The 127,609-nt window shown below is 47.6% G+C and overlaps 5 protein-coding genes across 7 annotated transcripts; 2 read left to right on the top strand and 3 right to left on the bottom strand.

The window, feature by feature from the left end:
- The first annotated feature begins 2,875 nt into the window (after nucleotides 1-2,875).
- Nucleotides 2,876-26,930, top strand: Crybg2 (crystallin beta-gamma domain containing 2). Its single transcript, XM_051173771.1, has 20 exons — nucleotides 2,876-3,021; nucleotides 9,841-12,331; nucleotides 12,714-12,761; nucleotides 12,841-12,953; nucleotides 13,137-13,266; nucleotides 16,269-16,408; nucleotides 17,545-17,671; nucleotides 17,967-18,002; nucleotides 18,293-18,429; nucleotides 18,568-18,694; nucleotides 18,941-19,080; nucleotides 19,168-19,294; nucleotides 19,663-19,695; nucleotides 19,845-19,957; nucleotides 22,203-22,332; nucleotides 23,633-23,772; nucleotides 24,013-24,136; nucleotides 25,719-25,877; nucleotides 26,521-26,680; nucleotides 26,774-26,930. Exons 2-20 carry the CDS (start codon nucleotides 9,893-9,895, stop codon nucleotides 26,860-26,862), a joined length of 4,512 nt encoding a protein of 1,503 aa, XP_051029728.1. The 5' UTR covers nucleotides 2,876-3,021; nucleotides 9,841-9,892; the 3' UTR covers nucleotides 26,863-26,930.
- A 1,269-nt stretch (nucleotides 26,931-28,199) lies between these two features.
- LOC127213219 (uncharacterized) lies at nucleotides 28,200-30,060 on the bottom strand. The gene is made up of 2 exons (XM_051173528.1): nucleotides 29,920-30,060; nucleotides 28,200-28,843 (listed from the first exon to the last, which is right to left on the bottom strand). Exons 1-2 carry the CDS (start codon nucleotides 29,968-29,970, stop codon nucleotides 28,409-28,411), a joined length of 486 nt encoding a protein of 161 aa, XP_051029485.1. The 5' UTR covers nucleotides 29,971-30,060; the 3' UTR covers nucleotides 28,200-28,408.
- Nucleotides 30,061-48,246: 18,186 nt separating this feature from the next.
- Ubxn11 (UBX domain protein 11) lies at nucleotides 48,247-71,139 on the top strand. Its single transcript, XM_051173688.1, is given in 15 exon segments — nucleotides 48,247-48,330; nucleotides 53,404-53,507; nucleotides 54,350-54,378; nucleotides 54,815-54,907; nucleotides 58,036-58,136; nucleotides 58,551-58,619; nucleotides 59,105-59,164; nucleotides 61,980-62,106; nucleotides 67,776-67,990; nucleotides 68,213-68,290; nucleotides 69,225-69,345; nucleotides 69,457-69,560; nucleotides 70,560-70,633; nucleotides 70,717-70,857; nucleotides 70,938-71,139. Coding segments are annotated over 15 exon segments (1,596 nt in total). The 3' UTR covers nucleotides 71,134-71,139.
- An 850-nt stretch (nucleotides 71,140-71,989) lies between these two features.
- Sh3bgrl3 (SH3 domain binding glutamate rich protein like 3) lies at nucleotides 71,990-73,191 on the bottom strand. The gene is made up of 3 exons (XM_051173677.1): nucleotides 73,023-73,191; nucleotides 72,319-72,486; nucleotides 71,990-72,208 (listed from the first exon to the last, which is right to left on the bottom strand). The coding sequence occupies exons 1-3, from the start codon at nucleotides 73,068-73,070 to the stop codon at nucleotides 72,143-72,145; spliced, it is 282 nt and encodes a 93-aa protein (XP_051029634.1). The 5' UTR covers nucleotides 73,071-73,191; the 3' UTR covers nucleotides 71,990-72,142.
- Nucleotides 73,192-74,178: 987 nt separating this feature from the next.
- On the bottom strand, nucleotides 74,179-111,048 carry Cep85 (centrosomal protein 85). Of its 3 annotated transcripts, none has more exons than XM_051173437.1 (14): nucleotides 110,934-111,048; nucleotides 101,341-101,410; nucleotides 98,234-98,386; nucleotides 92,761-93,455; nucleotides 91,619-91,752; nucleotides 91,034-91,151; nucleotides 88,874-89,059; nucleotides 84,516-84,668; nucleotides 83,901-84,055; nucleotides 81,816-81,909; nucleotides 80,902-80,952; nucleotides 78,773-78,880; nucleotides 76,787-77,015; nucleotides 74,179-75,768 (listed from the first exon to the last, which is right to left on the bottom strand). In XM_051173437.1, exons 2-14 carry the CDS (start codon nucleotides 101,393-101,395, stop codon nucleotides 75,608-75,610), a joined length of 2,292 nt encoding a protein of 763 aa, XP_051029394.1. In that variant the 5' UTR covers nucleotides 101,396-101,410; nucleotides 110,934-111,048; the 3' UTR covers nucleotides 74,179-75,607. The 3 variants fall into 3 exon arrangements, with proteins under 3 accessions (XP_051029394.1, XP_051029395.1, XP_051029396.1); XM_051173438.1 differs by lacking the exon at nucleotides 110,934-111,048 and adding an exon at nucleotides 110,743-110,759; XM_051173439.1 differs by lacking the exons at nucleotides 98,234-98,386; nucleotides 101,341-101,410; nucleotides 110,934-111,048 and adding an exon at nucleotides 94,085-94,104.
- Between the last annotated feature and the right edge of the window lie 16,561 nt (nucleotides 111,049-127,609).

The following is a 127,609-nucleotide window of genomic DNA, read 5'->3' on the forward strand; positions in this document are numbered from 1 at the left end:
TGCTCTTGTCGTGTGTGTGTGTGAGAGAGAGTGTGTGTGTGTGTGTGAGAGAGAGAGAGAGAGAGTGTGTGTGTGTGTGTGTGAGAGAGAGAGAGAGAGAGAGTGTGTGTGTGTGTATCCGTGTGTGCTGGGGCAATGGGGAAGGAAGCAGAGGAGGCTGTTGGCCGGCCTCCCCCAAAGCTTTGAGTCCTCATCCTGCAGAGCTGTGGGGTCTGGATTAGATGGGGGAGGGGCCTCTAGACTCAGTGTGTGGCAGGTGTGGGACAGCAGGATTCTGCTTATTCTTTTCCCCTGTGCTTCCTTCCCAGGCCCTGGGGTGGCCAGAGCTGCCCTAACCTTGCTCAGGATCAGGGCAGCAACAACGATGTCAGCCTCAAGGTAGGAGAAACCCTGAAGTGCGAGGGGCTGGGGACAGGAGCTCTGGAGGGCAGGATGAGGAACCCAGACTCCCTCTGCTTCCATTGCCTTGTGTGGGCCTGAAGATCTCTCCCCTCCTCTGCCAAAGGGGACAAGACAATAATACCCCTGTCAGGGCTGTGGGGAAGAATTCAGGAATAGATGCAGAAGGCCAATATAAGGTCTGGGTGTCAAAAAATGTGTGCATTCGGTGCTGGCAAGACACTTGGTGGTTGCATTTGCTGCTCTTCCAAAGGGCCTGACATCATTTCCCAGAACCCGAACCTGGTGATTCACAATTGCTTGTAACTTTATCTTCAAAGCCTCCAATACCATCTTCTGGACTTCATGGGTACCTGCACACATCTGCACACAGACACATGGGTGCATATATAATTTAAAAATAAAAGTAAATATCCAATGAGTAAGAAGGAGAAATGTTTAAAAAATAAAGAAAAGTGTGCATCTAGCTCTGGCATGTTGGGGGAGGCTGCGGGGCCCTTTTTAGGGTCTCCTGACCCCCATGTCCTTGACCTTCATGCCTCTTAGCCTTTCTTCATTTCCTGACCTGGTCCTACAGATGTGATACAGGGCCTATGATACAAGTTTCCCTCTGCAATGGGGACTCCAGCCATGAGTAGGACAGTTGGAGGACAAACACCTCCCTGTCTAGGGTCGCTAAAGCAGCCAAGTTACCCACCCCGTCACACTTTACCCCCTTCCCACCGCTGCTTTGCTCCTCTTCATGTAACTGAGTGCTCCTGTGTTTGGGTACTGTGTGTGGATTATCTCGAACCATCTGTATAACAGCTCAGGAGTTGGGTGCTGCTATGTTCACACTTAGTTTGCATACCTACATATCGGGAAGTGAAGACGTGAGCTGTCTACCTCTGCTAGCAAGCGGTGGAGCTGGGATCCAAGCCCAGCTTGCCTCCGTGATCATCCTGGGTGTCTAGTACCTGGGGAATGAGAGGCCATATGTATTTCATAAAGGTGATGGAATCAAGCCAGGCAGTGGAGGCCCACATCTTTAATTCCAGCACTTGGGAGACAAGTGGATCTCTGGGAGTTCAAGTCCAGCCAGAGCTACATAATGAGACCCTGTCTTGAAACAAACAAACAAGATGATGGAATCAAAGGTCCCTGCTAGGTGGGATTTTTGTCCCTAGATTTGATTCTCCCAATGCCAAGGACACAAGTTCATTCTTGAAAAGTGGTAACGTGAGGCCAGTGTTCATTTTGGTCTGTGACCCTCACCCTCTTCCCCTTGTTCCCACAGCCAGGCTGGATCCCAGGGAGGACAACAGACAAGTCAGGAATTGGCACTGGGGTAGGGGGCTGACCCTTGCTTCCCTCATGCCCTGTGTTTATCTCTATGCCTACATGCACCCTCCCAGGTCTACTGTGGGAAACTCGGGACTGAGAGGGTTTAAGGGAAGTGGCTGCAGGCCTTTTGGAGGCTGGGAGCAGGCAGAGGCTGGGTGCTGTTTTGCCAGGTATGCCCACACATTCCCTAATCCCTAGATTAGGGCCAGAGGCTGGGGACTCTGACAAAGCAGCTACAGGGTTGTGAGGGAGCTGCAGGAAGGGCAGGCAGGGCTGGGCCCGGATGCTGTCCCTATTCATAGGGCCTGAGAGAGAGAGAGAGAGAGAGAGAGAGAGAGAGAGAGAGAGAGAGAGAGAGAGGAGTCCTCACCCCCTGCTGCGTGACCATCTTCTCCAGGCCTCACTTTCTCCCAGTGACGGACAGGAGAACAAGGGCTTGGCCAAGGCTTCATTTTATAGCTCTGAGTGTTTCCTGTGGGTCAAGGAGTTTGGCCAAGAATATTCAGAGGTACCTAGATTCCAGAGGAGAGATGCCAGACCATGTCCCTGTCACTATGTCCTTGTCTCTGCTTCCTACCAGATCCAAACCCAAAGCCATTCAGAATGGGACCTTCAGGTTAGGAGCCCTGTTGGTTTCTGGAGTCAGAAGCGACTACACATCTCAGGAAGACGAAGTGAATCCCTGTGGAGGCTACAGAGGCCAGCTGTGGGCAGTGCTTGTGACTTAGCAAGCTATGGCTCTCTGGAGCATGAGTGTCCGGCACCAGCAGGCTCTGCTGAAGCCACTGGTGGTCCCAGCCATCCCGACTGCCTGGAACCTCCTCCTTGTTTGAAACAGGGATCCCCAGGCTGCACCTGCCAACAACCCCAACACAGCACCTCAGAGGTCCTGTTAAGTGGCAACCTAGAAGACGCGCCCCCACTGCCCCACCCGGTGTCCTTCCTCACAGAAGCAAGGGCAAAGGGCAAGCCAGACACCCCAAGGCCAACCCAGCGAGAGCCAGAAACCCTAAGTACTCGTCCGCGTGTCAAGAGGACCCGCTACCACATCACTGTCACCCTGCAGGGGTGCGGGCAGGCACCTGGGGAGGAAGGAAAGGAACCGGCCAGACCAGCTCCCCGCCCCTGTGGCCCTGAGGAATCCAGGGGCTGGCAGGAGCCTCCCCAGGAACTCCGCCCCATCACCGGGTGTCCAATCAACCCGCCTGAGGAGCCACAGCTGAATGCTCCACAGCATCAGGGAAGCAAGGCCCAGCAGGAGCTCCGAGTGGGCTGGGGACCTGGTTCTCCACACAGCAGGTAAGTGAAGGTTGGTGCCTGGGGAACATGATGGTGAGAGGGTAAGTCTGGTGTGACCACTCCTGCTTGGGTCCTCTTGTTCCCGGGCTTCTCAGGCTTTCCGCTCCCATTCATTTGGTACCTGGAGTGTGAGCCAGCTGTGCCCACTCCCCGGTTCTATTATTCCCTCTCCCGGGCTGCCTCCTAAAACCCAGCACTGCTTTTCTCCCCTGCCCATCATCAGGAGGGGAAAGCTCATCACAGAGAGGGTGGGCAAGTCAGGGTAGCCTTCCTTTTGGCAACCGCTCTTGTTCCTGGGTTCTTTGCAAGAGATCTCAGACCCAGCCTGGGAATGGGCTCCCAGCCAAGGTGCTGGGTGCCCAGGCACAGGTTACTTAACCTCTCTGGGTCTTGCTTTGTTGAATGGGTATAGTAGTCAGAGATGAGGAAGAAGGAGGTGGCTAAAGGGAACATGCTTTGAACCCCATTCAGCTGGGCTGCTAAAATAGCAGGGATGCTTATTAATTACACGCCATTGGCAGTGGTAATTATCCCACCTGGCTCTGCTGGCAGCCATGAGAAGAGGCACCAGATTCCCAAGCTTAGGTTTTTATTTGTGGTGAAGTGAGTCTCCTAAATTGGCCTGGTAGGCTGGCGGGGGGGGGGGGTAGGGGGGGATTCACATTCCTCAGAACTCATGGAGAAGGAACGAACAAGGAGAGTCCTGGGCCACTAAAGGGGCCTCTGAGAAGCACCTACTGATGTGGTGGCAGCTGTCATTAACGGCTGCTCTTTTTAAGCATAATTTCATTTAATCCATGAAATAGGGGCTAAGCTTTCTGTCACCCCCAGCTAATAGAGTGGAGAACTGAGGCTGAGCAAGGAAAGGATAAGCCACTGGCCTAAAGCCAACTGGGCAATCAGAATTCAAACCCAGGTTTGTCTATGCCCTAGCCAAACCACCCCAACCCACTTGCCTTGCAAAGAGGCCTCTGTGGCTGTGCAGAGCTCAGCGTGGCCTGTGGTTGCCGTGTGGAACATACTGTGGATATGGCAATACTTTTAACAGAGGCCAAGGCATGGAGACTCAGGTCCCCCTGAGTAGGAGTTGCTATGCCTGCTTCTGAGCCTACGGAGGAGGACATGGCCAGCTCTCGGCTGGCCCTGAGGGCTGCCAGTATACTCCAGCATGGGAAGACAGCCTGTAAAAGGATGAAGGGGTGAGAAGTGAGCCAGAGATGATGGAGGGTGACCCCTGGGGACATTGTCCTTCCATACCCACTTTCTGCTGGAGGGTCAACCAATCTGGGGAAAGGGGCAAAGAACAGCCAGGGCAACAAGTGGGAATGTATAAGCTATGCATGCACCAAGTATGTAGCCCTGGGCAAGGGCAAGGGCAAGAGCTTGTTCGTGGCCGTGAGCTTAATGGATGTGTGCTGGAAATATGTGCACATGTGTGTTATGGTGCCTCTGTGTTTCGTGGTAGAGCATGTGGCTTGCATGTCTATTGTGTCTCTTGGTGTGTGTCCATGTGTGCGGTGGTGTGTGTTCCTGGCTGTTTGTCTAGGTGGGTATCTGTGTATTTTTGTGCTGTGTGACTCGGTGGGTCTTTGGCTCTGTGAATACCTGTCTGATGCAGCATGTGTTTGGCAGTATGTGGGCCTGTGGACTGGTTTGGCCTAGTTTGGGGGTGACTCACAGGTAAGCGGAGAGAATCCCAGGACTTGTTGGGTTAGATGAGATTTTTTTCCCACACTCCCCCTCCCCCCCAGCCTCTCCCTTCCCATCCCCACACACACCTTGTTTAGAGGTCATAGGTCATCTTGCTAGCAAATCCACTTGTGGACTCGGGCCCTTGAGAAAAGAGGGCTCTGGGAAACAGGCCCTTCTGTTTGCAAGGGAGGTTTCTAGGTTACTGGGGTGTGTCAGCAGACAAAGACACAAATGGGGAGATATAGGCAGGCACATTCCAACACATATGAAAAATATTCTAGCAGTCATGGCTGTCGAGGGACGGGACAGGTGAACTGTCAGGAGGTGACCTCCCTGTCCCTAGAAGTATGCAGGCAGAAGCTGTGACCACATGCTTAAGGAATGAATGGCCATCAGGGGGTGTTGGCCCAGGGTTGGGCTGGGCTGAAAAAGGCATGGAGCTGATTGCTGGGAGGTCATCAATAGACTCTGGGCTGACTGCAGTTAACTTCCCTTGAGCTGTTTTCCCGGGACTTTGCCGAAGCCCATGGGACTTTCCAAACATCTGATCCTTTAGCTGTGGACTCCTGGGATAGCGCCTTCATAAGAAAGCTAGCTTTGGGTGAGTCTGACCTGCACCTCAAATAATTAGCACTGAATGAATGAAAAAGTGAACAGGCACATTATAACTCAAGCTTTGCCATTTGCCATCATCGACAAGGGACGGAAGGGGGAAATGAAGATAGCAGCTCTTACTCGAAACGGAGAGGGGACTTTTAGAAGGGACTTGGGCAGCTGAGTGAGGGACAGAGTTCTGTGGGGGGAATCCCAGCAGAGAGGACAATGCTTCAAGGAGGGTGGGAGGGTTGGGGTTGAGCTGTTGTGAAGAGCCGAGTTCCCACCTCCGGTGTCTAGGTGTGTCAGTTCTCAACACACTCTGGCTGGAGAGGTCCTGGGAGTCATCTAGGCCTCCCTATCCCCATTCACAGGCTGACAAAGGCCCCATAGGTTCTATCCTAGACGCTGTGGTAGCCACCAGTGGTCCTGGAATTGAGTCAGGCATCTCTGGGCCTTTCATCTCTGCCCCTCATAAAACCTGAGTCACTCACTGCTGGGCCAACAGAGCAGGTCAAAGTTCTGGTTTCTTTCAGTTTCTCAGGAAGGAGGGAGGTAGAGATGGGGGAAGAGAATTGGGCCAGGGGGCCTGTTTCTCACTCAGAGCGTAGCTCTCTTGGGGCTGGCTCATGGAGATGAGGTACAGACTGGAAGATGGGCTGGCCCAGGTAGGTGAGCAGATAGACCATTTTGGACTCTTGAAGCCTAGAAACAGCCTTGCCATGTCTGTCATGCATGGAGATATGTGGTTATAGGTAGATTTCTCCTTAAGGTCTGTTGTGGGGATATACCTCAGTTGGTAGAGTATTTGCCTAGCATAAATGAAATCCTAGGTGGCATTCCAGCACTGTGAAAACCAGAGTTGCAGTACATGCCTATAATCCTAGCACTCGGGGGTAGAAGCAAGAGAACTAGAAGTTCAGGGTCATGGCTTGGGAGATGGTTAAGTGGACAAAGGTGGTCTGAAGTCAAGCCTGACAACCTGAGTTCAGTCTCCCCAACCCATGTGGTCCAAGGAGAGAACTGACTCTCACAGGTTTTCTTCTGACCTCCTCTTGTGCATTGTGGAATACACACACAGACACACACACACACACACACACACACACACACACACACAGACATACACACACAGAGAGACACACAGACACATACACACATACACAGACATATATACACACACACAGACACACACACACAGAGACACACACACAGACACACACACACACATACACAGACATACACACACAGAGACACACACACAGACACATACACACATACACAGACATATACACACACAGAGACACACACACAGACATACACACACACACACACACACACACACACACAGAGGCATGCATGCTCACTCACTGAATGTAACTTAGGAAAAAATTAAGTTCAAGATGCTCTTCGGTGACACAGGGAGTTCAAAGCCAGACTGGGCTACATGAGGCCCTATCTCAAACAAACAAACTTCAGAGTGACCCCCAGGCAGCCATGAATTACAAGCATAGAAGTCTGCATGTGGCTTGGGAAGCTGAGAAGAAAGGTCTATGTGAGTTGGAGGCCACCATGGGCTACACAGTCACTACCAGGTCAATCAAGTTACATAGCAAGATACTAACTCAAAACATTAAAGAGGCTGGAGGTGGTGGCATACGCCTTTAAGCCCAGCACTCAGGAAGCAGAGATAGGTAGATCTCTGTGAGTTCCATTGAGGCCCAGAATGCGCTACATAGTAAGTTCCAGGACAACCAGGGCTACATAGTGAGATCCTCCCTAAAAGAATAAGAGCAAACAAATATTTTAAAAAATTAGAGTAATCACCAAACCAAAGACTTGTTTTAGCAATAAATATGTAAACCTATATATACATATGGTGAGTTTGGAGTGTGGTTAAGCTCCTAGGATTGAGGTGCAAGTCTCCACTACTAAGGTGTGACTTGTTCAGCGTTATCTGTCTGAACCTTTTAAGTCTCACTGTCAAAATAGAAATGCTTGCTTATAATTTAGTAATGATTTATTTTTTTTCAAGGCAGGGTTTCTCTGGGCATCTTTGTAGACCAGGCTGGCCTCAAACTCACAGAGATCTGCCTGCCTCTGCCTCCTGAATACACTACCGTTCAGCTATGATTTAGTCTTTTTAAAAAATAATTTATCTATTTTTATTTTATGTGCATTGGTCTTTGCCTGCACATATATCTGTGTGAGGGTGCCAGATACCCTGGAACTGGATACAGACAGCTGCCATGTGGGAGCTGGGAATTGAATCAGGGTCCTCTGGAAGAGCAGTCAATGCTCTTAACCTCTGAGTCATCTCTCCAGCCCCTATGATTTATTCTATTTAAAGATTTATTATTTTAATTATGTGTATATCGGTGTGGGGTATTTGCATGTGAGTGCAGGTACCCTGGAAACCAGAAGCATTGGATCTCCCACCTGGAGTTAGGGGTGGTTGTAAGCAGCCCAATGTGGGTACTGGGACCTGAATTGGAGACTTCTGCAAGTGTGGCATTCCCTCTTTTTCCAGCGCACACTTTATTCTTCAATGATGTTCAGTCTCCTCAGATTCAGGCTCAGTAGGACAACAAATGGAAAACATTTAGCCAGGTGCCTAGAGGGTGCCCTCAACATGTAGCTGCTGCTGCTGTGGCTACCAAAACTAATTCCCAAACCTTGATCTCGGCTTTGGCAGGTGTTATTCACTGCCCCTATTTTAGTAAAGGAGGTAACAGAGACTCAGGGAGATGAGGGAGGGACATAGCAAGAGGGCTGAGAGCATGACTCGGTTGTAGAGTGTTTGCCTAGCATGAATGACGCCTGGGTTTAATCCCTAGCACCGAAAAGTAAAAAAACAAAACATAAAGAAATAAGATCCAGGAGTCTGGAGTGTTGGCTCAGCTGTTATGTACACCTTTAATCCCAGCACTTGGGAGGCAGAGGCAGGTGGATCTCTGTGAATTCAAGGCCAGCCTGGTCTACAGATCGAGTGCCAGGACAGACTCCAAAGCAATACAGAGAAACTCTGTCTCAAAAGACAAACAAACAAAACAAAAAGAACACTTGCTGATCTTGAAGAGGCCTGGGGTTCATTTCCCAGCACAAGGGTGGTGCCTCACAACCATCTGTAACTCTAGTTCCAGGAGATCCAAAGCCCTCGTCTGACTTCCAAGGGTTCCTGCATGCATGTGGTATACAGCCAACACACACACACACCCACCCCACACACACACACCATAAATAGCAGGGTGTAGTGGTGCATGCCTTTAACCCCAGCTTCTCTCTGCTCCTCAATTTCTCCATCTAGCCAGGGAAAAGAATGGCTTCAGAGGAGAGATACCTGAGGCAAAGTGCATGGTCAGCCCAGGATATGTGTAGGGTCCACTGAGACTCAGAAGCAGTGGTGTCTCATCCTCTGACCACTTCTCATGTGACTCGCAGGCATGACTGCCAGTGTACAGTCACAGACATCCAATGGGCACTGGGAAGCTGATAAGCCAGCATTAGGTTTTTTGTTTTTTTTTTTTTTTTTTTTTTTTTTTTCTTTTTTTTTTTTTGAGACAGGACTTCTCTAGCTTTGGAGCCTGTCCTAGAACTAGCTCTTGTAGACCAGGTTTTAGCCTTGAACTCACACAGCGAAGAGATCTGCCTGCTCCTGACTCCTGAGTGCTGCCCAGCCAGCATTAGTTTATAAAGCCAGTTTGTGTTCTCTCTCCTCTGCTAGATCTGGACAAGCCCTGTGAAGTGTGAACTCAGCCCTCCGGGACTGAAGTCGAAGACGTGTTCTACCTATGGTCATCTAGCTGTGTTCTACGGTCATCTGCTAGTGGCCAATAGATGCAGGAGACTAGCACTTCTTGAAGCTAAACATTTTCCCCTCAGTGTCTCTTTTAAGAAACCCTGAAGGAGCAGGGCAGTGGAGGTGCCTGCTTTTAATCCCAGCACTCAGGAGGCAGAGGCAGGTGGATCTTTGAGTTCAAGGCCAATGTGTTCAATAGAGCCAGTTCCAGACGCCAGTTTTAAGACAGAGAAATCCTGTCTTGAAAAAGAAAAAGAACAAGAAGAGGAAGGAAGGAAAGAAGGAGGGGAGAAAGGATGGGTGGATGGATGAATGGACACATGGATGGATGGAATCTTGAAGGAATAGAGAGAACAATGTTTGGGAAGGGTTCTGTTTCCTGTTTCTTAGCCTTTGGCTCACTGGGTAGAGACCCAGCCTTCCTCCATAAGCCAGCGGGCCAAGGGTCTTATCCCCTCTTCTCTCATCTGCTGGCCTCAGGCCTAGGTCCCTTTGGGGACCTGGACAGAGGGCATCACTTGGAAGTGGTGAGATGAACAGCTAAGAGGCTCTGATGATCCAGTCTGAGCACAAAGTATCACATCCGTTTTACAGATGAGGAAACAAAGACCAAAGGTCATGTGACTTGCCTGAGGTTACTCAGCCCAGTATGGACCTGGTAGTTGCTTTGTGCTTTTGGGGATCCCTCCTTCTACCCCCTGGTGCTCACCTTTTCCCCTTTTTATCATCTTCAGGGAGCCAGGCCACAGCAAAACAAGGACATCTCAGGTTTTGCTGGGGCCCAATATGGAAGGGACAGCTGGGACCCCGGTTGGAGCTGAGGCCCGAGTGGTAAGTGCCACACTGACATGGCGCCAGCAGCCTCCTGTCCAGGAAGAGACCAGACACCGTTTTCACAAGGTATCCCTGGTGTCGGATGCCCGGAGGGAAACCTCTCAGGAGGACGTGTTTGAGCACAGCTTCCGTCGAGAAATCAATGGCTTCGTTAAGAAGGAAGACCAGAGTACAAATTGCCAGGGTCCTGGGGAGGAGCCTGGACCCATGAACTTTCAGAGCCATGGACCCATCTTTTCCAAGAAATATATTCCACCTCCCAAGGAGAAAAGGCCGGTGGTGAGGCTGCAGGAAGCTGTGGATTGGGCTGATGGTGGCCCCCAGGCTCCCAGAACTGACCCACCAGGCATGGGATTCATGGCTAGGACTGAGTTATTGGTGCCCTTGCCTGGGCCACGTGAACCAAGTCCCCATCCCAGTATGAGTGTCACGAGCGGAGGCTCCAGGAACCGTGAGGAATGGCGAGTGACACGCACAGTGAGGACTACAACAACTACGGTGGCCGGAGGGCAAGTGGACCGCCGAGTGAGCAGCTCTGTGAGTGTGGGGCCACCGATGTCAGGTGAGGTCCTGCCAAGGGGCCGCAATGTGACCCGAACAGTCCGGGCAGTGGTGGTGAGCCCGAGAGCTGAGGGCTCACCCAGCCGCAGCCAGGCTCTGGAACTGCTGAGCAACCTCGTACCAGCTGAGCGCAGTCCTCCTGCCAGCCGAATCCCAAGACTCACGGGGCTTCCTTCGAGGGGCTCAGCCCTGGGTGGTACAGTGGGAACAACCCTGGGACAGCTACTTGAGACCAGCACGACTGAGCTGAAGAACAGCTCAACTCTGGCCCCAGGAGACATCCCTGTGGATGATCACCCCATTCAGAATCTAGATGTCCCATTATCCCACCCAGTCCGAGACCAAGACAGTGTCTCAGATACCAGGACTGGGGAACCCTCAAGGCTACAGGGAGCCTCCGGTCCTGTCCTGCACCCCAACCAGACTTCTCAGAACCTTGTACCAGTATCCCCTTCTCCCCAGCCCCAAGCCAGTGCCTCCTCCCTGGTCCATCCTCCGGAGCAGCCAGTAGTACCCACACACCTCAGAGTCCAGCCCTTGCCTCATGTCCTGCCCCCCGTGGAAACGAAGTTTGCAGGTCTCCCCATGGCCTCTGTTCTGCCCGAGGTGAAGGGTGGGGTTACAATACTGGAACAGCCTCCTAGCCCATCCTCTGTAAGGAAAAAAACTGTCCCTAGCCCACAAAGCCTTTCTGCTCTGGCTTCACCAAAGAGTAAGTTTGTTCAGGACCCTGAAAATGTGCCTGTTTCTGTTCTTACTCAGAAAGAGGTATTTCTGGGTCCTAGTGTTCCTGCCCACTCCCATACCCCAAAAGAGATTGGTGTTTCTGCAGCCTCATCCTCCAGGCCAACCAAGGTTGTCCAGGGTATAGAAGGAGGTCCTTCTATCAAGGAGGAGAATGGCCAGAATGCTCAAGATAGCCCTTCCCATTCTCTTTCTTGGAAAGAGACTGTTGAAGGCCCCACTGTCTCTGCTCTCCGGACTCCCAAACAGGATAAGGTGGTTCAGGGTTCTCAAGGGAACTCTTTCTCATCACCTACCCCAAACGAAGGTTCCCAGAGCCCTGCCATGCCCCTTGCTCCACCCTCTTCAGAGGTCAAAGTGTCCCTCAGTCTAGAAGGCTCTCCTGCCCCAAAGCCAGTGGGAACAGAGGCCAGCACAGAGTCCCAGCTCATCTCAGACTTCACTGAGGGGGATGCAACCTCAGAGACATCTAGGGAGGAGGACGAAGCAGCCCTGACTGCTGACCTAGAGATTTTCCTGGATACTTTGCGGAGCATGGAGCCCCCTGAGATCCTCCGAACTCACCGATTGCCCCGAGCCCCACGTTCCTCCTACCTGGCCATGTATGCCACACTGCCTGCCATTGAGGAGGATCAGCTGGGGCCATCCATTCCAAGACCCAGTTCCCAGGAGGGACCTGCTTTGGAAGAGGAGGAGGAGGAGCCGGAGAACCCCTACCTGAGTGATGATGAGAAGCTCCAGCGCAGGCAGGAGAAAGCAGGGCCCAGCCCCTCTCTGGATCTCCACCCACCCAAGCCTGCTAAGGTCTCCTGCTCTCCTCTAGAGATGATGAAGAAGCTTGTAGCAGGCCCCGAACCTCAGCCCGGCAACCGGCCTACTTCTCGCCTGGGAGGCAGCCTTCTTTTTGGCAATCTGGTGCCAGCCAACAAGGATACCCCTTCCCTGGAACCGTTAGGGTCCAAATTATCTGCTCTGCCACCCCATGGAGCACCAGGGGTCAGGAAGGTGCCTGGACAGTTGCCCCTGCTCTGCAGTGGAAGGCCACCACCAGAGAAGTCAGCACCTACCCAGCCCCCGGAAGGGTGGGTGAGTGTGACCTTCCTTGTAGGGGCCTGGGAGATAGCTGGCTTCCCTTTGAGTGGTTGAAGAGAGTGGTGTTGGGAGGCTGGGTTGCAGGAGGCAGGAGGCTTGGGTCTGAGCTTAGTTGAACTCTGCCATGCATGTCATTTGGGGCCTTAGTGTCCATGACAGTGTATACATTCCAAAAGGCTTGCTGGTTCTGACTGCCTGGAAGCTGGGGAAGGGATATTTCCCAGCTCCTAGGATGGTGTTATGAGGCCCTGGGAGCTGGAAGCAATGGTGATAATCTCTGTAGGCTGTACCTGGTAGAGGCCAGCAGCATGATACAGGATTCTCAGAAGGTCAGCGTGGTGGCCCCATAAGATTTCTGACACTCTCTCTGTTCCAGAGCCCAGCACTGAAGGCCCAGGGCAAACTGAACACCAGGCCTGGGAAGGTAGGAACACGGGGGCAAATGGAGGCTGGCAGGGGCAGTGCCTGGCGACTGGCTGAGGACACTTGCTGTGTTTTCCTAGGTGACCCTTTTCTCAGAGCCTGGTTGCCAGGGCAGAAGCAGGGAGGTCTGGGGAGACATTGCAGATACCTCAGCGTGGGCCCCTGTTGCCTCCGCGAGGGTAGTACGAGGCTGGTAAGTGGGGGTGGGGGTGGGGGGGTGGGGGTGGGGGGGTGGGGGGAATGGAGGAGTGGGGGGGTCCCTGGCTGTGAACCTGGGGCTGAGGAAGGTGGTGAGCCCTATAGGAGCCCCAATAGCTACTCAGAGACGCTGGGTGCAGTCTCCTGCCCTGTGACCCTGGGGTGTCTGGGTCCACAGCTGGATTCTATATGAACAACCAGAGTTCCAAGGCGAGAAGCTGGCTCTGCCTGAAGGGGATGTGGAGCTGAGAGCCCTGGCATCCACTTGGAGTACCCGAGGCATCGGCTCCCTGAGGAGGGCCGTGCGGGTGAGTGGTAAGGTGCCTAGAGTGGGTGATGGGGCAGAGCTCAGAAGGGGGTCAGTATGGAGTAGCTCTCTAAGTTCCTGCTCTTGGAGGCACTGAGAGAGAAAGACATTTGGGGGTAAGTAGGCTGATGGGTAGGCGGGGCTGGGAAAGTGTGAGCTGGTGCTAGACCAGTATTAGGTCAGAGTGGTGGAAATGGGCCAGAGTCCCCCACCACTCTGCGCAATGTGCCATGGATCTTACTCATTTACCTGTTCACAGACGTTTTCCTCTCTCATTTTTTAAATGAAAAGTTCTATTAATTTATTTGTGTGTGTATGAGTGTATTGTGTGTGTGCGCCCACACATCTCAGCATGAGTGAATGAGGAATCAAAGGACAGCTTGAGATCAGTTCCCTCCCTCCTCCATGTGGGTCCTGGAGCTTGAACTCCAGTTATCAGGCTTGGAAAGGGGCACATTTACCTGCTGAGACATCCAGCTACCCCACAGACATCCCTCTTACCCTCACTTTGTACCAGGCTCTGTGCTAGGCAACTGGGCAGGGGTTTCCCTCCAAGAGTCATAGTTAGATTGGGAGAGCCCAGGAGAACAATAGGCTAGCCTGGCTACTTATGACTCTCTACCACAGTGGTTCTCAACCTTCCTAATGCTGCAACCCATTAATGCAATTCCTCATGATGTGAAGCCATAAACTTATTTTTGTTGCTACTTCATAACAGTGCTTTTGCTACTGTTATGGCTCATGATGTAAACATGATATGCAGGATATCTGATTTGTGACCCATTCAATTTATCAAGGCTTCACGACCCACAGGTTGAGAACCATTTCTCTTCCAGCTTCCAAGAGGAAAAATGATAATGAGACTAGAAGGAATGTCATTTCTCGCCTAAGAGATGGCTCTTTTTGTTGTGGTTTTGAGACCAAGTCTTAGATAAAACAGATTGGTCTCAAATTCACAATCCTCCTGCCTCAACCTCCCAAGTGCTGAGATGGCAGATGTATGTCACCACACTTGTCATTTCTGAGATATGGGTATATAGCTTGAAAAACCAACATAACTTGATGTCTGTAAAACAAAAAGGACAGTATCACTTTCATAGCACAACTTTATAAACCACTGATACTGACTTTGACAAGATGATGCCGACCCCTAGAGAGATGTGGAGCAATGCTAGGAACGAGGCCCATCAGACCCTTGGTGGTTTGTTTGAGACAGGATCTCACACTGAGCTCAGACTTAGCTAGTGTTTACTATGTAGCCTAGGCTGGCCATGGCCTTGCAATCAACCTCCTGCCTCCTTGATGCTATGCTTACAGGAGTCACAATGAGTCACAATGCCTGGCAACATTTTCTTTTTCTTTTAAGGACAAGGTCTGATATTAATGTAAGCTAGCCTCAAACTCACCATGTAGCAGAGCATGGCCTTGAAACCCGGTCTTCCTGTTTCACCTCCCCAAGTGCTGGGATTCCAGGCATCCATCACTGCGCCCAGCTAGTTGTATTTTTAGGGAGATGAGCCCCTGACCCAGGGCTGTTCTCTCTCTGGTAAGGGTGATGAGGTCCTAAAGCTGAGGACCTAGGACAAGGTAGAGAGCTGGGTGGAAGGGATGGGAGTTGCCAGAGGCTCAGTGCAAACACACGCTTGTGGGCAATTCATTATGAGACACAGTGAATTCATCTCCATGTAGGAGGGCATGAGACATAGGAGACAAACAAGAGCTCTGAGGTTACACAGTCCTGGAACCATGATTGATTCAGCACTGAGTTGGCACCTACTGTGTGCCAGGCATGTGGGAGGTGCTGGGTTGCAACACTAAACAAAAACTGCCCTTCTCTGTTCCCAGCTGTATTGCTTACAGGCTGTGTCATCTTGGGCAAGTTTGTTTAACTTTGCTGAGCTGAGCTTCACTTTCCTGTCTGTTTCTATATGGGGACCATCTTTTGAAGGACTAAATGATCCCAGTTAGGTAGACTATGGCCTTAGCACAATGGAGATGATTTATCACCTGACGAATTCATGAGCAAATAAAAATGGTCCTAGTGAGGAAGAAAGACCCAGAGCGCAAAGAAACCTGCCTCTGCTTGCTTGCTTGGCATGAGGCAGCCAAGGCTGGGCTGGTTATGCAGTAGGAGGAGCTAGCTGGGAAGGTAGCTTGTTTGATAGAGCGCTTGTCAAGCAACTAGGGATCCTGATTTGGATTCCCCACCACCACATAAAACCAGGCATAGTGTCACATGCATGTAAGCCCAGCATCCAGGGGCTTGAGGCAGGGGAACAAGAAGACGAAAATTGGGGCTGATGAGATGACTTAGATGCTTGTCACCAGGCCTGACAATCTGAGCTTGATCTCCTGGACCCACCTGGTAAAGGAGAGAACCAATACCTGCAAGTTGTCCTCTGATCTACAAACACATGCTGTGGTATGCTTGTGCCCCTTCCCCCGCAAAACAAACAAATACATTTAATTTAAAAATAAATGAGTTTAAGGTCAACATTGACTACGTTGTGAGTTCAAGGCTAGTGTGGACTACATGAAACCTTGCATTTAAAAAAAAAAAAAAAGTCACCCTGGAGCTCGAGGTGTGGTAGAGACCTTGCCTGGCACCTGCAAGGGTGTGGATTCTAGACACAGCACCCACATGAACAGTAACAAAAAGCCAGTCTGGACAGAGGTCAGAACTACATCAAGGTGAAATCAGGAAGTGGCTATCCATCTTGCCCCCTTCAGCAAGTGGGAAGCCAGCAACCCAGAGAGGGGATAGACAGCCTTGACACTTTGCAGGTTCTGGGAACTCTGGTCATGGGTTCCAGAAGTCTGCAAAGTACCCTGAGAACCTTGGTCTGGGGTTAGGTTGGCTGGCCTTGTGGCCCTTGTTTCTGAGAACACAACTAGCTGGGCTTTTCCAGAAACCTCCAGGTGCCTTGCTAGGCTGACCTGGGAAGTAGTGGGTCAGAGAAGGCTGCAGCTTGACCTTGAATGCTCTCCCTTCTCCCTCTGCAGGACTACTGCACCCCAGGGATCAGCCTGTTTTCTGAGGAGGGCCTCCAGGGCAAGCAAGTGACTCTGACTGGGGACTTGAAGGACTCCCAAGGTCTAGAGAGACCCCTACAGGTGGCATCTGCCACTGTCTCTGCAGGACTGTGAGTCTGGCTCTCCTGGAATCCCACATGGGGACCGAGATCAGACAAGGGAGACAGTTCCCCTCCTCAAAAGCAATTTGTCTTAGGCTGGGTTCAGTGGCACACTTGAGAGGCAGAGACAGGCGGATCTCTATGAGTTTTAGGCCAGCCAAGGCTACATAGTGAGACTGTCTCAAACAGGAAGAAAAAAAAAATCACTCTTCTGGCGGGGACAAGTATGTAAACAGCCAACAATAGCACTTAGAATGTTCTGGAAGGGGGGGGGCACAGGATTGCAGGGACATGCTAAAGTAAGCCAGCTGAAGAAGTGGAGGGAGACAGCTGGGTCTAGTCACCGAAGCCTTCCTGGAGGAGGCATCATTTGGGATGAGCTAGCCGATAAGCCACACTACAAGAGGACAGCAATTTGTACGTTGTGTTGATGTGACCTGGTACATTAGAGTGGCATGGTCTTTGTATGTTTTAATCTGTAATCCCCTTGTTAGAAACACAGGTGGCCCCTTAAGAATCTATTCACTGATTACCGGAGGCAGAGTCTGTCTGGAAGAGGGAGCAGTCTGTGAAAAGCGAACAGTGAAAAACCTACATCTTCAGTTTAGGCCCAGCCAGGGAACGCGTTGCATGCATATAATCCCAGCACTTTGGGGAGTGGAGGCAGGAGGATCCCTAGAATTTCAAGGGCTTGGTCTAGGACTAGGAGTTATTCAGTGGCAGAGTGTATACTATCAGCAAGTATGAGGTCCTGGGTCCCATCCCCAAGATCAGACTCCAAAAACTGCCTGGCCAGTATAAAAAGTTAACAGTGAGGGGAGACAGGAGGCACCAGGGGAGGAAGATCGTGGGCCTGGGTGTAGCTTGGCTTTCCTATGAGGCTAATAAGAGTTACTAGGGGTTTGAGGCAGGTATGTGTTTAACAAAGGACTCTAACTGCCTTGTGTAAATTGGATAGGGCCAGCCATAGGAAGGGATACCAAAGACAAGCTGTTCTAGAATGGAAAGAGGATTGGGATGTCTTCTCTAGTATACTTGTATGAGTCCCCCTCAAAAGCCCTTCCTCCCCTTTAAACCTGCCTTACAATTGATTCCAAGTCTGTATCCCAAGGAGTTCAGTAACTTCTCTGTTCCCAACCCTCCAGGTGGCTGCTATACCCCAAACCATTCTTTGAAGAAACGCCCTATATCCTAGAGCCTGGAGAGTATCCTACTTTGGAGGCCTGGGGTACATCATGCCCCAGTGTGGGTTCATTAAAGCCCATGAGATTGGTAAGGAGTGGTGGATACCCATAAGCCACTCTGTCTATAGTCCCATGTTGGGGTGGCCCAGCATCTGTGGGCAGGAGATGGGGGAATAACCACAGATCAGTTCCCTGGAGACTGGGTGGCCCAGAGCTCCTATTGGGAACTGGACTAGAGGAGGAGGATTAGCCCAAGGTGTGGGACAGGGGAGGATATGGGCCTGCACTTTTTAGGAGTCTTAGACCAAGAAAAACCTAGGTTTCTAGCCTCATCTGTCTTTAAGTGCCTCTGGGCCAGCATTTCAACCATGTCTCCTTTGCAGGGCTGCCCAAGCGTGGAGAAGCCAGGGGAGCCCAAGGTAAGAGGACAGACGCAGGATCAGAGGGTATTTGGTGTGTCTGAAGGGTAGTCACTGTAGCCTGGACAGGAGATAAGGACCCTGTGGGGCACAAGCTGGCCCTAGGAGGGCAGGCCTGATGGGCTCACTAGGCACTGGCTTTGGTGTGTGAATCAAGCCAGAGGTCAGAGTAGACAAGCCCAGTGCTCAAAGGGAGAGTGGGGGACTTCAGGCTGGCCATTTCTAGAAAGCCAGTCTCTCTGTGCCTGGGTCCTGATGACATCTGTCACCCTGACACTCCTTTCATCCAGGCTGTGGTATATGAGGCCCCAGGTTTTCAGGGCCAGAGCTGGGAAGTGAGCGGAGACATCTACAACCTTCGACAGCCAGAGGACAGCCAGAGTCCCCAGCTGACCTCTGTGGGGTCCCTGCGAATCCTTGGGGGCTGGTGAGGACTTAGATTTCTTCTATCTGCCCTGGCACTATAGGCTTTTACCCTTGAGGGTGGACAGTGACTTAGGCTGTCTGATGTGGAGTGAACTATCTTATTCATGGGTGTCTTGGCTCATCTTTCCCCTTCCCCCAGCTGGGTAGGCTATGAGAAGGAGGGCTTCCGGGGCCACCAGTACCTGCTGGAAGAGGGCGAATATGCTGACTGGTCACACTGGGGAGGCTACGATGCGTCCTTGACTTCCCTGCGGGTCATCCGGACGGTGAGCAAGGGAAAATTAGGCTATCTTTCTATCTGGCAACCCTCCGACTTCCCCAGCACAACCTAAGGGAAGAATTTCACCCCTCTGCCTGTTTTTCCTGGCAGGATGCACCCCCGCAGCTAGTCTCTCTCCCTCTGGAAGCTCTTTCTCAGAACACACCGGGCCCTTTACACCTAATCCCCGGGGTCAGGGCACTCTCACGGGTTTGCATCAGTGTACGGGAGAAACCTGTCTCTGGGTACCCAGGACTTTGGAGACCCGGCCGTGGTGCTGTATGAGGACATGGACTTTCAGGGGCACTGCGTGGAGGTGAGTTCCGCTTTGCCAGACGTGGAGCTAGCGCAGCATGGACCCAGCACGCAAGCCATCCACGTGCTCAGCGGCGTGTGAGTAATCCCCGCCCCAGGCTCAGGGCGGGCCCAGGAGTAGTGCCAACCCTGCCCTCGCCAACCCAAGCCACGCCCTTCTTACAGGTGGGTGGCCTATGAGCAGGTGGGCTTCTCCGGCGAACAGTACATCCTGGAGAAGGGTGTGTACCGCAACTGCGACGACTGGGGCTCTGGTAACTGCGCCCTTGGCTCCATTCAGCCCGTAATGCAGGTGTGTGCCAAAATGATGGGTGTAGCCTAGGAGGCGGGGTCAAGCAGCGGGCGGGGTCAGGCTGGCAAGCCCAGACCTTGGCAAGGCTGGACAGAGGATGGGCGTGGCCAGGAGGGAAGGGGCATGAAGGGTGGGCGGAGCATTGAGGGTGGGCATAGACTGATAAAATCACCTACTGGTGGAGGGAGGGGCTATCTGTGTCGCGTGGGGGCGGGGCACGGAGGGTCTAAGCCCTTGGAGGCGGGGCATCTAGGACAGGTGGAGCTTGTAGCTTCTGGACAGCTGGATACCCGCAAGGGTTTGGAAGCTCAGGGGTATTCTTGAGGCTGACGACCTCCTTCAGTCACAGCGTTGATCTCTCCCCTCAGGTTGGGGAGAGCGATCTTCATTTTGTCTCGAAGGTAAGGAGGCGGCTTCTCAGGGATCTGGTGGGATCTTCACAGCTCTTCACAAGCTCCCTTGGCCCTTCCCCCGCCCCTCTCCTCACCCCTCCCCTCCCCTGCCCCTCTCCTCACCCCTCACTCTAACCTCTTCTCCTCTCCATCTCCAGATTCAGCTTTTCTCAGGCCCCAACTTCCTGGGCGACCATATTTCCTTTGAGGATGACCAGGCCTCTCTGCCCGCTTCCTTCCATCCCCAGTCATGCCGGGTTCATGGTGGCAGGTGAGCAGGAGGAGGGGGTGGAGTGCTGAGTGCTGGACCAGGTGAGGGGATGGGGTGGGGGTGGGTTGCCGGGGTGGGGATGGGTAAGAGATACATCTTTTAGGTGATTTTGTTCCTTGAGATTAACTGTTATGTCCTGAGTCATTCAACTTTAAAACAAATAGAATAACATTTTAATACGAAATATAACTCTGGAGATATTAGATAGTTAGTATAAAGAACCCCAAGCTGAGTGAAGGTCACATGCCTGTGATCTCAGCATTTGGGCTGTAGAGGCAGGAAGATCAGTTTAAAGCTAACCTTAGCTCAGTTACATAGGGGGTTCAAGGACAGCCTGAGCTTCATGAGACCCTGTCTTAAACAACAACAAAAAATTTTCGTTCTGTTTTATACCTGTACTTTAAAGAAATCTGAGGCTGGTTTGGTAGCTGTGCAAGTGTGACTGCTTGAGTTCAATCCCAGGGTCCCACAGTGGATGGAGATAACCAAATTCTGAAAGTTCTCTGACCTTCACATGAGGACAGTGGCATGCACATATCCAAACACACATGTCTCTTCACACACACACACACACACACACACACACACACACACACTTGCTTTTTAAAAAAAATCTGTCTCCTTCCAAATTTTCAGAAACTTTCAGGGCTGGAGAGAGAGGGTACCAAGTTTAATTCCCAGGGAATCCGTCATAAAGTCACTTTGTAGATCAGGACAGCCAGCTCTACATAGTAAGACCCTGTCTAGATTAATTAATGCAAATAACCTGAATGGTTTTACCTGATGAGGTACAATTCAGTATGCACAGGAATTCAGGAGGAAAAAGGGCTGGGAAAGGAGGGTTCCAACTGGTTTGGGACTGATGGCCAAGGCCCTGAGCTCAGAAGACAAGCCTCAGCCTTCATGACTCAAGGCTTTTAGGCTAAATGAATTTACCTAGCTGAAGACATTGTGGGGTGGTGGGCATCTCACAGGCTGGCCTCACTTTGGAGAACACACACAAACACCACAGCTGGCCAGGAACTTAGTAGTTTTAATGACATCAACTGTTTCCCTGGTCCCTTTTGTAGATCAGGCTCATCTAACAGGATGATATAAACTCTGTGGCTTAAATAGAAGAAAGTAATTATTTTTGTGGTACTTTTTCTTGCTGCCTTAGACCCTCAGCCACCCTAACAGCCCTCTTACTCTTCTTAAAAGGGCATTCATCCCATCCTGGGGTCCCAACCTTCTAAATCTAGGTACCTCCTGAAGGCCACATATGGAGAACAGAGGTTGACCCTCTCCCTCCACCATGCAGGTCCCAGAAATTGAATCCAGGTGTCCAGCTAACCCACTGAGCTATCTAACCGAGCCTTACTTTTTGTTTTGAGACACAGTCTTATTAAGTTATCTAGGCTAGTCTTGAACCCACTTAGTAGCCTAGGTTCTTTAACTTGCATGATCCTCCTGCCTTAGCCTCCTGAGTAGCCACTAGGCCCAATGTTAGCCAGTCCCCTACTGAGGGACATGGGTTATGTGCCCCCCCCCCAGATTTCCTATAGCAGCACTGAATGGATAGACTTTTGCACAGTAACTTAGCCTTGGAACGGACTCCTATATAGTACATTTGCAGACTGATTACTTGTAAAGTCTTGTGTGATACTGCCTGGTTTCCCTTCAAAGGGGAGCATCAGCTCTTTCGGGTCCTTATTTGTTTGTCTTTATTGAGACAGGGCTTCTCTATGTAGCACTGGCTGGCTCAGAACTTGCTATGTAGACCAGACTAGTTTCAAACTCAGAGATCAGCCTGCCTCCTCTTTCCTGAGTGCTGAGTGCACCACTGTGCCTGGCTCCCTTTTTTTTTTTTTTGAGACAGGGTTACTCTGTGGCTTTAGAGCCTATCCTGGCACTCACTCTGTAGCCCCAGGTTGGCCTTGAACTCACAAAGATCCACCTGCCTCTGCCTCCCAAGTGTGGGACTATAGGTGTGCACCACCACCACCCGGTGTGCCTGGCTCCTTTATCTGTATTCTTTCCTTCCCTTCCTTCTTCTGTTCCTTCCTTTGTTTCTTCCTTCTCTCCCCTTTAAGTCCTTCTTAAGTCTTGACCTCAGTCCCTGCTGCTGTAGTACCTGTCTACCCTGGACCTGTCCTGGATTAGAGGAACACCATCAGGTCTGCATGCAGTGTGGACTCTTAGGGTAGCTGGCAGGTGTAAGCCATCTAAGCTCTGGCATCACCTTCCCCTGTGTGTTCCCTTCCAGCTGGGTCCTGTTTGAGGAGAAGAACTTTGAGGCAGACCAGCACATTGTATCAGAGGGAGAATTCCCTACTCTCACAGCTATGGGCTGCCTGGCCTCCACAGTCCTGGGCTCTCTTCGGAAGGTTCCCTTGGTGAGTTCCCATTCTGTCCGGAGCAGCTGCTGAGGCGGAGGGGGGAGGGGTGGCTGGGCAGAGTGCTGTCTTACGTACCACCTAGTGGCTGAGCAATGGTTTCCAGACTCTCAGGGTGACCTTGACTCTGAGGCTCCTAAGCCAGCTCAGCTGATCAGGTATTTATTGAGCATTCTCACTGAAATAGTTCCAGGAGACACCAAACTCAATCAGACACAGGGCCTAAAGGTGGCAGTGTGGAATGGTGTATCCAGGTCAAGGGAAGGGCTGGGATGGGAGAGACTGACACTCAGTGGCTGAGAGGCAGGGCCAGCCTTTGTCCATTCAGAAAGAGCTGGCAGGGTCAACTGGGAACATGGCTCTGCAGAGGAGAGGCAGGAGGGGCAAAGCAGGGGAGGCCGTCTCAGTGAGCTGTAGTGGAGGTGACGTACTATTCCTGGAAAGAGAGAGAAGCCACACATACACTATGATGGCAGCATGGTGGGGGTGGGGAGACTGGGTGGTATGGGATCCGAGCAGCCGACACTGGCTGGGTGAGTGAGGCTCCTCATTATTGGATGTGGAAATCAAGTCCCAGAGCCACTCTGATTTGTTCCAGGTTACACAGCTGGGAACAGACAGCAGGCATTCCCTCAGGCTGCTTGAGCCCCTTACCACCGCGTGCACTGGGCTCTGGGGACAGTTAAGTTAGATCTGGGTCTAGAACCAGTCATGGAGCTCACCTTCTTCAACCTCAGTGTTGTCTCTGCTAACCAGAGATTATTATAGCATCTGCCTCTTAAGGTTGTTGAGGAAGTAGAATGTAATTCAACCACGTGTTATACAAAGGACCCGGCCTGCAGTGAGGACGGTAATCAATTGATGTGATTATTACTTATCATCATTGAGACGATGTCAGCGAGAGACGATATCGAATGAGCCCCCAGGTTTCCAGCCTGGCCACTAGCTCTTAGGGGTGCCAACTATCTGAGAGCTAGGCACAGTGATGCACATCCCAGGACTCAGGAAACTAAGGCCTGGGCTACAGTGAGTTCCAGACTAGTCTGAAAAATTTAGTGAGATCCTGGTTCAAAGCTACAATAAAATGATATATGCAAGAAATGTTTCAAAGTGGAGACTTTGAGTTGAGCTGGTGCCAGTCTGTCCCATGCTGAAACTGAAAGTCTGGGGGCCCTGCTGATAGGTAGTAAATACCCCCAGAAGCTAGGAGGCCTGCGGGTCTGGGGTGCAGGTGTTGGGATTGTAGGGCAGAGCCTGAGTTGGGAGTTCCATGGCCTCACCTCTTCTTTTCCCACCCCAGCACTTTTCAGAGCCTTCCCTGTCCCTCTTCGGCCTGGAGTGCTTCGAGGGCAAGGAGATTGAGCTGACCCGGGAGGTGCGAAGTCTGCAAGCCGAGGGCTTCAATAACCATGTGCTGTCTGTGCGAGTCAAGGGTGGCATGTGAGTGTGGGGGGCAGGGCTCCTAGCTGGGTTGGGTGTGAGTGTGGGCTGGGGACCCCACTCCAAGCTAGGAAGAAGGGATCGCGTGCACTGGAGGCTTCTGGGCTCCTCCTCTCCACTGCAAACCCTTATCCTAGTGTGTGGGAAGAGGAGGCAGAGGTTTTTCTAACACCTGTGCTTTGTCCTCTGTCTGTCTGTCTGTCTGTCTCCCCCTGTGTCTCTGGCATCTGCTGGGTGCAGGTGGGTGGTTTGTGAACACAGTGACTTCCGGGGACGGCAGTGGCTAGTGGGTAGCTGCGAGATCACCAACTGGCTGACCTACAGCGGTACCCAGAGGGTGGGCTCCCTCTACCCCATCAAGCAGGTAGGTAGCGGTCAGTGTGAGCACCTGTGGGTGTACCTGTCCCTGGATGTGCCTGTCCATGCATGTACACCTGTGTGTTTCAAAGCTTAACATTTGTGTCCTGTTGTCACAGTTTGTCCTTAGCCTCTTCTTGCATTGTCATCTCTGTAGTTTCCTCTACATTAACTTGAAAACAGAGCAACTTTGTCCTTGTCCTAAGGGACCATACAATATATACAGTAGGCTTATTCACCCCAAACTGCGCATCATCTCATGTACCACTTAGCAGTAGGCGGCATACTTGGCTTTGGGGAGCACGAAGCTTGCATGTGAGGGTGCGTGTCTGCACCTGCTTGTTTAGAAGCTGGCTTCATTTCTGCACACATATATTTCTAGGATATGGCTGTGGCCTGGGGGTGTGTATGGACACACACATACATGTGTCCATCTAAGAGTATGTTTGTGCCTACACCATTTGAGGTCATGCATCTGAGTATTATGGAGGTGATTTGTAAGTTTCTGTGTATATGGACATGGGTTGTGTATACGTGCCTGCTCATGCCTCTGCCCTGAGCATATACATTCATGTACCCTTAAGGGCATGTGTTTAGTCTCTCTGTTCACAGACTGTCATGGCAGTGATGCTAGAAGAAATCCTGGCAGATACCTCTAACCCTCACACGGGGAAATAAAGACCCAGGGAGTGGACGTGGAATTCAGTTGGGCAAGCCTTGTTCCTCCAAGGATCTTGGCTTCCGTATGTGTGTTCACCCATATATTAAGGCAGGGACTCACTGTGTCTATATAGTTCTGGCTGGCGTGGGACTCTATGTAGACCAGGCTGGCCCCAAACCCACAGGGATCCCCCTGCCTCTGCCTCCTGGGCTGGGACTAAAAGTGTGCACCACTCTGCCCAGCTGCTCCCTCATCTATAAAGCGGGAGATGGAGATGGGGTAGCATTTGTGTCCTGACTTTGTTGAGGACTGAAGATGGATCATGACTGCAGAATCCTTGGGCAGTGCTCTAGTGGGAAACACGCCGCAAATGATACACAGGGCTTTTGTCATTATTTCCATTACTGTCGCCTCTAATGAGGACGCTGCTGATGCTGACTGAGCCAGTCTGATTTCTGGCCATTAGTGTTACTGCATTTCTCTTTAGCTTTAGTATGTATGTGTGCATGCATATCTCTCTCCCCCCCCCTCGTGTGTGTGTGTGTGTGTGTGTGTGTGTGTGTGTGATGTGCACATCTATATTTTTACCATCAGCTGTACCTGTAACAAACAGGTACTTGACACTAAACGGGGATCTGTGTGTCAATTATGATGTGTGAATGTGATGACTGCATGGACCTGTGGAATTGTTTGTGCCTTCTGTAAACTGTGTCATCTTGTGGACAATGGGTATATCTGCCAGGATCCCTAGATACAAGTGTAGGTTTCTGTGGTCACAGAACTGTGCACATGTGCTATGCCTGTGCCCTCAGTATGGGTGTGTAAAAAAGGTGTGACTTAGAGCATAGTCAGGAAAAGTTTGGAAGCAAGGAGGGGTTGGGGTGTGGGTCTCCTAGAGGACAGACCCTCAGCCCATCCTCATCATCAGCGTCGAGCCTATTTCCGCCTCTGGAATGCGGCGTTAGGGGGATTCCTGGCAGTACCTGATCGAGTGGAAGACATGAAAGCAGGCCGAGTGGTGGTCTCTGAGCCCCAAGCCGGCGGCAGCTGCATCTGGTACTATGAAGATGGACTGCTAAAGAACCAGGTATGGCTCTGGGGCTAACGGGTTCTGCTGAGCTTCTGGTTTGCCACCCTACTTTGGGAAGTTCCAGCCCAAATAGATCCAAGATGCATGGAAGAAGTAGAGAATGCTACCTCTTTTATTTCTCTCATGTTAAACCTTCCAAAAACTAGTATTTGGGCCTGGAGAAATGACAAAGCAGTTAAAAGCTCTTGTTTTTGCAGAGGACCTGGTTTCATTTCCCATCACAAAAATGATGCCTCATAGCCATCCCTAACTCCCATTTCCAGCAGATTTGATGCCCTCTTCTGACCTCTGTGGGCTCCAGGTGTATATGTGACAGACATTCAGAAAAAGCACTCAAAAAATAAATCTAAAAAAGGATAAAGAGACTTGCCTAGGCCACAGTTGTAATAGCCAGCATTCAAAACCAGCTTATGAACTGGGCATGGCAGTGCACATTTTTAGTTCCAGCATTCAGGAGGCAGAAGCAGTTGGAGGTCTATGATTTCAAGGCCAGCCTGGTCTATATAGTAAGCTCTACGCCAGCCAAGGCCACATAATGAGACTCTGTCTCACATAAAACTCTCAGTGTCCAAGGTATAAGCTTGAGCATGGGATATTTCCTGTGGGGAATGCAATGTCTAATGATCTTCTGGGGCCTCAGGTGGCCCCCTCCATGAGCCTACAGGTGATTGGACCTCCTAGCCCAGGCTCCAAAGTGGTGCTGTGGGCTGAGAGCCGCATACCACGCCAAACTTGGAGCATCGGTGAATTGGGTCACATTTGCAGCCAGATGTTTGAAGGCCAGATCCTCGATGTGAAGGGTAACATAGGCTGTGTGTGCGGGAGGGGGCACCCAAGGGGACCAGGGACTTGGCTGTTTCCTCACCCTGACCACATCTGAATTTTGCCCTCAGGTGGCAGAGGTTATGACCGGGACCACGTGGTGCTATGGGAACCAACCAAAGACAGGCCTTCCCAGATCTGGACTGTCCACATACTCTGAACCAACTTCACCCCCAGTTTCCTGCTGGAGGCTTTTGCTGGAATGAAATGTTTTTTTTTTTTTAATAGATTTTTGCTGTAACATAAACTATTTTCTATCACACTGCTAGGTGTCATCAGTTATCTCTTTGCAACTTACCTTTGGGAGGGAGATGGTCGCAGTTGCCAGACTTCTGGACCCTCTTCAGGTTGGCTTCTCTCCTTGTACAGCCTACCCTTGTCACCAGAGGGAGCTCCAGAACCAGACTAGCTGGTCTGCCTCCCTGACTGTCGGGGCGGGCCACAAAGCCCCTGTTTTCCATCACAAAACAGAGTTCTGATGGGTATCCCTGGAACAGAAGTGGAGGGCTGTTTGATTTGAAGAATCACCCCTAGTAGGCACCCGTGGGATGGCAAGGAGTTGGCTAGGCCACATAGAGGAAGCAGAGGAAAATGTTCTAGGAATACAGATGTGTCCAAAGGTGAAAATTTCCAAGATTCAGGGTGTTGAACCCACAGTGGGTATGGCAAGAGAGATGAGGGAGGTCTACAGACCAAGAAGCCTTGTCCTAGGGCGCCTCACTGCTTCTCCCAACTCCAGTATCAAATGCTGAAGGTTTGGCCTTAGTCAAAAAGCCAGAAGGGGCTAGGTCCCTAACTAGGTGACAGGTCAGGCTATCAGAGACCTAGAGCTGTACTTGCTTTCCAGTCCTCTGTTGGCATAGGTTCCACACAGAGGCAGGGGCCCTTGGGGACCAGTCTGGGCTTTTTTCCTCACTTTGTAGCTCCAAACACCAGCCCCAAGCCATGGAGGGGGAGTGGTTAGAGGGGCTGTTTGTCCTTCTTGCCTTCCCTGGCTGTGGGTGTGGGTGGTAACGCCTGCCTCCTCATCCTCTAGCCTCATGATAGAAGATATGTAGACAGGTGACTTGTGAGATGTCCTTTGGTGAACCCTTACAGATAGCTTCTGGGTCTGCAGTACTCCAGCTGGGAGTTTTGAGGGAGACAGAGCCAAATTATCTATGATTTCCCCGCATCTGTCATTATGAAGACATCTAGGTAGTGGGGGGGGGACTATCTAAACCTGAGGTGTTGAGGGCCTGAGGGATGCTGTGTGGGGTCGGGGATAGAACTGGGTTCATCACTACCAAAATACTCAGGCACAGGGGAAGCAAATATAACTAATGGCAATGAGGATGACAGTTTGCTGTCCTTGTCTCTGCAAGAAGACTCTAAGGTAGGGAACCTGGGGGAAGTTGCCTTGATGTCACCTTCCCTGCACATAGCCACAGAAAGCTCCAAATGCTCCTGCACACATGACTCTTGGGATCAGTAATAACCAGTGACCACATTTGGGGGCCCATCTAAGCATAAGTATAACTTTATTGAGCCCCAGCTGGGTGTCACTTGCCCCCTTCCATCAGCACCTCCCCATTTTGGCCACTGGCTGTCAATTTTAACTTCCTGGGATCTCTGGTGTCAACCGTTTCCAAGGACTGAGTTGGGGTGTCTTGCTACTGATGGTGGCAGCTGTCTGAGGAGCATAGGGCTATAAAAGTGACATCACCTCAGCCAAGGTAGAAGAGGCCCATTAAGGTGTTTGCAAAGAAGAAGAAACTGCAGGCACCCATATCAATGAGTGATGAGACTCCACTCTTCACGGGTTTCCCAATGCTTGTTTTGGTGGTGGTGCCGCTGGAGCCAGAGCCGGAGCTGGAGCCGGAGCTGGAGCTGGAGCCAGAGCCAGAGCCGGAGCCGGAGCCGGAGCCGGAGCCGGAGCCGGAGCCGGAGCCGGAGCTGGAGCCAGAGCCGGAGCCCGAGCCGGAGCCTGAGCCGGAGCTGGAGCCCGAGCCCGAGCCCGAGCCTGAGCCGGAGCCGGAGCCTGAGCCGGAGCCCGAGCCGGAGCCCGAGCCGGAGGTGGTGGTGGTGGCGGCGGCGACAGGACGAGCAGGAGTAGTGGGGTCCAAATCGGTACCATTGTTTCCCAAGACTCCTGTTTGTATCTGCAAGAGAATTGCAATGCTCAGGATTTGAACTCATGTTACGAACTCAGTCCCTGTTGTGCCTTCCCCCGACTCAAGGCCTTCAGGAAGCCTCTGCCATAGGCCCTGTTGGGATATTTGGCTTCTTGCTTCATCACAAGCAGTGACAAAGCCATCTCTGTTCCTGTCATTTTCCCAGCCCCATAGAAATTTCCTGTTATTTTCAGGCCACAGATCTTCCAGCACAGAGGGTAGCAGAAACCCATCATTGACCTTCTGAGCCTGAGAAAAGGACTCTCCTCCAAGAAGCGGGGTATTTCTGGGTTGTAGTACTCCAGTTGGGAATTTTGTCTCCTCTATCAGGAAGAAGCCATCATAGCTGGGAGTATGACATTAGACAGGGCTGAATGAAACAGTCCCTGGCAGAGTGGGGTGGAAATGGCCAGATGCGACAAGTTGTCCTTGATGCTTGATTGAGTGGCAACTGAAGCTGCTTTTGATGGGAATCAAACTAGTTTTGGTGGCAATCAAACTGCCCATGACACTTGAACGAGATGTTCTTGATCAAGAACTTAATGGCTTCATTCCTGTATTAATCAGTCCCTCTGGGCACATGGTGCCACAGAGGCTGCTTCCTAGAGTGGTGGTTGATTTAGAGTCTGATTGGGAGCTTCTGTCTCTGCATTCCCAGGCTTCTGTATAGCAGGGGCAGGGACAGGACATCTACAGCAGACTATTAGATGTGTGTTCACTCTTACCAAAGCTATTTCAGCAGCTTTCAACAGAACCTTTTCTCCAGGTTTCATGATCCAGAATTGCACAAAACCCTTTGCGTGCCTCCGTGTACCTGACACCCTATAAGATTTCCCAACATGGGACCATGGGCTTCCCTGGGGGCAGTCTGATAGCTGCTAAGAGGAATGGGAACCCAAGCATACAGGCCCTCCTGTACCCCAGGTTTCCTGTTGGTGACCATCTACCTCTGTCACTGTGGTAGAAAGATGGCTGGCCCAGGAACTTACATTAGCCCCCTAACCCCAACCCAGTGCATCAGTGGAGGCCTGGTGACTGAGGCAGGGACTAAGGACTGTCCTTACCTGAACTGCAATCAGGAGACTGACGGTGATGACGAGGAGGAAGCTGTTCATCCTGGACCTTCCTGGGCTTTGGTAGCAGCTGTGAGAGGTCAACTCTGAGCTATCTGCAGGCCTCTTTGAGCTCTGTTGCTTTTGAACTTGGAGGCAGAGGAGATAGGGAGGGGTGAGGGGGAGGGAAGAAGAAGGGCCTGGGGGCAGGGAAGGGAAATACCTTCTTTCAAACCTGGGGGTGGATGAACTAGTCTTGAGATTTTAAAAACTGGTAAATGAATTCTGAGTTCTCAAAAACACAGGCAGGAGATGAGGGGCAGAAGGGGGCAACTGTAGGGTGTGCCTACCTAGGCTTGGAACCATGTGCCCAGGGCAGGGAATTTTGCTTTCATCATTTGACAATTAGGACTTCAGGCCTGAGGCTGAATCACAGAGTCTTTAACAAAACAAACCAAACCAAACAAAAAGCTGGTGGAGGATCAGGTTCAGTGCTGATTCTTATTTCTCCTTCCATCCTTGTTTCTTTGTGTAGCATTGACTATCTTGCAACTAGCTCTATAGACCAGGCTGGCCTCAAATTCACAGAGATGGCGTACTTGTTCCTTCAGAGTGCTGGGGTTAAGGGCATGGACCACTACTGCCCGGCAATAATTCTTATTTTTATTTTATGTTTTTGAGACGTGGTCTATAGCACGATGGATAGGTTCAAATTCAGGATCCTCCTGTCTCAGCCTCCTAAGTGCTGGAATTACAGGTTACATCCCTGCTAACTAATAACTTATTTTAAAAAGAGTCAACGAAGGGCTGGAGAAATCAGCAGTTAAGAGGCCCGACTGCTCTTCCAGAGGACCCAGGTTCAATTCCCAGCACCCAAATGGTGACTCACAGCTATCTGTAATTCCAGTTGTAGAGGATCTGTCTCCCTCACACAGACATACATGCACATAAAATAGAAAAAAAAAGGGGGGGTGGATAACAAGCATATGTCTGCTTCCTGAGTCCTGGGATCAAAGGCATATGTCATTACTACGTATTTTAAAGAATATTAGCCAGGCATGATGAAACACACCTTTAATCCCAGCACAAGGTAGAGGCAGGTGGATCCCTGAGTTTGACGATAGCCTGGTCTACATGGAGTTCCAAGGCAGCCTGAACTACATAGCTTATAAGATCCAGTATCAAAAAAAGAAAAAAACAGCATGCATGTAAATAATACCCAACACTAGCAACTATTATATAAATGGTAGAAGTATTTGAGGATTGAGTTCCTGTAATACCAGAACTCAAGAGGTAGAAGCAGGAGGAGGGGACCAAGAGAAAATACAGATATACAGTGACTTTTGAGGCCAGCCTGTGTTACCTAGGCTACCTGGGACATGCAAAAGATCAGACAAGACAAGGGAACTAAGAGAGTGGAGTGATGGGGATGTACTGTATGCTGTGAATATATAATATATATCTCTTACTGGTTAATGAATAAAACACTGGGTGGCCAGTAGCCTGGAAGAAGGTATAAGCAGGGCTACCAGACAAGGGGGAGAATTCTGGGGAGAAGACACAGAAGAGCTCCCAGGCAGACACGGTGTAGCTGCTGGGAAGATAGGATACTGGGCATTCTCTGGTAAGATAACATAGGTTAATAGTTAAGTGTTAACAATTAAGAGAGAGCTAGTCAATAAGAAGCCTAAGCATTTGCCAAACAGTTTATAATTAATAGAAGCCTCTCTGCATTTATTTGGGACTAACGAGTGGCGAGCCCAGGTGGGACTCAGTCTACAATGGAGTGGATGCCATCATCAGTTTTGTGAAAGATTAGGACCACTTAGATTCAGGAAGGGGTGTTGAGATTGGGTTAGTTTTGAGTCAGGCCTAATTTCCTCTGGGCCTCAGAATCTTCATTTCAAGTGGATTTTTAAAAGGATTTCTTTTAATTATTATATATACAGTATTCTATCTGCATGTTTGCCTGCACTCCAGAAGAGGGTATCAAATCTCATTACAGATGGTTGTGAGCCACCATGTGATTGCTGGGAATTGAACTCAGGACCTCTAGAAGAGCAGCCAGTGCTCTTAACCTCTGAGCCATCTCTCCAGTCCCTCAAGGGGATTATTTTTGAATAAACATTTGAAGAAATAAATTTTTAAAATGTGTGTGCTGGGCAGTGGTGGCACATGCCTTTAATCCCAACACTAAAGAGGCAGAGGCAGGCAGATCTCTGCAAATTTGAAGTCAGTTGACAGAGTGAGTTCCAGAACAGCCAAGGCTACACAGAGAAACTCTGTCTTGAAAAACAGAACAGAACAAAACAAAAAGTATGTGTGTGTATGTGTGTGTGTGTGTGTATGTGTGTATGCGCCTGCACAAATGTTTCACCTGCATGTACATATGTGTACCATACACATAACTGGTACCTGTGAAGGTCAGAAGAGGACCCCAGATGCCTTAGAGCGAGAGTTGCATCTGGTTGTAGGTGATGGGAATTGAACCCAGGTTTTTGCAAGAGCCGCAAGTGCTCTTAACTGTGAACCATCTCTCCAGCCCCTTCCTGAAGTCTCTTAAGACCTCATGCTTTGGGATTTGTGTTAAGAAAGGATCTGAGTTATTCAGCACACTATGGGAGGAATGAGAGGGCACAACTGGGGGAATGAGCTGGTAAATGCAGTCCAGAACCCAGAAACTAGGAGGAGGCAGCTGTTGCTCTCTGCTGTTTGAATAGTACAGTTAAAAAAAAAAAAAAAACTGCCATATTGTTAACTGTGGTTGTTAACTGTGGTTCTTATTTGATAACTGTTTTGTTATATATTTTGCTATGTTAAGGTTAAAACCCTTCTTTTTATTTTAGACAGAAAAAAGGAGATGATGGGAGATGTCATTCTGTAAGTATGTTTCTTTTATTGCTTAACGAATAAAGCACTGTTGGCCAATAGGAAAGCAAGATAGGCGGGACTAGGAGACAAGGAGGAGAGAGGAAGTAGCAAGGAGGAGTCAGCATGTAGAGACTGGGGAGACCAGATGCCAGCCCCATTCCCCAGTAAGATGAGACCACGTGGAAATACTTAGATTAATAGAAATTGGTTAATATTTAAGACAGAACTAGCCAATAAGAAACATTAGAAACAGGCCATCAGCTTTATATCTAATACAGGGTCTCTGTGTGTTATTTGGGGCTGGTGTGGTGGTGGGGCAAAACCAGCAGGGAAAAACCTACTCATAACATAATGGCACCTTCAACATGGCTAATAAGAACATCAACTTAAGACTTAAAAGTGTAAGAAAGGGTTTTATAAACAAAAGAACAGAGACAAGCAAGGCTTCTTGGTAACAGCATTTTTTTGGTTGTACTCTGTTTTGCTAGAGACAAGCAGAAACTTGTGCAGCTCCTTTAAGCCTTAAGACTTAGCATAAGCGGCAAAAAACCACAAGGCTTTTAAAGAGCTCTGCTAACAACTGAATGGTGTGTATGAAAGCTGGCAATGGCAGTGACCATATCTCCAAGCAGCAACATGCTGCTGGATGGCAGTGTAGACCAAGGCAGTGAGCACAGCTCTCAGTTCTAGCCGTAAAAGTACCCTCCACCATCTTAGATAGACCGAGGCTAACACAGCTGTAGCTTTCGTTTTAGAAATGTTGTTGTTTACCAGATAAAAGACTTGTGGCCAGAAATAGATAAACATGTATAATAAAGACAGATTCAGATTAAGAAAAACCTCTAAAGGTTTACAGTGTGTTTTAAAATATACATAGGCTTGGAAGAGAAAAAGAAACAGGATACAATGGTTTAAAAAAGAATAATAAAGAGAGTAGCTGGGTGTGGTGGCACATGCCTTTAATTCCAGCACTCGGGAGACAGAGGCAAGTGGATCTCTGTGATTTCAAAGTAAACCTGGTATACAGAGTTAATTCCAGGACAGACAAAGGTTACACAGAGAAACCCTCTCAAAATATGAAAAAATAGAAGTAGAACAAATAGAGTAATAAAAAGCCACATAAAGATGGAAAGCACAGAGAGAATCTGGATACTGTATGGTATTATATTGTTTTTGTATCGTTTGACTGCTGAGGAGATAGCAACAACTGTTAAAAGAAATGCTGCTGGATTAATTCAATTTATATATTTTAAAAATGCTTTGACTCCAAAATCTAAGTCTAAGGACAGGTTACTGGGGAAAAGGATTTCTATTTTTGTTTCCACAGAAAATGAAAAGCTGTGGATTCCTTCCAGACTAACATGGTTTGGTCAGGTCAAACCCCCTGAAGCAGCGTCCCTGGTTGTCCCAAAACAGTTGGGACAAGACCTCCTTGCAGACTACAGCCAAGATGTCTGTGTCTTCTTAGGATCCCCCTACCAGCAGGAAGCAGTTTGGAAAGAACAATGCCCAAATTCCCAAATATCAGTTATAAATGTTTGTTTTCATTTATATGAAGTTAGTTATAAATGGTTAATGACCACAACCAATCTCTTAAAGGTAAAAAGGGGATTATGGTATAGATATGAATAGTTTGTTTTGGAATGGATTTTCATTTATTGATACAATTTAAGGTCAATTTTGTGATATGTATATTTCTCCTCTTGTTTTGTTATTGTGTTTATATAGCTCATTTAGAAATGTAATGTATAATTTAGTACAGATTTTAGATATTTACCTATAATATTCAAAACTTTAGGTAGGTTTTACCTATAATAGTCAAAACTTATAGATAAGTTACTTAAGATTTATAGATATACAGAGATGTATTTGAGATAAATAGGCATTCTTCAAACCTTTCAAAGACCTACAGAATATGGAATTTAAAATGATTTAGGGTTTTTCTTGACAATGAGGCACAACTGCTCCTGGCAACAACACCTGCATCAGAAAGGAAGATGGACATCGAAGAAACACGTTATGGAGTTTGTTTCCAATATGGCAAGACTAGCCATTTGGACAAGATACTGCTCTTGTCTGGACTGTTTGACTTTATGCTGTATAAACTGGACACGCAGGACCCACAGGAAAGTGACTGCTGATACAAGATGGACATTGCTACAGTGTTCCTGCTTCATGGAAGAGTCTGCCAGACATCTGCAGGACACAGAGAAAAATGACTGACAAACTGCCAATACAGGTGGACAGTTTAAAGTTTCCTGCTTTACTGAGTAGTCTTCCAGTCACACTATGGCCTATAGGTTAAAGATGAAAAATTACAGAAGAACTTCGGGTGATTGACCAGGCAGTGAGTTGTCTCTGTCATTTCTAGAGCTTATATACTATCCTCCTGTGGTCTTTGATGGAGTTGAAGACAGATAGTTATGGTTATAGTTTTCCTTAGTTAGGATTAAAGATAGGTTACATACAGTACTTTAGACTCACAAAGATAGGATAGGTGATAGAATATTTTCTTTAAATCTTGCTAAATGATAATAGACTAAATATTATTAACTGTGGTTCTTATTTGATAACTGTTTTTGTTATATATTTGCTATGTTAAGGTTAAAACCCTTCTTTCTATTTAGACAGAAAAGTGGAGATGATGGGAGATGTCATTCTGTATATGTTTCTCTTATTGGTTAATGAGTAAAGCACTGTTGGCCAATAGGAAAGCAAGATAGGCAGGACTAGGAGACTAGGAGGATTCCAGAAGGAGTAGGGAGGAGATCCAAGATGGAGGACGGAGAAAGAAGAGCGCCGGGGCCCCTCTCCTGTAAGATGGGACCACGCGGGAATACTTAGATTAGTAGAAATGGGTTAATATTTAAGACAGAGCTAGCCGATAAGCACTTAGAAACAGGCCATCATCAGCTTTATATCTAATACAGGGTCTCTATGTGTTATTTGGGGCTGGTGTGGTGGTGGGGCCAGACTGGCAGGAAAAAACCTACTCATAACACTGTCATCTCAATGATACTGGGCAATAATTATCCCCATTTGGCTGATAAAAAAAATGACTTGTCAAGGTCAACAACTTGAGTCCAGGTTTGTCTGATACCTAAGCCATATATGTGAAACTTCCAGGGTGATTCCTGAGTGCACTGGTCCAATCTATTTGTTGTTGTTTCATTTTCCCTTTAATGTGGTGATGAGGACAGAACTCAGCCTCACTACAAGCTAGGCAAGTAGTCACCAGTCCCTGATTCAATCTTGAGTCCCTATCCTGTTTTCTTGGCTCTGCAGGCCAGGTCCTGCCTCACCCATTCTCTGGCTTAGTCTATTTAGTATCTGAATTGCATGCCAGATGATAAAGGGAATTCCTCTGGTCTTCCCTTATATGGGTCAGGGCCTTTGTCACAAGCCTAGGTGAAACCTGAGTGTGCCTTAGGGACCTTGGTCTCCCGAGATAAAGCTTAGAACAAGAAAGAAGTGAGAATCAAGCTTAAGGGGAGAAAGACAGGAAGTGGAGGTGGGGTTGACAATGACCCCCCTCCCATCAATCACTTTGCTCTTTCACCCTCAGTCTCTAAAGTTCTCAGCTGCTGTACCAGGGAGAGGTGACTCTTAGGGCACCTGCGGGTCAGAGAAGCAGAAGGTGGCCAGCAGCAGGAAACCAGAGGCTCATGCTGAAGCTCAAGAGTGCTCTGCTGAAAACTGGCCACCAACTGGACATTTTCTTGTTGTGGAGTTTCTTTCTAGCATGGTCCCACTGCTGCTTCAGCCCCAAATAAACACACAGAGACTTATATTAACATATAAACTGTTGGCCGATGGCTTGGGCTTCTTATTGACTAGCTCTGTCTTATTAACCCATTTCTATTATTCTATGTATTTCCATGTGGTCTTGGCTTACTGGAGAATGCCTGGACCTGTTACTCCTTGGTGTCTCTTCTCAGCCTCTTTCTGTGGCCCTCCTCAAGCCTTCTCCTGGTCTGGTAGCCCCACCTATCCTTCCTGCCTGGCTATAGGCCAAACTGTTTTTATTAATCAATCAATAAAAGAAACATGTATACAGGACATTCCCCATCATTTTTTTTTCCCAGTTTGAAAAGATGCTATCAGGGCTGAGCCCTAGAGCTAGCCACATGGTAGTTACTTTCTGCTGGGGATGCATGAGATGGCTTAAACTTATTTTGACACTTAAAAATGTTTGTGTGTGAGTGTGTGTGTGTGTGTCCACTCCTGTTGTCCAGCAGAAGATGTCAGATCTTCTGGAACTGGAGCTACAGCTTACTCCTACAGCTTACTTCTTTAATCCCAACACTCAGGAGGCAGAGGCAGGTGAATCTATGTGAGTTCAAGGCCAGCCTGATCTACAGAGCTAGTTCCAGGGCAGCCTCCAAAGCCACAGAGAAACCCTGTCTCGAGAAACCAAAATAGAAACATACCCTGAGCAAAGCCAAAGAAGCACACTTTGGCCCTACAACCAGAACCAAAGATATGCACCCTGACCCTGAAACCAGCGCCAGAAAAACACATTTTTGTCCCTGGAGTCAGAGCTAGTGAAAGAAATGCACCCTGGTCCTAAAATTAGAGCCAAAAGGCTAAAAAAGACCAGTAGGGGAAAAAACACACTTTGGCCTTGAAACCAGAGCTAAATCTGACCCTAAACCTGTATAAAAAAAACCAACCAATCCCTGAGCACCAGATCTAGCCAGTCTAAGTTCAAGGACTGAAATATGACCAATCCCTGCCCTGGAAATCTCCCTAGAGAAACTCCACCCCCTAAGAAGCCGTATATAAACCCCCAAGTCTGTTCAGCTTGTGGCTGTTCAGCCTCCCCGGCTGTCCTCTGCCACCCTGGATTGGCAGAGGGCAGCCACTCTCCTGGATTCTTCCCTCTCAATAAATCTCTTGAATGGGGTTTGGGTGAGACCTTCTTTTCCCAGAGCAGACATGACCGTGGGAAGAATGGAGCAGAGCTGGGCTGAAACACTTTTCACTGGGAAAAGTGAAATTGCTGGAGCTGAACTGTAACAACTTCTCTGGGAACCCTCTCCTGCCAGAGCAGAGCTGATACACTGACTGGGGAAGCCTTTCCCTGGAGCAGGGTTGTAAGCTGCTAAGCTTACTGTGACCTGTGGTATTCCTTGGCTCCCAAGAGCCAGAATACCTTTCCATCAGAGCTGTAACACTCGGTATTCTTTGGCTCCTGAGTGCCAGAATCCCTGTCCATCCCATCTGAGCTGTCAAAATGCTTACAGTTTTGTAGTGAGATAGTTCTGTGGCACTGGCCACGCCCATTGGGGGTGGAGCCATGGGCGGAGTGACCTGTGGAAGGAGGTCAGAGGGGGCCAGGAAAGGCGCTCTCTTGCTGGCGTGACTCGGACAGGAGAGGATCGGGTTGAATTTCCTGGTGTTCATCTGTCTAGGTTGTAAGTATTTCTCCCTGAATAAATATCTATTCGGCCTATTTGTTTATCTTGATCCTTATTTAACCGCGATACAGTTTCTCTGTGGTTTTGTAGCCTGTCCTGAAATTCACTTTGTAGACCACTTGACCTTGAACTCACAGAGATCTGCCTGCTTTGCCTTTGCCTCCCAAGTGCTGGGACTAAAGGCGTGAGCCACTACAGACTGGTTTATTTTTATTTAGTTATTTTTCCAGTGCAGGGTATTGAACCCATGACTGCACACTAAGCATGTGCTCTCACCAAGCATGTGATCTACCACTGACCTACACTCCAAGAAATATTACCTTGCAAAGCTCCAAAGTCTCCTTTTCAGATCTTGAGACATGAGGTATGATGTGACACTACCATTGGTGCGGGTGTAGTGTGGTGTGGTGTGGGACAGGGCATGAGGCTTCTGGGAACATCTTTAAAGGTCATGAGGACTTGGACGTGGACAGATGTTTGCTGTCTGCTCACCCACACCCAAGAAAAGAATTCAAACATTTGCCTTTCTTGGCCTCTAAGCAGCTGCATTCTGTCTTGACAGTATTTGAATAGACAGAAGCCTAGTTGTCAGGCTGAGAGGGCTCCTAGAAAGCCCCATTTTTGACAGACAGGAAGACCAAGGTAAGGTAAAAGGCAGGCTGAAACTACAGGTTTGGCCTTCCAATGGGTATGTTCCTTCTCTAGGTGGACTCTGAGCCTTGACAAAGCAGGAGAGTTGTCCATGTGCACCACACCTCTCCTCAGAACTGGAGACCAAATTCCTCAGTATAACAACCAAGCCTCCCACCCCTAGTTTCCTTCCCCAGCTTCATACCTCATTTGGTAACATCCTCCACTACCCTATGCATACCACTTTGTAACACAATTTCTAATTGGTCTTAATAAAAAAACCCCAGACTCAGATATAAGGGTAAATGCTGAAAATCAGAGTGCAGAGCTAAGGTGCTAGTTAGCCATCGAAGCCAGGCAGTCATGGCGCACACTTTTAGTCTCAGCACTCTGGAGGCAGAGGCAGACAGATCTCTGTGAGTTCAAGGCTAGCCACCCGTCAATCAGTCTAAATGAGAAACAGAGCCAAGTGATGGTGGCTCATACCTTTAATCCCAGCACTGGTGGAGACAGGAAGTGACATGACTAGGTGGAGAGAGGAATATAAGGCCGGAGGAGACAGGTGTGAGTCTTTCTAGAGACAAGAGTGCCCTTTTGGTCTGAGGATTTGGTAGAAGGAAGAGCTAGTGACTGGCTGCTTTGCTTCTCTGATCATTCAGCTTTCACCCCTATATCTGACTCTGGATTTTTATTATTAAGACTAATTAGAATTTGCGCTACAACATTTTCTAGCTAACCCTCACCCATACCTGCTTACTGGCTTACTCTTTATGATTTGCTCAGTCTGCTTCCTCAGCCTGCCCTCTCTTATCAACCACTAATTAAGAAAATGCCTTACAGCCGGATCTTTCTGTTTGTTTTTCTGAGACAGGGTTTTTCCGTGTAGCCTTGGCTGTCCTGGAACTCACTCTGTAGATCAAGGTGGCCTAAAACTCAGAGATTTGCTTGTCTCTGCCTCCTGAATGATGGGATTAAAGGCATGCGCCACCACCCCATTTTCAGCCAGATCTTATGGAGGCATTTTCTTAATTGATGTTCTCTCCTTGTAGGTTCTCTTCTTCTGTCAAGTTGACATAAGATTAGCCAGCACAATAGTGAAACAGGAAACAACAGCCTAGCCTTCATAGGGATTGAGGATAGTATGACAATAATCAAACACAAAATGTCAGAAGCAACAAAGGTGAGAATTTCATGGAAGGGTCTGGAAAATAGAATTATCAAGATTACTTTTTTTGCAACTGTACCTGGAATATTAAAAGACATATAAGACAAGATAGCAGAAATGTCGGAACTGACAAATACAGTATTAGAAGAGAAGAGCCCAATGGGCAGGGTTAAAAGATTGGACACAACTAAGTGAAAGGGAGATCATAGGACGTATATGTTTCTCAAGTACCAGCTGTGTGCCTGTTACTGGTATTCATTTAGGCCTTGGGAATACAGCAGTGAACAAAAAGACATGATCTCTACTGATGTTCAAATGGGGGAAGACAAAAAAAGATTGCCAATTTCATGCCAAGCCTGCACAGCCTGGGACCGAGAATCTGCAGAGGGTGTCAGAATTAACAACACAGGACTCTTGCTTGATGTTAAGGCTCTTTTTTTATTTTGCTCTGGGGCTGGCTTTTATACCCTGGCACCACATGGAAGAGGAGGAAGCAGAGGAGGGCAGTTAGTCATCTCAGGTTTCAAGGAATGGTCAGGGTGTTCTCAGGGACCCATCCCAGTGTTCTGGAAACCAAAGGAATATTTTGCCTTAGAAAGCATGTTTTTCTCTGCAGTTACAGCTGCCTGCCCTGAGGGCAGCAAGGGGAAGTGAATTCTTAGCCAAGGTCTTAATTCCCACAATTCCCCCTTTTTTATTTTCTATGAGGGACCCCTGTCTTAGGTCATGTAGGGTGTGCCATCCCTTACCTGTCCGCGGGGGACCTGGCCATCCCTGTCTTAGGCGGGAGGTTTCCCTACAAGTTGCATGTCATAGGTGATCCTCATTTCTGCAGCATCTGTAACCAGACCTCATGACTGCTGGGAGAGCCATGGGCCAGACTGAGTAACACTTGTCTATATAACTGTTCCTTTGTGAAAAGGTCTGAAAGATCTTGTATAGCACAAGAATCCCTGCCCCAGGTGCTACCAGTCCCAAGACCCCTAGAGAAAATGTACCACCCCAACGCTGTATCCATCCTCTGATCTGGGCCATGTCATTCCACCAGCCCTCTGCTGAAACAGGAGCAACTTGAGTCTTATTGACCTCTACTATCTGGTGAGCCAAAACATTGGTAAAGTTTACAAAAGAATTCCAAGGCCCCACCAAGTACTCATTGAGGCAGTTGACCTCTACAGAGACATTTTTCATTTCAAATAAGGTGACACAAGAGGAATGACAAAGTGTGAGCAGGAGGCCTGCTGTACCAACCACAATACACCAACTTGTTCCTGAAGTAAGGCAGTTTGCTGATTTAAGTTAAGGAGTCCAAACTGATTATGAGCATTCAGAGAATTTGTGTAGTCAGAGCTTTACTGACTCTGCCTGCCAGCTGATTGACAGTCTCTGTGTTGGTGGTGGATTGAGCGACAGTAATCTCTGCAACATCAGCAGCAGTCTCCAACACGGCATTGGCAGTAATGATGGCAGCAGTAATGCCAAAGTCCCTTCTTAGGTGGTAGAGGGTAATCTCTTCTCCCCCATGTTGGTCTTCCACCACTATGGGGACGAGGGCAAGAACCCAAATTTCAGGGCCCAATGGTGCCCACCGCAGATAGCAGGGGCATAGTCCGGGTCTCTTAGGACCGGTGATATTATTTTGAAGATATTCCCTACGGAAATGTCCCTCCTTCCCACAGCCAAAACATGTCCTTGTTCCTGCCCCCTGGCTGGATTTTCCCTTTTCCTTTGGGGGTCTAATAGCAGCAGCCAATATTTGCCCCTGGATGAAGTTGCCATCAATGTCCCTGCAAATGAGAATGTAATTATTTAGACTTTTATTATGGTGAGAGCAAAAGGCCTCCTTACAATATTTGTTAGCATTTTTAAAGGCCATCTATTTGATCACAGGCATTGCAGGACTGAATCCTCCAAAAATTCTCTCTGACACCTGGGTAAGATGATCTACAAACTCATGGAAGGGTTCAGAAGCCCCTTGAATAATTTTGGACAATTGGTCCCCCCCCCCACACTTTAGTAGCAGCGCCTTCCAGGCTCCAAGAGCCGCCATGGCTACCTGGGCATAAACAGTAATATCATATTGTATCTGTTGCTGGATGGTGGCATATTGGCTGCTCCTTGTGAGCATGTCAAGATTTCTCTGGGGTTATCCTGCCTGTGCATTTCTCTGGGTTATTTAGGAACATATCTCTTGAAATTCTCCTTGACAAATCAAGTAATCCTCCTCAGAAAGAGGCTCATGACAAAGCTGTTGCCAATTGCTGGATTTCAGATTGAAAACCATAAAGGACTCCTCCAAAGACACAGTGAAAGTAGCCTGGGACCCATAATTCAGGGTGACCTCCTTAAGTTGTTTTATGTCTTTAAAACTAAGAGGATGGTGACGGCGGATAACCTGCCCAGGGTTGTTTGGGTCTGGGATTTCCATAACTGGAGCTACTGTCGGGCAGCATCGGATTCCCCCTTTCTGTCCTTCTTTGGGACCTGCGGGATAAGAGGGACTTCCCTGTTCTGAGTATGGAGGGGGACTCTTTGCCCTTTCTGTCTGATCTCTGATTCTGGCCTTTCTCAATTCCTTTTTAAGAGCCGTGATCTCGGCGAGCAATTGTTCTTCCTCCAACTCTGAGTCAGGATCTGAATTACTTTCATTTTCTATATCTGACAAGGAGGGATATAGGCGACTTTCAGGAGGGCGTCTCTCCACTCCAGGTCCTTATGAAAGGCCCTGTTCTCCCCCGAAGACAGGGTCTTTTTCTGATCTGCACGGGTACCCTGTGGCTTTTTGGATGTTTTTGGGCTCGTCTTCTTCACTTTTCGACTCAGAGCATAATGACTGCCGTCTCCGTCTTTTGTATCTTTTAAAACCTCTTTACTAGTTTGTGCCACCTGTTGCGGGCGGACCTTGTTTGTTAGAAGTGCATCCTTTACCAGTCTCCATAAAGAAAAGGTGGAGAAGAGCAGACTCTCAAGTCCCTCTTTCTCCAACAGTTTTTGCAGGTTGCGCTGGACCTCTTCCTAGTCGGGCACATTTAAGCCTCCACCCGTTATGAACCAAGGACTAGCCTGTTGAATGGATTTTAAAAAGCCTCAGGAGTTTTTGTCTTTACTGCAGTTTCCTGTTCCTCTAGGAGTTCCTTTAATTGAAATTTTAATTTGACCTTTCCGGGTGAATTACCCATCTTTCTTTCACTATCTACCTCAATATGTCCTGGCCAGCACAAGGGACGACCCCATCCACTTACCTCACTTTCAGGTCTCGGTGGGACCTCCAATTGCTATGCCTGCACGGCCTGGGACTGAGAATCTGCAGAGGGTGTCAAGATTAACAACACAGGACTCTTGCTTGATGTTAAGAAGGCTCTGTATTTTGCTCCAGGGGCTGGCTTTTATACCCTGGCATGAAGAGGAGGAAGTAGAGGAGGGCAGCTAGTCATCTCAGGTTTCAAGGAATGGTCAGGGCATTCTCAGGGGCTCGTCCCAGTGTTCCAGAAACCAAAGGAATATTTTGCCTTAGAAAACATGTTTTTTCTCTGCAGTTACAGCTGCCTGCCCTGAGGGCAGCAGGAGGAAGTGAATTCTTAGCTAAGGTATTAATTCCCACAATATCAGGTTTCAAGAAATACTGAAAATGTGAGAATAGAGAAATGGAGAAAGTGCATCCAGATAAGTGGTCAGGACTGGACCCTGGGAGGAACTGTTGATGTTCAGGCTTGGAAGGGACATGGAGACCCACAGCACCTCAGGTTGCTACCCCATCCTAATTGGAACCTGGGAGGAACTGTTGATGTTCAGGCTTGGAAGGGACATGGAGACCCACAGCACCTCAGGTTGCTACCCCATCCTAATTGCACACTATTCTCTCTCACAGTTTGGGGGACAAGAACGGGGACTGGAGGGATGAGATGGGGGAGGAGGGGAATACCTCTCCTGTGTGTCACAGACTGGGGTTTGCGGGGCCATAATCTGAACCAGCCCATCAGCCCCGTCCATTCCTGAGTCAGGGCATATGGATGAGGGAAAGGCTAGCTATAGACGATTAAAAAAAAGTCCGAGACATAAGATAGTGTCAGGAGGGCATCTTCAGTCCATGCTGAATGTACCCCAGTTTATTCATCCTCTCACTTAAGTAATCAACCAAAAGTGGGGACAATGACAGAAGACTTCTATTATTATGTATAAAGGGCAAATGGCAGTTAGTTCCCTTAATCCTAAAGACTCCATTATTCCTTTGACTTCAGGTGTAAACCCCTTAGGCCTGCCAATTGTTATTTGGATAGGAGTCATTCACCACCAAGGCCAGACACCCTGTAGCTGTTAGGCTAATGTCTTAAGGACAATAGGAGTGATTTGAGCTCTCTGAACTGGTGGCAAGATGGAACACCCCTGCCCCTCTCCTCCTTACACAAACCTTCTTTGAGGCAGGGGTCTCACTGTGTAGCCCAGGCTGCCCCTAAACGTGTGATCCTTCCAAGCTCTTCCTCAGCCCTTTGAGTGCTGGGATTACAGGAATGTGACATTATGCTACTGAGGACAGCTGCAGAGTGTTCTTTAACACAAGGCCCACATAGAACAAGTACTCACTATGTACCTAGTTCCAAAGCAGGGGAGCAACGTTGCATCACACATTATAGTGTGATTATGTGATCAGCCCAGAGATTCGAATTTTCATGGAGAAGGGTATGATTTAATAGTACTATGGAGCACTCAAAGGAAATCTTTTTTTGTTGTTGCTGCCCTGTTTTTTGAGGCAGGACACGATCTCACTCTGGTAGTCTACACTAGCCTGGAACTCATAGTGTGGCCCAAGCTGTCCTCAAATATCTATTAAGGTACCATCCATCCATCCATCCATCCATCCATCCCTCCCTCCCCTCACTTACTCTTCCAATCTGTTGGTACTTAATACAGCTTGGGCAAGATGAATGAGAAAAGGACTCTTCCCTTGAGGACTTCATAGGACACTGCCTGGTAAGGGGGAGTGACAGGGGGTGGGGAGTCACTGTAGTTCACAAAACTGAATGGGAAGGTCATCATGGCATCAGGCTTTAAAGTAGAGTATATGTCTGCTTAAGGGGAAGGAGTGTAAGAATGGAAAAATACAGCCTAACTCTCCACTGACCACAGGAAGCTACAAGTTTAAACCTTAAATTCCAGACCCTGCCCTCAGCCAGAAAATAGGCAAAAGGTCACATTCTTTGCAGTTTACGGCAGGACCCGCGCAAAGGCGGACCTCCTGGGCTATAGGAAACTGATTGGTCTATGGGACTCAGGCTTGGATGGTTTAAATTAATTGGTCCGCACTGCTCGGGCTCTGGATGCTATGAGATGATTGGTTTACGATGTGCAGGCTTTGTTGTAATCCTATAAAAACTGCCTTAATTCTGCCCTTGTGGTCCTCAGTCCTCTACCCCTGTGTGGTGCATGACTGTGGACCCCAGTGCACTTGGAATATAAAAGACCTCATGTTTTTACATCAAGACTGCTTCTTGTGAGTGATTTGGGGGGGGCACCTTTCCTGAGTGGGAACGTGAAGGTCCGTGCTCTGTGGGTCTTTCAGGACAAAGACCTGAGCTGGTTTTCTGAAGGAGGAACATCTGAGCTGGCTCTTGAAGGAGAGGGATTCTAGAGGAGCAACGGAAGGGAAGGTGTCCCAGAAGAAGCCCAGCACTTGGGAAGGAGCCTACTGCTTGGAAGTGGAGGAAGGTAGAGGGCATGACAGAGACCATAAAGGCTTCAAGCACTCTGATAAGCTGGGGGTGACAGTTCTTCAAATCAAAGGAGGGATGGAGCTAAGTGAGTCCTCAGGGACTCCACAGGCTTGGGAGTCTCCCTTTCTCTGCCCACTTCTTCCTGAGCTGCTAGTGCCCAGGACATTCCTGACCACAAAGGAGCCAGCCCTGACAAGCGTCTCTCATTAAATGACAGAAAAGTCAAATAGATTCTGTTCATTCACAAATAGAAACTCAGCCAGTGGTGGTGGCAGCACTCAGGAGGCAGAGGTGGGTGGATCTCTGAGTTTGAGGCCAGCCTGATCTACAGAGTGCGTTCCAGGACAGCCAGGGCTACACAGAGATCCTGTGTTGGAAAGAATAGAAACCCTGACTGTGGATGAGACAGGGAGGCAGTTAGTGGAGCAGGGAAGGCCCATCCTGGAAGAGGGAGTCCGCAGGAGTGTGGGAGTTATGCAGATGGGTCTCCAAGGTCTCCCAGCACTTAAGGCTTATCTGAAGCTGGGGACCTTTGTAAGGTGTATGGTTTTTTCCGCCTGCCACCGAGTCTTGTCCCGCCACCACGCCAGCCACAAATAACACGCAGAGACTCTGTATTTGATATTATGCTGTTGGCCAGTTACTAGTTTCTTATCGGCTAGCTCTGTCTTAATTATTAACCCATTTCTATGTATTTCCACGTGGTCTTACTAGCGAGAGGTGGCTGGCGGTTCTATTCTCTCCAGATTCTCCATCTTGACTCCTTCTTACTACTTCCTATTTCCTCCTTGTCTCCTAGTCCCTCCTATCTTCCTTTCCTATTGGCCAACAGTGCTTTATTCATTAAGCAGTATGAGAAACATATACAGAATGACATCTCCCATCATCTCCTCTTTTCTGTCTAAATAAAAAGAAGGGTTTTAACCTTATCATAGCAAAATAGACCTCAGATTCCCAGGGTCTCTTAGATGGTACACTGAATGACAAGGGCTGCGAATTGACTCTGAGCAGAGCTTAGTGGTTCTCACCCTTCCTAACGCTACAGTTCCTCATGCTTTGGTGACCCCCAACCATGAAATTATTTTGTTGCTACTTCATAACTGTAACTTTGCTACTGTTATGCATCATAATGTAAATATCTGACATGCAGGATATCTAGCATTTGACCCCAACAGGGTTGCAACCAATATGGCTGTCCTGGGACTCAGTCTGTAGTTGAGTCAGTCTGTCTCTGCCTCCAGAGTTCTTGGATTAAAGGCATGGGCCACCACTGTCTGGCAGGAAATATTTTTGAAAACATCTGTACAGGTGTTTTCATAAGTACTTTGCATTAACCTTAACCATCCAAGTGACCCTGTCTGGTAGGCATTATCTTCATTTTACAATCAAAGGAAATGAGATGTAAATGTGTCCAAGGTCACACCTTCGCCTGGTGAGGACAAAGTGTGGGGTCCTAACTAAATTGTCTCTAGTTACTTTCACGACGTGAGTCTAATTTTATTTTTTATTTAGCGATTTTGTTTTATTTATTATTTATTTATTTATTTATTTATTTAGAGATAGGGTTTCACTGTATGTATAGCCCTAGCTGTATTAGAACTCACTCTGTAAACCAGGCTGGCCTTGACCTTAGAGATCTGCTTGCTTCTGTGCAAGGTCTGAAGACGTGTGCCACCACTCCCTGGCTTTAGTAACTTATTTTGTGTGTGCATATGGGTAGTGTCTGCATGGGAGTCAGACAACAGCCCCCATAGTCATTTTCTCCAGCTATGTGTGTTGTTCTTTTGCTGCGCAGCTAATGCCTAAGAAACACAAACATGAGACTCAGCGCCCACGTGGAGTTTATTGAGAGAGGCAGAGAGAGAGCAGAGAGAGGCAAAGAGAGAGAAGCACTTGGCATGCTTGCTTTAAAAGAGGCTTGCGCATGCGTAACTGAGTCCTCTGGCCGCCAGGTAAAGCTGACTTAGGGATGACAAGGCCATGAGCGTCCAGCCCATCCTTGGGGCAGGGGTCAGCTGGCTGCTAGTTCCTAACAATGTGTGCCCCAGTGATAGAACTCAGGTCATCAGGCTTGCCGGTAAGCGCCTATCTATGAGGCTCAAGGAGTGAAATTTATTTACAAACTGGGAGTTGGGTATGTTACCCAATTCTTCAGCATAGGAACTAGAATCGGAACTTTCCTTCATGGCATCGTCTTAAGTTAGAGGAGAAACTGAGATTTAAATATTTATTGAATAAACTGCATCAGTCCAATTCATCTTTTCATGATCAGATGGGGAAACAAAGGAAACGTTATTTCCCAAGATTAATTTAGCTCAATCTTGACACTGTGATCGTCACATCTTCAGAACCACAGGTTCATTCCCAGCAGCCAAGTCTTGGCCTTTCAAAAGCTCGCTGACCTCTCACCTCGTAGAGCGGTGCATTCTGGGATTTGAAGTATCCTGAAGCTCCTCTTCCGCGTGGGCCAATAGTATTGGGGCACAGTCGGCTACACCGCTTTCGTTGCCCGCTGGTTCGTCAGCGAGCCTCTGGGAGTTAGCCAATGAGAAGTGCTCGGGTCCTGGTCGCCTAGGAAACCCCGAGACAACAAGATGGCGGCGCTGCGGGACGGCTCGCTGGCCCCGTGGTGAGTCTCAGCTCATCCTTTCTGCCCCGCCAAGTCTTCCGGGCAGGCCAGGGCCCTCGCCCCGACTCCGAGGACCCGTGGCCTGCGTGGTTCAGCTCAGCAAGGCAGTGGGGACCCTGCTCACCGTGTCGCGCGCGGAGGCGGGGCAGATGGCGGACTCCCGGCCGGGGTTTGGGCGCCGTAGCTCACCCTGCGAGCACGCCCAGCTAGGGGTGTGGAGGTTGGCGCGCAGCCGCCTGCCAGTTACTGAGCCCGGTGTGTCGAGGGGTGAACGCCTAGGGCAGCACTGAGTTCGGTCCTCGCGGTGGAAAAGCATAAGACACGTTTGTAACCCTCATTGGAGGCGACAACCATAGCTTTACAACCTTTGTCGGTTGTGGCGGGCTGAGGCTGGAAGACTGCGAGTGTGGAGCTCATCTGAGCTACGTAGCGAGTCCTTGACCAATTAGGGCAATTCCAGGAGACCTTGTCTCACATTTAAAAAAAATAAATCGAAGCCAGGTATGGTTGTACACGCCCTTAGTCTCAGCATTCGGGAAGCAGAGGCAGGAGAGGATCTTTGAGTTTGAGGCCAGCCTGGCCTACATAGTGAGAATCTGTCTCTTAAAACAAAAATAAAATAGAGAAGGCTGGGCTGGTGGTCTGCAGACCTGTAATCTTAACTACTTGCGAGGCTGAAGCAGGATGAGCATCACATGTTTAAAGTCAGCCTGGACTTTAGAGCCAGTTCAAGGCCATTTTGGGCAAAGACCTTTCTTTTTCTTTATATATAAGTTTATACGTATATGTTAGTGTCTGCATATGTGTATGTGCACCGCGTGCATGTCTGGTGTGAGAGGGAGCCACAAGAAGGCATCAGATTTCCTGGAACTAGAGTTACAAGAGTGCCATGAGCTACCTACCATGTGGTTGCTGGGAATCAAAGCCAGGTTCTCTTCAAGAGCAGCAAGTGCTCCTAACCTCTGAGCCATTTTCAAGCCTAACACTTTCTTTCTTAAAAAAAAAGACGATAGATAAAGCACAGCAGTACAGCCCTATGTAGCATGTGTACGGCCTAGGGTCACTCTCCACCCCTGAAAAAGGTAATTAAAAATAAGTTAAATTTAGTTCCAGCACTCAGGAGGCAGAGGCAGGAGGATCTCTGTGAATTTGAGGCCAGCCAGGATTAAACAGTGAAATTTTGTCTCAAAATAACAAGGATTTAAGGAGACAGATTAGTTGATGAAGCACTTGCTTTGCAAGATTGAGGAAGTGATTTTGCTCTCTAGAACCTACTTAAGAACAACAACAAAAACAGGTGTGAGGGTTGGTAAGATGGCTCGGTGAATAAGGGCTCCTGCTGCCATGTCTGATCGACTAAGGTCCATCCCCAGGATCCATGTGGTGGAAAAAGGAAACTGAGTTCTTCAGGTTATTCTCTGACTTCCACATGCTCACCATAGTGTACATGTGCCCATACACACATATAAATAAATAAATGTTGAAAACAAAACAAAAAACCCACATGTGACACAGACAGGCACTTGTCATCCCTGTGCTGAGGAAATGGAGGCAGGTGGGGCCCTAGAGCTTGCTGCTTGCCACCTTAGATTGATTGAACAGCGGCAGGCTAGGCCTGGAGAGATGGCTCAGAGGTTAAAAGCACCAGCTGCTCTTCCAGAGGTCCTGAGTTCAGTTCCTAACAATCACAGCCATCCATCATGAGATCTGGTGCCCTCTTCTGGAGTGCAGATATACATGGAAACAGAATGTTGTTTACATAAGTAAGTAAAATCTTTGGAAAAAAAAGTTCCAGTAAAAATAAATAAAGAGTGGAGAGTGCCCAAGGACTCACACTCCAGGTGGTTCTCAAAACACTCACACATAAGTACCTACCTGTACATGTGTACACACACACACACACACATAAATAAAATAGTGGTGGCATTTGCAGGACTCTGACCACTAGGAAGACAAGGCAGAGAGATCACAAGTTAGAGGCCATCCTGGACTAAATATTGAGACGTCTCAATAACAAAACAAACAAAAAATGCTTCCACTGGCTGGTGGTGGTGGTGGTACATGCCTTTAATCCCAGCACTTGGAAGACAAAAGTGGGAGACAAAAGCAGGTGGATCTTGTGAGTTTGAGGCCAGCCTGGTCTACAGAGCGAGTTCCAGGACAGCCAGAGCTGTTACACAGAGAAACCCTTCTTGAAAGAGCAAAAACAAAAAAATGTTTAAAAACCCTTTGGACTGGAGGGATGGCTCAGTAGTTAAGGGCACTGGCTGCTCTTCCAAAGGTCCTGAGTTCAAGTCCTAGCATGTACATGGTAGCTCAAAACCATCTGTAATGAGATCTGGTACCTTCTCTGGTGTACAGGCATTCTGTATACATAATAAATAAGTAAATCTTAAAAACAAAAATTTTTTTGGAGGCAGTGGCACGTGCCTTTAATCCCAGCAATTTGGGAGCAGAATCAGCCAGGTGGATCTCTTAGTCAACAGAGCAAGCTTCAGGACAGCCAGGGCTACACAGAGGGAAAAAAAAAATTCCTGTCTAAAAACCTTAATTTTATGCTTTGAAGTGGTGGCGTATATAAAGTTTGTCTTGGTAAAGCTATGTAATTAAAAAGGTGGTTATATAGTATATGATTCTATTTATGTAACTTTATCAAAGAAAATTCCTGAGATGAGCAGGAGTGGTGGCTCATGTCTCCTCTACCCCTGGTACTCAAGAGTCAGGTGAGATCTCTGTGAGTTCTAGACTAACCAGGGCCACATAGTGTCTTAATAAATAAATGAGGAAAGAAAAAATTCTAGAGATAAAATAGTGGTGGTTGCCAGCGGTCAAGGCTGGTGAGGAGGCATAGTATGACTCAGCCTGCAAGAGGAAAGCCTGTGGGGATGGGAAAGGCCTGCATCTTGATGGCAGTGGTAAATCCCAATCTGTCCATGTGATCAGGCGGCACTAGCCTGTACACACAAACTACAGAAACAGCCAGTTCCTGCTGCTCCTGTTTTACTGGGGTTGTGTAAAATGGTAACTACAGAGGGAAGCCGGGTGATGGATACACGGGACCCCTCAGAGCTGTTTTCTTGTTAATCTCTGATAATTTCCAAATACAAAGGCAAGGTATAGCCTAAGAAGAAATAGAAGGAAAATGGGGGGGGGGTGTTTAGCTTAGCCAGAGGAAGGATATGAGTCAGAGCAGAAGACCATCCCAGAAGAGGAGTTACGGTTGGAGAGATGGCTCAGCTGTTTTAAGTTTGGTTCCCCGGAGAGGGTGCTAATGACAGGGTGCCCTGTGTTCCAGGCATTGTGCAGCTGTCCTCAGTGCAAGGATGCTCAGGTGGGGATAATTTGAAGAGGCAGACAGGGCCAGGTCACCCATGGGAATTTTATTTTCTTCTTCACCCTCTTCCTCCTCCTTGCCCTTGTCCTCTCCTCTTTTTTAGATAGGATCTCACTATGTAGTCCTGGCTGGCCTGGAACACACAGGGATCTGCCTCCCCAAGTGCTGGGATTAAAGGTATGCACCACCATGCCCAGCTTTGAGTTTTTCATTCAAGGGTGAAAGGAGCCCTCGGGGAGGTTTGTTCAGGGGCGTGGCGTGTCATTGTTGCTTGTAGGCATGAATAGAAGGAGCCACTAGGGGCCGTCCTGTTTAGCTACATAAATCATACGGGAGTCCAGACCCACAGAGCAATACAGGGTTATGGTGAGGAGGCTGGATGATGGGTGAGGGAACTCTGCTCCAAGGCCTTGGAGGCTCTTTTGAGGAAAGGGTGGATCATGAGCCCCAGACTTCAGAAAGGTGAGGGAGGCTGTCTCCAGGCAGCATGGGTTCCCCTATTGGAGAGTGTCAGTCTGTCCTCTTTCTGTGAGGAGGGAGGAGTTTATTTGGCCTAAACTTCTATGTCACAGTCTAACATGGAGGGAAGGAAGTCAGGCATAAACTAAAAAAAAAAAAAAAAAAAAAAAAAAAAAAAAAAAGATCATGGAGGGATGCTGCTTACTGGCTTGTTCCCCATGATGTTCTTAGCCTGCTTTATCCAACTCATGACCTCGCTGCCCAGGAGTGGCACAGTCAGCAGAAGGGCTGGGCCCTCCCCCATCAATCATCAATCATCAATCAAGAATAGGCCCCCCAGGCTTGCCTACAGCCTAATCTGATGAGAGCTTTTTCTCATCGAGGCAGTGAGGTTCCCTCTTCCCAGATGATGCTAGCCGGTGTCGACAAAAACTACCCCAGCCTTGGGGAAGGCCAGTGTCACATTTCCAGAGGACAGCTTTGGATTTAGCCTGAAGACTCATTTCAGACCCTTCCTGATGGAGATCCCTTCTTTGGCTCTAGGATTGCTAGGTTTTAGTCATTTTACATGGGGAACAGATTGGTGGCTTTTAGTTAGAGCTGGCTTTCACATGCATATTCTCCATCAGAAGAAGGGAGTCAGCATTTTCAAGTGTTCGTCCCCTGTGCCATTACCAATGGCCCCACATCATATAGCCACAATTCAGCTGGCAGGGGCCTGCCTTTGAGCTTGGCACTGGGCAGAATGCTTTGGGACTTTGAGCCCCCCTCCCCTCCAGTCACCTGCCTTGTGGATGCTGATACCATGCACATTTTACATGGGAGAAAGTGAGGTGCCAGTTAACACTGTGGGCAGCAGGCCATGTACGAGGGAGGGCCCAGGCTTTGACTTCATGTTACATGACTGTTCTCAATGAATCCCGCCTGTGGCTAGCCCACTCTCCCTCTGAGACTGTAGGAGTGGCACCAGGGTTCCGGCAGGCAGGGAGGAGATACCTGGGTTTTATGCCAGCCAGCTCAGTTATGGTCCCTAAGAGCACACGCTCTAAGCTTAGGGAAGCTCCAGGCCCTGCACCCCACCAGGCAAGGGGTTCTGTGTTCAGAACAGAGTCAGCTGCTCAGAGGAGCCAGCAGATGTCAGGAATCCCGACCCACTCGGAGGAGTAAGGCCTGCTTCTCCTGGACAGTGCTCTTCCAGGGAGAGCTGCAGCTCCCTCCTCCTGACCTGAAACCCTGGGTCTCCTCTGTCCCCAAGGGCTGACTTCCGTCTTTCCTCTCAGGAGTTCTTGACAACTAGCCTCGAGACTAGAGCTATGAGCTCACCTCTGGCCTCTCTTAGCAAGACACGGAAGGTGCCCCTAGAGTCGGAGCCTGTGAATCCTGGGTAAGGAGCCAGCTGGTCTCAAGGTCCTTGTGCCCCTGCCCTGTCTCCTCCTTAACCCTTCCCTCACAGAGGAGAAAGACTGCTAGTGTCTAATGCAGAGAGCAGTTGGTTTCTCTCTGTGTCTACCTCCCTTCCCTTTGTGCCTTCTGGGAACTCTGCTTTGTGTTGACCACAGATGGGACAGTGCTTTCTGTTAGGCATGACCCCGGGAGAGCGCTTATCATTCACTGTTCACTCTGCAACTCTGCAAACATGATGTTCTGTCAGCCCTGGTTAGGCTCTATGCTGGGCTCTTGAAAAGCCTTTTCTTTCTTTATTTAATTCCTTTGGCTTTTCAAGACAGGGTTTCTCTGTGTATGTAGCCCTAGCCATCCTTGAACTCACAGAGATCCACCTGCCTCTACCTCTGAAGTGCTTGAATTAAAGGTGTGTTACCACACACCCGGAGCAAAGCTTTTTCTATCTCCAGTTTCCTGGTGCTTTTCTAAAGCACTTAGAGCCTTGCTTAGACCCAGAGAGGTTAAGCAGAAAGCCTGGACCCACTGCACTTCAGAGAGCAGCTAGGGTCAGCTTCATGGGCTGGAGGATTTTGAGGTCTTCCCACCAAAATGGCCCTACATTGTCTCTGCATCGTTCTCTGTTGGGAGGAATTAGTCGTTATAGACACAGTGTGTCTCTTGGCTCACCCTGGCTAAGGACAGCTTGAGGGAGGGGGATATCTTCAGGAGATAGAGGCTTAACCTCTGTCTCTTTTAGCCTTGCATGGGGCCTGGAACCTTCCCTTGGTGACATTCCAAGAAGCTTAATTTGTATTTGTTCCTTCTTCCTGCCTGGGTCCCCAGGAGGCGAGGGATAAGAATCTACGGAGATGGTGAGTGTGTGCTCTGCCCCGGTCCCTTCCCTTCTCACCAGTCTACTCTCCTTACACCTGGGCAGCAAGGGAAAGCGCATGCTGAGCCTTGGACTGAGCATCTGCCTGCCCCCTGTACTCTTCAGCTCTCTGCCCCTGCTCAGAGGTCTGAGCCACTCCCTTGCCCTGCTCCTCAGCAGAGATGCCCACACTATCATAGCACTCCTGCCTAATGTGAGATGGTTTTGGGTACCTCGAAACTCGGGGAAGACCAGAGATGGGGACCTCAGCCTTTGCCTTATGGCCTTCCCTCCCTGGAGCTCTGGCCTTATCACTGGCCTGATTGTGCACCCTTGGGGGGCAGTATACAGACCGTTTAATCTTGGCCAGGGCCCAGGGCCAGAGTGCTTTCTGGGCTGTGGCCCCAGAGCAGTGACCTGGGCGTCCCTGTCTGCAGAAGATGAAGTGGACATGCTGAATGATGGACAAGACCCAGAAGAAAAGATCCCTTCCTGCTATGGAGGCATCGGTGCCCCTGTGGGTAGGCAAGGTGAGAGCAGAGAGCTGAAGGGTGGCTATGGGTCCCCTTGCTCAGAGCAGCAGGAGAGGCTCTAGAGATGGGGTAAGGCCATGTGAGCCATGGCTCCTACTCTCACCTGCTGGGTTGAGACACTGCTGTTAGTTCTTGCTAGCTGGCCCAGTGCCTGTATGCCCAGACCCATCCAGGACAGGATTTAATCAAAGCCACAGGTTGGGGAGGGGGCTGGCCAAGCCCCTGGCAGGGTGGAGCTAGCAACTCTCCAGTCTCCAGCAAATGGTTCTGCAGTTCAAGTTCAGAGACCACAAAAGGCCTGACGGGGAGCTCAGCCTCTGGCCATATGCCTTCTTATCAGCAATACCCAAAAGGCTGAGAGTTCCATAGCAGGGCATTTCACCTGACTTTGTGTCTTCAGGGGCCTGTATGGAGTGGGGTGGGGACAGGGGGAAAGGGGCCAGATTGGCACTGGGCTGGATCAAGGGAAGATGGGGATGAGGCTAGAACTTTCCACCAGGTGTGACAGCTTAAACACCTTTAACATCTTGCTTCCCTGTCCCCTGGGGAAGGAGAGCAGTGGGCTGGCTGGCATGTTGTAAGGCTTTGGTAAGGTGCTGCTTGTTGGGGGTCCCTGGCTATCACACAGGGTACCCAGAGCTGAAGGGCAGCAGGAAGTGCCCTTAAACCAAACTCCCCTCCATTTGACATTGGCAGAGGGCCAAAGTAGAAGACAAAGGACTGGCCTAGCTCAAGTCCCGTAGAGACTTCATCACAAAGAGAAGGATCTTGTACACCTGGCTAGCTGGGGACAGTAGTGATCATGTAGCCACCGCCTCCTTCTCTGCCAGGGACACTTCCCCCTGCCACATCCAGCTGGTCGTCAATAGGACCTGCCTTCCCTGCTCCTTTGTTCTGCCCCTCCCCGCCCCCACTGCCCTCTTAAGAGCGGCTCTCTGCTGGCTAGATCCTAGATGGCTCCTCAGTCACCTGTTGTCCCAGAGTCTTTCTCCATGCCCCCTTTTCTTCCACACTTCACTGTGGGCATTCCACCTCCCCGGACTCTTCCTCCTCCCCATACCGCTCCAGTGAGGGCAGCCATGCTCTAACTTGAGGGCTGGTAATTCATCCTGGGCATCCAGTGTTGTCTCATGACAGCGGCTGCAGTCCCTGCTTCCCATGTAGTTAGGGTACCTGGTGTGTATGGGGATGAAGAGGGCTTGTGTTCCCATCTTACTCTTTCTCTCTCTCTCTCTCTCTTTTTAAGAGGATGAGTTTTGGGATAGTCTCATGTAGTTTAGGTTGGCCTCAAACTCACTATGCAGCCATGGATGACCTTGAACTCCTGGCCCTCCTCTGTTGGGATAAAAGTGGCCTATCATTACCCTGACTCCCAAGCTGTATTTTGAACTTTTTTCAGTGTACAGACAAGTTGAAGTAAGAATACAGTGTCTCCTTTCATAGCAACTGTAAGGAGTATGGTTTTTCCGCCCGCTGCTGGTCTGTCCCGCTGCCGCGCCATCCCCAGTTAACACACAGAAACTCTGTATTTGATATAATGCTATTGGCCAGGTACTAGTTTCTTATTGGCTAGCTCTGTCTTAATTATTAACCCATTTCTATGTATTTCCACGTGGTCTTACCAGCGAGAGGCAGCTGGCAGTTCTACCTTCTCCAGACTCTCCATCTTGACTCCTCCTCCCTCCTTCTTCCTTGTCCCCCTAGTCCCGCCTATCTTGCTTTCCTATTGGCCAACAGTGCTTTAGTCATTAAACCAGTATGAGAAACCTATATACATAAAGACATCTCCCATCAAGCAACAGATCTCACCATAAACACCCCATCCCAGCCTGTACATAGATGGGCATACAAGGGCATCTCTTGGGTGAGCAAGTTAGAGGAAAACTGCGTAAGTCCTGACCTTCATATCTAGCTCCTGCATCTCCTAGTTATAAGGAAATACATCCAGTGTCAGCACTGAACCTCTGAGCTTGAATAACCTATTAATCCCCATAACATCTATCTCTTCTATGCTCCAGTCTCCTCAGTAGTTCCAAACATCTCTCAGAATGATTCCCCTGACCTGGGATTTGGGAGGCAGTGAGGCTTCATGCATTACAGCAATATGATTTATGCCCGTTTAAATCTCTAAAACAGTGGTGTTAACTTAAAAAAAAAAAACAAACAAACCAGGATTTAACTATGTACTCCTGCTGTCCTGGAACTCATTCTGTAGACCAGGCTGGCCTCAAATTCACAGAGATCCCCTACTTCTGCTTCCCAAGTGTTAGGATTAAAGGTGTGCGCCACCATGCCCATCTGGCAAAGTCTCAACCACTTGTATTGTGGGACACAGGGATGTTGGGTGATTATTTATTTATTGTGTGTGTTCCTGTGTTCACACACAATGTTGAGTGTGTATGTGTCAAAGAACAGCTCACTCTTTTCCTTCCATCATGTGGATCCCAGGAATTCAACTCAGGTCACTAGGCTTGATGGCAAAGAGATGGCTGAGTGGGTTAAGTACTCCCTATGAATGCAAGAGGCCCTGAGTTCAAGTCCCAGCACCCATATAAAAGCCTGTCATGACCCTGGATATCATTAGAGGTCAGAGACAGGTGAACTGTAGGAGTTTTCTGGCCAGCTAGCCTACCCCAAACAGCAATCTTTAGGTTCAGCATTTGCCTAGTATGCATATAGCCCTAGGTTTGCCCGCCCCTCCCCTCCCCCTGCCACCAAAAAAAAAAAAAAAAAAAATGTGAAGATCGATAAAGGAAGGCACTTATGTCCTCCTTTGCCTCTGCATGTGTGTGGATGGGAATGTGTAACCCTGTATACACACACACACACACACACACACACACACACACACACACACAGGACCTGTTAGCCTGTATGTTGCACCACTGACGCACATACTTGAAACAGATGCACCCCACCCAGCTTCACAAAGTAGCCCACTGCTTCATGGCCCACTGTGAGGACTGCATGAGCTGCTCTGGGTAAAGAGCTTCAAGTGCCGCATCATGGAAGTGTTAGCTGCTGTTGGGACTGCTCTCTGTTCTTGCGGCCCTCTCCCTCTCTGGCCTTTCCCATGTCCGCCTCAGCTCCAGGCATGGGCAATAGAAACTTGGTCCTCTTGGCAGGAACTGTATTCAGTGACTCAGAGCTGATGACCTCCATGGCCAGGAAGCTGCAGGAGCTGGAGCAGCAGCTGAAGGCCCAGAACGACGAGATACTATCCAAGGTAGGGCCTGAGGCAGGAGACAGTCAAGGAGGACTGTCCCCTCCAACTGAATGGCCTGTTTTGATGGCAAGCCATGGCCTGGGAATGATTTTGGTCCCTCTGAGCCAAGCAGAGGGCAGAACCTGATAGAATGTGGGCTGGGCAGTTAGCAGGCTGCTGAGCAGAGGGGGCGAGCTGGACTGGGCCCAAGGCCTGCTCTGTGCCTTTCCTCTACTACTGCTGTCAGAGAGATAGGGCTTTCTGAGGCTCAGAAGTAGGGGCTATACCGAAGGGTAATAGGGACAGGCTAATGCTCACACACAGGCAAAAGGCGTGGCCCATCCCACGGGAAGGACTAAAGCTTACCTTATTACCACCCTGGTGGGGCTCTGGGAGCCACCAGGATTTGCACTGACCCAAGTCTCACTGCTTCAGGACCAGAAGATTCTAGCCCTGGAGGATTTGGTGCAGACCCTCCAGCAGAACCAGGGTAAGAAACCCTTGGTTAGGTGTCTGCTCAGATCCATGTATCATGGGAGCCTGGACAGTAGCTTTGGAATTCAAGGCTTCAAGAGCATCAGGACTGTTCACTGTGGGACTGTGGGTGACAGCTGCAGCTGTGCCTGAACCATCTTCTAGGAATGTGTGCACCCCTGGCTCAAGCATGTGTCCTTCACAGGCTTATTGATTCATTAACTGAACAAACCTGAAGTACCAGGCAGACTTTTGGTGGGCTCTGGACAACTGGAACCAGAAAGACAACAACCCTTTACCCTGTACCTTACCCTAGACTGCACTGTTCAGAGCATGGAGGGATGTCAGTTCAGGCATCCCCATCCCCACCCAGGGTGAGAGACCGACCAGCTCAGGGGCTGTTCTCAGAGAATCCCCAGTCAGAAAACCTTAGGGTAGAGCACTTGCCAGCCCCCAGGTTGTGGTAGCAGAATCGCTTACTCACTTCTCCCCCAACAGCCAATGCAGCTCTGCAGAGGCAGGAGGAGCTGGAGACTCAGTGCATTCAGCTGCAACGTCAGGTTGGCGAGATGGAGGTGAGGGGTCGAGCTTGGTGGAGTGGGTGGCCAAGCAGCTTTCCCTGGTCTCAGTCTGTCTAGAAGGATGTGTGGCAGAGCCCCTCACCATCATTCAGGGGCCCTGCCCCTTTCCCTGCGCTGGGCCGACTCAGTTTAGAGCCAGGGTAGAGGGTGGCACCGTGACACACTGCTCCATTTGGGCTGAATCAAACCCTGAACACCCACTCTCGCTTGCTGCACTGGCTAACTCTCCATCGTTCTATCCCAGCACTACGGCTATGTGGCTAGCCCTTCTGTCCTCACGGACCTGCCCTACTCTCCATGTCTTGCCTGGGTCTTTAATGAACTTTCCCTACCTTAGGACCTGGCCCATGCTATTGTCTGCGTGGATCACATCCTGCCGCCTCCTGGAGATAAATTTTCACTTGTTTCCTTGAAGCCCTTTCTAACCTGTGACCAGTGTAGTCTCTCATCCTCTGCTTTCTCTCCTTAGAGCCTCATAGCCTCCTCTGGGGGACTATAAACTCCATGAGGGGGTGCATGGCTCACCACGGACCTAGTGCTCACGGTCCCCTCTGGCCACAATTTCTTTACCCAGTGATTTTTACCTCACTCACTTTTCTGCCACTCAGAATTGTGGTCAAGCTGCAAGGCTTGAGTTGGAAGGAACTGAGGGCTCAGAAGCGTCAAGTACCCCTGCCTGCTCAGTGCCAGCGCCTCAGTCCTCTGCCCGCCCACCCCTGAGTCTTGTCTGGGATGGAGCACCTCTGGCTCCAAGCAGAAGGCTTTCCAAAGCCCCAGCCCATACTATCAGCTCAAGCATGCATCTTTCACATGTTTATGGACTCATTAATTGAGCGTTAACTGCCTTGTTTGACACTGCCAGCCATTAGGCTTGTGGCATCTGTACAAAAAGACAATCCCCACATGCATGAAGCTGACAGTCTACAGAAGCAGAGACACGTGACGAGACAGGATGCGAGAGTGCGGGGGCCATGAAGTGGGCTACAAGTTGGGGGAGGAGCCGCTGCAAGCAAATTTGGAAAGGGGGGGTGGGACTAGCCCGTGTCTAGGCAAAGAGGTAGAAGGTTCTGCCCGCCACTGGCTGTGTTGGAGGCCATGAGAAGAGGGAGACCGAGAGGTCAGGCCAAAGGGGCCTCGCTGTGGGCTCTGCTTGGAGGGAGTCTGCGTGGGAGTGAGCGAGAGCCACAAAGGAGAGTGTGGTCCGGGCCGGGCGCTGGGAGCCTCACAGGTGCATGCAGTAAAAATGGCAGAGAAGCAGCGGTGTAGTGGAGGGAGGGAAACCAGCTGTGTTGAAGGACAGAATGGCTCCCGGGTTCGGCAACAGCAGGAGTAAAAACTAAGCCGAAGGTTTCAGTAGAAGGCCTGACAGACACCCCTGGCACCCTCTGTGTGGGACAAAGGTGGGGAGCAGAGGCCGGTGAGATGATTGCCAAGGGTGGCCGGGGCTGCTGTCGGGTGGTCGGAACTCCGATGTGGGTCATAGGGGTTGGTAGTTGGAGAGGCGCTCCTTGCTGGGGTGGAGAGAGGTCTCGGGGGCAGGGTGGGGCTGGGGACCATTAGCATGAGTGGATTAGGGTGCTTGCTGGACATCTGCTTAGTTATGAGTGGGACTCAAGCTCAGAGGTGAGAGCCACACTGAGTGTGGATTTAGGCTCTGTCCTTATGGATGTAGGAGTGGACAAGAGCCATAAAAGTGAGTGTGGTCAGGGCGGGGACAGGTGTGTGTGGGTAGAAATGACAAAGAAGCAGGCTCACATGCAGTGAGAGGAAAAGCAGCTGTGTTGGACAAGGGGAGACAGAATGGCATCAGGGTTCCGCAATAGCAGATAGTTGGCTGAGCTGTGGAGGAGAGCAGCTGGCAGAGAAGGGGAGACAACCTGTAACAGGAGTATAAACTGCTCTAGCCAGGTATGGTTGAGCCCGCCTTTAGTCCCAGCACTTGGGAGGCAGAGGCAGAGGCAGGTGGATCTCTGTGAGTTCCAGTCCAGCCTGATCTACAGAGTGAGTTCCAGGACTGTCAGGGTTACACAGAGAAACCGTGTCTGACAACACCCTCCACCACCAAATTAATAAATAAAAGTATAGGCAACTCCTCCTGGGCCGGGAGGCGACTCAGTCAGGAAAGTGTTTGCTTTGCAAGCATGAGGATCCTTGTTCTGTCCCTAGAACCATTAGAAAAAGAAAAGCCAGAAATGGTTTCATGGAGTAATTAATCATCCTAGAGCTGGGGAAACAGAGTCAGGCAGATCTCTGGGGCTCTCCAGCCAGCCTTGGATTCAGGCAAGGCCCAGGCCATTGGCTGAAAAACACCACGATGGACAGTGCCTGAGGAGACGGACACCCAGCTTGTCTTCTGGCCTCCACATACAAGTGCGTGTGTACATGTGCACCAACACACCCCTGGAATCACAGACACATGAACATGTGCACACACAAAGCCAGTGTGTCAGAAAGCAGAGGGAGGCTCATTTCTGTAGTGCAGTGTCCCTGTCTCCTCCTCATGCTCAGGCAAGGCCAGGCCAACAGTCCAGACTGGTAGCTTGCTTTATAGAGTTGTTGAGTCGTGTGCTGTGTTAAGTACTTGGTGTGAGGGGTCCTATTGCGCACAGTGAGACAAGTGTTGTCCTGTCCCCCCTCATAGAGGAGGACACTGCTGCTCTAGGTCAGTGGCTTCCAGTCCAGGACCTCCAGCACATACTTTGTCCAGGGCGCTCTGGGCTGAGAGGACAGGCTGGGCATCAGACCGGTGATGCTCTCCCTGGAAACCGGGTAGGTGATGCCACGCCACATCTTGCTCTTCTGCCCATAGCGGTTCCTCAGTGACTATGGCTTGCAGTGGGTGGGTGAGCCCATGGACCAGGAGGACTCAGAGGAAAAGATAGTCTCTGAAAATGATGATCAGGACTGGATGAAGGCCAAGAAGTTCTGGAAGCCAGGTAAAGTAGAGCATCTGCCCTGGCCCCCTTCCAGCAGCTCCCTGTTAGCCTGCCCCTCTTCCAGAGGGGCCCTGGCCTCCCAGCATTGGGTTGGGGGTGGGGGATGCTAAGTTACCCAACACCTTGTCCCTGACCCAGGGAAAGAAAAGCCAAGGTCTCCCTCCCTGGTCTCACTTCAGTCTCTACCTGCTCATCTGCCAAGGGCTACAGAGACCCAGACTTACTAGACATTTGATGCTTTGTTTTTGCTTTTTGAGACACGGTTTCTCTGTGTAGCCCTAGCTGTCCTGGAACTCACTCAGTAGACCAGGCTGGCCTCAACTATGAGACCCACCTGCTTCTGCCTCAATTGTCATGTTTAACCACTGATATTTAGTGGGCCCCCAACCTACCTTGTTCTTAGAGTTCATAGAGCTGTTTCTGAAGTGGGGCCCATTTTCTTCAGTAGAGAAGTCTCGTCCCTAGGCTCCAGAATCTAACTCAGGCCCTCATCTCCACCACCTTTTCCGGGGTGGCCTGTGGCTTGGGCAAGTCATTTCCCTGAGCCTTAACTTCATCAACAAAATGGGGCACACATCCTCACCCTCAGGGTTTTACAAGGAGCAAATATGGAACCCTTAATGTCATGCTTGTTCCCGAGCTTTGAAGGAAGCAAGTACCCTGGGAGCAGAAGCATCACTCCCAAAGGGAGTGTCTAGAAAATGGCATCGGTGTCAGTGTCAGAAGTGTCACTCACTGGTAGGGTGCTCACCCACAGAGCATGAAGTCTCGGGTCCCTTCCTGGCACCTGGTAAGCCAGGCATGGTGATGCACACTTGCAATTTCAACACCCAGGGGGTGGTGACGGGAGCATCAGAGGTTAGAGATGGCCCTCAGCTATGTAGCCGTTCTGAGGACAGCATGGGCTACCAGAGACCTTATCTCAAAGAACAAACATGGGGAGATGGCTAAGGGTTAAGACACGTGCTGCTCTTCCAGAGGGCCTGAGTTCAGTTCCCAGCACCCATTTTCCTTCTTGGAACTCCTTCCTGTCTCAGGGACTAGCCTGACTCTGTCCCCTGGGCCCTCTGCTGCCAGCGCTGGCTTCTTGCTGCCTCATTTCTGGGCATCTATTTTGTTGGCTATCACTTCCCACAGACTGCCAGTGGCAGGAGAGCCAGATCATCAGTTTGGAGCCAAAGGGAGTGATTAGAATGTTCTAGATTCCTAACTTTTGCCTAAGGAAGGATTGTCAGTTTCTTCATGGAGGGGGCTGCTAGAGGAGAAGCCCGGAAAGGGCACGATCTGCAGTTGGACCTCCAGCCTCTCACCAGGATACAAACATCACATTGGTTGCTGTGCGAGTGCTCTGGGGGACAGTCCTGCTCTGGTCATAACACACAACAGGTGTTGGGTCTCAGGGATGAGCATAGCAGTAGGCCTGGCGCTCTTCACTGTCAAATCCCCACCCTCCCACACACTGCTGACCTGTCTCTTGTTGGAAGGCAAATAATCACACACAGAATGACAAGGGTGTATGATAAGGGCCAAGGTAACGGGCTCAGGACCTACAGGGAGCAGGCAGGAGAGTCAGGTGTTCCTAGTAAGGTTCTTAAAGGAGGTGGGGCTTGGTGCAGCCTGGACCCACAGTAAGTTGGGAGGGACCACAGCAGCCACAGTCTGAGCCAGTGCTCCCAAGACAGGGGCTGGGACTATCCTTGTACACAGGAGGAAGTAGAGACTCAGAAGCTTGCTTGCCCGAGGCTGTAGAGCTCACAAGCAGCAGCTCTGCCAGTGTGGCCCTTGAGGGCCAGGGAAGTGACAAGGAGAGAGGTTGGGCTAGTACTTGGGAGGAAGCAGGAGGGTCAGGAGTTCAAGGTCAACCTCAGCTTCATACAGTGTGGGCTACATGAAACCCTGCCTTAAAAACAAAAGCAAACTCCCAAGTTTCATGAAGCCTTAAAGATGATCTTTAGCATTGTGGCCCTTCCTAGAAAGACCCCAGAGAGCTGTGTCCCAAGAGCCAACACCGAATAGCTGCCACCTACATGACCACTGAGTGTTGGATGAGTCATGTGGGCCCAGCAAGGCTTATATGGCCCAGAGCGTGACACCTTACAAGGCCCGATTTCTCATCTGTAACACGGGAACTGTAATACTTAATACTTGCCTCTGAGAGTCGTTAGTAGACAGGCCACTGACTTGCTCTTGTGGCCAGATCAGGTTTCTTACCTGCCCACCCCACAAAAGGGACTTGTCTCTCCACTGGCTTAAGACAGACCTGGGACTTGCTTTTTGGCCTGCGCCGCCGCCTTGTGTGTGAGCTCCCAGTACACCTCTCTGCAACCCAAGGCTCTGCTGAGCTTTTGGTGAGGCTCATTGACTTAGAACTGCCGATGCTGGCCACACCAGGCTCCTCCTGTCTTATCCCTGGGAGTCCTATTTCCCCCTCCTGCCCATTGCACTCTGTGGCAGCCCAGCCCACCCTACCTACTCTGCCCACTTCCTGGCCCCGGCCAGGTTTCTTTTACTTTCCTTCACTTCCTCTGTCACCCCCCCTTATTCCCCGCCCCAACACACACACACACACACACACACACACACACACATACACACACACACACACAGAGTTTCTCTGTGTAGCCCTAGCTGTCCTGGAACTCGTTCTGTAGACCAGGCTGGCCTCAAACTCACCAAGATCCGCCTGCCTCTGCCTTCCGAGTGCTGGGATTAAAGGTCTGCACCACCACTGTACCCCCCCCCATCTCTTTTCTTGGCTATGCAAATGCTCTGCCACTGTTCTACAGCCCCGCCCTCCAGGCCAGCCTTCAAAGCAAACTTTTGCTATCAGTATTTCTTAGCATGTATTCCCCATGTATTCCCTTGGCCCTGAGGTAGCTTGCTTTGGGCAGCCATATTGGCTACATTCTGTGGCTCCAATCCTAAACTAGGCTGGCCCTATGGAAGATATTTCCCGGTTGTTATGTTTTTGTTTTTAGGTTTCTCAATTTGTCCTTAAACTAACTGTAAAGGAAACCAATGTCATAATTGCAGGCCAGGAGCTGTAATGCAGTTGGTAGAGTGCTTGCTTCACATTCATGAGGTTTATTTCCCAGCATCATGTGAACTGGGCTGTTGGTGTACACCAGGGAAGACTCGGCAAGCCCAGACAGAGACGGGGCAGGTGCAGCCCTTCCGATGTAGCCAGCGCCAGGAGAAAGGAAGGCTGTCAGAAGGCCTATGGTCATCAGCTGCAGGGACAGGCCTATGGCTCATCAGCTGCAGGGACAGGCCTATGGCTCATCAGCTGCAGGGACAGGCCTATGCTCATCAGCTGCAGGGACAGGCCTATGCTCATCAGCTGCAGGGACAGGCCTATGGCCATCAGCTGCAGGGACAGGCCTATGGCCATCAGCTGCAGGGACAGGCCTATGCTCATCAGCTGCAGGGACAGGCCTATGCTCATCAGCTGCAGGGACAGGCCTATGGCCATCAGCTGCAGGGACAGGCCTATGCTCATCAGCTGCAGGGACAGGCCTATGGTCATCAGCTGCAGGGACAGGCCTATGGCCATCAGCTGCAGGGACAGGCCTATGGTCATCAGCTGCAGGGACAGGCCTATGCTCATCAGCTGCAGGGACAGGCCTATGGCCATCAGCTGCAGGGACAGGCCTATGGCTCATCAGCTGCAGGGACAGGCCTATGCTCATCAGCTGCAGGGACAGGCCTATGCTCATCAGCTGCAGGGACAGGCCTATGGCCATCAGCTGCAGGGACAGGCCTATGGCCATCAGCTGCAGGGACAGGCCTATGCTCATCAGCTGCAGGGACAGGCCTATGCTCATCAGCTGCAGGGACAGGCCTATGCTCATCAGCTGCAGGGACAGGCCTATGGCCATCAGCTGCAGGGACAGGCCTATGGCCATCAGCTGCAGGGACAGGCCTATGCTCATCAGCTGCAGGGACAGGCCTATGCTCATCAGCTGCAGGGACAGGCCTATGGCCATCAGCTGCAGGGACAGGCCTATGCTCATCAGCTGCAGGGACAGGCCTATGCTCATCAGCTGCAGGGACAGGCCTATGGCTCATCAGCTGCAGGGACAGGCCTATGGCCATCAGCTGCAGGGACAGGCCTATGCTCATCAGCTGCAGGGACAGGCCTATGGCTCATCAGCTGCAGGGACAGGCCTATGGCTCATCAGCTGCAGGGACAGGCCTATGGCCATCAGCTGCAGGGACAGGCCTATGCTCATCAGCTGCAGGGACAGGCCTATGGCTCATCAGCTGCAGGGACAGGCCTATGGCCATCAGCTGCAGGGACAGGCCTATGCTCATCAGCTGCAGGGACAGGCCTATGGCTCATCAGCTGCAGGGACAGGCCTATGGCTCATCAGCTGCAGGGACAGGCCTATGGCCATCAGCTGCAGGGACAGGCCTATGCTCATCAGCTGCAGGGACAGGCCTATGGCTCATCAGCTGCAGGGACAGGCCTATGGCCATCAGCTGCAGGGACAGGCCTATGGTCATCAGCTGCAGGGACATCAGGAAACAGCCCCCTGCACCTGTACTCCCACTGGGGGGCAGCAGTTGGATCCCCAGCTCCCTGACCCACCCTGCCACAGCCGAGCTGTGCTGGTGAAAACAGCTTCCAGAGAGCACATCACTTTGTGTGCTGGAGGCTTACAAGAGGGGCCCCGGCCAGCATCCCTTCTGCCCTCTACCCTTCTCTTCTGGCACCTTCATGACTGTCCTGGTCATTTTGTCCACACTCTCTACAACTCTGCTCAGCCATGTGTGCAGAAGCTTCCAGAGGAGCCGGATCCTGGCAGACTCTCAAGAGTGTGCAACCCAGAAACAGTTACACCTGTCCAGCAGCTGTCCCAACATCCGAACAGCCATCCATCCCCACCCTTGTCCTCCCTCTCCTGATGATACAGCTGGGTCCTAAGTCCCCTAACTTGCCAGCTGGCCTGGGATGAGTCACTTCATTTTTCTGATATTGTTTCCTCATGCCATTGGTAGAGATTAAACAGCCCCTGCCTCCCAGCCTTGGGGTTGGCCTGAGGACCATTTGTACAAGGTAGAGCTGGTGACCAGCAATCGGACATGGACAGTTCAGGCTGTTCCAAGTTAGCCTCATATGGCCATTTCCTTGGCACCTTATAGCCACCCTGGGAGACCAACACTACTGGCATCCCATTCTAGCCCCGAGCACTGTGGTAAGGCCACACAGGAAGAAGTACAGGGGCTAGGATTTGAACCTTGAAAGCTTTGATCCAGAGCTGGGAGCTCTGCCAACCCGGTTCCTGGCACAGATCTACTACCAGGCCTTGCTTTTGCTCGTAACGCTGTGCATTTCTAAGACATTTACTTGACCCAAAGTTAAGTGTCCTGTTATGTTAGTGACACTCATGCAATCCCAGCACTTGGGATGTGGAAGTAGAAGGATCAGGGGATCAAGGTCATCCTCACTACAGCTCAAGCTGCATGGACCAGGGCTCAAATAACAGAGTTCAGAGTGAGCATCCAATAAAAGATAGCTGCCCGTGTTACCTAGTGCAGTTACCCTTTTCTTTCAGGGCCCCAGGCCTCTGCTCAGCGCAGGAGCCCCCCGCCCCGCCCCGCCCCGAAGTCAGAGCTGCCAGGACATGGCAGCCAGAGGCTCATGGGCATCTGCTTCTCTTTGTCAGGGGATTCTTTTGTGCCCCCCGAGGTGGACTTTGACAGACTGCTGGCTAGTCTGCAGGATCTGAGTGAGCTGGTGGTAGAGGGAGAGGCCCAAGTGACACCAGCGCCTGGTGGGGCGAAGCTCCGAACCCTGGAGCCCATCCCACTAAAGCTCTACCGGAACGGCATTATGATGTTTGACGGGCCCTTCCGGCCCTTCTACGATCCCTCCACACAGGTAGGGTGGGGCCCTGGGATCCACACCACTTCCTCAGCTCTGCTTGGAGATGGTGGAACCAGCTCACTGTACTAGCTTGCCCTCCACGAAGTACACAGGCCCCAATCTTGGAGCTCCCAATATTTCTGGAATATGATGCTTAGGGCTTGCCAACCAAACAGGTAGCGGGCTTGGCAGAGCATGGCGTAGCATGGTTATAGAGGCCCGTTCACTCTCCTGCAGCGCTGCCTCCGGGACATACTGGATGGCTTCTTTCCCTCAGAGCTCCAGCGGTTGTACCCTGATGGAGTCCCCTTTAAGGTAACCAGCGGCTGGCTCCTCAACCCACCTCTTTCCGGTATGGCTTTGCAGAGAATGGGGATAGCTTGCTCAGGGATCAGCCATTCTAAGAGGGAGCCATCCACTCAGGGGACCCAGTCAGGGTGCCTTGCAGGAGGGTGAGGGAACAGAGTGAAAGGCCGGAGCCACCATGAGGTCCCCCAAGCTGAGCAGCAGACAGTGCCCTCTGCTGGCATCTTGAAGGTCCATGGTTGGTGGTAGAGGCTCTACTCTGCCCACCCTCTTCAGCATTCAGGGCACCGTGGATCTATAATACACGGGGGGGGGGGGGGGGGGACGCGGCTTACTTTACCCCAGAAGCTTCTAAAACCATGTGGTTAGGGTGGCATGAGTTGTGAACACTGAAAAGTGTCAGTCCTGGCTGGGCTGCAAGGACAGGAGATGAGCCCCCGTGTTACCAGGGCTGAGTGAGATGAAGGTTGTCATCATGGGGACCAGGAGGCATCAGGCTCCGGAGGCGGGTTATCTCCACAGCGAGGGTGTGTGCCACCATGATGCAAACGATAGTGTGAGTCATGACTGGGGGTTTTGAGATTTCTGTGTGAAGACAGCCTTGGAACTGCCTTGACAGGACAGTTAATTGTGGTGACCTGCAGTGATAGTTGTCGGCCTTGCAGACTAGACAAGAGCAAGGCTCTACCCTATCCTGACATTCATTCCCTGTATAGCCAGCTTCCAGTGGGGGAGGGGCTTATCAGTGCTATGGCTTCAGCTGATATGAGTACGGGGTGCTTGCACGAATGGGGCCTGAGGTGGTAGCAGCAACATGAACTGTGGTTCTCTTGTATTAGACTGTCCCTTGGTTTGTTCTTGAGGCCTCTGGGTGAATGGGTGGGGTTGAGGTTGCAGGGCTGGAGCTGGGCTCCCTGCTTCTGTGGGCTTTCCGTCCTGCCAGGTAAGCGACCTGCGTAATCAGGTCTTCCCAGAGGATGGGCTGGGCTCATTCCCAGGTGAGGGCCGTGTGGTGGGCCGACAGAAAATTCGCAAGACCTCCGATAGGTTGGAGGATACTTCAGGTACGCTGGCTCCCGAGGTTGGCTGGGGGACTGTGTAGAGCAAGCTCCTCGTGGCCTCTATCAGAACTTACTGTCCCTCCTGGGCCAAGATTCCCAATGCCCTCCCTGCAGGCTCCAGGATGACTGCTGAGAAATTTCTGAACACGCTTCCCAAGTGTGTAATCCGACAAGGCCAGGTGATTGACATCCGGGGCCCCATCAGGGACACCTTGCAGGTGAGGCCTGCCCTAATTACCCAGCTTTCTTTAGGGGGAGTTTACCACCAACCCTGGCTCAGCCTGGAGGCTCGGGCCTATAGGCCCCAAGTAAAGGCCAGGATGGCAAGTTCACCCTCAGAACTGTGTCATATCTTGGTAGAGCTGGTGAGGATCCCATGCTCTCCTCCACAGGCAGCTGGGGTGGCTACAGCGGAGGGGGTGGGGGATGAGCCTAAGGTCCAGAGCCTGCCCTTGAGCTTGGCCTAGGTGCTGCTTAGTTGTCTTGCAGGCCTTTTACATGCTGTGAGTTCATGGTCTTGTCTTTACTCTCGTTCTTCCTTCCCAAGTTACACCCGAGAAAGGGGTACCAAGTCTCAGTGTCCCCAGACTCCTCTCCTTTACCTCAGTTGTCTGGTATTGCCTAGTCACCACCATCCAGCCCAGGCTGCAGAGTGTCTCGCCGCCTTTCTGTGCTGGCCTTCCCGCCTCCTTCCTACCACTGCTAGCCGTGCGCCCCGCAGCCTTCTCTGTTGGAACTGCCTGGGCATTCTTGGAGAAAGCCATGGCCCTTATCTGGGCATTGAATTTCCATTTTGTATCAGTGTCCTCTGGCCGTTCCTTCCTTTCCTGCTTTAAAAGCTGTGAGCTGCTGGCAGGCTCCCGACTGTATCTCCTCCTCCAGGTTCCTGTTGGTCAGGTTATTTGTGCTGTAGGGAGTGCCTCTGTCCCATTCCATTGCAGGTGACGTTACTCATCCTTCAGACTTAGCTCAGGTGTCTTTCCTGAGCCCAGGCCAGGTTAGGTCCCCAAGCCTGGCCACCACCTGGGTGGCCTTGTCTCCCACACTGGACTGGGAGAATGATGTGTTGCTTTCCAGAGCCTCCTTCCCTCTACACAGAGCACCCCAGCTGTTTGGCTCATTGGCCTCATCCATCCCTGCTCAAGAATGAGCCAGTCCTCTAAGGGTAGAGGAAATGGGGGCCCGGGTCTCCACCCACTTTCATGACTGCCTTCCAGAGCTGTTGCCCAATGCCTGCCCGGATCCAGGAGATCATAGTGGAGACACCTGCCTTGGCTTCTGAGCGGCAGAGGTGAGGGCTGAGCAGAGGTGAGGGCAGGGCATCAGGGAAAGGACCTGGGAGCTAGGGAGCACTGAGGCTCTGTGGACCTGCAGGAGCCAGGAGTCACCCAACATGCCGGTGCCTCCGCTCTCCATGCTGCGCATCAAGTCTGAGAACGGGGAGCAGGCCTTCCTGTTAATGATGCGGCCCGAGGACACTGTTGGTGATGTGCGAAACCTCTTAGCACAGGCCAGGTGGGTACAGGGCAGGGCTGGAGGCTGCAGGAAGTCCTTGGCCTCATGGCCTAGCTTGATGTACTCTGATGGACACCTAGGGACATGGACTCGGCCACCTTTGAGATCTTCAGCACCTTCCCACCCATGGTCTACCAGGATGATTCACTCACACTGCAGGCCGCAGGCCTGGTCCCCAATGCAACACTTCTGTTACGGGCTCAAAAAGCCCTACTGTCGAACCCCAGCTTTGGTACTGGTTCTGGCCCTCACCCTGGCCCAGGCTCACCTCCCTGAATAAAGTGCCGCCCCTGACATCATGGGCTCCACAAGGCTCTCCAGACAGGGCAGTCCAGAGGGGAAGGCTGGGTGAGGGAGGGGGCGGTACAGACGCTTAGGCCTGTAACTGGAGCCCCCGCATAGCCACTGGCTCTTTGTCCCCTAGGTTCCCTTTTCTCTCAAGGTGTGCTAAGTAGATCCTGTGGAGGCAGCGGCCAGTCCTAACTGAGTTGACATTCTCTCTCTCAGCTGGGTCAGGGGAGCCTCACTGGGGGTGAGGCGTCTGGCGACAGCCACACACATATAGATCTGTGTGCTCACGCAGACACTTTCTCCTTACTGTGTACAAACCCATCGCCACAACTACCCCCGTGCCTCAGTCTGATACAGCTGCAGCTAGCTGCACACCTCCTCTGACACCCACACTGAATCGGTCTCCAAGCAAGCAAACAGCCCTGGGGCAGTCACCTCAATGTCAGGCAGACAGATGAACACCAGAGCCTGCATGGAAACTGAGGATGACTCAACTACCATGAGGAGAAACTGCATGTCAACCATGGTCATGTGCTGTCAGACACAAACACATGCCACACACTCACACAACACTGTAGCACATCTTAACCAGAACCACCACCAAGACCAGCGGGGACTTACGACGCCATAACCAGGCAGACTGCACCAGTGGAATGGGCATTTAATTGTCTCTAGGATGCTCCCAAGATGGGGACTGCGGGGGGGGGGGGCCTTTGGCAGAGCTCTTGCTGATGGAACTAACAGAAATACCCATCAGGCAGTGCCAGGCAGGGAGGTAGCCCCAAGGCCTGGCTAGGGACAGCCAGCACTGGGGCCTTGCTTAAGACAATCTGAGACCAGCTGGTGAGTAAGGAATGTTACCTCTGAAGGAAGGAGGGTACAGAAAGGGCTTGGGTTTGCAGGGAGGGACTCCAAGGTCAGAATTGGAATGAGAGAGTTGGTCACAAGGTCCTTCAAGGCTTGGTGAGGAGTTGGGTAGACTGGCCATCCCTACTCAGGCCAGCTTCAGGAACTCTTGAAGCGTGTTCTGTTCCACAGCCTCCACGAAGAGTTCATAGTCCTGAGAGAGGGGGTAGTCACCTGAGTGCAGGCCCATGGGACACTACTGCTTTGCCCAGGTCTGACCCTGGCTGCTGTCCTCCAACACCTCCCAGACCCCAAACCCCATACCCCACAGTACTGATCCCCGTTGACAATCTGTGGTGGGGTGGCCTTGGGGTTGCCTGCCAAGTTTCGCATCTCATCTCGAAGGGCGTTGTCCTGGGAGATGTCCACTAGCTGGTACTGGATTCGCTTCCCATCTAGGATGCGGGTCACTTCACTCTGCTGGGACTTGATCTAGGGGCAGAGGATTGACAGGGTTGGCAAGCAGGCTGAAAGATTTACGGAAGGAACTCTGGCCTGGTGTTAGCGGGAGCTTTTGTCCTCCTGCCCACTCTACGGGGAGATTCTGGCCACTAAGGGATGGGAAGGGTCCAAGGATGAGAGGGATCGCCTACAGAAGTCTGAGAAAGAGAAGCCGGTCAAGTTCTAGGTAAGTCAGAGAAGCCGCAGGCCCAGGCCCTACAGGGGAAATACCCTCCTCCACAGCCTCACAGTGGAGAGGAAGCGGGATTAAGGAGGTGTGTGTGCGTGTGGGAGGGTGCAATAGAATGGCTGGCCCCATACTGGGGGATGGGCGTGGGCAGCTCATGCTGGGGATGCGGAAGGACTCCTAGTGGAGGGGTTCAGGCTGGGCCGCGTCCCCCGGAATAGACCTGGGAGGCCATACCCCACACCTCACTGCCTCCATCGTGGGGGCGGCTCCCGGGCGCCGGTCGGAGCACAGGGAGACGGCCCGCCTTCCCCGGGCGCAGGCCCAGGCACACACTTACTTCACGAGAGCCGGTGACCGACGTGCTGTAGACGCGCAGACCACTCATGCTGCAAGAAGGGGACACGCAAACCAACCGAGATGGTAGGAGCAGCAACTGCACGCTAGGAACGACGCTGCCGCCGCGCTTGGGAGCGGTTTCCTTCCTGCTCCGCCCGCGAGTCAGTGCGCTCGGGGCCAATGAGCTGCGCAGGCGGGCAAGGCGGGGCCTGCATGATACCGCCCTGCGCGGTTGGCTCCCCTCCCTGCCCTGCTCCTCTGTGGCCTGGAGCTCGGAGGACCCCAGTCCTCAGCAGCTGTTTGGCTGCACTCAGCCCTTTCTGATCTGGGGCTCATGGCACGTAGCAAGGGAGGGACTAAATAGCAGAAAAAGTCGGAGAGGCAGGCAGAACGGTTCAGCTAAAAGCTTCTCCCAGTTTACCCGGCTGTTCTATATCCAGTGCCCAGCGCAATGCCACCCTCGTCTCTGGGAGGTCCCTTAATAGTATACACTCAGCAGATAAGGCGGAGCACTTTTCAAGAACTGCAACAAGGGCGGGGGTAGGATGGTGGAGGTGCTGGGGAGGGGCACTTTCCCTAAAGCACATCTCCACTCAAACAGGCTCTGACTAGAAAGGGCGGTGGCTGTTAACTGGAGCCACACCCTTCAGGAGCCAGATGGAAGAGGCGGTAAGAAGCTGCAGGACAGCTAACTAGTGTGTGAAGAGAGGCAAAGGATAGTGCCAAGGCATGAAAGCGTGGCTCCTAATGGCCCTTGGGAGAGTTTTGGTGTGGTCCCAGGTCAACTCTTGTTATGCAGCAAATGACACGCCACAGCTTTGAGTACTAGGAATTCAGCTGGTGCAGTGGGAAAGAGTCTAGCACCCATCCCAGTTTTGGAGCAAGCGGTTTAGGTTCACTCCAGGTCCCCTCAGGAGTAGTGTCAGCGATACATAGGTGCAATTAAGGGCCCAGGAAGCCAATCCTGCCTTCTGAGGTGTGCTGCAACTTTGTAGAGCCACTGGCTGCTGGTGGTGGTGCACAAATCTCACTTGTCAGCAGGCCAAAAAAAAAAAAAAAAAAAAAGGCAGCGAGAAGAGATTTAGAAACCAAGCTGGATCTGCCTTAGCTGCTCTGAGCTAGTCTTTTGCTGGAAGGCAACAGGAAACTGAAGCATTTGTTAAAATGTTTTTATTCTGTAATCAAAATAGGCAATACAAACCAGTCGACATAACAAAGATTCATATAAATAACTTTATAAACTTTACAAAGAAAAAAATACCCGTGAGCATAGAAGCTGGGCTCCCAGTGACACAGGGTAGGCACCGGCCAGGCAGCTCTCTGGTTTGAGGAGGCAGGATCCCAGAGGCTGAGGGGATAGCCAGCCAGGTGTGGCTACTCTGAAAGATAAACCACCCGTAAATAAAATACAAACTTATGAAAACACTTGAAAAGAAGGCCACTCAGGCCCGCCCTGGAGGTCCAGGACACTTAACAGCCCAGAGGCTTAGCAAGTCTCATCATGGGTGCCTCTGCATCACCCAAACTATGTTCCTCATACACACAGGGCCCCTAGCTCCAAACCAAAGGAGGTTGAGGACTGGCCCAACAACCAGATAAAACTAAGACCATCCCTAAATCAGGAGGCAAGAAAACCCAGAAAGCCAAGGGTCCAAAGGCCCTAGCGAAACACAAACCACCAGGAAACACTGAACACTTTTCTTAGAGCTGACCCTCACTAGGAGCTCTAACTTTCGAGGTCAGAGAGGGAAAAGAAAAGCCCTCCAACCCCAAATGAGAGGCACGAATCAAAGGGCTAGCTACAGCTACAGCCACAACCTTGGGAAGGGGTGAGCAGCTTGGCAGTTGCTCTGTGGTCTTATGGGGGAAACTCTGTCCAACCAAGGAACCATAGGGCAATCACAGGAGTCTGCACTTAGGCTCCCCAAATGGGGCTACCTGAAAGACCCGAGCCAAGAAAGGCTATGCTGACCACATGTCAGGCTCCAGGGACATGGGGTGGCCAAGAGTTTCCTGTAACAGAACAGCAGGCAGGCTAAGGACCCCTGCTGTAGTTCCCAAGCCAGCAATCCTAGTGGGGGACTTTGCTAAGGGGGAGATAACCCTGAGGAAGGAGATTACCTGAGAAAACCCAGAAAGCCAGCTGAGTTCCCAGGAAGGCTGCTGGTACATGGGGCCTGAGAATTCTCAAAAGGTTGCTCTCCTACTTAACCTTTTAGGCCTCTTGTAATAGAGCATCAGCAGGTATGGAGTAGGAATGAACATGGATCATCATGGAGGATGGAGCAGGGAGGTGAGCAGCTTGTTTGCTTCTGATGTCAGGTTAGGGCTGGGAACAGTTTGTGAGGGCCTTATCAGTTGAATCTGCAAAAAGGTTAATTAGTAACTCAGCCTTTGAGAGTAAGAAAATAGGTACAACATAACCCAGTAAGGCAAAGCCAGTGTACAACACAACAGGCAGGCTTCTCACGTCAACCCTGGCCCCAGATCTAGGCTCTCCCCTCTGGGTGCAGCAGCAGAAGGCAGGATTGTCAGGGCAGGAAACTCTGTTGAGGCTAGTGACAGCTGGGTCATCTCTGGCCCTCCTCACTGTGTGGCACAGTTTTCTCCCATGTCCTGGGCATATCTGTCTGACAGGCTGGTCCTTAAGTCTTCAATGTCATGACGCAGCTGTTGAACCTCTTCTAGTTTTCTCCTGATCACATCTGGCTTCTGCAAATCTAGCTGAATCCCTGCGTGCTGGGTGGCTGAAGAGAAGAAGATTTGAAGAATGTTAGCAAATCAGACAGCAACTTTATGAGGAATGGGCAGAACAAACAAGCAGGGTTTTTTTGTTTTTGTTTTTGTTTTTTTAATGTGCATTGGTGTGTGGTGACACATCTGTGTGAGGGTGTCAGATGTTGAAGTTACAGACAGTTGTGAGCTGCTATGTGGGTGCTGGGAATTGAACCTGGGTCTCCTGGAAGAATAGCCAGTACTCTTAACTCTGAGCTACCTCTCTCCAGTCTGAATAAGCAGTTCTTAAAGAGCCATGATCTTAGGACACAGCTTTTCCCCCTCCAGTACTGAGGACTGAGCCAGGGCTTTGCTTACACTAAGGACTCAACTACAAGCTACAGCCCCAAACTGAGAAGACACTGGTTTCAATCTCGCCCTGCCACCCTGACGAAAGTGGCCACCAGCCAGCCTGATAAAGGCTGTCAGGAAAAAGGGGGCAGGGAGACAGTAAGACTGCTAGCAGCCACTGGGCGTGGGGCTGGGAAAGGTAAGACACTGAAGATCCAAAGCTTCACCAAAGGCATCTTGCATGCCGCTCCCTTTTCAGACAGGACACTTTTAAGGAACAAGCTGGTAGCCAGGCGATGGTGACACATGCCTTTAATCCCAGCACTTGGGAGGCAGAAGGATCTCATTGAGTTCAAGGCCAACCTGGTCTACAGTGAGAGTTCCAAGACAGCCAGGACCACACAGAGAAACCCTGTCTTAAAAAAAACAAAAACAAAAACCAAAAAAAACCACCAACAACAAACCAAAGAACCCAAGCTGGGAATAGTGAGCTGAGAATGTGGTGCCTGAGGCCTGCTTTCTGTTTGTCTTCTGTGCAAGCATCCTCTAAGGAGGTCTGTTTGTGAAACACTTAATGAACGCTTACTTTGACAACTCCCACAAGGCAATGCCGAGGCCAATGCACCTGGTTCACAATTACCGTAAGGATAGCAAAATTGGACGGGTGAGAGAAAGAAAGGTACTTTTTTGATGACTTACAGTGAATGCCTAGGAGCAGAGAGAGGTTAGGGTTGTGGCCCTGGGCCCTCTGGGTCACAATGCTACAGACAGCTTGCAGATCTTGAAGGCAAATGGCCAATTCTTGGTGCAGCTCACATGCCAGCTGGGCCGTGTCTGGTGAAGAAGACGAGGACCCTGGTTGGGCCAGGCGCAAGTGCTCTTGCAGTGTCAGATTCTTCTCAATCAGGTCCTGGTTTTGCACTGAGAGCTAAGCAAACAGACGGAAGGAGAAATTTAATCACAATGTCCTCCCCATTGTTACCCACACAGGCTTGGTGCCACCTTCCCTCCCTGAAACCCCTTTCCCTCTATAAATACTAGCTCCTCCTGTGTGTAGGCTGAGCCCGGGTCCTTAGGGACTCACACTGGAAAGGAAACTATTCCTCAGCAGGATCTGAGTCACCAGCCTCCAGGTTTCGGTCCAGGAACCAGAGAAGATGCTTCCACCCCCTAGGAACTCTATCTCAAGCCAGTCCTTCAGCCAACTCTGTTAGCCAGGCTATTAGAGATGGCTTAACGTGAACGGTGAAATCTGAGAAGACACTGGTTTCAATCTCGCCCTGCCACCCTGACAAAAGTGGCCACCAGCCAGCCTGATAAAGGCTGTCAGGAATAAAGAGGGCAGGGAGACAGTAAGACTGCTAGCAGCCACTGGGCGTGGGGCTGGGAAAGGTAAGACACTGAAGATCCAAAGCTTCACCAAAGGCATCTTGTATGCTCCCCCACCCCCATTTTTGAGACAGGATATCACACAGCCACAAAGCCCAGCCTGGCCTCAAACTTCCTACAGAGCTGATGATGACCTTGAACTTCTGATACTCTTGTCTCCACCTTCCAAGTGCAGGGGTCACACTACCCCTAGAGCTCAGGGCTTCATGTATGCAAGTACCCTACCAATTGAGCTACATTCCCTAACCCATCTTTGCTTGCTTGTTTGATATAGGGGAGCCCTGGCTAACTTGGAACTCACTATGTAACCCAGACTGGTTTTGAACTTGTAGGCATCACTTGCCCTTCTCCAGGGAGGTAGAGTTCTAGCATTCTACATTTCAAGCTCTCACTGTGGTACAGCTAGGCTTTTCTATGTAGTCTTTGCCTTCCCTCTTCCTGTGAGCCTCCCCTCCTCATCCGCTACATCTCTGGTCTCTGCCCTTCACCCACACCGGGCCATTTCACAGTCCTAGTTCTTCCTAGGCATTTGGCCCAGTGAACTCAGTGGGACCCATTAATAACTCTATTCACAATGGGATGGGAGGAGGGGGGGGGATAAAAGAGAGGGAGGGAGAGGGAACTGGGATCAACATGTAAACTAAGAAAAAAAAACAACCCAAAACCCAATTCACTGCACGAGCACCGCCAAGACCGCCAACTCTTCATTTTGTAGTTGTTTGTGTATGAGACAGGCTTGCCTTGAACTTGGCCTCACCCTCCCAAGTGCTGGGATTACACATATGTGAAGCCACACCTTGCTCCCTTAGTCTTTTCAACCCCCACCCCAATCCCACAAACCTGTGGCTGCAGAAAGACTGAGTGGGGAGGGAGAAAAGGAGGGAATCTCCTACCTACCTACCTACCTACCAACCTATCTCAATCAATCAATCAATCAATGTTTTTCGAGACATGGTGCTCTGTATTGCTCTGGAAGCTGTCCTGGAACTAGCTCTGTAGACCAGGTTGAACTCAAACTCACAGAGATCCACCTGCCTCTGCCTCCCGAGTACTGGAATTAAAGGCGTGTGCCACCAACGCCCAGCTGGGATCTCATATCTAAAAAGCATTCCTGGGTCTCTATGGCCACTCTAAAACAGGCCTAGGGCCTTTAACATACAGGATAATGCAATGTTACTACCCATTCTTTTGCTAAGAAGCTCATAGGCCCTTCCACACTCTTGTAGGGTTAAGGATGGGGTGGGCAAATGGAGAAACCAGATTTGTGGAGGCTCTATGGAACTAGCCAATGCTTACCTCCTTCACAGCTGTGCGCATCTGCTGCAGGGCTGTCTCCCTCCGCTGCGCCTCCTCTCTCAAGGCCTGGCTTATTCCTTCTTCTTGAATCAGTTCTTGCTTTAGGCTCTAAAGAGTGAGATGTTGTGCAGAACACACCAAGGGTAACAAGTCTGATTGGATGGTATCACCTCTCACCTGGCTAGTGATGTGCCACCCAACCACACAACTGCTCTAAGGGTTGTTATGAGAAGAGCTCAGACCTGTTTACTTTTCATTTTAACCAGTGGTTCTCAACATTCCTAAAGCTGCCACCCTTTAATATGGGTCCCCATGTTGTGGTGACCTCCAACCATAAATTTATTTTCATTGCTATTTCATAACTGTAATTTTGCTACTGTTATAAACTGTAATGTATGAGCCATTAACAACCCAAACCCTGGCATTTTAAATGTTCACCAAGTGTGACTCCTTCCTGACAATAAGAACTGGAAGAGGTGAACTACACAGACAAAGCCTTCAGCTTTTCCTAGGTGCATTTCAAGTTTGGTGTGGAAACCCTTTTCCTTTCTGCATATATGTGTGTATACTACATGTGTGTTTGCACATGTGTAAACAAACATGCACATGTGTGCTCCATGATCAAGGTCAGAGGTTCATGTGTCTTTTCTTGATTCCTCTCCACCTTGCATCTGGCTCTGACTCCCAGCACTGGAATTACAGCTGGGCTGCCACACTCACCCAGCATTTCATTTACATGGGTGCTAGAGTCTGAACTCTGATCCTGACACACAGTAAAGTGCTTTTTCTACTAATCCACATCCCTGGCCCCTGGTGTAAAACCTTCTGGAGTTCAAAAAACCTGAGTAGACCTATTTCACTCAAGATTTCTCAGAGAATGCAATTAATAAACACTCCTACTCTGGCCCAAAATAGGAACCAGGAGTCTCTCTTACTCCCTCCACTCCTGCTCCTGTCAGTCACTGATTCCTTCTAAGTATTTCTTCCATCTGCCTCCTTAATCTCTTTTCTATTGCCATGCCTTACACCATGTTCCCCATCACCTTGCTAGATTTTCTGCAACAGTCTCTGGCTTGTCACTTTCTATAATGTCAATCTTCCAGGTAAGCCTGAACTGCAAACTTCACCATACCACACCATAACCAAATGCTCTAATAAGATTTCCATCACCCACTCAAGACTAAAGTTAACACAGCAAGGAGCTGGGCAGGTACCTCAGCAGTTAAAAGGCCTTGCTGTTTTTACAGAGGACTTAGGTTTGATGCCCAGCACGCATATGGTGATTTACAACCAATCTACAACTACAGTGCAAGGGGATCTGATGTCCCTTTTGACTTCTGTGGGTACCAGGTACACATATGGTACACAGACATACATGTAGGCAAAATAAAAGCTAACACCATAGCACAGACAAGACCTTCACATAAGCTCTTCTGCTCATCTTTCCATTCACTACCTAAACTCAACATAGTTAGGCATTGCCTAAGATGTTTTGATCAATGATGGACTGCATATAAGACAGAGCCTAGTGAGCCAGATGGTGGTGGTGCATGCCTTTGATCCCAGCACTCAGGAGGCAGGTGCAGGTGGATCTCTGTGAGTTGGAGGCCAACCTGGTCTACTAAGTGAGATGTAGGACAGCCTCCAAAGCTACAGAGAAACCCTGTTTTGGAAAACAAACAAACAAACAAACAAACAGGTCTAGTGATAGTGTCTTAATAGTATACTCCAATGGTCACACAGAAGAAATCATCTAACTGCGCATTTCTCAAAATGTATCCCTACTGGCAAGAAGTGGTGCTTCAACAGTATCAAACTACTTTACAGGATTATGTTTAAACCATGCTGTTCACACCTTCATACCTTGATGGTCCTCTAACAGGATTCCAATACCATCACACTCAGTACCTCTTTGTCTGGCTAATGCCTCATCATTCATGCTCAGGATCTCCAGAAACTTGTCCCTGACCTTCCCTCCCCTCCTCACACAGACTCTCCTGAGTTCACCCCCTAAAGTGGTATGAACCTGTTTCAGTCTTCCTGTATACCAAATTACACGCAAATCACCTGGCAGAGAGGGCAATGAAAGGTTAAGTCCTATCCACCACAGGCCAAAGCCTCCTGCTCACCTGAACTTGAGAGTGCAGCTGCTCTATCTTCAGCTGTTGCCTCTCCACGATCTGAAAGGCAAAATTATCAAGAAAGCAAGAAGGCTACAAGCACAAGGCTGATGTGCATGGAGATCTTTGATCCAATGCTAGCTACCACCCATTATAAGACCAGGGTAAGGATTGGTTATCAAGACCTACAGAAATCTAACCCGGACTCCTGATTTTTGTTCATTATCTACTTTCACATTTCCTGCTTTAGTCATAATAAGAGTCTTACAGAGGAATGCAATGGTCCTCTTGAGCACTTATGGAATGGAAGACCTTCATAATGACTGCAGGTCAGTGAAATTAACTTTATATACGAAGAGGTTCTTTGAAAAATGACAAACTCAGCTTTCTGAGTCTCCCTATCCAGGGTTACAATGGGTATGGGTTTAGAGCTTTGGTCACAATGATCTACTCAAGGAGAGAACCTAAACAGTCCCAGCTTTCTGTGCCTCATGAGCTCACGCAGTCTCTGAACCATTTCTGCTAACCTGTAACCTGTCTCACCAGCAGATACTGAACGGCTATTTGCTGAGTTGAGAAACTGGGCCAACTCATTCATTGGTTATAATGCTTTGATGAGCATATCGGTTCTCTAGGACCTGAACCATGGCTGCAGTGTATCAGGGATTCAGTACATCACTTTAGTCATCTGATGAGCATGTTGCCCCACCTTTCACATGTATTTCTGATAAACAACTTGTTTGTTGTAAGACTGAATACCTAAAATGCAAACTTGCTATACAGGGCTGACTTCTCAGAAGACAGAAAAGCTCTTGGGAGCAGATCCTAGGTGGCTTAAGATAGACTTCCTGACTTCTTCCCAGTATACTATCTCTTCTGTCCTGCTAGCTTACCCAGGCCAGAGCCCAGATACCCTTAATCACCTTTCGGAGAGAATCACATTCCTTCTGCTGGGATTCCATTTCCACTGCGAGACCTTCTCCACTGGCATCCTCCACAGACTGTTTATCTTGCAAGCTGAAAGACAATGTTTTCTTCTAGAACTATAAAATCAGAATGACTGTGGCTTTAATTCTTGGTTCTGTTGTTTACTATGTCTTTGGAGCAAAACAGTTCCACTTTCCTACCCACATCTGAGGATGATGTGACAGGATACTCAATGTATCTGGTTCCTTTGCTAGGGGCCAGAATTTATACAATATACCACCAATTCCTTATTTGGAAAGACTCTTGTATTCTGTTTTGACATTAAAAAATAAAATTTGAAAAAGATACAAGAACTCTTTTAGCTAGGCACATGCCTGAAATTCCAGTATGTACTGGAAACCAGAGACAGGAGGATTTGCTGGATTTCACATCCATCATAAATTAAGGTGGGATATGGAGCAAGACACAAAACAAAACACATCTTTCTTTTCTTGGTACATACTGTTTATGGGCAGAGCCAGCTTTGTCCCTGTCCTAAGTTACCTTTAATTGTCACCTAGGTACAAGTCATCTTAGGTGAACTCACTTTGAGGAACCCTCAAAGTCTCGACTGAAGAATTTTCTAGAACAGATTGGCTGCAGGCAGTATCATCACTAATAAGGTGTTCTTGGGCTAAGTAAGAAATCAAGCTTGGCCAGGCGGTGGTGGTACACACCTTTAATCCCAGCACTCGGGAGGCAGAGCCAGGTGGATCTCAGAGAATTTGAGGCCATCTTGGTCTAAAGAGCAAGTTCCAGGACAGCTAGGGGCTACACAGGGAAGCCCTGTCTTGAAAAACAAAACAAAAACCCTGAAACTGAGCTTGGTTAGACATGGTTTAGCCATTATGAAAGCATACTGTTTCTTCAGAGGACCTGAGTTTATCTAGAACACCACCTGCCACCCCAGCTCCAGAAGGATCTGATGCCTCTGGCTTCATGGGTACATACAAACACAGGCACACAAGCCTATGATTGAGCTAGTAAGCAGCAGTCCTCTAGGGTCCCTGTTGTCTCCCAATGATGGACTGTGACCTGGAAATAAAAGACGAAATGAACCCTTTCCTCCCCGTTATTGCTTTTATTCATGGTATTTTTGTCACAGAAACAGAGATGAAACTACAATAGTCCTCCAATCTGATTCCAACCAATACTTTCTCCAACTGGTCCCTCATAATCACTTCTAGCATGGTCCATCACTGAGATAAACAAGACAATCGCTATGCCTAAACATAGGATGAGAAATCCAATCTACCCTTTAGAAATATTTAGTTCAAGAGGCTGCTGAAACACAACCATCCTTTTCAGAAATTGTTATTAATGCCGGGCGTTAGTAGCACACACCTTTATTCCCAGCACTCAGGAGGCAGAAGCAAACGGATCTCTGTGAGTTTGCAGCTAGCCTGGTCTACACAGTGAGTTCCAGGACAGGCTCCAAAGTAATACAGAGAAACCCTGTCTCGAAGATAAAAAAGAAGAAGAAATTGTTTTTAACTCCAAGATGCCCTGAGACTACACCATGGCATCTTCTTGTTCTCAGAGAGGTGTTCTTGGGCTACTTAAGAAATTGAGCTTGGCCAGGTGGTGGTGGTGCACACCTTTAATCCCAGCACTTGGGAGGCATAGACAGGCAGATCTCTGGGAGTTCAAGGCCAGCCTGGTCTACAAAGCTACATGGAGAAACCCTATCTTGAAAAAAACAAAACAAAACAAAAAAAAAAATAAAAAAAAAAAAAAAAAAAAAAAAAAAAAACCCTACAACAGAAGTGTTTTCCCAATCATATCATGATAAACCCCCACTGTACCACAAAGGTAAATTCTCCACCCATAAGCAACTTTCTTATTAGTCACAATCCAAAGAACCAAAGAAAACAAAGTTCTAAGAGCAGGGTGTGTGTGTGTGTGTGTGTGTGTGTGTGTGTGTGTGTGTGTGTGTGTGTGTGTGTGTGTGTGTGTGTGTAAGCAAGCAGAGTAGTTAACACTGCACCAAAAAAAAAAAAAAAGAAAAAAACCTCTCTCCTCTCAAGTCTAGAGGGCATTACCTATGTCTAGCAGAGGAGAATTCTGCTTCTTTCTGTCTCAGGCTTTCCAGCTGAACTTCCTTCTCTTTGCAAGTTGCTTGGGTGTCCTCCACCAAAGTCTCCAGCTCAGCCACTCTCTCTTGCAGTTCTGTGTTCTTCAACTCAGCATCCTTAAGCTAAGAGACATGATCCCATGCTTAGCTAAGGAAGATGATCTCCCACATCTGCAGTTCTTAAACTGGGTATGGTGGCACATGCCTTTAATCCCAGCAAGAGGCAAGTAGACCTCTCTGAGTTCAGGCCAGGTGAGTTCTAGACCAGCCAGGAACTTACAACGAGACCTTGTCCCCAAGAAACAAAACAAGGCTGGTGTACTGACACACACCTTTAATTCTAGCACTCAGTAGACAGAGGCAGGTGATCTCTGAGTTTGAGGCCAGCCTGGTCTACCTACATTGTAAGTTCAGGACTACATAAAGAGACTATCTCAAAAAAAAAAAAAAAAAAGGCATCCAGTTGTGAATCTAGCTAGAGGTGACTCTTTGAGATACTCCTTTCAATAAGTCAGATTATGAGAACGATCCTCTGCCTGGCCATTCCCTTCTTGCTCCCAGTATAGCCAGAGATTGCTGCTACCTGCTCAGTCTGCTTCTGATGATCTTCAAGGGTGGGTAGGTCAGCTAGGTAGCGCTCCAAAGTTTCAATACGCTGCTGCTTCTCCCGGTTCTGCTCTGCTTCCTTCTGACATTTCTTTTTCAAATTATTGATATGTTTATCACGACCTTTGACCTAGTGAAAGAAATGTTCAAAGTCTGCTTCCATTTATTGCTCTGAGGCTATGGATTTTTTCAGTGACTGCTATCTCTGCCTTTGGAGGTATGAGTTTTCTTTCCCACAATAAAGACAGGAAGCTAAGTAACCGTTGACATTTAGACTGGAACACAAACTACAGAGTAACATTCCTGAACTTTTCAGTCAAGGGTAGGGGTAAAAAGTACCTACAGTCGTTTGAAAAAGCTGGTGTCCATCCCATCAGCGGGACACAGATCTGCCTTAACATGGTTCCTAGAGTAAATTGTTTGAAGATATGGACAGAAATCCTCAGGAGGGGAACCCTGAAGCTGTCGCAACTGTGTGTTTCTTTTCCAGGAGACATAAAGAATAAAGGGCTGATGACACAAATGGACTTGGCATCTCTCTTTGAGAAAGTGTTGTTTATAGAAATCTTAAACCCAAGTGAACTGGACAGACAGCAGGGGAAGCAAAATCCCTTAAAAAATTTTTTATTTACTGTGGGCCATGGTTGCTCAGGATCTCTGTGAATTTGAGGCTAGCCTGGTCTATAAAGAGTTTCAAGTTAGCCAGGGCTGCTACACAGAGAAATCCTGCCTTGAAAAAACAAAAGAAACAACACCAAAACACACATACACACACAAAACCACTTTATAATAGTAATAATAAACAACAACAACAAAAAACCTGGTTTCTGGGTTGGAGGGATGACTCAGCAGTTAGAACACTGACTGGTCTTGTAGAAGATCCAGATTCTATTCCCAGTACTCACGTGGTGGCGCACAACTACATCTCCAGTTCCAGGGGATCTAACACCTTCTCCTGACCCCAAGGGTACTACTATATGAATGTGATCAATTGACATACATGCACAGGTACACATTAAAAACTAACAAAATGGGCTAGAGAGATGGCTCAGTGGTTAAGAGTACTGGCTGCTCTTCCAAAGGAAGAGCACCTACATGGCAGCTAACAACTGTCTGTAACTCTAAGATCTGACACCCTCACACAAACATACAGGCAGGCAAAACACCAAAGCACATAAAAAACAAACAAAACAAAACTGTACAACTGCTATAACACAACGATTTGTCTGATAAGGTAAATTTTTTCAAAGGAATGGCTATTTCTATGGATTACATCCATTTGGCAAAATTATCATATCCCTAAAGCATAGATAGCACAATGCTTGTCCCAGGAGGGGCGCGCGCGCGCACACACACACACACACACACAAATATGTGTTGCTGAAAGGAGATGTTGTCTTTGGCTTACAAATAAGGAAGCTCTAGGGGGAACAAAAGAAAAGCAAAAAAGTGAGGCAGAGAATTTTGTCAGTGCAGAGAAACACCCCTATTCTTCCATCCAAAGACATGACAATATTAAGTACAATCTTTGAAAATAAGTTAAAAGCTGTACACCAGGTCTAAGCTGCAACCATCAAGCTCTAAACCTACAGCTCTCACATTTCAATCTGTACCAAGATCACTTGGGAACTTTACTGAAAAATGATAAATCAATTCTAAATTAAAAGCTAGATTTTAAAAGGTAAAGTGTAAAACATAGAATATTAACTTAAAGAAAAAAAAAGGAGTCAGAGGCTGGTGGTGGATCACCTTGAGTTAAGGCCAGCCAGGGCTACACAGAAAGACATTTTCTTTAAAAAGAAAAAAAAAAAGCGAGAAAGGAGACAAAAGTATGTGGTATTGGTGTAATTGACATATACTCCTGTCTCTACAGTTTTCAGCACTAAGGAGCTAAAGTGGGAGGACAGCCTGAACTACATGGTGAAGACTAGATTAATCAAGACTATACATAGCAAAGGCCATATCTCAATAAATAAATAAATAAATAAATAAATAAATAAATAAATAAATAAATAAATAGAGAAAGAGGCGGGAGGAGACTGAGAGATAAGCTCAATGGGCGAGAAGCAACTCACAACCAACTCTAACTGTAGCTGCTCCAGAGTTACCCAACAAAACACACTCTCCCTCCCCCCTCCCTCTCTCTCCCTCCCTCCCTCCCTCCCCCTCCCCTCTCTCTCTCTCTCTCTCTCTCTCTCTCTCTCTCTCTCTCTCTCTCTCTCGCTCTCGCTCTCACTGGTCCTCTCCCTCTCTCAAAATAACACAAAACAAAACACAAAGTCAAAAGGCAGCAGCTGCTGAAATGTTGGCAATTAAGAGCACCCATGTCAGGTGGCTTGTAACCTCCTGTAACTCCAGTTCTAGAAGATCCAATGCTTTCTTAGGGCATCTGCAAAAAGTTTTTTGTATGTGCCATATACTCACATAAATAAAAATAAAAAATTTTAAAATAAAATAAATGTGATATTTTAACATGTTTTCAAAAGATCAAAGTATGCAGAGAGAAAGATAAATTATTCATGGCAGAGGATTTAATCTTCTTGAGAGTTACAGACCACTCCCATGAGCCTCTGTATTTGAAGTACAGAATAACACAGGGAAATCCTTTGAACTTCCTCCCAGGCACCTCTGGAAGCAGGTCTCAATTACAGACCTGAAAATTCAGGGAATGCATTGTTAATCTCAAATGCAAAGTAATCACCCTCATGTGCACTTCCCCAACAAGAAACTTGAACTATAAACCTGAGAGGTCAAGTGAGAGGCTTGAAGACCAATGAACATCCTTGGCAAGAGAGAGGGTGCAGTATAGGGCTGAAAACAAGTATAAGTAAAAGTATATGTACAATTCTAAGACTCTAAGCACTGAAAATCAAAAGTCAAACCTTTCTTTTTTTGTTTTTTGCTGTTAGGGTCTCACTATGTCAGCCTAGAACTTTCTATATAGACCAAGCTGCTCACAAACTCACAGAACTGTCTGCCTTTGCTTCTTGAGTGTTGGGATTAAAATCATGCACCACTGTGCCTGACATTCCTCCCCTTTAGAATTATTTTATTACTGTGTATATATATGGTATGTATATGTGGGTATATGTGGCACACATGTAGAGGTTAAAGAATAACTTTCAGGAGCTGGCTCTCTCCTTCCCTGTGGGGACTAGAGACTGAACTCAGGTCATCAGGCTTTACAGACAGCCTTCTTTGCCCACCAAGCTATTTCTCTCACTGCACACCACAATTTAACAAGCCAATGATTAGTACTGTTGATTGATAGGCTACAGAACCACTGAGAAAGTATGAGAGAGATTTTTCTAGGTTACCTGAGGTGGGAAGGCAAAACTCTAAATTCCCAAGGCATCACATATGAGGTGGATTCTTGCACGCATTTAATCCCAGCACTAGGGAGGCAGAGGCAGGCGGATCTGTGAGTTCAAGGTCAGCCTAGTCTACAGAGCTAATTCCAGGACAGCCAGGGCTATTACACAGAGAAATCCGGACTTCAAACAAACAAACAAACAACAACCCCCCACCTACTCCAGAAAAGAAAACTTAGTGTGCTATGAAATGAAATCAAGGCCAGTCTGGAAAATACAGAGAGATCTAAATCTTAAAAAAAAAAAAAAAAAAAAAAGAAAAGAAAAGAAAAGAAAGAAAGCTGATGAAATAGCCCAATGGGTAAAGGCATTTGCCACCAAGTCTGACATGACAACCTGAGTTCAATTTCCAGGATTCCACATAGTGGAAAAAGAAAACCAATTCCCATACTTGCCCCATAATAAAGACATGAGATTTTTAAAAAGCACTGTTGTAACTGGTTTTGACACAAGTAGCCTAGAGCAAAATAAGTTCCCCAAGAACGTTTTTAGAAAGCTGTGAAATGTACCAACAGTACCCACAAATTTTAAACGAGCTTCCACAATGGTGACCAATTTTATACTAAGGAATCCTAAGAGCACTGACAAACTCACAATCTAGCTGCAAGCATCAAATCTTTCTCTATTTTCAGTAGGATGACGAGAAAGCAGACTGAATGGAGTTAGGGTTGCCACAGGCATTTAAACCTCTTGTAGTGTGCCATCTGATACAACTGCCCAGGTGGTTTCCCTGCAGAAAGCTGTGCTAGTGAGGGACTGGACTGGTCACCTCTCCCCAACTTGAGGAGTCTTGTACAAACAAAGCAGAAGAGTAGTTCCATCTCTAGGCTGGCGCCATGTGAGAAGTTGATGGGGTCCCACTTAACTGCTTCTCTTGGTTTGGGGAACAGACTAGAGTGACTACTTGGCAAAGAAGGCTGCCAACCACTCTGTCATGGTGTGGAGCCATCAGCTCTCAGCTCACCCTTTCTTCCTGCTTCTTCCCCTCCTCTGAGTGCTTCTGCAGTGTCACTTTGAGAGACTCCCTGATAAGCTGGATCTCAACTTCAGAAGCAGACAGTTTCTTTTCAAGCTCCATCTTTTCTTTGCTCAAGGCTTCTGTCTTCTGTGCAAACTGTGCCCGTAAGAAAGTGTTCTCGCGCTGCAACTCCTGCCAAAGACATTCTTAATATGTAACTGGTTCCCTGTAATTACACACTTCCCATTACACTCTACGTCAAGTATCATTCTTCTCCAATGATTTCTTCAGGTATTGCTTTCCAGAACCAAGAGACTCAGTATCACTTGTTATTGGAATTTGTTAAGTTTTGGAATCTTACTCATTGGTCCACTGAATCAGAAATTCTAGGGACAGATCCTAGTAATCTGTGCTGTAAGCCAGCCCTCCAAGTGACTCTGATGTGCACTTAAGTTGGAAAACCAGTTTTAACAGCAATACCTAGGAATGGAGATTTGACTCAGTGGTTAGAGCACTGGCTGCTCTTGAAGAGGACCTGGGTTCAGTTCCCACCACCCAAATGGCAGCTAACATCCATCCATCCATAGTTCCAGTTTCAGGAGATTTGAAGCCCACTTCTGACCTTCATGGACACAAGGCACACACACACAGTACACAGAAACACACACAGTACATAGACATGCAAACAGGCAAAATACCCAAACACATAAAAAAGGAAAATAATTAAAAAAAAATACATACATATTACAATACCCACGGATGTATACCACAGAGGAAGGACCACAGACAAACCATCACAAGATTCAGGCTTGAGACCTGGCTCCCTCTACTCAACTTGTTTTTAGTCAGTAAATTAGAGAATATTCTGATGCTGTTAGATCAAATAGGCCTTAATACAATATCTAATATTCATCACTCAAAAGCACAAACTGCACTAGTTGACAAGGCAAAGTCCTTCTCAACCCTACTGAGTGAGAATATGGTTTTAAGTTGTTCCTAGAACTAAATCTCCCATGGCCTCTGCCACTCTTTATATAGCCAGGGCTAGCAGATCGAGACTCTAAGAACATCTGCTGGTGGTGGTGCAATCTAATCTCAGCTCATGGGGGGGGGGGGCGGCAGATGCAGGTGAATCTCAGTAGTGAAATATTCACCCCTCCAGCACCTATCACACTGACCATGCCCATTGGGTGGTGGGGACAGATATGAAGAGGAGGAACTAGGTCTGGGGTTGGGAACCCTGGAGCTCTCCTGATTCCTGGACTGGACAGAGACAGATGGAGCATCCAGAGGCAACCTTGGGACTGGAACCTGCTGGTTCTGTATCTGTTGTAAGTTATTTCTCCCTGAATAAACATCTATTCAGCCTATCTGTTTTCCCCATCCTTATTTTTCCACGATAAATCTCCAAGTTTGAGGCCAGCCTAGTCTACAGGGTAAGTTCCAGGACAGCCAAGGTTACAACAAAGAAACCCTGTCCTGAGAAAAAAAACAAAACAAAACAAAAAACCCCCAAATCAACTAAACAAAAAGACTCCTTAAGAATAAGGCTATAGAGATGGCTCAGCAGTTAAGAGCACTTGATGCTCTTCCAGAGGACCTAGGTTTGATTCTAGAACCCACATAACAGTACAACCATTTGTAACTCTAAACCCAGAGTGTTTATATGCTCTCTTCTGGCCACAGATACCAGACATGCAAGTAGTACACAAATATACATGTAGTAAAAAAAAAAAAAAAACAAACAAACAAGAGATGGCACATCATTTTAGATTACTTGTTGCTCTTGCACATCCTATTCTGACTTACTTAGACACCAGGCATGAATGCTGTGCACATATATACACATAGGCAACACATTCATACACATAAATAAATCTTTCTTTTAACCCCAACCATACACATACACAAACATAAAACACAAAGACTACTAAGAATATTATTCAATGCTAGGACCTTACAATCGACAATGATTTACCTTCCTTTCCTCCTAAGTATCTTTTGATACCAAGACATCTGCACTCTCACAAGAGTCCAGCAAAGTTTAAGATGTTTACTCTTTAAGTGCAGGGCACCTTTGTCCTTCTCTATTTCCTGAATATCTAAGCACAAAGAAAATACTAAATTATAATAAGAGGAGAACTGCCCTGGGGGCTATTAACTTACCTGTAGCCTCAATAAGCAGACATCCCCAAAAGGGGCAGGACGACCCAAAAGGGCACTGTGTACTTGTAGTTCACTCTCTCGCACTTTCTGCTCCAACTGAGAGATATGCTTCCTCTGCCTGCAAAAGCCAACAGTCAGATTTGCCATTCCAACATTAAACTACTTTACAGAATGAGCCCTTTCCTTAGATTGAAGGAAATAGATGGACCTTGACTCTAGACATCATTTTAGAAGGCATCTATGTGTGCTATACCACAAATGTATGTTAACATTATATTTTGCTGAAGGGGTAGGATCAAATGAGAAAAAGATTAAGGGAAAAATGAGGAAAGATTTGCAGTGAACCAGTCACCCCCTGTAAGCCCTCCATAAAGGCCCTGCAGAGAGACTGGCCTATCAAATAGTAAGAAGTAAGAGCAAGCTGCACAGCAGCCAGGCTCTACCTTGGGGCAAAGTATGGGCCGAAACAAGAAGGTAAAGTGAGGGACAGGTATAACATAACCTGCCCTTGGGAAGGCCTTATTAAGTGCCTCCCAGGGAGACCCAACAGCAGAGCCTGGTCTTACAGCACCCCTGACATCTTACTTGTCAATGAGGAGCTCCTTTTCCTTCAGAAGATGTTCATTACTGTTCAAGATGCTGAGCCACTGTGCTGGCTCTAAGGTGGGCAGTAAAGGAGCAAAAGCAGCAGGGTGGTGACAGACGGCTCCATTTTGAAGCTGGAAGACAAACAGGCCAGATGGGCATGAGCTTGTACCTGGGAATACCTGAGCAGTATCCAGTTAGGATTAGAAGTCAAAATCTAGTCTTGCTCAGACTAGATAAAAGTCAATGTTTTTAAAATAATTTTAGCTCTGATGCATGACTGGAAAGAACTTGCCAGGGGGATGTCTGCCAACTAAACACTCTGCTCAGAAAGTCTCTAGTTTCTATGGTCAGTTATTAAATCAGGAGCTCACAGACCAGGCAAAGAGAACATATCCTGCTTTTCCTTCCTTTTCACTCTTCAGCAGCACAAAGGGGAGTGGGGCTTAACAACAACAACCAACCAACCAAGAGACATTCCCCCTCCCTGAGACTGCTATTTGAGGCAGGGTCTGGCTAGACACGTAGTCCTAGCTGAACTGGAACTATCTATGTAGATCAAACTGACCTCCAATTCATAACAGCTCTTCCTGACTCTGCCTCCTGAGACAGGCATTTGACATCACACCCAGCTTCAAATGTTGATTGTGATGGTGGGTGAGAGAGAATGTATGTGGGTGTCCTGGAGTCTGGGGATGGAATTCATGTTCTAGGCTTGTACAGCAGTGCCTCTACCTGCTAACCAATCTCATTAGACCCTTAAATGACCTTTAGGGCTGGGCATGGTAGCCTTTAACCCCAGCACTTGGGAGGCAAAGGCAGGTGGACCTGTGTGAGTTCAAGACCTGACCAGTCTACATGGACAACCAGAGGCTGGCAGATCTCTGTGAGTTTGAGACCAGTCTGGTCTACAAAAGCTAGTTCCAGGACAAGCTCCAAAACTACACAGGGAAACCCTATCTCGAAAAACAAAACAAAAAACAAACAAAAATAAGTAAATATAAATGTAATAATATAGCCAGGGCTACACAGAGAAACCCTAAACCCCTAAACAAACAAACAAACCCCTAGAACTTGTAAGAGAAAGGTTATGCATTCTGAGGAGGATCATAGCATACAAAATGCAAGAAATGGTTGTCTACCTGCATTTGTTCCATCTGTAAACGAATCAGTTCCAACTGCTGTCGACAAGTACTGAGTTCACAAGACTGTTCTCCAGGGTGCCAAGGGTCAGGACTTGGTTGCCAGACCTGAGAGGACAGTGACTTGGAAAGCCCAGGAGCAGGCTGGAGTCCCAAAGGAAGCACCCCACTGTTGCCAGCATGTGGTCCATTCCGTTCAAATACTGCACCACTGCCTGGTGCCTTCTTGGATTCCGGCAATACTTTGTATACATCTTTATTTGCATCAGATCTTGGGTTGGGAAAGTGGACTCGGTAATGTGGATCTGAATATAATGTCTCTACCATGGCTGGCTGGTTAAGGGTAGACTCCATGCTAGGAATATCAAACTTCCTCATCTCTCCCTCTCTTTCATGGCCGACGGCTGGAAACCAGGACTGTTGAATCCCATTTTCTCCAGCAGCACTAGGGAGATACATGAAATCTCTTGATAGGCCTGGAGAACGTTTCACTGCACCAAAGTCTCCATTCCTTGTCATCCCCACACCTTCAGCCAACCCTGACAAGGGTAGTTTAGAGGAAGAAGGCCCAGAAGGTGTAGAATTTGGTTTGGCAGGAGAGGCCCCCAAAGTAGAAGGCATCACATGGGCTGTTGGAATGGTTATGTGGCTTTTGATTGGCTGAAAAGAAGGGCTGCCACTTGAGCTGCAAAAATCTGTGGAGAGAGAAGAGTCTTCCATGAGTCAAAATTAAAGCACCAAGCTTTCTTGTTTGGTTGCTATGCCAGATGTTCCCTACTTGTTTTCAGATCAAGTGGAGGGTCCTATCGGGAGAAGCAGGTTGGAGCTGGAAAGTGGTGGCTTGTGCCTGTAATCCTACCACTTGGAAGGTTGAAGCATAAGGACTGTCCAGTTTCAGGTCAGTTTGGTCTACACTGACAGTTCTGGGCCAGCCATGGCTAGAGTACCACGCTTAACCCCTAAAAAAGGAAGAGAGGAAATCAAGCAAGACACAACAACTTGAGAAATGTGTGTTCCAGTATCTCAAATGCTATTATTTATAAGATATGCCAAAAAACAAAACACAATGATGGCTTCACTTTTACTTATGTCCACCGTCCAATAAACTCTTGGTGGTCATAAAGCAAAGCTGAAAACTAAACTTAAAACAAAACAAAAACCACTTACTTTAACAGAAATGCATTAGGCCCAATGCTTCTGGAAGGAAGCTGGACAAATCTAAACTATAATCTAATCTAATAAAGATAAAATTCCTTCCAGGGAGTGCGGAAGCCCCCGACCTCCAAAGGCTCCTCAGTGAAAATGAGCAATGAGTCCAAACTACCTGAAGACAGGAGAGACAGACGGTGCTGCAGGGGATCCGGGGCAGGAGCATAGCATCTGAGTCAGGATTGTTCTCTCCCACATCCCAGAGCTGACAGCCTGGACACTCAAGGTTATTCTTAGTAACTCTCAGGTTTCACGCTAGCACACTGAGCATGCTCATGTGGGTAAATACAGAAATCTTCTATTTTGTGTTTTGTTTTCCTACTTGCCTATTCGTCTGTACTAGAATGTGATTTTAGACTTTTCTTCAGACTAGATTTATATTTAAGGCCCACCTGGGCTACATAGCTAGCTGAAACCAAGCCTGCGTTTATAATGAGACCCTGTCTCAAAACATCTCCAAACAAGTAACAAAAAACAAACACATCCAATCCAAGTTACCCCTTGTGATTTATGTGAAGTATTCAACTTCCTATATTCATGTTGTCCTGGAGGCATATAAAAGATTATGCTAAAAACAAAACAACCCCCCCCCCAAAACAACAAAACCCAAAACTAGGCCTAGGGTGTACATAGCTATAATCCTAGCATACCTGGGGGGTTGGGGAAGGACAACTACAAATTCAAGACCAGCTTGTACTATATATAAAGTTCCAGGCAGGCTGGGCTAGAGTCAAACTCTGTGTCAAAACCAAATAGGCACATGGAATTCCTCTTAACCCTGAATCATCTCTGGTAACATGTATTAGCCCCTTAAGATAAAAAAGAAGGAAATTTCTCAATTAAAGGAGACAGCCTTAATTCTAAGACAAGTAGGCAATCTATTTGACATCCTCAGTATCACATCCTAAGAGGACCCCAGCACAGTAATAGAGGCAGACACGGAGACTGGAAGGCCTGCTAAAACAACCAACTCAGACCCATTCTATAAAATATCAAGCCCACTTTAAGTCTGGTTTGTCTTTTAGAACATTTTGAAAGAGAATAGCAATAATTATTTTCAATTTTGTATTACATTCTATGATTTCCAAAGGCATTCCAGATTTAATTTATGGCATTTTATGTATAGACAGCCACAGTTTTCCAAATCATGAAGCCTTTGATATTTCAAAGGTATAATTCTAAAATCTCTCAGTTACATCCTGTCCCCTCAAAAAGCAGTCCATTCTTCCCAGCAACCCTCTTTTCATGGAACGGAAAGTCAGCTATTGCTATAATCAATCAGTTCTGACCACATTCCATACCAGTTATCAAGGATGCTAGTTTGAATCAGCCCAGCCAACTACATGCTGAGTAAACCTGTTCTAAAGCAACTGGGACCAAAATGGTGTCAATGCTGAAATAAACGTTCCTTTGGGATATTTGCACAGATTTGACTGGTTGGGCATACATAACACAAAATTCTGAAATCTAAAAAACTAAAAAAAAAAAAAAAAAAAAAAAAAAATCAAGAAGGAGTGGATAGAGTAGGGAATGCCTGTAATTCCATCAGTTGTCCTCCTTTGGCTACACTGTGATTTCAAGGTCTGCCTGGGCTACCTGAGACAGTCTCAAAAATCTAAAAAAAGGCCAAGCGGTGGTGGCACATGCCTTTAATCTCAGCATTGGGGAGGCAGAGGCAGACAGATCTCTGTGAGTTCCAGTCCAGCCTGGTCTACAGAGCGAGTTCCAGGACAGCCAGAGCTGTTACACTGAGAAACACTGTCTTGAAAAATAAACAAAAATACCCACCACCAACAAAAAAACACCTAAAACTTCATGGCATGGGACTGGGTAAGAAATACCCGAGTGGTAGAGCATTTGCCCAACTTGTACAAAAGTCCTTAGTTTGACTTCTGGAGGGTCCTTGAGTCTTGTTGGCCAACCAGTGTGAGTCAGTGAGCTATAGGTTTAGATGGTAGACTGTGAGTGCTTATCTAGCATGCAGAGTCCTGGGTTCACTCTAACTGCTTAAACTGGGGATTGTAGTTTATGCCAATTTTCAGAAAGTGGAGATAATCACAGCACATAGGCAGTGGAGGCAGACATTCAATGTCATTCTCAGCTATACAGCAAGGTGTAGCTAAGACGGTCTCAACAAACAAACTGATCAACCAGAGCCAGTGAGATGACTCAGCAGTTAAGAACACTTACCCCCAAACCTTTACAGTGAAGACTAACAACTTAAGCTCCCTGGGATTCTTATGATAGAGAGAACTGACTGCCATAAGCAGAGTTTGACCGCCACACTGAAGCATAGCATGTGATCACAGAGATAATAGACTCACACACAAAGAAGAAACATAAAAACTATATGTAGTATGAACCTTCTATTTTGCTGTTTTTTATTATTAACTTTGCTTAATGTTTTTAAGGTTCATCTAATTCAAACCACACGAGTACTTCATTTGTTTTATTCTAAGGCTTTATATGAATATACAACACTTTTTAAAATATCTTTTTTGTTTCATTTGCATTGGTGTTTTGGCTGCATATATCTGTATGAGGGCATCAGATGGATACCCTGGAACTAGAGTTACAGACAGTTGTAAACTGCCATGTGGTTGCTGGGAGCTGAACCCAGGTCCTCTGGCAGAGCCGTCAGTGCTCTTAACCACTGAGCCATCTCTTCAGCCCCCACTACATTTTTTTAGTCATCCATTCATAGGCTATGAATGTGTTTTCACTTTTTGCTTATTATAAATAAGGCTACTATGAACGTGTGTGTTTATGTTTTCATTTCTCTTGGCTATAAACCTAAAAGTATAATTATTAGTTTAAAAGTTATCTTCAGGAGGCTATATCTCAGGTGGTAGACACTTGTCTTGCTTGCATGAAGGATTTGATCCCTAATGCCGTAAAAATCAGGTGGGGGCACATGTCTGGAGGAAAATCAGAAGTTCAAGGTCATTCTTAACTATATAGGGAGTTTGAGGCTAAGCTAGAATACATGAGACCCTGTCTCAAAGGAAAAAAAAAAATCTTTATATTTAATCTTTGTAGAAAATGCCAAATTATTTTTCCAAAGCAACTACATTTTAAATTCCTACCAGTTACATATAAAGATTTCAATTTATCTACATTTTTAGTGACACAGAGTACCTTTTTTATTTTTTGAAACAGGGTCTTGCTATGTAGCCCAAGCTGGCCTTGAACTACTATGCTAACATTCCTACTTCAGTGTATTTTTCATTACAAGCTGGCCATGGTGGCACACACCTGTAATACAAGCACTTGGGAGATGGATGCAGGAAGATCAAGTTATTCTTAACTACATAGCAAGTTCAAAGACAGTCTGGTCTACACAAGACATTGTCCCAAAAACCAAAAAATAATACACACACTTTAAAAAACGTTTAATTTTTCATATGAGTATTTTGTCTGCATGTATATACGTGTACCATGACAGGATTCCCTGTAACTGAAGTTACAAACTGTTTTGAGCCATCTGATGTGGATACACTATAAAATAAACTTGGGCCCTTTAGAAAAGCAACAAGTGCTCTTAACTGATGAGCCCCATAAATAGTAATTTTTTTTGTTACTACCTAGCTTTGGTTGTCCTGAACTCAGTAAATCAGATCAAGCTGGCCTTGAACTCAGAGATCTCACTGCCTCTGCCTTCTGAGTGCTGGGATTAAAAGTCTGTGCCCCATAAATAGTAATTATCATCATTAGAGCTTCTGCCTTCTAGGCCTCATCTAAATACCTTGTGGAGTACTGACAGGTAGTTGGTATTTAAGTACAAAAACAAGAGGCAGAGATACTAAAGATACAAAAATGTTTTATGGAAAGGGATTAGTAAGGGAGAAGGGATGGAGAAAGCCTTTGTAGGACTACTAGAACATGCATAGTAGTAAAACTGGCATAGCTAGTAGAAGCAACTAAATATGGGATTAGCACAAACAGGCCTAGATTAAAGAAGGAAAAAGGGGCCATGATTGAAAAACAATAGACAAGCACTGTCTGACTGGCAGAACACCTATCCAGCATGTGTGAGGATCCAAGAATCAATTTGTAGTACCACAGAAACAAAAACAAACAAAAAACAGATCTATGTATCCATGCCATAGTAAGACAACAAACTTGGAGATATTAAGAAATAATTATTCAGATTCCATAACTAAACAGCCTGACCCTATGATCATTCTATAAATGACAAATATATGGAATTCAAATTGAAAATGGCAGCATTAGGTTGACAATCAAATCACGAATCCAACCTTACCCTCTGCAATGTCTGAGCATGATGTTCCAATGGCTGTGTCCCCACTGTCAGCTATGCTTGAGCAACGGCTGAAGCGGCTCCGAAAGGCCTCTGAGATAACTGGGGTCTGCCACTCAGTTCCCAGAGAGCTGCCTTTTTGAATCACATTGGAACCTGTAGTACAAGACATTTTTCATTTTGGTGTGAACCAGGAAAGTCAATGAAGTACTTTGCAGGGGAGGGGCATTAAAATCAGTACATTTTTATTTAGGGGATTTTGCATGTAATTCCTTTACTGTCCATCCATGTTGTGGAAGTTCAAGATTTCTCAAGATAACCCTTTTTCAAATAATAGGTGATTAATCCAGTATTGTTATTAGTCCTGCATGTCAAGAACATGAAAGTAATCAACTAAACACCTGGAACTACATTCTACCTCAGTTAGACCTATCTACATTATACCTTATTACTAGCAACATAGAAAAATTTACAATAGATCCTTGTTCTAAGCATGCACTACAGTGATAATTTGCAATGTGGTTCTTAAAAACCTAATCCCAACAGGCTGCTTACTAACAAAACCCTTGGTTTGATGTTTTTTTTTTTTTTTTTATGGTCATGTCCATAGCAAATGAGAAATTGAATTCTAAAAGCCTGATAAACATGTCAATAAGAACATTATGTTTTGGAGACAGGGTTTCTCTGGGCAGCCTTGGCTGTCCTGGACCTGTAAACCAGGCTGGACTCAAACTCAGAGATCTGCCTGCTTCTGCCTCCCTAGTGCTGGGATTAAAGGTGAACATTCTACCACACCTGGCTGAGTTATGAGACATGAAAATGTTAAAAGACAGAAATAAGACCTAACAAGACGACTGGCAAGGTGACACACACCTATAATATTATACTTAGGAAGCAAAAAGATCACTCCACATCCAACGACAGCCATATTTACATAGCTAGTTCCAGGCCAGTCAAGGCTATATAGGGAAACCCTTCTCTCAAAAAAAAGGGTTTGCTTTGTTTTAGATTTTGGGAATTGGGGTTTCTCTATGTAGCTTTGGAGAGTGTCCTGGAACTCTCTCTGTAGACCAGACTAGCCTTGAATTCACAGAGATCCGCCTGAGTGCCTCCTGAGTGCTAAGAATAAACGTATGTACCACCACCACCCAGCAAAGGGGTTTGCTTTGTTTTGTTTTGCTATAAGGTCCTACATCACCACACCTACATACAATTTATTGAAACTCTGAAGCCATAATACTTTAATCTAGTTTACAGAGAAGAGAGCTATGACATACATGTGCATGTCCAATGCTCACATACAATCCTTTACATAGTTTCCCTTATGTTTTTGGTTGTGAGCCTAGCCCTTAATGGCTGAGCCATCTCTCCAGCCCTTTACATGGTTTCTCAATGGGTGCTATTAGCATTCTGAGCAAAAATATTCTTCAATGTATATAGCCTCTGTAATCTACACATCATAGAATAGTTTAATATCACTGGTCTCTACAAACTAAATACCAGCAACAACCCTCATTCAACCACAATGACGTATGAATTATCCTACATGTTCCAAGGCAGCACAATGGAACAGGTACTTCAGTTCCTTGTTGAAAACTTATTACTAGTCTGAACCAAGGTACCCTCAACAGGTCAATCCAGGTAAATTTTGAGGTCAATCCAGATAAATTTTGAAAGTCAATCTAAAAAATTTAAGGTGGGCTAGGTGTGGTGGTGCATGCCTTTAATCCTTGCACATAGACATATCAAGTTTTAGTTTAGACAGGGTTACATACACAGTGAGACCCTGCCTCAAAATAAGTGTTATCTTGAGGGCAATACAAAGAAACTACATAAGGGACTGGAGAGATGGTTCTGCAATTAAGAGTACTGACTGCTCTTCTAGGGGACCTACGTTTGATACCCAACACCCACATAATGGCTTATAACCATCTATAACTCCAGTTTCATAATATCCGAGGCCCTTTTCTGGCCTCTGGTGGCACCAGGCACACACTTGGCGCACAGACCATATATGCAGGCAAAATACAAATACACACAAAATCACGAAAGCACTTCTGTTTCTGAGCAGGTAAGAAAAAGCAAGACTAATGGAATTTGACTTCAAAGTTGGTTGTTATGTACTAGGAGGTAGGTAAGATTAGGATTTAAAAATGAACCGTTGTGGAAATGGCTCAGTGGTTAATAAGAGCTCTCACTGAGTATCCAAGTTCAGTTCCTAGTACCTACTTTGGGTGGCTCACAGCTCTAGGGGAAATCCATCACCTTTTTCTTGCCTGGCCTAGCAGTTGAACTCATGTGTATATAGCCACACATACACTTAATTTAAAAAAAAAAAAAAATCTTTAAAAAAATGTATTAACATACTACTAGCAAAGCCAATATTTTAGCCAAGGAAAGAATGTGTTCTCAAGTGAGGCCAGCCTGGACTACATAGCAAGCTCTTGTCTGCAAAACCAATGAGAAACAAAGAAAACACAAAGCAAGTCCTAGAAAGACAAAAATCCAAATTATTTTTGTTTTTAGAGACAATGTCACCTATCCTTCAAACTCTTGACACTCCTGCCTGGGCTAAGTGTGTGTGCTACTTGCTTGTTTTTAATTGTTCTTTTATTTGTTTTTTTTTTTTTTTTTTTTTCTCTCTCTTTCTTTTGAAGGGTTGGAGATGTAGCTCAGTGGTAGTTCTTATTTTGCAACTAAAAAGTTCAGGATTCAAAGTTTAGCAACACCAAAAGAAAAAAATAAACTAATGTATTATTTTTCTTCTGAGGTAGGTTCTGGATGCACATGCAGCCCAGGATGGCCTTGAATCTGTGATCTGTCTCTGTCTCCCAAGAGCTGCATGTGGAACGCACCACTACGATCTCGAGATAAATCCTCACAGCTGGTATCCAAGAATTGCAATCTTTGAGGACTAGCATGTGAGTAGAACACAGTGACTCATGCTGTTTCCCCTATTTTACACAGAACTATGTCTCATAGTCAGACACAGAAGTTAACAACCTCTGGAGTCCACAAACACAAGAGAGCATATCTGCACACAACTGCAAACTATACACACACACATATGAAAGAGTACAAGCCAAAATTGAATACAGAAGACTACTTACCTGGTGAAGTAGCATGAGAAGACCTGTCATTGGGATATTTTTCTTGCATGGCCATCAGTTACCTGAGACACTGCAGAATTAAATAAAGAATAACCAGTTATTTCCCATTGGTTGGAACTAAGAACAAAACAAGAACCCATAATCCTGATAAAAGAATAAACAAATCCATTTTCTTCCCAACTCTAAACAATATGCTTCTGACGTACGTGCGTGTGTATTTGGGGAGGGGTTCAGGTTTCCAATTGGCCCACTTCCAATGCCCTAATTCCCAGCTTGTTCACCTATGCTTCTTTTCTCTCTTTCTCTCCCTCTTTTTTTTTTTTTTTTTTGAATTTTTGAGACAGGGTTTTTGTGTAGCTTTGTAGACCAGGCTGGCCTCAAAATCACAGAGATCTGCCTGTCCCTGCCTCCCAAGTGCTGGGACTAAAGTATGCCACTACTAACCAACTTTTACCCATGGGTCTTATCAACTAGCTATAAATCAAGGGTTTCATGATTCCCTCCTAGCATCTGATTTGCTAGAATGACTTACAGAACTCAAATAATCTTTACATTTACTAGTTTAGAGCAGGTATGACGGTACACATTTGTAATTCCAGTATTCAAGAGGCAGAGGCAGGAGAATTACCACAAATATAAGGCCAGCCTGGTTTACATAATGAATTCCAGGTCAAACAAAACTACATACCTATTTTGAAAAATAAATAGCTAGATGGTGGTGGCACATGCCTCCACCCAGCACTCAGGAGGCAGAGATAATCAGATCTCTGTGAGTTCAAGATCAGCCTGCTCTACAAAGTGAGTGTCTAGATACCCAGAGCTGTTACACAGAGAAACTCTGTCTCAAAAAACTAAAAAAGAAAAATAAATAACAGGTTTATTATAAAAAAAAAAAAAAAAAAAAAAAACATTACAGCCAGGTATGGTATTGTATGCCTATAACTTTATACTTGGGAAGCTAAGACAGAAGGATCACCACAAGTGTGAGGCCACAGAATGAGACTGTCTCAAACAAACAAAAACAGGAAAAAAGATATTGCAAAGGACAGATATGGCAATGATCCCCTTGGGTTTACTACTGATGGAGAAGCTAGAAATGATAAATGATGTTATAAAGGATTTACTTTGTTAGGAAAAATCAAGTTACACAAAAGCAGAATTTAGCTAAAGGAGTACTGCCTCAAATATGACTAGAAGATAAAAGTAACATACTAGCCAGATTTCCTACAAACTACAGAAAGGCTAAGAAAAATAGAGCTATACTTCTAACATAATTAGGAGTTAAGGGTTACTGTTTTTGTATGTTTTGTATTTTTAGGCTATGTTTTTATAGAGATTTGTCCACCAATACTGCTGTTCATTAAGCTCTATTACCATGTCAAAAGGAGTTTATTTCCATGTCAAAAGGAGTAGAATTCCACTAGGCAGGCAGAATAACTATGGTTAACATCTAAAGGAAGAAATAAAAAAACTACCTAGGGACAAGTCAGCTTATTAACATATGAAAAGATAAATATCATTCTGAAGCTTCTAAGGCTATTTTATTAGTATACAACAAGCAAGAGAAAAAAATAAATACATATATTACAACAGTATATAGTATATTCAAGTACTCTTCCATATTTTACTTTGAAGAATATTTTAGGGCTGGGAAGACTGATTAGCGGTTAAGAATACAGGCTGTTCTTCCAGAGGACTCAGGCTTGATTCCCAGCATCCCCTTGGTGGCTCACAACTTTAGAAATCCAACACCCTCTTCTGGTCTTTGATGGCACTAGGTACAGACATGTGGTACACATACACAACACCCAGGCAAAACATCCAGCTATACAAGATAATGACAAGAACTCATCTTTTAAAGAGTATTTTAAAAAGCAAACCATGAGCTTGGTTAGCAGCAAAGGCCTTCAATGCCAGCACTCAGGAAGCAAAAGCAGATTTCTGTGAGTTCAAGGTCAGCCTGGTCTATATAGGGAGTTCCAGGACAGCCAGGGCTACACAGACCTTGTCTCAAAAACAAAAACAACAAAAAAAATCAAACCATGGGGGCATGGTGGCACATACATGTAGTCCCAGCTACTTAAGAGGGTAAGATAGGAAGATTGCTTCATACTACAAAAATTTCAAGACCAACCTGGGAAATATATAGCAACATCACATTTCAAAAAACAAACAAAAGGGGCTGGAAAGATGGCTCAGTGGTTAAGACAGTATACCTCTACTGTAGAGGACCTGGGTTCAATTCTAAGCACCCATATCAGGCAGATCACAATCCCGTGTAACTACAGCTTCAAAAGATCTAACACCCTCTTCTGGGCTCCAGATGGGCACCTGCACTTACATCTCACATGCACATACCCACATTCATACACATATAATTAAAATTTAAAAATAAATATATTTTTCATTTGGGAGATAGTAGCACCTGACTTTGAGCCCAGCACACAGGAGGCAGAGGTAGGAAGATCTCTGTGGGTTCAAGGTCAGCCTGGTCTACAGAACTAGTTCCAGAACAGCCAGGGCTACTCAGAAAAACCCTGTCTCAAACAAAAACAAAGAGAGAGGGAGAGAAAAAAGAAAAGTCTAGCTCTATAGCCCAACCTGGCCTGGAACCTGCAGTGATTTTCAGGCCTCTGGCTCCCCCCAAAACAAAACTTCAAAGCCAAACAACAATGACAACAAAAATCAAATAATCAAAATGTATAAATCAGGTAGAACACTCCTGGGATACTAGTATTTGAGAGACATAGGCTTTGACTCTTCTGGGCACCACTCGGTAGTGGCCTACGGCTTTAATCCCAGCACTTGGGAGGCAGAAGCAGGCAGATCTCTGAATTCAAGGCCAGCCTGGTCTACAAAGCAAGTTCCAGAACAACTAGGGCTATACAGAGAAACCCTGTCTCAGAGAAACAACAAGGGACTATTCTGGGTTACATGAGACCTTATCCCAGAAAAAAACGAAATAAAGAAAAGGAGGAGAAAGGGAGGAAAAGAGAAAAGGATGACGTCAACTGTCAATGTTAGGCCCTTCACTCAGGTAAAGCGAGACCTTGGCTAGGCTGCAGAAAGTTTCAAGACCAGTCAAAGTGAAGCTAAGCTAGTGAATTTACTAAGTATTTAGATAGATGCACATAGGAAAGACACTGTATACATGCAGGTTATGGGTATGGAATTCTCAAAGAGGGCTGCATTAAGGTGTCTTTACAACAGCTGTACTGATGCTATGGCTAAAATGCTCAAAGTATGCAATTTATAATAAGAGTACAATTAAGCCACATTTAAGATTTCAGTTTAAAAAAAAAACCAATATAGTTTTCTAAAGAATATTTTTCTTGCCAGGTGTTGGTGGTGAACGCCTGTAATCCCAACACTCGGGAGACAGAAGCAGGCAGATCTCTGTGAGTTTGAGGTCAGCCTGGTCTACAAAGCTAGTTCCAGGACAGGCTCCAAAGCAATCAGAGAAACCCTGTCTGGAAAAAAAACAAAAAAAGAATACTTTTTCTTCCCAAGGCAGGGTTTCTCTGTGTAAAAGAATTTTCTTTTGTAAATGAAATTTTGTAAGATAGTTTCATGAGGTGCACTGTTTAGATTCAAGATGCAAACATATCAGCCCTGAGTATACGAGTATCTGTTGTTTTTAATGCCTTTGTTTAACATGTTAGAAAACAAACAAAATCAGGAGGGAAACAAACAGGAATTCAGAAATTCTGAATTTAAGAGTGCCCAAAATAATTTGGGAAAATTCACAAGATACAATTCTTAGAGGTGAAATTCAATTTTAAAAGAAAAAAAAAGTGATTATATGTACTAATTACTTTACTGACCTCTACAGTTTTATCTTAGCAACAACAACCCAAATGCATCATCTCACTGAGTACAATAATATAATGGAACCAAACTCCAAAACCATACTTAGTAAAAGTATCAACTTAGCACCCAGGAAAACAGACTGTGTAAATTCCAAGTTAGCATGACTACACAGTGAGACTCTGTCTCCTTAACAATTGGGCTGGAGAGATAGCTCAGTGAGCAAGAGCACTGGTTGCTCTTCCAGGGGATCTGGGTTGGATCCATCCTAGCATTCACACAGTACCTCAAAACAACCAGCTTTAACTCCAGTTTCAAGGTATTCAACGTCCTCTTCTATAGGCTCTTTGGGCATTGAGTGAACACGGTATACAGTATAGAGTACATGTAGGGAAAACACATCATATACATAAAATAAAAACCAAGGGGCTGGAGAGATATAGCTCAAAGGTTAAAAAGCAGTGGCTACTCTTCCAGACCCAGGTTCAATTCCCAGTATCCACACAGCAACTCACAACTGTCTGTTAATTCCAGTTTCAGGGGATTCAACACCCTCATATATGCACACACACAGACAAAACACCAGTGCACATAAAATAAAAATGAATAAATCAAGTTTTTTAAAAAAAAAACCTTCAAAGAACAAAACAACAACAAAAAGCTTCAACTTATGGCTACTTATCATCAATTTATGGCTAGCCATTCAACTGCTGGTTAGTGATGTAATGACACAAGCATAATCACACACCTATTAGTGATGTTTCCTGTCAACACCAAAGCTACCCTATCACTGAGCCTCTTCTTTTGCCCTCAACCTTTGAACTTTTGATTCTTCTCTCCTCACCACCTCCAGTACTAGGTAACAATACCAGTTCTATTCTGTTACCCTTCAAAGAATAAAGGTGCCAGGTATGTTGGTACAAGGCTGCATCCCATCACTAGGGAAGCTGAGACAGTACTATTGCCAGTTTAAAACCAGTCCAAACTACTCAGTGAGATCAGTCGAAAAAAAATTAAAAACTGAAAACAGAAAAGACAGTACCCCAAGCAGATTCTGAGACATTTTCAAATTCAGAGAGGGACAGAAAGAGAAAGATAGAAGAATGGGAGTTGGTCATGGTCCTTTTAAAAGGTAACATAGTGAACATGCACAGGTAGTGCTCTTAGTGGCTGCAGCTGAGGGCATAGCCTGTCAGAACTCCAAAGACAGCTGGTACAGATGCCTGATACTAAGTTACCCCCAACCATGATTTCATTGCTACTGCATAACTGTAATTTTGCCACTGTTATTACTCGTATTGTGCCACACCAAATCTAGTAAATTCAGTCTGGACTACACAGTGAAACCCTGTATTAAAGCATCAAATCAGGGCTAGAGATAGGGCAGTAGTTACTTATAGAACTCACTGTTCAGAAGTTCAGTTCTCAGTACCCTTGTCAGGCAGCTCACAACTACCTATAACTCCAGCTTCAAAAAATCCATGATCCTGTTCTGATCTCTGTAGAAACTTAACATGTGTGTGCTGTGTGTGTGCATGTACACATCCATAAATAAGTAAATCTAAAAAAAAAAAAAAAATACACCAAAACAAGAAAAAGTGTTTTGAATTGCACTAGAGAGATAGCTTAGTGGTAAAGCACTTACCAGCTACTGATGAATCCCTGAGTTCAAATCCTCAGAACCCATGTAAAGCCAGCAGCTCATCTGTAATCTCAGTTCTCCTACCACTGAGATAGGAAACAGACAAGAGAACCCCTAATGGTTCATGGGCCAGTTAGCCTGGTATATAAAGCAGCAAACAACAAAGACCTTTATCCCAAACAAGCTGAAAAACAAGGACTGACACCTGAGGCCATCGTTTGACCTCTACACACATGCCATGCCACAAGTGTGCCCACACTCACATGAATAAACACACATGCCACAAAATATAATAAACTTTAAAGACATTTTAGTACCCACTGAAGGATAGAGACTCTAAATTAAAAGTAAAATAAATAAGTGTATAAGAAACAACACAAATAACCAATTATACAGTTAAAGATATACAACTGAGGGAAGGTTGGAACAAATCTATCATGTATTTAGATACCACTTCGTATCTATTAAGCCCTGTACTAAAGAAATACTTTTTAGAAGTACCATGTGTCAAATTTAATGCTCACGTCAATTCTGAGACAGTTACTATTATCATTCTCCTTTTATGGAAAAGAAAATAAAGGTTTAGATTGAGAGGCTGGGAAGATGGCTGAGTAGTTATAATACTCACACATAAGCATGAGGACAAGAGTGCAGAAAGCAGAACCCCGTAAATGCCAAATGGGAGTGGGATCCTGTCTGTAATCCCAGCTTCAGAAGGCAGAGACACTGGATCTCCAGAGTGAGCTGGCTAGCAAGACTAACTATATAGGCCCAGGTTTCATGACCCTGCCTCAATGAACAAGGTGGAAACTGTTGATTACTAACATCAACCTGTGTGTATACTCAAGTCTTTAGGCTGGGCACCAGACACCTTTATCCACTGAGCTATCCTCAAGGCACAGCATACACTGTTTGCTTTGTTTTTCAAGACAGGATTTCTCAGTGTAGCCCTGGCTGTCTTAGAACTCACTTTTAGACCAGGCTGACTTTGAACTCAGAGTGCTGAGATTAAAGGTGTGTGCCACCAAGTGACAGCTTTAGCACACAACTTCTTAAACTATGGGTTGATAGGTCATACAATGCAAAGAGGACACTTTTGAAAAATCTACAAACGGTAAAAGGTTTCTGAATATACAACAGCCAAGTGTCAATTAAAAAATCAAACACATTATAACAAATCCAAGTTGTTCCTGGCAATGTTCACCTGTTCTGATTTGCTTGCTTGACTTAACTGCAGCCTTGGTTGTGAACACGCAACAGAACACTTTATACTATGCATGCCCTTAAGCTATGCAATACCAAACACATTGCCTCAAACACCTTGGCTCAGCTTTGAAGCCACTACACTGTTTTTTGTTGTTGTTATTTTCAGACAGCACTTCTCTGTTTAACAGTCTTGGCTGTCCTAGGACTCACTCTATAGATCAGGCTGGCCTTGAACTCAAGAGATGTCTGCCTCTGCCTCCCGAATGCCAGGATCAAAGGTGTGCGCCACGACAGCCCAGCTCAACTACACTGTTTTTACTATGCATTCAAAGTTTTCTGCTCTTATGAAAACATATTGTTTTACAAACAAAACAGTTTTAATATTTTCCTATTGTCTTTTTTCTTTTAACGTTATCATCAAAATAGTTTGTGTTTGCCTGTCATCCCAGCACATGAGAAGTGGTGATGGAGACCATGAGTTTAAGGTAAACCCTTGCGACATAGGTCCACAGTAACCTGGGATACATGAGACCCTGTCTCAAAAAACAACAAAAAACACAAGGAGGCAGGCATGGCAGAGAACACCTTTGAACACTTGTAAGGCAGAGAGGCAAAAGGATCTCTATGAATTTGAGGACAATCTGGTCTACACAGGGAAGTTCCAGGCTAGTCAGAGCTACAGTGAGATCTCAAAAAAAAGGAAAACCAAAAAGGTTAGGGATGTACCTCACCTAGTAAAGTACTTCTCTAGTATACACAAAGCTGAGTTGGATCTACAGCACACACAAATTAAGCAAGGTAACACTCGTCTGTAATCCCAGCACTGAGCAGGAGGAGGCAAGACCAGAAATTCAAAGTCATCCTTGACACATGAAGCTTTACATAGTGTGTGCATGTCACATATGGTTTTCAAATATCCTACTTGAAAAACTGCTGTCTGATAGGCTGATGAGATGGTTCAGCGGGTAAAATGACTTGCCACAAGCCTGATGACCTAAGTCAATCCTTGGATCCTACTGTATAAGGAAAACCAACTCCTGAAAGTTGTTTGTCTATCTATCACACACTCACATGAATAAATATTAAATGGCTCTAAACACACTTCTGCCACTTTGTACTTATGGAAATCAGTACCCTCAATATTAATAGTGATAAAGTCAAAATATCAACTGAAAAATGTTGAAGAGGGTCTGTATCTGATATCACACACTCAGCCAAGATTTCTTTTGGTGTCTGAGACAGGGTCTTATGCAGCCCAAGCTGGCCTAGCATTTGTTAGGTAGCCAAAGATTACCCTCAAGCCTCTATCTTCCAAGTGTCAAGAATAAATACATGCATGGATCACCATCCCTGGTGATACTGAACTATAAGCACATCCACCTTTTATCTTTATTAGCTTTTATCTTTAATAAATGGTAAAAATTAAACACAGATCTTGTGTTTTGAGTTAGGGTCTTACGATGTAGCCCTGGCTAATCTAGAACTCAATATGTAGACCAGGCTAGTACTGAACACCTGGGTAATTCTCCTGCCTCAGTCTCCTTACAAGCACGGGCCACCATACCAAGCTCCAAATAATCGTTTTAAAGCAAATGTTTGACTTTTATACAGTCAAGGTTTCATAAAAATCTTTCAGGCAAAAAAAAAGGGTAAAGAGTAGCAGTTTAAAAAGCCCTGGCTGATACTGCATTTACCAAATTTACTGAGCACCTATTTCCTTGGCTCTGTGCAGTTAAAAACTACTGTGTGTGTGTGTGTGTGTGTGTGTGTGTGTGTGTGTGTGTGTGTGTGTGTGAGTGCATGCCTGCAATCTCAATACTACATAGGCTAAGGCAAAAGTAAAATGACTCAAGACAGCCTGGGCCTGATATGGTGGTGCACATATTTAATCCCAGCACGACAGGCAGGAGGATCTCTGTGAGTTCAAGACCACCCTAGTCTACATACTGAGTTCTGGATCAGCCAGGACTACATAGTGAGACCTTGTCTTAATAATTCAAAACAACAACAAATGCCCAGCCTGGGATATACAAAAATTCCAAGTGCCTGAACTACATAGAAAAACCAAAAACAGAAAAAGAGGGCAGAGGACACAGCTCCGTAGTAGAGTGCCTGCCTCAACAGGGCAAAGTGCTTATTTAATGCTCGGTATTTCAACAATGACAACAAAACAAATTATTAAAAAAAAAAAGACATGATCTGACCTTCCTGATTTGCTAAAGTCAAATATTTTAATACTATTAGACACAATTTTCGATGCATCCCAAGCCTCGGACCAGGTTCCTCAACTTCGACACCACTGACCTTAGCTTCAGATAATTCCGGGTGGGGGTGGGGGTCTGTCCTACGTACTGGAATCTGGTAGCATCTCTGGCTTCTTCGTGCCAGACGCCGCCGCAGCAAAGCCCTGGCCCCGTGTAGGTCGCTCCCAGGCGCTCTCCGCCCCTTAACGTCCCGCTCTCGGCTCAGACGCCACCTCCGCGGGAATGGCTCCCTGAAGCCACCACACCAGCGCCTTCTGTTCTCCGTCCTTTGTGAAAGGTCTCCACCCCACTCGCCCAGTGACAACTTGCTTAACGTCTAATTGTTGCCCCGGGTCTTCCCCGCCGGCCGAGGGTTCTACGAGGGCGCGCGGGGGGGGCGGCGTCTGGCACTCAAGTATGGCAACTGCTGTGGAGTTAATGACCAGGGAAAAGCGAGGCGCGGAGGAGAGGCGACTGGGACGCGAGGGGCGTGTGGGGACTTACCCAGGAAACCGAGCCGGGGCGAGACGAGACTGGGCCGGAATTAGGGCTCGGTCCACCTGCGCATGCGTCTGGCTCTCCCGGGATCCCACCACACACACTCCCCCCACCCACGAAGGTAGGTCCCGAGTTTCCAAGGTCTTCCCGGGGATACGGAACGGGGCACAGAGACTGCTGCTCCAAGAAGAACTTACACGGGCCTGAGAGCGGGCGGCGAAATCCCTCCCTCTGGGAAACTGACGGCGGCCACCACGTCTGCACGAGCGGCGACTCCACTCCTCAGGTCGCCTAACGGCCGTTACACGCCCGTCAGGCCGCACGCCTCCGAGCGCGCGCCGCCCAGCACCGCCCCTTGCTGCTGTCCTCTGGCCAATAGGAAGTCGAGGCGCGTGTCTTCCCCGCCTCTTTCTGCCTACCTCTGACCAATGGAGACTCTGGCCGTTCTGGTGTCCCGCCCCCTGCACGGCGCCCTGGGTTGTGGGCGGGAGGATCACTGCGTAGGAGGCGCTAGACGGGGGGATCGCTCTGCGCATGACCCAGCGGCTACTTAGATCTGAGTCTTCGCTCCTTACTCGGTCATGCCTCTAGGTGGCGCTGTGTCAGCGACGCTTAGGGTGGCCGCAGGGCTTTGGCAGGGGCGGAGACTAGAGGCCAGGCGTTAGTAAATCCACCTCAACCTACCTCACCCTCCTCCCTCCAGTACGAGGAGGTCAGCTGGTGCTTGTGACCTGCCTGTGTCACTGCCTATTAATAGGTAATGACGAGGACCTGGAAAGCTGGCTCAGCGGCTAAAAGCGATTGCTGCTCTTTCAGGGATCTCAAGTTCGGTTCCCAGCGTCCATGTCTGGCCACTCACAACCCTCTTCTAGCCTCCATTGGCGCAGGCATTCACACATAAACGCAGCACATAAAAAATAAAAACAAAATTTAGGGCCTGGAGGGATGGCTCAGAGATTAAGCGCACTGGCTGCTCTTTCTGAGGATCTGGGTTCAATTCCCAGCACCCACATGGCAACTCATAACTGTCTAGATACCCTCACACAGACACACAGGCAAAACACCAACACATAAAATAAAACTAAATTATGAAAAACAAAATTTAAAAATATTTAAGAATAACAAACTGATGGATGTTGAACCTGGGAATGGCAGACACATTTAGAGAAAATTCTCTGGAATTAGGAACAGGGGACTTTACTACTATGAATCTTAAGTCTGGATGTCTAAAAGTGACTTTATAAACTAAAAAGCAGAAAGTTGAGTCTTCCCAGTTGATAGTGTCTGTTTCTTTTGTGAGGAAGGAGGGAACAAGGACAAGAGGTGGACAGAAAGAGCTGGTCCTGAAAAGAGAAGAAACTTGAAATGGTGGACATGTTGGAATTTAAATCTACAAACGGCATACATTTATGAGCTGGAGTGATGTAGTATGTCAGTAATCACAATTCAGAAGGCTGAGGCAGGAGGATCAGGAGTTTGATGCTACCCTGGGCTACACAGTCACACTCAAAAAAAAAAAAAAAAAAAAAAAAAAAAAAGTATCTGTATAATGCTCTTGCTGTTTAGCATTGGCTGACCTCAGACTCCTGAGTCTTCTGACTTGGACTCCTGAATGGGTTCTTGGACATTTTTTTACTTTAAGGTTTATTTTCAGCCTGTGTGTACTTATAGTTTCAGAAACTGAAAGAGATACAGACTTAAAAATCAGCAAATAGATGTTGTCCTCTTTGCCCTTAATTACAATACTCACAGCTCCGGTTGAGACTCCAGGTGTCAGCCCTAGGCCTGATAAATTAACATAACTAAAGCTGTAGAAATTTGCCCACAAGATGACCCTGCCTGACAATAGCCAACCCTCAGCGAAGCTGCTGCGGGATTTACTAAAAAGAAAACAGTACTGTTAAAAGTTTACGACTATCCTCTAAAATTAGTAAAGCAATGCAAGAGTTCTTATCAATGCTGTGAACAGTTTACTGATCAGAGACAAAGACTTTTCTCTAAACTCACTAAACCAAATCTCTGGTACGCTGACCACAGGCAGGTCAAAATAGGTGTTTTTTTGATCTCATGCTTCAAAGGAATTACTGACATTTTTATAATATGTCTGTAAACTGTGAACAAAGATCTGTTCCTTGAACTTTCTGTATAAAAACCCAATAATCTAAAGTAAAAATCGCAGCAGTTGCAAACATCCTCGAGTGTGTTTGTGTCTGTCAAGCGGAAGCCACTCCTGACCTGGTCATCCGAGTCTTGGTCTCCCCGCAGTTGCCCACTGAGAGGTCTGCGGCACAAATGCATTCAACCATCATCCTGGAATTGAATAATTTTGGCTGTTTTTCAGATAAAAAAGAAAGAGAAAATAGGGTCAGCTGACCAAGGCCCAAGGACTTCATAGGACTCCTTCCCATCCTGAAGCAGAGAGATTCTGGACAAGCACTTTCATTTTACAGGTGTGGAAATGAAACCCCAAAGGAATAAAGTGGCGACTGTCAGGTCCCCCCAACCCCCTTCCAATCCTTCAGCCCATTGACGTGGACCACTGAAGCATTGTGGTCAAATTATACAGATGTCAGAAGGAGTAGAATTCTTTGTGTTTATTGTCCATAAGCTCTCTACTTACCCCTATCATATTGAGTGGTCTAATCACACACTGTCCCCTAAGAGTTGCAGATACAGGAAACGAAGGCCCCATGAGAGAGAGCACAATCCCCTGTGCAGCGGCACATTCCTCCCCATGCTGGGCTACACACAGGTTCATGCCCAGCTTCTCTGGCACCTATCAGAGGTCACACTACTTGCCTCTCCTCAGTCTTTGCTTCACCTTCAACTCGGCAGGGAAACTAGACACTATGCTCTTGTGTTGGAGTGGGGAGGCTGGGCCAGGTTTTATTCCAGCATCCAGCCTGCCACCATCAGGAGCAAGATGAACATCCAGGCTCCTGCAGGAAAGAAAGAAATGATTACAAAGTAGGATTGAGGAGGCTGGAGAGATGGCTCAGCAGTTAAGAGTACATAGCTCCTGCAGAGGACCTCAGCTGGGGTTCCTGTCACCCACATCAGACAGCTCACAATAGTCTAATTCAGTTCCTCTGACCTCCATGGGTGTCAGCACTCATGTACACATCACACACACATACATTTATGCATAATTTAAAATAAAATATTTAAAATGGGATTTGAGGAGCTCTCAGAGTCTGTGAGACTTTTTTTATATATAACCAAGTCCATTTAAATGAAAACAAACATTTATAGACAATATTTGGGAATTTGGGCATTGTTCTTTTCCAAACTACTTCCTGCTGGTAAGGGGCACTGTCATGGGGGATTCGAAGAAGATTCAGAAATCCTGGCTGTAGTCTGTCAGGCTGCTTTGTCCAGCTGTTTTGAATGTAGGATCACCTGGTACTCTGTTTCAGGTGGTCTGGCTTGATCAAACCACATTAGTCTGGAAGGACTACTTCCACATCTTTTCATTTTCTGCTTTTCCCCAGTAACTTGTCCTTGAACTTAAATTTTGGAGTCAAAGCATTGTTTTTTTAATTTAATTTATTATTTTACATGTCGATCCCAGTTCCCTCTCCCTCCCTCCCTCTGTGAGACATTTTAAAATCTCCTTTTATTACATTTATTTATTTTGTGTGTGCATGTCATGGTGTACATGTGGAGGTCAGAGGACAACTTTCTCGGGTTCTCTCCTTCCATGTATGGTTCCCAGGGATAGAACGCCTGTCATCAAACTTAGCAAGTACTTTTACTCACTGAGCAACCTCGACTTGGAGTGTTACTGAGTACACCAATTTTTTTTTTCTGTTCTTTTTCTTTGAGACACATAGTCCAGGCTGGCCTCAAACTTTCTCTGTAGCCAAGGATGGCTTTAAACATCTAATTCTCCTGCTTGCATCTCCTAATTGCTGGGATTACAGGGTATAAGCCATCACACCTGGCTTTTACGTTGAGTAGGGTCTCACTATCTTGTACAGGCTGGCTCTAAACTTCTGGGCTTAGGCATGCTCCATCGTGCCTTGGCGTATTTCAAACCTTCAACCCTTACTGAGTAATTTCTGGGCAAGTTTCAGATTTTTGAGGCTGGATGAAGGAACAGCCCCACATTAACTCTGCCACATACTGCTCTAGCTGAGACTTGGGGAGGTTAACTGATTTCTTGGTCACATAGCTCTGAGAAGAAACAGGACCCAAAATCAGCACTAGCCTGTGTGTAACTACAGCGATCCCCTTGTACTAACCTGCTTGGCTCCTGTTGCTGGAGGCTCTGGGCCCTGCAACAACATAAAAACAGAGATTGAGTTCCAAGTGCCCCTCGAACAGGATGAACAGGATGTGGACAGCACTCACCCACCATTCCATCGGGACTGGACAAAGCGGGGTGGCTGATTTTGGAAGCTGGGACTCAGAGGGTGAGAGGGTCCTTCAGGATTCACCAAAAGCATGGGATTTCCCAATGAGAGTAAAATGACTCGTACAGAACAGAGAAAAGAGAGTGCTCTGGGCCAGGAATAATGAGTGAACACCAGGCACATATGTGGTGCACAGACATACAGACAGACAAAGCATTCATACACATAAAAGAACATTTTCAATTTTTTTAGAGAGATGCTAGAGGTAAAGATGGCTCAGACTTGAAGGAGTAGCATGCCTGGTTAGTGTTGCCAACCTGGCAGAATCTAGAGTCACCTAGAAGATGGATCTCTGGGTATGCCTGTGTGGGAGTATATTGATTATGCTAGTTTGTGTGTGTGTGTGTGTGTGTGTGTGTGTGTGTGTGTGTGTGTGTGTATTTTTTTGAGACAGGTTTTCTCTGTGTAGTTTGGAACCTTTACTGGAACTAGCTCCTGTAGATCAGGCTCTGGCCTCAAACTCACAGAGAGCTACCTGCCTCTGCCTCCTGAGTGTTGGGATTAAAGGCATGTGCCACCACTGCCCAGCTTTGAGCCACAGTAAACCTTAAGTTGCTTCTGTATGTGTACTTTTGCCAGAGTAACAGGCAAAGAAACTAAGATGAGTGTAAATAGGCCCGGGTGATTGCAAGGACTTGTCTTGAGCAGAGAAGAACGTGGGCTCAGGGAGGAGACTGGGTTTAGGAGAACAGTGTAAAGACATGGCGTGAGAGGGAACTCAGTGATAGCTCAAGTCTCAGAACAAGACGGTGGGAGAGTCTTGCAGAGGAGCTGGAGAGGCCCTACAAATGGTTCATCCATGCGCTGCTCATGCGCCACTTATTCGGAGAGGTCCGAATGTTATGCTCCTGCCAGGTTCCAGACCGGTCCCAGCTTGAGAGTCCCAGGGTGAATTTCTCTACAGAGGATTCTTCCCACTACAAAACTTTGGGTGACAAACAGCGTGGGGACTTTCCCTAAGACCTCAGAGACTCGTGTTCCATAACCCCACAACCCAAATAAGTTTTCCCAGTCTCAACTACAAGATCTAGTGCCCGCCTTTAAATCTGCCCCCAACCAGTCCTTGGAGCACGAGGCCAGCACACAACCACACGCCCATCCTTTGTCCAGTCCCAGCTGCATGGTTGGGCTACCGGAGCCCCACTCACTGGTTGGCATGGGCGGGATGCTTGCTTGTCACAGAGGGTCACTTGAGCGTAGAATCGCGACTGAGTGAAGGCCAGAATCACATGTATGGAGGCCCCGTTGCCCAAGTCTTGGAGCAGCCAGCTGTGGACTGGACAGCTGCGCGAAGAAGGGCTTGCATTGATCTTTGGGACCCAGGCTAGCGGCCTCGAGGTGTCAACACTTTAACTTGTTCTGTGTAACTGTAGGTGTTGGATCTCGTGCTGAGAATTACATGAACTATTTATTTCGCCCCAACATCCAGGTTCTGCTGGAGACCACGCTTTTGATGGCTCAGCGTTTTTAAACGTTTATTATTTTCTGCCTGTCGGTGTCTGTCCCCCACGGGAGTACAGGGCCCACAGAAGTCAGAAGAAGACCTTGTTCCATCATCTGGAACTGGAGTTACAACAGATGTGGATGCTGGGAACCCAACCCAGGGCCTCTGCAAGAACGGTGAGTGCTTTAAACTGCTGAGCGATCTCTCCCTCCAGTGCCAAACATCCCTGCCTTTTCTTTTTAAACAAGGAGGAAACTTAGGTTCGGAGAAGTTAGATAGATCTTCAAGTTGGGCCAGAATGTGGTCTAGCAGGATGCTGGCCCTAGGTGGGATCCCCAGAACCTCAGGAAGAGAGGGATTAGACACTAGGACGAATTCAGCAGTGTGTTTTGGGATAGAACTGAGCATAATCAGTCCTTGGTCAAACTCTGAGCCCTCGGTTTTCTTGTCTGTGCAGTGGAGGAGAAAATCCTTCGTGGGATTGTGAACTGCAAATTGATGAGTGACCCACCGTGCTTCTACAAAAGCTATTATCAATACTAATAAAATGTGATATACAAGTAAGAATAAACTCTCTCTTTCTCTCTGTCTCTGTCTCTCCTCTCTATGCCTAGGCTGACCTGCAATTTTCTATGTAGCTGAAGCTAGTTTTTAATTCTCAATCCCCCTTCCTCTACCTTCTGAGTGCTTAGATTACAGGCTTGTACCACCATGCCCAGTTTTTAATTTTATTTTAGAATTATTTTTTAAAATAGGATCTTTCGGGTGGGAATGGTGCACACCTTTATTCCCAGCAATCGGGTGGCAGAGACAGGCAGATCTTTGTGAGTTTGAGGCCAGCCTGAGCTACAGAGTGACTTCCAGGATAGCTAGGGCCATGCAGAGAAACTCTGTCTCAAAAACAAACGAACAAACAAACAAACAAGGTCTTACTTGGTTAGCCTGATATTCTAAGTAATCCCCTTGCCTCTGCCTCTCAAGTGCTTAGATTTGGGGCACAGGCCACCACACCTGAATAAGAGACCCAGCTCTTATCTTAGTGTGCTTGCTCAACACTTAACATAGTCACCTACCATGCACTTGAACTGAGCCTTAGTTTCTTCTTGTGTAAGATGGGAATCAAAATATAACTGTCATAGGTGCTGTAAGATTTAAATTAACTGATAAATGTGATGTGATTTACACCACATCTGGCATGAAATAAATATTATTTACAAATAACTAAACTATTGGCCATTGTTAGCTATTGCATGCAATATATAACATAACATATGATACTCTAACATGTTAGTTATTTTTTTTTAATCTCATCATAGGCCCTCAATAACTGTTTGGAGGAAAGAATAGAAGAAATGAATGCCATCTATTGGCTGTGAGATCTTGAACAGGTTTTAATCTCCCTGAGCCTCAGTTTATTCATCTGTAAAATGGGGCTGAATGCATTCACCCAACAAACACTCACCAATTCCTTCTTCCCCCATTTTGTTTGCCATGGTCACAGAAAAGAATAAGAGTCTGTGCTCATGGGAACAAAAGTGCCTGTAAGAGTCACAGTCCAAGAGCTGGGGCTAATTGATCTCCTTACCTCTCCTTCACAAAAGGATAAGTGGCCGTAGCCACTGATTTGGAGACGTTGCTACTGGCAAAGACCTCATTAGCCACTAGGACAAATTGGTCAGGATCACTGTTGGTGGAGTTGAGAACCAGATAGAGGGTCATGCCCACAGGAGCTGTACTGTTCTTGAGTGGAGTGGTGAGTTGAGAGTTTGTGAAGATTCTCAGGGTGATGATGGTCTCTCCAGTACTGGGACATGGATGGTGCTATATCCAGAAAGGAACAAGAGTGAGCCCCTCACCATGAACCTCAGAGGGGAGGTAGTGAGTAAAGTACTTTACTATACAGTGTGAGGGTTTGAGATCGAGCCCATAACCATGTTAAAAAGCCTAGACACAATGGCATGCTTGTAATATTACTACTGGAGAGACAGGCAGACCCAAAGGGCTTTCTGGTCTACCAGGCTAGCCCTACCTAGTGAGTTTGAGGCCAATGGGAGACCCTGCCTCAAAGAATAAAGGAAGGGACTCTGTGATGCAGCTTTCATGTGGTCACCATCTGAGATGAGATGGGACTTTAATGATGAAGTAGTGTTTGGGGGTCACCTATGTTCTTCCTCAGATCAAAGTCTTCTAACTCGTGGCAGAGAGAAGAGCTTGGGTCTTGGAGAACACTTAAAAGTGTTCACCAGAATCAGGAAACACTCTTGTTCTCTGCACCCTGAGATAGAGGTCCAGGAGAGGACCTTGTGCAGTAAGATAGGCCTGTCCAGAAGCAGGATGTGTACAGAGGACCTTGTGCAGTAAGACAGGCCTGTCCCAGCATCTTCTTTAATGTCAGACTCTCTCAAGTCTGCTGGCTTGGGAAACAGGTAAGAATAGAGTTAAATATATTGTTCCTATTTCCATGCAAAGTCTCACTTTATAGTTGGTATAAACCTATAATATATTGTAATTAAATAAATAAATATGCCTGGAGAGATGGCTCTGAGATTAAGAGCACTGGCTGTTATCCCAGAGGACCCAGGCTTGATACCCAGCACCTACATGGCATCTCACAACAGTCTGCTACTCCAGTTCCAGGGGATCCATTGTCCTCTTTTGTCTTCCATGGGCACCAGGCACACACTTGGTGCACGTGCATGCACGCAGGAAAAAGACTCATACACATAAAATAAAAATAATCCAAAACTGAATTTAAGAATAAACCATTTGGTGTGGTAGCACATTCCTTTAATCCCAGCACTTGGAAGCAGAGGCAGGAGGATCTCTGAGTTCAAGGCCAGCCTGGGCTACATAGTGGGTTCCAGGACAGCTAGGGCTATGTGGAGAGACCTTATCTCAAAAACAAAATAAATAAATAAACAAATAAATAAGGTGGAAAGTGATTAAGGAATACCAGAGGTTGTCCTCTGGCCTACATACACATGGACACACATGTGCGTGAACTAGCACACGCTGTACAGACACGTACAAGAAAGAGAAAAGAAAGAGATGGGTCAGCAAGATGGCTCAGTGGGTAAAAAGGTTCTTGCCACCATGCCTGATGATCTGAGGAAATAAGGAACAGACTCATGCATGTGACACACACAATAAATAAATATAACAGAAAAGAGAAATGGCCAGGGGAGGGGCACACCTGTTAAATTCCTCATGGGCCACAGAAAAGATGAAGGGCCACCACATCATAGGTCCCCAGATCTTGGCCGCTATGGAACCCCATGGTCATTTACACAAGCAACCCATAATGCATCTTTTCTCAGAAGCTGCTTGTCTTCCCTCCATGTAAGAGGCTTACATACGGTGGGTAAGCATGAGGAACGATTTTCCGAGAGTGTTGGGTCTTTAGCTAGATTCCAGGTAGCAAGGAGAACTCAGGGGTGGCCTAGGGCCTAGCTGCAGAGACAGCTGGCTGGGCATAACTCACGGAATGGAGTCCTCCTGGTAGGAGACAGGCTTGCTGACATTCACCACCAGGGGCACGCGTAGCTGAAGTGGAGTACTTTGAAGTCAGGGTTGTTGGAGCCAGTGACAGCCCGTTCGTTCAAGGTACACATTCAAAGAGTGCAGGGCATGACTGGTGTTGGTCTAGAAAAGACAGGTAGGTGAGCAGACATTATCCACAAGTCCCTGGGGTAAACACCTTCTCCCATTCTTTCTGGCAACAAGGTGTTTATTAAAAGAAAAGCCGTAGCTGAAATTCTTTGAGACTGGCAATGTGGCTAGAACACAGCTCATCCTTACCAGCCCCATTTTATAAAAGAGTAAGATAAGGCTCAGAAAGGTTAAAAGATGCCCAAAGCAAGCAACAGAGCCTAAACCCAGCAACATTCTGATCCAGGGACCATCACTTTAACCCCATGTCATGGTTCTAAGTCTCATGTAGACCAGGCTGGTCTTCATAACTACATAGCTGAGGATGGTCTCGAATCCCTGACCTGCCTGGTTCCACCTCCAAGTACCAGGGTTAACAGTTTGTGTCACAATGCCCAATTTATATGGTGCTGGGCATTGGACTGAGAGTTTCCAGTGGAGGCTCTTACTCCATGGTTCTTAAATGTTAATATTTATTTTATTTTACTTTTCTTAAATGTTAATTTTATTTTATTTTACTTTATTTTTGAGGCAGGCCACAACGTAGCACAGAACTAGTCTCCAGTAAGGTGAGACCACATGGAAATACTTAGATTAATAGAAATGGGTTAATATTTAAGACAGAGCTAGCCAATAAGAAACTAGTAATTATATTAAATACAGAGTCTCTGTATATTATTTGGGGGCAGGCTCGAGGTGGCAGTAGGTCCTGACCGGTGGGGGGAAAGCAACTCAAAACAACGTGTCTTGCTTTATTTTCTTATTTTAATTATTGGCTTTTGTAAAAATTTATTTTGTGTGTGTGTGTGTGTATGTGTGTGTATGTGTGTGTATGTGTGTGTGCCCCTGCACACATGTGCCACAGTGAGCATGTGTGAGTCAGAGGACACCCTGCAGGAGTTGGTCCTCTCCCCTCTACCATACGTACATGGGTTCTTGGGTTTGAACTCAGGTTATCAGGCTTGGCAGCAAATGACTTTATCCACTGAACCACCTCACCAACCAACCCCTGCTTTGTATTTAGTTGTTTATTTATGTATTATTTGAGACAGGGTCTCTCTGTGTGTCTCTGGCTGTCCTGGAACTCACTCTGTAGACCAAGCTGGCCTTGAACTCACAGGGATCTGCCCTCCTCTGCTTCCTGAGTGCTGTTTGTTTTTTGTGTTATGGGTGTTTTCCTGTATGTATGTTCACGATGCATGTGCAGTGCCTCAGAGACAAGAAACGGGCATTGAACGCCTGGAAACAGGAGCCACAGACAGTTGTGAATCACCATCTGGGTGCTGGGAACCAAGTCCAGGTTTTGTCTGAGGGCAGGGGTGCTCTTACTGCTGAGCTGTCTGTCGGCAGTCTGTGCTCTTTTGTTCTGGGTTTATTTCCTTATTTTATGTATATGTGTGTTTTGCCTGCATGTGTGTATATGCAACACATGTGTAGCTGGTGTCTTTGGAGGTCAGAAGAAGGTGTCAGCTTCTCTGAGACTAGAGATACAAGCATCTGTGGGTGTTAGGAACTGAACCCGGGTCCTCTGGAAGAGCAGCCCCCATGCTCATAAGCACTGAGCCATCTCTCCAGTCCTGCTGTGGTTTGTTTTTTGTTAGTTTTTTTCTTGGGTTTTTGTTTGTTTGTTTCATGTGTATAGACGTTTTGCTTGCATGTAAGTCTGTGCACCATGTCCATGTCCAAGAAAAGGATATTGGATCACTTGAATTGAGGTTTCAGGTGGTTGTGTGCCACTGAGCAGATGCTGGAAATCAAGCCTAGGTCCGTTACAAAAGCAGCCAGTGCTCTAAACTGCTGAGCCATCTCTTTAGCCTCCTACCTTTTTCATTAAAAGTTTTCCTTTTCCCCTCCCTCCCCTCTCCTATTTTGTTTTTTAAGATAAGGACTTTAAAAAGCCTATCTTGTATCCAGGGATATCCTTGAGCTCACTGTCAGTCTAGGGCAGCCTTAAAATCCCAATTGCCTCACTCAACTCCGTTTGCTTTGTTGAGATAGACTCATGTATTTTAGGCTGGCCAGACTACATAACTGAAGATGACGTTGAACTCCTGACCCTCCTCCATCTACCTCCTTTGTGCCCACCCAGACTGGCTTTCATTGTTTGGTTTCTTGATGCCTTGTTTGAACTTAGTTGAACTAGTGGCTTAGTGGTTAAAAGCACTGGTTACTCTTCCAAATCACCCACATTCCATTCTGAGCACCCACATGGTGGTTCACAACCATCTGTGACTTTAATCCCAGGAGATCTAACACCCTCTTCTGAGTTCCAAGAGGCCAGGCACACATGTGTTTTACATACATGCAGGCAAGCAAAACACTCACATGCATTAAATAAATAAGTAAATAAATAAATAAATAAATCTAAAGCCAAAGCAAAATGAGGGCTGGAGAGATAGTCTAGCCATCAGGAGCACTTTTTGCTCTTGCTGAAGGCTTGTCATAGTTCACAACTGTCTGGAACTCTAGTTCCAGAAGCTCTGGTATCTTCTCCTGACCTCCAAGGGCATCAGGCACTCATGCAGTGCACAGACATACATTCATGCAAAATACCTACCTACACAATTCAAAACAAAAACTGAGATAAGAACACAATAAAGACACAAAAGTGTTGTGCATCACAGCAATGTGTGCAGCTGGGGATGCAGCTCAGTGATAGAAAACTATTTTAGCAACCACAAGGCCTTACTTTCAATCCTTAGTACCATACGCACCTCTGGTTCTCAACCTTCCTAAGACTGTGAGCCTTTTATACAGTTCCTCATGTTGTGGTGACACCATAAAATTATTTCATTGCCACTTTATAACTGTAATTTTGCTACTGTTATGAATCATCATGTAAAGGGTTGTTCAACCCTCAAAGGGCTTGAGACCCGTGGGTTGAGAACTGCTCACACACACACACACACACACACACACAGAGAGAGAGAGAGAGAGAGAGAGAGAGAGAGAGAGAGAGAGAGAGAGAGAGTAAACAAAAACAAATGTGGTAGTAGATGCCTGGTATCTAACACCTTGGAAGTGGGGGAGAAGTGCCTTGCAGCAAGTCTGAGCTCAGTCAGGCCTACATAGCAAGACCCTGTGTCAAAAAACAAAGAACAAACAAAAGCCCCAACAACCTAGGCTGGGCATGTGCAAGCCCAGAGTGAGGAGGCAGGGGCAGGCCGATCTCTGTGGGTTTGAGACCAGCCTAGTCTACAGAGCGATCCTGTCTCAAACAAAGCAAAAGCAAAGCAAAACCCCCAACAATTTTACTTCTTACATTTTTTTTTCAAAGCAGCATTGGTAAGATGGTTTATCAGGTGAAGGAACTTGCCACATAGAGCTGGCTACCTGAGTTTAATCCCTGGATTCCAGTCAAAGAGAACTCACTCACATGGTGGGGAATGACAATGGTAGTAATAGCAATAATTTTATTTTAAAGCATATCACCTGACTTCCATAACTGAGCCATGATGCACTCTAACCCTACACACACACACACACACACACACACACACACACACACACACTGATAATAAAAGTGAATTTGTTTTAAAGCACTAGAGGTTGATGCTGCTGTGACGTCTTTCACTCTCGTTTGTCTAGAGCAGAACTGATATGCTGTTTTCTCTCTGAGGCAAGGCCTATTATTTCTACATACTAGATCATGGAAAGTAAGGCTAAAACAGGTAAAGACATCTATACAAGGCCACACTCCAAGGAAGTAGTGATGTGGCCTTTTAAACCAGACACTTAGTCTGCTTTCTCTACTGCATCATGAAGCCATACAAAAACATCACTTAATTTCCAAGACTGAGCTAGTCACTCTCCCTTGAGAGGAAAGCCCTCACACACGCTCTGAACTAGGTTCCCCAGGAACCCTTGCTCTTTCCCAGGGGCAATGGGCAGAAAGGCCATCACCGATGCCCTGCTCTAGATTCCTAGCAATTACCAGAGGGCTGATTCAGAGGATGGAAGGCGACCCAGCATGGGCGAAGCCCTCCTTCCCATCAATACACTGAAGAGGCACTGGCCTTGGCCTTACCCCTCTCCTACTTGCACCAATCTCTAACAGCTGTACAGAGATGAGGGGTCATAATAGGTAACAGCTGCTGGGAATGCTTGCCGAGAGGAGGGAGGCTTGGGGTGGGAACTGGTTCTATTACATACTCGATGTGACCTTGTGGAAACCCACCTCTTGCTCTGGTCTCCATGTCCCACTCAGCATAGTGAGCATACTTGGGCTCAGTGTTAGAGAAGCCACAAAAGCCCCGGCTAATGGCTTATTAGAGGGACTCAAGTTTTTATTTGCAAGGAGAGACATCTCCATCGGCTTGAACTGCATGCTCCCCAATACACACACACTTTGAGACAGGGTAGTCCAGCTAGCCTTGAAATCTAGATCCTAGCACTTCTCCAGGGCTGGGGTCACAGGCACGTACTATCTATCACACCTGATCTGACTTTATACTTAGAAAACGTATAAGGTGGCCATCTTGCCATGCCAAGCTGTCTTCTGCAACCAGCAGAGCTCCATGCTCTTTCAATTAGCTAGGTTTCTTCTGTACACCTGCAGCAACACCATATCATCTGACTGCCAACTTTATAGAAGGTGTCAGTATTTGGTAGGTTACACCCCGCCCCCAACCTCTACCCCAGTCTTCCAGTTTGTTCTTCAAAAAATTGCAGGGGCTGCGGGTGGGGGGGGCTGTGGGTGGGGGCTATAGAGATAGCTCACAGTTAAAAGCATTTGCTGCTCTTCTACAGGACCTAAGTTCTGTCCTCAATGCCTCAATGTTGCATGGTTGACAGTGGCCTATAACTCTGATTCTGGGGGGCTCTAACACATTGGTAATAGCTTGTGCTTTCAGTGGGCTGAGGGCCCAGGTTTTTGGACCCTGCTGCCTTCTTCTACACTTCTCTATTTTCCATAAGGTCTGATACCTGACCCTTTATCTTCCCAGGGCTGGGATTACAAGCATGTACCACTACAGTTGATCTGACTTCATGCTTTTTCCAAGGGGTCAACCAATTGCTCTTCAGGCTTCTTCACACACACACACACACACACACACACACACACACACACACACACACACACACACTATTGTCTGGATATTGTTGGCCTTTTTCTTTTATGTTATTTATTATTTTTTCCATTTTGGGTTCTTTGAGACTGTAGCCTAGGATGACCTTGAGTTTGAGACCCTCCACTTCCAAAGTGCTGGTTTTACAGCGTGTGCTGCCACAGTCAGCTTCCTTCCTTCCTTCTTACACAGGAGAGTCAGCTTATTTTAGACTGCAAACCCCGATTGGGATTTTAGTTGGAAATAGGCTGAGAATTTAAACTTGGTGACCTAGAGTGTGACTCTGGAGTCAGACCTGGGGACCAACCCTACTGTGTGCTTGGGAGGACATGGAAGTCAACACGTGACTCTGAGTTCCAGGTTCCACCACAGCAAAGCAGGGATGCTGATACAGGACCTACTTCACTGTGCCCCTGGGAGTCTTGAGATAAGGCAAGAGAAGGCTTTGCCCAGCGGTTGGTACAGGCTGGCACTCCACTCGGGAGACCTGCTTTTGCCATCATCCCCCTCTCCCAGCCCTCTGCTGCCTTCCCTGTCCTTCCTGTGTGCTTTCAGGGTTTTATCAAAGAGGCTCTCATCCCTGGGCAAAGTCGTGGACCTGGGAGCTCCTGTTGCACAGCGTCTTGCCTGGATCTTCCCTCATACTGACCTAGGAACTCAGTCAGAACCCAGAACGCCTTCCTTTCTCAAACTATGAGGCATCAGATTGCTTGACAGAGAAGTGCAAAGCGACAGAGTCTGAACAGCTGAGCCCTCTGCCTGCTGAAAGCCCAAGCTATTAACCCGTCTCAAGTGGGAAGGATAGACAGAAAGACAAGTGAGAAGACATGAGATGGAGCAGGCAGGCAGAGCACTCTGGAAGAAATGCTTGGGAGAGACCAGAGGCATGGAGGCCATTCTGTCTTTAAAACTCCCTGGTGCCTCTCCCCCCACACCCTTTCGATAGCTAAAGAGGTTAGTCAGGGAGTGGCTGAGCTTCCCCTAGTGAGGTATTACCTGGATTTTAGCACTTTCTTCCCCTCTCTGGCCAATCAGAAGCTACAAGTGGAGGATGCAAAGGGTGTTGGGTACTTACTGGGCAGGTTGAAGACTCTGTCCCTACTTAGGAACAGCAGGAGCAGCAGGAGCCAGCGGCTGCCCATGTCTATGCTGGTGGATAGCCTTGGGAGCATTAGGAAGGAACTCTGGCCCAAACAAAGGGACAGACTGCAAGACAGCATAGCACTGTTACCGCCAGTGCCACCTCTCATCCTGCTGAGCACCCTGCCCACACTGTGGGCCTGGGGGGGGGCGGCTTTTTAGAGTAAGATCTGGTACTGATGCAGAGTCAGGGGCAGGGATGAGGCAGTGTTTCCCATTGGCTGCCATCAGAGGACCTCTGGAGACTACCATTCCAACTAGTGAATGTTCCCAAGGCCCCTGAACAGCAGGGCACAGTACTAGGCCACACAGCTTCCCTGTTACCACCAACAGAGTTTCAGGGTGTCGGGGATACTGGTCTTCCACCTTCTGGGTTTCCAGTTGACACTTGAGAATCCAGACTTTTGTTCACACAGATCCAGCTTTCTCTGTGGTTTGAACAAGAATCTCCAGTTGGTGGAACTACTGGGGAAGGATTAGGAGGTGTGGCCCTGTTGGAGGAGGTGTGTTACCAGGGGTAGCTTTGAGATTTTGAAAGCCTCGCTGGGCAATGGCACTTGGAAGGCAGAGGCAGGCGGAGCTCTGAGTTCAAGGCCAGCCTGGTCTACAGAGTGAGTTCCAGGACACTCAGGCTACACAGAGAAACCCTGTCTCAGAAAAGCAAGACAAAAAAGATTTCAAAAGCCTCCCCATCCCCAGTATCCTATCTCTCTGCCTCTTGCTTGCAGATCATGATGTAAGCTCTCAGCTATTACTGCTGCCACAGGCCCTAATTCTCCCAGCAGATTTGACTTGATCCACAAAATCCTCCCACTTCCTCCCAGCATGCCTCAGTGCTCTTCTCCAGGAGACTTTTGGGGACTCATACTTTAACCAGCCATCCTTTGATGTCCAAGAGTAAAGCCACCTGTACAATTTGGTCAGTGGTGAACCTATCAGACAAGGGTTCCGCAGGGTGAAGACTGATTCAGACAGGGAGAGAGGAGAGGGGAGGGGAGGGAAAGGGAGGGGAGGGGAGAGGAGACCCTCTTTCATCTGACAGGGGCTCCCAACCATGAGGCCGGGTTACTGCACCCTCACCCCAAATTTAGGATTCTAAGGTCAGGGGTTATATCTCTACCATTAAAGTCAAACTGATCAAGAAGCCCAGGCTAGCC

Source organism: Phodopus roborovskii, unplaced genomic scaffold, assembly GCF_943737965.1.
Source record: "Phodopus roborovskii unplaced genomic scaffold, PHOROB, whole genome shotgun sequence".
In the NCBI taxonomy this organism is placed as follows: domain Eukaryota; kingdom Metazoa; phylum Chordata; class Mammalia; order Rodentia; family Cricetidae; genus Phodopus; species Phodopus roborovskii.

What these genes read in the sequence shown, in the direction of transcription:
- Crybg2 (XM_051173771.1), top strand. Translation starts at nt 9,893, where the DNA reads ATGGAAGGGACAGCTGGGACCCCGGTTGGAGCTGAGGCCCGAGTGGTA. An exon ending in GCCACTGTCTCTGCAGGACT is followed by an intron (nt 16,409 to 17,544) that starts GTGAGTCTGGCT and finishes CCAACCCTCCAG; the next exon opens with GTGGCTGCTATACCCCAAAC. An exon ending in CCATTCAGCCCGTAATGCAG is followed by an intron (nt 19,295 to 19,662) that starts GTGTGTGCCAAA and finishes CTCTCCCCTCAG; the next exon opens with GTTGGGGAGAGCGATCTTCA.
- LOC127213219 (XM_051173528.1), bottom strand. Translation starts at nt 29,970, where the DNA reads ATGAACAGCTTCCTCCTCGTCATCACCGTCAGTCTCCTGATTGCAGTT. An exon ending in GTCTCCTGATTGCAGTTCAG is followed by an intron (nt 28,844 to 29,919) that starts GTAAGGACAGTC and finishes ATTCTCTTGCAG; the next exon opens with ATACAAACAGGAGTCTTGGG.
- Sh3bgrl3 (XM_051173677.1), bottom strand. Translation starts at nt 73,070, where the DNA reads ATGAGTGGTCTGCGCGTCTACAGCACGTCGGTCACCGGCTCTCGTGAA. An exon ending in CGGTCACCGGCTCTCGTGAA is followed by an intron (nt 72,487 to 73,022) that starts GTAAGTGTGTGC and finishes CTCTGCCCCTAG; the next exon opens with ATCAAGTCCCAGCAGAGTGA. An exon ending in ACGGGGATCAGTACTGTGGG is followed by an intron (nt 72,209 to 72,318) that starts GTATGGGGTTTG and finishes CCCCTCTCTCAG; the next exon opens with GACTATGAACTCTTCGTGGA.
- Cep85 (XM_051173437.1), bottom strand. Translation starts at nt 101,395, where the DNA reads ATGGCCATGCAAGAAAAATATCCCAATGACAGGTCTTCTCATGCTACT. An exon ending in TACAGATGGAACAAATGCAG is followed by an intron (nt 91,753 to 92,760) that starts GTAGACAACCAT and finishes TTTGTCTTCCAG; the next exon opens with CTTCAAAATGGAGCCGTCTG. An exon ending in ATCAGAAGCAGACTGAGCAG is followed by an intron (nt 84,056 to 84,515) that starts GTAGCAGCAATC and finishes CATGTCTCTTAG; the next exon opens with CTTAAGGATGCTGAGTTGAA.